At 43.2% G+C, this 106,412-nt stretch overlaps 1 protein-coding gene across 4 annotated transcripts; it reads right to left on the bottom strand.

The window, feature by feature from the left end:
* Positions 1-5,320: 5,320 nt before the first annotated feature.
* Positions 5,321-104,421, bottom strand: MITF (melanocyte inducing transcription factor). Of its 4 annotated transcripts, XM_030956593.1 has the most exons (10): positions 104,227-104,421; positions 49,202-49,448; positions 24,517-24,744; positions 23,313-23,396; positions 21,933-22,028; positions 16,352-16,469; positions 13,777-13,833; positions 12,733-12,808; positions 11,486-11,633; positions 5,321-9,424 (listed from the first exon to the last, which is right to left on the bottom strand). In XM_030956593.1, exons 1-10 carry the CDS (start codon positions 104,328-104,330, stop codon positions 9,023-9,025), a joined length of 1,560 nt encoding a protein of 519 aa, XP_030812453.1. In that variant the 5' UTR covers positions 104,331-104,421; the 3' UTR covers positions 5,321-9,022. The 4 variants fall into 4 exon arrangements, with proteins under 4 accessions (XP_030812453.1, XP_030812454.1, XP_030812455.1 ...); XM_030956594.1 differs by lacking the exon at positions 23,313-23,396; XM_030956595.1 differs by lacking the exons at positions 49,202-49,448; positions 104,227-104,421 and adding an exon at positions 25,864-25,982.
* Positions 104,422-106,412: the final 1,991 nt, after the last annotated feature.

Raw genomic sequence — 106,412 nt, 5'->3', positions numbered from 1 at the left:
TCTTGGGACTCTCAGATACTGAGGACATGCTGGCAAATCTCCTCTTGCTGCCCAAATATTTGTGGTGGTTTCACTTTGTAACCCCTGCAAGCCAGGGGGGTGACAAACAGGGCACAGTTTGCAGCACTGCCGCCTAAAAACAGAGTTGGGCTCCTGGCAATATTGCAGAACCCCCTGGTGTCCCCACATCTGCCACAGGGCTCGTCCTACCTGCCAGACCCTGGCTCCTTTCCCATCTCAGCCTTTTCTGGTTAGATAGGGCCAGCTGGGGAAAATCAAGAGAAATTAGAGGACTCCAAGCAAGTTCATCATCTTCAAGCAGCTTCACTGTCATGTCTCAGGATCCTGGCAGACTCTGAGCAGATTATGTAATGGATGCTGATGGTGAAAAATGTAAAAGTAATGTCATCCTTCTCCCTGGAGGTCCAATCAAAGGAATTGCAATCAACAAACAGCCTTTGAATTATTTACAAAATTATTTGTTTTTTCCTCTGGTGTTTTTGTCCCACACCAGTTTGTGCTGATGTGCTGGCTTCTGTTTTGCTGAAGTAATAAAAGCTACTAAAATTGAAAAATTTTTGAACTAATGATTGCACTGCTGCCCACAGGGTGTGCCTGAGTACTTTTGCACGTGCCTGAAAGACACAGACTGGAGAAGTGTGGCATAGACCGGACATATAAATCCCCTTTCCTCTTGAGCCTGGAGAAGAGGTGCTTAAAACTACACAGAAAGCCCTGCTCAGCCTTCTCCAGAGCAGTGCATCTCTCCAGTTTCAGGACAGAGTTTCACACAGACGGTACCATCTTACCAAGGAGCTTTAGAGCACATCCTCAGAGCCACAGCTTCTCAAAAATAAACCCATAATTCCCAGATTTAAATAAATTGGGGCTGAGGATATCAGTGAACTTGTCTCCTTTTTCCAGATCGTCAAACACTGGCTCATTCAGTGGGTTTCTGACAGCAGCCACTGTGTGGGGAGAGCATCCCTGCTTCTCTCAGGGATCCACCAGCTTTGTTAGGACAGGGACAGTGCAACAGGAGAGCAGGTGAGGGCTCATGAGTGTCTGAAGCAAGGAGGCAGAGGATGGAGCAGGCTCTGCTCAGTGATGCCCAGCAACAGGACAAGAGGACACAGGCAGAAACTGATGCAGAGAAAGTTCCACCAGAACTTGAGGAAGAACTTTGCCATGCAGTGACTGTGCACTGGAACAGACTGTCCAGAGAGGGTGTGGAGTCTCTCTCACTGGGGGTATTCCAGAACTGTCTGGGCACAATCCTGTGCTCTGGGATGACCCTGATCAAGCAAGGAGGTCAGACCAGATGACCCATTGGGGTCTCTTCCAACCTGAAATATTCCAAGACCCCAACTTTTTGGGAGCCTGGGAGAGCCTCAGGGACAGCAGTCTGAGGGGCAAGGGTGCTGAGAGCCATTTAATGTTGTGCTTACAATGATCACCTGGGCACACTCACAAATGGTCTCCTCCTCCTCCTCTCCAGCAGCTGTGTGGGCCATTTTTCACACCAGATAACGTAGAAATTAATAAAGCACAGGATTATCACCTGCCCAAGTCAGTGTCCTGCAGCACAATGTCCTGCTCCCATCTACCTCCGTGGAGGAGGTACAATACAAACATCAACTTCAGTTATTTTGAATGTCCAGGGAGAGACTCTCAGGAGCCCAGAAGCATTTGGAACTCCATTTCCAGGGAAAGCCAAGGTGCAGCTTAGCAGGGTCGAGGTGAACTGAACTAAAAAGAGTCACAAAAGCCCATTAAAAGCCCAGCATCCAGGACCAATGTGTTATTGGTGACAGTGACCTGGCTGTGGGTCACCTGCCAGCCATTCCCCCATGCTGGCTTTGCCTCTGCCTTCAGAAGCCAGTGGTTGTGTCTGTGACAACATATCCAAGGAGCTGAAGCACAATTAGGACTGAAAAGTGAACACATGATTATTATTATTTTTTACCCTCCCTTCTGCTGTGGGTGACAGAACACAATCAGCCCCTGACGTGCTTGGTTGCTTGGTAGCAGACAGGCACATTTTTAATTATATATTAAAATATGCTAAAGAACATAAAACGGCTGCGTGACTAATATGTGTGTATCAAGAAAGGCACATGACAGCAGCAAAATTGCTTCAGTGTCTGATAAAAAGTGCCTTTGCCAGGCTTGTCATCAAAAGATCAAGGGAAAGGGGTGGAAAGTATTATTAGTAAAACAATGACTTTTTAAAATACCCCTCATTGTTTGAGGTGCATTTTTTTTTAATGTCTAGCATGAATTTAATTCTTTTCCAGCATTGATTTAGTTCCTGCTTTTTCAAACAGAACTATTATATTAGACCTAAGATCTCTGCTTATTCTCTTATGATGCATTACACCAAAGAGAAAAGCAGAAAGTCCCAGCTGGGTCCTTGCAGTGCAAGTTCTTCATGGATATGTTTGAACAAAATTACTTTAGTGGTCAGAGAATAAGAAGTTATTTTATTATTTACAAGTGCTGAAGTAATTTCTTTTGCAACAACCTGCTCTATAAACTGCTTTTCAGCAGGGAAAAAAGAAGAGGAATATTAATGAAGTCCCAACCCAAACCAGTCTATGATTCTGTGGTTCTGGAATGCATAAAGGAGTATCTAAGCAGCAATCACTCATGCCCAGTGAACAGTAGCATTCAGTGTACTCAGTGTAAAATGAGGATCAGACAAAAGGTCTTGAAGAAATTAAAAGATTTTGACTAAATGTATTTGAAGTGGCTAAAGGAACAGTGCTGAACACAAGAGCAATGCCCCGTTCCTTATACAACACCTGCTCCCCCGCTGTGTGCCTGCCCGCCTGCAGCTGATTCCCCTGGTGTGAATTACACGCTGCGCTCACAGAAAACAATCTGCAAACGACACCAGTGAATCACAACTCGCCTCGGAGCAGGGGGGGTTTGCCGGGATGGAACCGCCGGGATGGAGCGCAGGAATCCGTGCCCGGTGGGTCTGTGCTGAGAAGGACACGGCCCCACAAGAGTGTGCTGTTTCCCACTCTTTTAATCCAAGTCTAACTCCTGCTGCAGCCACAGGCACATGGGAGGAAAGCCAGAGGGAGCAGGGAGCTCTGGAGAGGCGCTGCTGAACAGCAAAGGAGCAGGCAAAGTGTTAGAATAGGACCAGAGTCCCCAGAGCCGTGTGCCCCATCCACCAAACCCTGCTTTGAGGCGGCATCCTCAATATGGACATCAACCCCATGGTGACATTTTTATATATATATATATATATACACACATATATATATATATATATATGTTAAAGAACAATTGATATTTACATACTTTGCACATAAATATTGCATATAAATATTTTTATGTCCTGGCCCCTCCTGCTGGCCATAGCAGCCTTCTCCTTTCCTTGCACAGCTCTTGGACAGCACTAACACAAAGGGGTCTGTCACAGGAACCATCACTTCCCTCTATGATGCCAGAGCACAGCTCCTGTTAAGAGCATCACTCCCAGAAACTGAGCTGGAAAAGGTGCAGTTTCAAGGAAGGGTGAAGCTCAGGTCACAGGCAAAGACAATGGTGTTGCTCAGTGCACACACATTTGCCTTGTGAGCCAGCATCCTGTCAAGCCTCATTGGTTTTAATAACTCAGGAACACTTTTCCAAGCCATTCCCCTGCAATTTTAAACAAGTGTATTTCAAAGGAGCTGGAGCAACAGCGTAGGACAATTTTCAGAGCTGGGACCACCCCCAGATGTGAGAGCAGAAGGAGCAGCACTGCTGAACCCACCGAGGCAGAGCCATCACCACCTCCCTCCTGCCATCAGGAGCTGCTGGGCTCCCAGGTCTCCTGGTAAGAAAAGCACAATGAGGTGACACGGTGGCAGTGTCCTGCTGTGCCACCACACCACACAGCCAAGTCCTTCAGCATCCTCCAGCCTGGACATGGAGATTCCCAGTGAAACAGACCACACCAGGCACAGCTGGACTTACCCCTAAAATCCACTTTCTTACCCTGCACTGAATTGTTCAGGCTTGTCCAACACAACTGAAAAGGCTTCTAAGCAGAGCTGCCACCAACTCGTTACTGACATAGATCTAGTGCCGTTATCCCCATGAGGGGTGTTCTTTCCTGCTCCTCCTGGGTTCTCCAACCCAGCCAAAACCTTGAGGTGCTGCCACCCACAGCAAGAAAATGACCACAAAAAACCCAACTGACCACCAAAAGCAAAGTCTAAATACAAACAAGAACTCAAACTTAAAATAGCAATTACATCCTAGGCTGCTAATAAATAGATTCTCTAATGCAGTACTACTACATTCTAATACTATGAAATTACATTACAAAACCTGCTGGAAACACTCACAAGCTTTTCCTCGAGTCTCTTCTATGAAGGAGTGCGACTGTTCAGCTGTAATTCTACTAGAGTCAGGCATTTTTTGTTGGGTTGGTTTTTAAATTGAGCTAGTAATTTTTAATCCAACTGAAGTAGGTATTTTCTACTCTAATAGGTTAATAGGTATCAGACTTTCAAGACGCTGGTCAAATTCAATACTCCTGCTTACACTCAGGGCTCAAGCCCCCTGAGACAACACTCAATAACCTCTAATGCTGCTGCAGCAAGGTCCACAGAGAGCAGGAACTCAATGCTGTGAGCACAGGAAGCAAAAGAACAAGACCAGAAGGGATGAGAGCAACAGAGGCAGGAGAAATAATGAAGATGAGAAGACACAACAAGACTGCAGCTGGTTCCTCACCAGCAGAATCCAGGAGCAGCTGTTTGCATGTTGGCTGAGAGGAGATTTGAGAGGAGTGAGCAGAGAGGGGACGGGGATCCTACCATGCACAGCTGGAGAAGGGGTGAGGTGCTCCTGTGCAGGACTGCTGGGCACAGGTGACCTTGCAGGAGTGACAGCAAGGCAAAAGGGGGCAGGTACCCCAAGGCCTCACAGAGCCCATGACCTCACACCTGATGAGCTCCAAGGGGCAGCAAGGGAGGGAGGCAAATGACAAGAGCCCATGGGAGGGGGCTGTGTTAAATACAACCCACCTGTTTTATTCCTTACTCTGGACCACAAGCTCTGGTTCTTTCCACTTTGGCAGGTACTTGCAAAGCCCAGGTGCGGTCTGGTCTGCAGCTTCAATGCCCTGTGTGACTGCCACAAACACAACTGGACAGCTCTGGTGGAACCAAGGATGCCAACCAACACCAGGTCAGGGACATGGACACATCCATGGCCAAGTCACAGACACAGAAGCACTGCAGGGACTTCAGATGCACAAGAAAACAAGATCCACTCACATGGAAAACGAGGGACTTACACAGATGTATGTGAAAAACCAAATGCTTTAATCCATCTATCAAGAACAACAGTTCAAATTATTTCATTGGATACATTAATATTGATCCATAATTTACAGTGCTATGGACCATACACAAATTATTGCTGCAGTCAACAGCAGATGAATATCAACATTACAGTACCAAGCATCATAGCAAGAGGCAGTAATTAATGTCACTTTTTCAAGAAATATAGGTATTTATACTATTATCAACATCAGCTTCCCCCCCAGTGCATTTTATGTCAAACAACATAAATGTAAGTGCATTATTTTGTGCTTTGTGCTTTCCCTATGTACCTTCTTTTTGCTTTTAACGGTTGTAAGAGTTAAATATTGCTTTATAGGCCAAAAGCAGTAAGGAAGAACTTTTCATGGTACTCTGCACATCCCTGCCTGTTGCATGGCTTTGGCAAAGTGAGAATTGGTCGTTTCCCCACCCACCTGCTCAGGGAAGCCACCGCTGCCCAGCGTCACACACGTCACTGTCACCAGACTGGGCAACAACTTCTGTCCATCTCACTCCACCCAGCCCATGCCAAACCATTCCTGTGACTGCTGCCTCTGTCCCCTGCCACCAACCCCTCCAAAATGTCACACCCACACCCTCCACCATGCTCAAAGGGGCAAAGGCACCTCCTATTAGCACCCACTGGGGGTCTGTGTCTCCTAGAGGTGTCCCCACTGCAGTGTCACCATTCCAAGGGTGGGCAGGCCCTGAGGAGGGCTGTAACCTATGGGAACACAGGAGGAAGAGTGAGCAGGGCATGGCCAAGTTATGTGTTACCCCAGAAAACACAAGGTATAGGAGCACACAACACAGCTGCTGCAGCCACAGAGACTTCTGCCAGGGAATCCAGCTCTTGATGGAATGGTTGGCCTTGAATCCTAATTCACCTCCACACAGCCAAAAATCAGAAGTCACGGATGTCAGCGAGTACCAGTGGTTTCACATAAGCTTGAAAAATATTCATATACCACAGTCTAGACTTGCATTTCTGAATGCCCCGGGCAGGCACCAAACCAAAAGCCTCATTCAATACATTCAGTGGTTCTCAGTTACTACACTCCAGCATGCACACCCTGATTTGTTGTACCAACACTGCAGAGCTGCCCCATTCTTTGGGGAAGGGCAACATAGCCCTGTGTTACAGCTACATCCATTTTTTACAGATTTTCCTACCTGTCACCCCAGCCAAACAGCAGCACCAGAAGCCTGTACCCCCACACTTGACTCAGAGCTACGGCACAGCTGCCTTGCAGGGACTGGGGGCATTTCTTGTCCCAGGACCATGATGACCACAGCACAACCTGCAGCCTCCTGGGTCCTGCCTGGGCCAGAGCTTCTCTACCCTAGGAAAAACATATTCCCAAAAGCTGTGTGGGCTGAGGGGGGAGAGGCATCATTACAACCCATCTCCAGCTCCTCCTTCAAGAACTATAAAAGAAAAGAAAAAAAGCCACAACCCTGTGGTTGCATCAACGCTAACACATCGCTGGCGGCTCAAGCGGGAAGGGAGGGCTGGACACAGCCACGGGAAGAGTGACAGGAACACAGACCCGAGTTCCACAGCCCTGCAGAGCCTGAGCCCCTGTGCTGGGAGCACAGCTGCCAGGCAGGGGACACAGGAGCCCTTGCCACCCATGCCACAGCAGCAATGCCAGGCAGGGGACACCAGGAACCCTTGCCACTCACACCACAGCAGCAGTGCCAGGCAGGGGACACCAGGAACCCTTGCCTCCCATGCAACCACAGTGGTGGCAGGCAGGGAGCCCTCCTGAAGAAATGTCTGAGAGAGAGCTCAGCGCTGTGGAAACTCCCATCACTACCCCCAGCCACCCCAACCTACCCAGTTCACATTTGGTTTCTGAACACCACCTGCTGAGCCCACGGTTTTCTTGGAAAGCTGGCCAAACTGGCACTCAAGTTACTCGCCGTTGCACCCATCCTATGTAATTTCCAGTGTAGCACAAAGGAGAAAGGGAAGCTCTGGTTTTCTATCTGTAGGCACCATGCTACACCTCAAGGCCCTACACACCACCACCCCAAAGCTCTGTCTACGCCACACTTCAGTCAGTGCTAGTCGAGGAAGACTACAACTAGAGTTTAAGGCACTTCATTCTGAACGAGCTACGCCTGCCAGTCAGCTGTAGGCTGCCGTGGAGAACTCCATTCCCTCGGAACACCACCTGTCTGTCACCTCCGTGGAACACCTAGGCTGGATATAATACAAGGAAAACTACCGTTATTGCATAGGACTACACTTGAGTAGATAATGCACCAAACTACTTTTACAACATGGTTGCATGTTAAAAATTAATAACATTGTTATCAAGTAACAGTTATTTGCAGATACAGTAATTTACTCTTTTTTTTTGTTGTTTTTTTTTTCTCTTATGTCAGCCCCAGTGCTGAAATAGAACACGAATTGCTCTAACGGGTATATTAACTACATAGTTATGTTTCCAAGCATATTACTACTTTTTTTTCTGTATCACTAAAAATAAATATGTAAGTTCAGTTTCTCTACAGAGTTGTTTTATTACCTAATCTAAATTTTTACTCTACCTTAAATGCGTTTAAAAACATTTTCAAAGTGAGACTGTAATATACAAAATATTCTCAAAATCTCTCTTAAAACACAGAACTCTGCATAAAAGCTTCCTTTCAAGTGTTTACAAAGAACGCAGAAAACTTCCAATGAGTTTTAAAAATGTCAAAAAATCGCTGCAATATTAAGAGGCAAAAATCTTACAAATGAAATACAAATTAACTTAAAACAAAAAGTTGAGGATAACTAAGGAATCCATGCAAATCAAAAGAAACTGTACAATACAATTTAAAAAAAAATAAAGCCAATTAGATATGTACAACATAATGTGCCCAGCTATAATATGCATAATTTTTTTGTCCAAAGAGTGTATCCCAACTTACAGTGCTCCTGCTTGCTTTGCCATTGGCAAAGCCACCCATGTGTGTCACAAAACAAAATAAAAATTTAAGAGGAAAAACTTGAACCATGATCAAAAGGAAAACCCAAATCAGCTCAGAGTAAAATTAAACAACACTCTGAGACACTCACATCTCCCTGCAGTTTCAGCAACAGCATTTTATATCACAATCAACACAATCAGGATGTCTTAACACTTGGGTTTAGTTTCTTTTCTGAGTGAAGTCAGGTGGGTATTTTCGCTAAACACTTGTCATGTAAGACCAACATTTGAGGGACACTGTATCTTTAAGGCAGCACTATTCAATTAATACAATTACAAATTGGACTTTTGTTGTTGTTGTTGTTTCTTTACATTCTTAAACTTTACATTTTGTTTCCAAGTAAATAGGTTGCATTTACAATCCTACAATTGCCCCCTTCCCCCCAGTAGAAACAGACTCTTCATCTGTAATTCTATTGCTTTGAGTAGATTTGACCAGTTCAAAGTTCTTGGCGAATCCAGTTCACAGATTCTGTACATATGCTGTACAATATTTTGGAGGCATTGGTAGTTTTAAAATAGAATATACAAGTTTCTTCACAAAAATTCTAAAAAAAAATCTATATATATAATATATACACACACGCACACACACTGATGAAGCACGAGGGGGAAAAAAAATCAAAAAAATTCTACAAAAGGGTAAATTATTTCATCTACTGATCAAAGAACCAAAGTAGTTTATGAAAGGTGTGCCAACAGGTGCTAACAGGCATGGTCAGTGTCCTCCATGCTCACACTGCTCCGCCTGCTACTCGTCTTTGATGCCCCAGGAGACACGGAGGAGAGCAGTGGGTCAGTCACTCCCACGGGGGACAGGGTATCGTCCATCAGGATGTCTTCCAGTTTGGATCCCATTTTGGCAGGAACTCCGTAGGTGCCAGCTGGTTCAGTCACGTTCCCCAGGTTGTCACTGAAGGTGATGGTGCCGTCAGTGAGGTCCAGGGTGGTGGTGCAGGACAGGTCTGTGTGGTGTGGCATCATCTCCTGGGTGCAGTTGTCCAGCACAGGCTCCTGTTTGATGACCCTGTTGACCATGTCAGGGGAGCAAAGGCCTGTGGATGGGACAAGGGACAGTCCGTGTGCCCGGGCTTGCATCTCAAGCTCCTGTGAAGGAGAATAAGGGGCAAATTTAAAGAAAATCTGGAAATAAAATCTGTCTTATACTCGTCTCGCAGCTTCCAGTTTCCTTCTCCTGTACACATTTACTCCCTTCCCCATAGTGACAAGGACTTGTACCTTGCACACTCCAGCCCTGCAGATTTTCACCTGAATAGCAGAGTCTTGAAGAGGTGGGTGAACACCATCCCACACAGGCCCTTCACACTCCTCCCCAGCACCTACACCAGAGCCAGAACCCAGCGTCCTGCAGCACAGACATGTTGCCCTCAGGCTTCTTATCAAACCAGTGCCAGGATAGGCAGGTTTGGCACCAGGTAGGGTGAGGAAAACATTTAAAAATAGGGGAAAAAAATAGCAAAAGCGTGTGTTTTTAGTAATTTTTAAAAAGTCATATGTGAAGGCACAGCATGTCTATGTGATCCTTATCCATCCCTGTTGAGAATCTGGAGGGGACATTTCTCACTCTACAAGTCTGGCAGAGCTGGAAGAGGTCAATCAAAACTGAGCAACAACACTATTCCTGTGCAGAAAAAATCACAAGGAAGTCACAGGGAGGTTTCAGACTTTATAGAGAGCCAGGATTCTCCAAATTTCCGTGAAAAGTTTAAATCCCACCTTCACATTTAATCATACAGAAACGCTCTCTCACAAATACATCGGCAAAAGAAACGTTTTGCTTCTACTTCTGCATTAGACTAGGCAATCACAATCTCTGTTGTGATTGTGCTGTTTCTGGATATTCCTGTCACTGAGGCTGATTATTACCCTTTTCCATCATTTCCAGGCTAAAACAAGCTTATAATGGCACACTGCAAGATTAGAGGAGAAGGTGGAATGAGCAAGCACTTCTTCCATCAGCTAATGTGGCAGAACCAGGAGTTTCTTATTCCATGATTAATCAGAATCAACACAAAAAGGAAAATACACACTTGAGGTTATTTGCTGCAAGATGTATTGCCCGTTATTTAAGGGTCTGGGTTTTATGGTATTTTGATTGAAAGGAGCCAGACCAGATGGTTAATACAAAGTAAGATGAAAGATGTTTAAGAAGTGATCTCACTTAGCTTTGAAACACCACTGCTTGATGATGTTCTGCAGAAAGCTTGTGTGTTTTTATCATCTCATTCTAGCAGCAGATTGCTCAACCAAGTACAAAACTCAGGCTCAACTTGACCTGTTCTATTTTAAAGCTGTTTACTTCCACACTTGACTCTCAGGTATTTGCAGCTTCATTATCTCCCTGGTGGATTAGCTGGGGTGTTAAGGGGTCTCCTGGCAGGCTGCAGCTGCATGCAGAGCTCAGCTCTTCGTGCTGCAGGGGAGCAACAACACGAGGATATCTGGGATATCACTGTCTCCATATCAGGGGTCCTTACATCCAGCTCTGGTGCACTTCTTTAATCACCCTTCTATAGAGAGGGGTGGCTATCCAGAAAAAAACCTTCGCTGACATCAAGATTAAGGTTTCCTATCCAGCTTGAGGTGGAGACAAAGGAATTAGGCAGAGAAATGAGAGCTTTCACCCTTACATTTCTGTGTAGCTCAGAACACCGGGAACCTGTGTGAATCTAACAAGGCAACAACCCACAGAGAAAACATATTCATGCCACCTACTGCTTTTCAGTGCTGAGGAGAACTGTTGTACAGTCCTACACACTGCAAGCAGCAGGGAAGACTCCCAAAGAACTGAACTTAATTTCGTGGCTATCAACAACTACATGATACCTGAAGTCCCAATGCCTCAGGCCTGGCAAACAAGAATATATTACCATATAAATATTTTTGATGGTACGGTTTGGAACTAGTGTCAGCCATGGTAGAACAAAAACAGACCACTCATAAGTGCTTCTACTAGAGTGTTAGGATTCTTTTTTTTTTAAACTAATATATCTTTGGCTTTTTCTGGAAAAACCTCTGCAGATATCTCAGCATTGCCCACCGTTAATTTAAACGCTGGTTCCTTCTAACTCGCACCCCACAAGACACCACTATTTGCAATCACACGCTGCAACACCAAGAGCATTTGCAGCTCATTTCTCAGCAAACCTGTATTCTGAGCAGCAGGTGCCTGTTGGCATGCTCCAGCTTCTTCTGCCTGTTCTCCAGCTCCTTGGTGCGCTGCTGCTCCCTCTGCAGCTTGCGGATGTAATCCACCGACGCCTTCAGGATCGTTCCCTTGTTCCAGCGCATGTCGCTTTGGAAGGACACAAAAGCACAAGGTAAGGCTCTGTCTCACAGCTGTTCCCTTCACACCTGTACCTGTGACTGCTCCTTATCCACACATAACACCCAGCTGCTATTTTATTGCGGGTTTGTGGACGCTGAAGGCGTTTGCAGTGCACTAGAGGGGGCTGGAGCATAGCCCTTGGGAAGCACATTTGCTTGAGAGAGCGAGAGAGAGGCTGCTGCATCACCATCTCCTCACATCATCTCACTTTCTCTAAATAGGCAAAAAACATCTTACTGCAGCCTGTCAAGAGCAAAAATCCACCTCAAAGGACCAAAGCAGTGTGTCCTGGAGGTTGGTACTAAGACCTATTGTTGTGCTGGCCTCAGAGGAGGCTGCAGAGCCTCTCTGCAGAGTAACTGTGAAGTTGCTTCAAGAGCAAGTGCCTCAAAATACTGGAAAACCTCCCCAGAATCATCACGGGGCATTGATTGGGATTTAAGTGGACTTTCAAATTCCAGAGCAAGGAAGGTTCCTTGCTACTGAATTAGCATTGAGAAAGTGTAAATACAAGCTAAAAGCAGCAAAATCATTGTAAAATTATCACAAAGAACACCTGGGAAATTACAGCAAACACTGACAAATTATCAGTGAACAAGCACAGAGTTATGATCTTTATTTTCCTTCTTTTTTTCCTTTGGAAGGAAGGGCAATGGATGGCTTCCCAGATAAACTGCCCTCCCTTTTCACTGAAATTAAACCAGTGGACCAGTTCTGTCTTGTCAAGATGTAACATCTAATTAATTAAAAGAATCATTTAGCAAGACATGCAACCATCTAAGCAGCCAGACCAGCATAAGGTTTCCCATCCTCACAACTCTGGTAAGGCAGTCAGTCATTCCCAGCACCAAGCCCAGATTTGAGACAAAAATCATCTAATTAATACAAACACGAGCAGGTCCCAAAAGGGGAAAAATGAACCCCTCAAAAAAATCTTCAAAAAATATAATGGAACCTTTCGGGTATTTCTGCTGTCACAGAGTGCTAAGAGCAAGTGAAAATATAGGAATTTGGGGTTTTTTTTACCTCCTCCCTCCCACAGTCTCCCTGGGCATGTTGTACTTACGGGTCATTTGACTTGGGTATCAAGGTGCCCAGTTCTTTTATACGATCATTAATATTAAATCTTCTTCTTCTTTCAACTTTAGGAAAAACAGCACAAATGTTACAAGCAATATTCACACTTAATCACAACTTATAAAGTGTTTTATCAAAGATTTCTTTAAGCACCACTGAAATGTTTGCCTGAAGCTTAAAATCCAATGATAATTTATTTTGCTGTCCTACACATGGACACACTAAGACAGAAGTTCTGTCTATACTGTAAATTTTGGGACTGCAGAGTTTAACTGAGACTAAAAATCAGAATGACTGATTCTAGGGATAAGAATCACAGACAAATTCAGAGAAAAATATTTAGATACTCAAGGAAATCCCAAGACAGAAAAAAGGACAAAAGGCACAGTCTCGTTTTTCAAGTAGTCTTCCATGTGCAACACTCTGAGGATCCAAAAGTCAAATTTAAATACCAATTTTCTTGCTTTACCGTTTCATGCTATGGAAAAGGCTTCTGAGTGGCTCAACGCATTAAACAGTTCCTTTTTTATACTACTATAAAGTATAAAAAGAAAAGTTATGGATCCTTTATTAAGTCATAAGGTGCTCATTATTTTAAAACACTTTTTTCCCAATTTGGAAATATGAGCTCCTTTCAAAAACGAAATTTATAAAATTGCCATACCGAGGACCCATCTGTTGTTTGAAGTCACAAATTGACCGGATATCTAATATTTTTTTAAAAATTAAAATTAAAAAAGCAAAATTGTGCAAGATGGATTTCTTAAAAGCAATTGGGTCACGTGTTATCCATTGATAACAACCACTCATTTATTTGGTTAATTGAAAATAAAAATAGAGTTACAATTCAGTAGTAGATTTAAGGACACATTTCACAAGAATTCGAGATATTTGATCTATGGGCATAACACAATGATCTAGTGCTTTATACTATGTGCAGTACCTCATCCAGATTTAAAATATCAGTCGTTGAGCATTTAATACCCAAAATCATTCTGAGAATTGGCGCAAAATGCAAGGAACCAAAACTTACTCAAGTTGTGATTGTCTTTCTTTTGCCTCTCCTTAGCCAAGGCTCTCGCTTCTGACTCTGTAGGAAAAATACATGCAGTGCATGTGAATGAGGTAATTAGAGTTAAAACAATTCAATCACAGCCCTTCAGCCTGTGAAATGCCTGCACAGGAAGCCTGATCGGTATTTGTCACACCAATCATTACCCCCATTCCAAGCAGCAAGAAGGGCCTGTGGATACCAAAACACAAGGCTGGGACCAAGCTTCACCTCTGCACCTGTGGAGCATCTCTTCCCACACTTCCCAGAGTGACTCCCATGATGGGAATGTTTCCCACGGAGGCCCTGACTCAGCAAGGGATCTGAGGACAACAAAGTGCTGAAATCCAGCATACCTTCCACGTGTGCACACCTATCCCAGGGGAGCTGAGCCACAGGAACAGCATGCTCTGGGCATTGCTGCCTGCTCAGGATGTGACACAGGCAGGACTCACAGGCTCTGCTCGCCCAAATTAAGGCTACATCCTTCTGTGGCACGTGCACACACACCACCACAGCACTCAAGGGATCACTTAAGTGACCTGTTAAGAACAGTGTATTTTCCAGCTATGCTGTTTCTATTATATGAAAAAAAAAAAAGAAAAAAAAAAGGTGAAAAATTTAACACTTTTCCTAGCAATAAAGTTGGAAAACAATAGTTCTTGCTTTGGGAAAAGCAAAAAAGAAATGGCAGTCATGCTGCACAGAATTTTTCTCCTCAACTCAGAACTGCCCTTCACATTGCTCCACTCACTTATTATCTATTATTCTATTATTATTGCTATTATATTCTAGAATAATAATATAATTATTAACTTCAGCATGCAATAGTTCAGGCAACAGCACAACTAAATTTCTTCTTTTCAGTTCTCATTTGTCCTAAGTTTCTCAAGCAATTTCAAGTATTTTATCTTTGCTTTATCCCTTTTCATTTTTTTTAAAGGTGAGGTCATTATCCTTGCCCCATTGCATTCAAATCCCCAAACCAGCAAGCACTTTGCAGTTCCACAGTAAGTCAGTGAGGAGCAATGAGTGCATCACCTTTTATCACACATTGCATAGTGAAAATAATCTCTCACTGCAGCCAATAAGTTTCTTTCCTGTATTACTTTGTTTTGATCAGAAAAAGATTCACCTAAATTAATTCTGTGTACAGGTAAGTGTAGCATATAGACATTAAACTTATTTCAGTTTTGTTTTGATGTATTGAGGACTTCAATAAGACCACTCACAATTTTCCCTCTCTTTCTTCTTGGCCTAAAGCCTGACACCAGCACCTAAAGAAAATCCACCAGTCTGCACATCAAGGTTGGGCTGAGCTTGCAGCCTACAGCCCCTGGAACTTTCTAAACTCGGGGCAACAAAACTGCCTGCAATGCAGGACTTTGAGTAGCTCTCCTCCCTTCCCACCCTCCTCTTGCACAGTTCCATCTCTGTACAAGCTGCTTTTTTGTAACAGCCACAAATCATTGTGTGCTTTGTGTGTCTTTGATTGATGCTGAGTTCAAATTCTGTGCTGTCCTATAAATGCAAATATCTGCTGGCTCAGAGAGGTGGCATTTCCTCCTGGCATATTAACACTGCTCTGCTTAAACTAATTTCTGCCCAGAACCTGCTTTGCAACTGAGTCAGCCTGTGAGTTTTCACAACAGAAACCCAGAAAGATGACAGACAAAAAAGAAACCAGGCCCCTATCCGACTGCATGGTCAGTGACTCTCTGCTGGGCTTAAGAACAGGCATTTCTGGGCATTAATATGATTTTGCCATCAGTTCCAGAGTAGATCTCCATTTGTTCAGCCTAGAGACAGCCCCACCTTGTATATATACCCTATGTGTGGTTATATCCTTCCAAGCGAGCAGAAATAAAACATGTCTGCGAATATGAAACTTATTATTTGCTTCAAACTATCTTGCTCTTGTACACATGTGCTTGAGAAAAAGGTTTTTAGTGTCCCACTCTCCTGCCCCTACCTCCCACAGCTTGTTCAGAGCATTGCTGCAGGAACTGGCATAAAATTTGAAGGAACATTTCATTTTCATCTTAATTTGGTGATGCATATTTATGGAATCATAGAATGGCTTGGGTAGGAAGGGACCTTAAAGATCATCAAATTCCAATCCCCCAAGTGCCTAATTTTACAATTTAAAGGATCTACATGCACAGACTTCACATCATAACAGGCTATTTGTTCATTACTGCTCTCCCCTACTGAAGTAAAGCCCCAGTGTGTATCATTCCTCAAAATGAATCCCACAGAGACTCCAGATGTGAAGTTGTTAAAGTTTGGTGTTGATAGAGCAAACAGTAAGCCCAAACTAGAAAACAGCTCCCGAAAAGGTGCATGGAAGCTTCCTGGAACACAACACAGTGCAGGTGTGACTGTAACAAGGACTTTACATGAACTTGTGACAGTGAACACACACGCACCCACACATGAACACAGGCTGAAAGGAACTGTTCACCCATATATTCTTTCCCATAACAGAAATTATGTCCAGTATCACCTGAATTAAAATGATACTACTACTCCAAGGTGGCATTTTAGATGTATTTACCTGTGAGCTCCCTTTTTATATTAGGAAGATTAGCTGGACATGAGTTGCTGATGTTTAGTCCTGGAGGAGGCATGCTTTGGTTGCCATAAAGGTCAATCAAATTGCCAGACACAGGCAACTGGAAAAGATAAACAAGGAAAAGGATCATTTGGTTTGCCTTTAGGAATGCCTTTGTACAGAAGAACAGAGTCAGGATATGCTAAGTAATCTGTGCTCTTTTCCATGTGCAAACAGAGCCTGCAAGAAGGTCAGCAAAATCCAGAGATATTCATGGGCATGAGGGATAAAACATCTACACTGGGAAAATTCTGTTCTCTCTCCTCAAAAGTATGCAGCCTTAAAATATTAAGAGGTAATAGAAGAGGTAAAATGCTGATGATATTGCTGCACTGCTGCTCCTTATTTTTCATTAAAACTATTACATCTATATCCCTTAAACTTCTCTCACATCTCAAAGAGCCTACAGAACTCTCCCAGAGAAACCCCCCACTTTTTCCAGGGATATGTGAGTGGAAGCACTTTGCAAGTTGTCACATGCTGGAAGAAGAACACTGTATTAATTAATCACATTTTTCATGTGATTTGAAAGCTACCTACACAGAAAACATTTCAGTTTACTTTGTTTTTTGCCTTACATAACAAGAACGCACACCAGTAGGAGGAAGATTATTTTTACAGTAAGTTTCCTCAATTGCTTGTTCACTCTGCTGTGTTTATTTAGGTATTTAAACAAGTAGATTTATACAGAAATAGGACAGTATTTCAACAAGATCTATCAAAACTACCCCTTTATATTGAAAAATATTTAAAGAAGCTTGCAATTATCCTGAGTGGATTATTTTACCCATCTCTTATTTGGTTTTGAAAAGACAGGTATAAAACACTCAGGTATCTTATCTGAGTGGCAACACTAATCATCACTGCTGCAAAGAAAACCAATCCCTCCAAGACACTGATCCTGCAGAGATTAGAGTAGGTATTAACTTTACACCCATGTAAATAATGCTGGTGAATACAATGCAGTGAGTCACAGCCAGGACTATTAAACTCCTACTGATGGGCCTTGCCAGACTGGGACCTAAGAAAATTTCTCTGCCATATGGAAGTAAATTAAATAGGAGTGCATATGTAAAGTACCACCAGCTAGAAGCCATGCTGATGGTTGTTGAGAACAGATAATGGCCAACTACAAAACCAAAGTCCCCTGACTCAAACTTTAAGAGACAGAGGAATAAACGTAACTGAATTCTCACTATGAGTCAGCCTTATTGAAAAAGGAAAAAAAGGAAGATCTAACAGTGCTGCTCAGGTCACAGCTGTGCTGGTTGTGACCTGCCCACATTAGTGCCACTCAATCTCACTGCTCTGCAAGGCTGACCCTTGTGTCTTTGGGTCCCCCAAACACATCCCTGACACCAGCACAGCAAGAGCATCACACACCCTTCTGACTTGGATGTGCTTGAACTATTCATGCTCCTAAGCATAGGCAGAGCACAAAGACCTTGTTTATAGCCCAAGGACGTGAAGTTCATAACCAGACATGTGAAATCTAATTAGGAACTTCAGGCAATTTAGAAATAAAAAAGATTTTTTGTTAGAAATCTCAAAACTGGCATCACAAAGCCTGGGTGAAGCAGTCAGGTTGTAATGAAACATGGAGAACACCGAGCTGCTTTCCTTCCTGCAATATGGACCACGATTGCTACAACAGTTTGTGATTGATTTTTTTCCCCAAAGGAGCCAAACACTGAGCCAGATTTCCATGTCAATAAACAGGACCAGTGTGAGCAATGATCACAGAAGGGGACAGAGAAGACAGGCAGCAACTGCTGAACGTGCACATGTGCATGGCTGCTAAAGCTGTGCACAGGAGTGCTTATCAGAGAAATCCACATTAGGGGGAGGGAGATGCCAACAATCTCCACTTAAATCAGTGATCCATGAGCAAAGAGACTGAGCAGCTCCTTTCTTTGACCACTTTTCCCAGCATCCAAACTCCACAGGTCAAAGCTTCAGTTGTAACATTGTCCTACACATGGTCCATGCTCAGTATGAGTCCTGAGAGGCCTTTTCTCCAGGATGGCTGCAGGTCACATCTCTGGGACTAACTTACACTAATTCCTTTCCAAAAACATAAAGTGCATGCAACACTCTGGGCCATCTCACATAAAATACCTGCAGCTAAAGATAAGTTAAAACTGAGGCACATCCTCAGTTCACCATTCTATAACAGTTCCCAGAGGAATAAAATCAGTTGACTAAAGTAAACCAAATAATCATTAGTGCAGGGTTTATGGAACTTGGAAAGGGCAGAGGACCCCTGTGCTGAGGGCACTGGTTTGAGATGCACAAGACAGCAGTGTGGTGAGCACACAAAAGCAGCCACTAGACTTAAATGGGGCAAAAAAAGCCCAAAAGGAGTTTATTATGTGCCCATTGCAGGGCATTTATTTCAATTGTTTCTTATTTGAAGAAACTGGGAAAAAATACACATTGTTGGCAAACATTTTGGCTCTAAGGCAGTCGAACCTTTAACCACCCTCAAGTACAAAATGGGAAAATGTCAAAACTTCCACAGCCATTTCATAGGGAAGCTGGAATCTCAAATTTGAGAAAGACGTGGAATTTTCTGGAGCTAAGGAAGCTCCTTCCCTGTCTTCTTCAAATTTTAGCATGTTTCCAACCTAAATATGGTTTTCCTTACAGCTTTCTCAGCTATTTCTGGCTAAGAAGGAATTTAAATGCAGCACCAGCCAGATCATCCACCTTTACTCTTCCAAAAAGTAAATGAAGGAAGAGTGGCTTATGCCAGGTTTAGCATGTTATCTTCATTGAAACAGCATGGTTGAAAATGCTTTCACTTGGGAGAGATTTCACATTTCAAGGTCCTGCCATCACAAACTGCACAAACACCAAGTAAAATAAATTAAAATCTTCCTATCACTTTGCATCTGCTTCTTTTTTTTTCCCTAATAATGGCTTTTATATAACAGAAATTTGAAATATGGTAATTATGGCTGCAGATTCATCATAGTGTACATTCATGGGAGTCTGAGGCTTTCATTTCTCCTCCACTACTCCAACAAAACAAGCACCCACATTCTGTCTAAAATCACTGAGGCATCAGCTGTGTGATCAACAAGGCTGTTTCTAAGGTACCAGCACACACTGGATGGGCTCTGCACCCCAGCTCATGCAGCCCACAATGTATTGTGATGTTCCCTGACCTACAAGCACAAGCTCAGCAGCAGCCCCTGTAAGAAAACTCCTCTCCTGTGGAGTTTAAATTTCAGAAGAAAGCCACATTTAGAAGTGGAGCTGTACCGACTCACAGAGCTTTCCAAGCCAGGCTCTGGCTGGAGTTGATTAGCTGGATGAATTAATTGTTATCTCCACAAGAGCACTTTACAAAGTACTCAGTAATTCAATTAGTAAGTGACATCTAGGCAGAAAACCTTCTCTATAAACTAGTTACCATTTTGTGATACTTTCCACCAGAGATATCTCAAAAGCAGTTGACTGCAATGGGCCATTTTCAATTCAAGGTACTTGAAAACTCCCTTAGCTTGCCCTGCACAGAAATCTCTGATTTTGCTTATCAATTAAGTACTGTTACCAACTGTAACAAACTGGTCCTTTTGTTCTTTGTTGGTTATGGAACAACAACTGCCTTTGTCACAGACTCAGCACAGCTATTAATAGCCTGTGTCTCTTCAGAGACCATTTCCTCTCTTAACTTCTCCTACCTCGACTTAGCTCAGTCTGTAGGCATTAATTCCTTATTAATAAAATACTGCATGTTTTAAGAGCTGAGTCCTGTCCCAAAAGAAAAGTGTCTGGCTTGGTTTTTTTTCCCTAAACCAATTGTTGAGAAACATGGTTCAATTTTCATCTCTTCAGGATTGGTACCAGACTGATTCAGAGACTGAAATATGATTTTTTCCTCCAGTTATTTAAACTTATCAGTGAAGAAGTCTTAATTTCACTGTTTCATATCCTTATTTTTCAGACTTCACCCCACAGAGTGGGAAAATTCTGAAATTACACAGTAAATGTGGATCAGGCAATCTTTACAAGGCTTCTTGCCACGCAGCAAGCACAGCAAAGCACAGGAGGGATGCAGACTACCCAAAACATTGACTACAGGGGCTCCTTGCAATGAAAGAGTGCAGAGTATCCTTCTATCCCTGTCTGGGAGCAAAGAGCCACTCTGGGGTCCCCATGAAACGAGAAAAGAAGAACAGCATGAAGATATCCAAGCCCCTTCTGAATTAATGTGTCCCAATCCAATGGAACTTCAGAGAAAGGACTCCAGAAGAACCTCATCCCTCCATGAAAAAAAAAAAAAAGATAAATTGAAAAACGGATTAACTTTTTGAAAGCTATCTTTTGTCAGCTTCTTGAGGTTTTCTCTCAAATTCCAGGACAGCTGCACTTTGCAAGTCATCTTAGATTAAAGGCAAATTTATTCTCCCCAGCAGGACCGTGCAGCTCTTTCCCTGTGTGCTCAAAGGGCACCATTTAGAAGGGGAAGCTGGTGGGACGCTGCCTGCGTCATCCACCACGGCTCTGAGAGGGCTGTGGGAATCTGTGGGAGCACAGGACAAGGTTAACATGACATCAGACAGCTACTGTCAGCAAATGCAAACCTATGCCACAAAATCAATGCTCTGTGGTAAGCTGTAAATTTTGGCACCAGATGAAACAGAAACAGACGCCAGCACTGGCAGACATCTACTCAGCCAGATCTAACAGCACTTAAGCCTAAGGCAAAAAATTCACTGGAGCTACCCTCCACAGAAGATCAAAATCAGATTATGCCAGAAGTATGATTATATTAATTCTCAAAGCAATGTGAACCAAACCAAAAGAGCCACTTGGAGGGCACCTGTGCTTTCCCTCAGTGCTTTCTGCACCTCTGTGTTCTTGGCTTTTATCACAGGTTTCTCACATCCCCTGCCTTGTTCAGTTTTCAATCTTCCTTCTTCCTTCCTTTTTGTTTGTTTGGAAGATTGCTTTTTAAATTTTTTTTCCTCCTGCTAAATTCTGTAACATCTTTGCTGACGTCTAGCTGGGGACTTCTCCCCACCTGAAATCAGGCAGAGATAAAGCTGGGATGTTAGAGATAACAGGAAGTGTCTCTGGACAGGGATGCTAACACACAGCAGCCAATTTCTTACTTGAATATGACAACATTCAGGAACCTGGGATGCCAGAGGTTCCTTTTTTTCTGAACCAAAGTATAAAGTCCATGACAATCTTCAATATCAGTGGGAATGAGCTATGCCTGGTAACACAGTTTACTCCTCTATTGCAATCCTCTCACCACTAACTTGGAAATCAGAAAAGCAAAACTGTCCTTTGTATTCTTTCGTCCTCACTCCAGCTTGTATTTTTAAATTCACGTTTTTCATTGCAACTGTATCACCTTAAACTCTTCAAAGGAAATCTAATTACTCTGTGTAGCACAATGCAATAACTACTTAATTGCCAGGAAGAAAAGTCCTGCTGCAGTTTTGGTTCCTCTCAAGGAAAACCAGTTAGACCTAACAGGGAAACCAGAAGGAAAGGACCATTGTACCGTGTTTGCCATTTGCAGGGCTGGGTCCACCAAGCCGAGGATTTCTTCATTATAACTGGACTCCAAGCTAATGATGTCATCAATCACATCATCCATCTGTAGCAGAGAGGTGGACAAAGAGAAACAAGACAGTTATCAGAATCACAGGGACGCAGGAGCCTGACAAAGCACTTCAGAGGTGCCTGTGCAGCTGGGCAATCCCTCAGCTGTGACTCCTGCTGTCCAGGCAGGACACTCAGCTCATGGCAGGGCTGAGGATTCATGGTCCAACCCCCTCCTCCCACCAGCAGCTCCCCTGCACCTCCTGCCCACGGACACACTGCTCCTCCTGCAGCAGCGGAGGAGGAAACTGTGGAATAAATGACTCTAAGGACATGACTCCCTCTCCCCACTGCTGCTTGCCCTCCATAAAATGGGACAAAAACCTGGGCACAGGCAGAACACCAAGCCCTGGACACCTGCAGGGAAGGAGAGGGAGCAAAGATTTGCTGCTGACCCTCAAGAGCAGAATCCATTAGATTCACGTCCCTCACACACCCTCCCAGCTCAGAGCTGATTTTACGTGGCACAAAACACCTTCTTTCAGTGGCTGGGCTGGAAGGTGCCTCCATAAGCTCCTGCACAGGCAGGAGGAAACAGCCCTCCACAGCACCCACACACGTGCTCCAAACTGTCCTGCAGGATTGACTATTTCAGGACAGGACTATTTCCTTTTTGCTCACTATAAAAACAGAGCTTAAATGACAGAGATCTACAAAATCTATGCATAATGGTGATGGTAAAAGTAGCAGTACATGGGATTTTTTTATCAGCTCCAGAAAGTGTGATCACAACAAATTACACTGACTGGAAGTGAGGGCAAGAAAGGAACTAACAGCTACAGTCCATACCCAAAGTCTTGTTACTGATTCTGGTAAGAAATAAAAATCCCTTAGTTTTAAGAAAAAGAATGAAAATATAACAGGGTGATTACTGAGGATGAATTACCACAGATGGATTAAAGCCTTCTCATATCGTTTTTTAAAGCAGAAGTGTGATCTGCATAGAAATGTGGACTTAAGACATTATCAGGGCAAACCCACATCCATGCAGCCTTGGAAAACCCAGTTAGAAAATACTTCCTGATGCAAGACCTTAAATGGTTGATGTGTTCTTCTGCTATGGCATTACTGTGCTAGAACAGCATGAGCCTTTTCCAGGTATCTTCATGTGCTTTTGACACCAGTGCTAATAAACAACATTGCTGTATTGTACTTTAAATATATCTTATATTCAACTTCTTAAAGACACTGTGGGGTAAGTTTATTTTTTAACATAATATGAAAGAAACATGCTCATTAGAAAGGGGACCTGTGCTCCACCTCCTGTGTCATCCAGTACCTGCATGCATGATGCTCGTGAGTGTGTATTCAGAGCCGGGCACTCACTCTCAACCCTGCTTTGCTCTTCAAATTTATAAAATCCCTGCAGATAAAAAAAAAAAAAAAAAAAAAAAAAAAAAAAAAAGAAGAAGAAAAAGCAAAGCATGGATCTGAGTTCATGGCACAGTCTCAGTCCCAAAAAGAGCACGAATGAAATAGTGTCATGCACACACGTCCCTGATGACACAGCAAAGTGAAGCTGTAAATATCCTCAAGAAAAAAAGTGTCTGGGTACAGCTGGGACAATAGGATGGAAATATCTCATTTTCATTTCTTTCAAAACTATGGAGCACAAGTATTACCCTTGCACGTGCAAAATATGTTCTGTAATAACTGTTTCTCCGAGCTGTGTAACATTTTGCTCATGGAATGCATCTGTACTAAAAATCTGGCACAAAAGCTTGAAGCGGGAATGAGGGAACAAGAGGAACTCTACAATTGCCTCCTACTTTTCATGTTACAAAAATTCTGACATGATTCTTATATTTGTTAATATCTTCCCAACCATTTTCCTTTGGAGCCTGAGCACACATGTAACATCTAACTCAGTTTTTGCCACGGAAGATTAAGACAAGGTTGCAAAGGACTTCCAGACATAGGCTGTTGAAGCCTTATATCTGCAGCACTGGAACAGCAACCAGTAACATTTCAGGGCATATTAGCTGGGATAATCTGGCCTTCCAGCTATGCAGGAGACTTGCTCAAATTTTACCATAAAAATACCTAAAATATCTCAAAATAGCTTTGTGCTTTTTCAGTTATTTTTGCTATGCTCTTTGCACTTTCTAGACGAACAAGCCATAAATAACATTATTCCAGAAAGCTACAGCTTACAAAGCTGCTTTGTATTCTCCAAAGGTCAATTATTCACTGTGTGCATCAAGCAATGGGGTGGGGAACAAGAAAAGTAGTTTTAATAAGTATAAACTAGCTAAAATAGTTCAAATGAGAAGAAGCTGGAGGGACACGGGCTTTTTGCCAAAAATATCTATTAATCAGGCAGACACAGAGTTACATTTTCACGACGAACATTTACATTTTCACGACGAACAGAAAAAGATAAACAGAACACCTTAACAGTGAGCAAATATGGTTTTAAAACAACTTAATTAAAGCAGATGACAGCTCTGTTTTACTGAAAACACGAACAGGAGAGCTCTTACCTCTTTCTCACAGTTGGAGTTGAGAGTGAGCATCGCCATGGGGCTGTTGGGCGCGCTGCTCCCCGTCCCAGGTGGCATGACATGATCCCCAGGCTGGTTTGGACATGGCAAGCTCAGGGCTTGGTTGGCATGTTTATTTGCTAGAGTGGTAGAGAGGTACTGCTTTACCTGCTGCCGCTGGGCCTGCTGAATGTGGTACTTGGTTGGATTCTCAAGGTGAGTCTGCACCTGTACGACACAATTTGAAAAGGATAAAAGGGTTTTATTGTTTTACAACATCACTGCAGGTGCTATGGATCTCAGCTATAGATTTGTGACATAAGGACAAACCTCTACAGCTCCAAGGAAGCCCACAGTGCTTCACTAACTCGCATTTGGTGGCAAGAAACCACTTGATGATTTGGTCTTTCAACAGCTGACTTACTACCAGTACACCAAGAAGTTCCAGTTATTTTTCTACAACATGAGAATTCTCACTTAAGACCAACACTCAGGTTTTCAGTTGATACAGACACTCCAGAACAGTCAGTTCTGAGTTCAGACCTTCAGCTATGTGACATTTAGTTTTCACTAAAATATGGAGAAATGACTTGTACTGCAGGACTCATTTTACTTGTTAGTAGCTAACAATTAAAATCAAGAAGTATGGATTGCTATCCTTAATCCACTATCAAATAACAGAGATAGAAAAGGTCTGTTATTGGTTGTTTAGGTTTTGAATGTTTGGGTTTTTTTTAAATTGATACCTTGGTTAAAATAAAAGAAGAAACAAAGACACCTTTTTCTGCCTACAGATTATTTATACCTCAGATATACAGCCTAAATCATATACAAATAAGACAGCCTGTTTATAAACACATCATGCAAATAAGATGCAAGAAAAGAAGTGTTTCATTTCAGATCAATCACTGTCGTCAGCAACAGCTATTTTTGTATTTAAGATAAGCTTCTCAGTACTTAGGAATTTTTTACATACAAAATATGAAAATCCTCATACTGAACAACTGTTGCACACTCTAAATAAGCAAGAGAAGAAAGGCCATTTTTTTCCCATTAAAATTTTCCACCATATCCTGGAAACTCTTTGTCGCCTTTCATTGATCATTAACGTTATTATTGGAAGGTAGAAATCAACCCAAAATACAGCAACACGCTGAGAAGTTATTTTGCTTTAAAACAATTCCATTAAAGTGACTTTTGCTGTTACAAGTGACCATGCATGGCCCCTGCTTATTGGCATGAAAAAAATTAAATAAAACACCCAAGACACCAGATGAAAAGGGTTTCCTGTACTCTGTACACCCTCTTAGCAACAGGTTTTAAAATAAATCTCCAATAACAACTCACCTGATAATGGTTATACTCAAGCATCTCCAGCATGCTACCTAGAGGTTGCAAGAGAAGCGACTGCAATATCCTTTGCCTATGCTACTCCAGTTTGAGGGATCCACATATGGAAGCGCAAGAAACCCCAGAAGAGCAGAAGAAACTTGATGGCCACTGCTCAGACTTTTAGTAACCTACGCTAATTAGCCATGCAAGTGGACAAACAAACAGTTCACACAAGGCCTCCTCTTGGAAGTTACGCAAGTTTAAGTTAAGCTCTAAGTATTGGTAATTTTTTTCCCCCTGGCTTTGATGTCATGCTTTTTCATAAACATAAAAGGACCTTTTAAGTGATGGGCTATCAAAGTCAGATTGACAGTTCGCTCAAGGCTAATTCGCTATTCAGCTTTCGTTCCAGTTCTACTAATACACAATGGTAGTTTTCTTTAGCAGTAAGGTTAAAAGTTTTTAAGTACAGAGTAAGAAATAACTGAATAAATGCCCTATGAGCCTAACACATATTCCCTGGCAGTGGGTGCCCTGGATAAACCCACAGGGCTCTGCAGTCCTGTCCTCAGCTTCCCAGCACAACCCAGGACCTGCAGCAGAACATGAAGCACCTGAAAAAGCTCTACCCCATCCTCAGCTTCCCTGGTGCTTCAAAGTCATTAATTCTGCCTCAATCTAGAGTTGCAAGAAGTTTTCCCATTCAGGAATGGCTGACAAAGGGCTAATGCATGTTCCAGCTGCACCTATCTGCACTTGGGCACAGTCCCTACATCTCCCAGAACTTACTTTTTCTTTCTATCCAGCTCCTTGTAAAAGTCTGTACTCAAACACATAAAAACTGCCCAACTGGCATTATTTTCTGAAATCTGAGCTTACAGAGAAGCACATTAAGATAGCATTTCTACAAAGTTTAATCTGCTTTGTTGCACTGTATCAATAGACAACAATGTGTTGTGATAAGTGCAGCACTTACTTTGTCAGTCCCAAACTGCATTATCAATTTTCCTATCATCAGTGCTAAAAGCTACACTATCCAGGTAAATCTATTTTTCACTAAATTTTCCTCTTCCAAGTAGATGAAGTTGTCAGTAAACAAGTGTTTTTTGTAACACTTATCTTTGAATATGTTATTTTAAAACCAATCCCTAACTGCCTGACAGAATCTGCACATTCCTTTTCCCCCGCAGGCATCGGGTACCTCTGCTGATCTCCATTCCAGGATGGAGCAAAGTCTCTCCTCTCTGCACCCATCACCTGTCCATCCTTCACACTCCCAGGAGAGACACCAGCAAAATTCCAAAATTTACATCTCAATCCTGTATCATCAAATACTACATTATTTATAATATATACCAACACACTTAACTGAATCCACAACATGTCAAGTTTTGAGACACGCACTGCCCAATTGAAAGGATTTTTGTTGGTGAAACACAAACCTATTTCACAAGAAGATACTCTCCCTGTGTTTCTGTTGTGCTATTCTACAATAAAATATTTTATTATGCTACTCAATTATTAATTTTTTTAATGGCCTGCGCTGCCCTCAGCATGCCAGGGAAGGCAAATTCTGAGTTCACATGTCACAAGCTCACACAAGTCTAGTAATGAACCAAAGAACACAGACAACTGCCTTATCTGTCATTAAGTTGCTCCAAAATGACACGAAAAAGACTTTGATGCTCTGTTTTGTCACTGGCTGCTCTCTTGAGTTTCCTTAGGAGTTCCATCATGGAAATCTGGTGGGGACTACCCTAATGAACTCTATGCTGTTTGTTGAGAATTTGTCTTTGGCCTAGAGTATCCTAGTCTTCAGATTCTACATCAAAGACAACCTAAATGTGCCTGCTTGGGCAAACTCCCCAAGATGCCCCAGAGTCACTCTTTAGATGAGCCATAAAGCACTCTTCCTTTTGGCCAAAATATCCCATGAGCAAAGAGCTGCAAAAACCCTACATAAACCCTACAATGAAATTCCACAACCCTGAACTTGAAACCATGAATAAAAGCTTTGAATTAAGATCTAATTTTGGTCCTCAGCCCCTTCTAGCATTTTGGGTGAAGAATAGTTCCTATTGTTTGTCCAAATTCATGAGACACAAAGTGCAAGATGACAAATTATTGGTTTGGATATACTTCCTAAGAAATGTGACTGAATAAGGACATGAAAGGAAAAATAAACCCACTTGAAACCAAATCCTCTGGATCTCCATACCCTCTATCTCCAGCAATCTCAACCAAAGTGTTGCTGTACTGTTACTCAATTGAGCAGAACATTGGGGTTTGGGCATTTTGGTATTGACAAACAAGAAGTAATGTAAGAATTATTATTATCATCTGCAGAACTTCAGAAATTAGTTAAGACAAGATGGCAAAAAAGATAAATTTATCACAGCAACATAAGAATTTCTAGTAACACAAGAATTTGGCTACAAGAGTAAAACACTGCCTTAGAAGTAGAGCCCCAAAACTGGTTCAGTTCCAGAAGAGCCTTCAATGCCAGCTCAGCAGCATCTCCCCTTCTCCATGGGCTGGCCACAGCATCAGGCACTCCTGCACTGAGTCTCTCCGTCAGCCATTCAAGCTCCATCTGCTCTTGCCATGCTGGCACTGAGCAGGATCTCTTTTCTTCAGATGAAGCACAGAGAAAGGCAGTAGAAAGAAACCAACTTGACTGCACCCATGTGTAACCCAGCTCAGGCCTACAAGACTGAGCTGGGCTAGAAAAGTGTTGGATGGAGCCACCCTGACTACTCAGCACTCATCCCTCATACTTTGGAATACCATGGAGAACAACATTATCTGAAGCAGGGGAAAGACTTTCCCATACCTTCACTCACCTTGAAATCTGACTGCTAATTCCAGTGCATACATCCAGTTCAAGTATCTGAGTAGCTGCCTATTTTCTTCCACATCATGGGAAGAACAGTAATAATGCATATAAATAGAACAGATTTCCCAGCCCTTGGGTCTGGCATCAATCAAGTAAACATTTAATCAATGACTTTCACTAGCTTTAAGCACACAAACCGTATCAGTGGGAATTTTAGGTGTATGTCAGATGACATTCTTCAGAGTCCGCATTATATTACACATAAATGACAGAACCTCTGAGCAGACCCACACACTTCCTTCAGTTTCCAAAAGTAAAAATATTTCCTGCTAAGTGATCAAGGACTCAGGAATTTAAACACAAAGCATAGCTGTGTGCTTAAGCACAAAGCACATGGCTCAAGTAGTTCCTCTGCATGAAGCCAACACAAACAACTGAAACAATACTGCTGATACTTGCTCCTTCTGCCGAGTCTTGCTGGGAATCACTCAGACTTAAATTTACTAATGACTTGCTAATGATGGCAAGAACTTGGAACAGTGCTGCAGTAACCAAATTCCTTCTGAAGAGGCACCCAGGAGAGCTCACTCGTGGGCAGGCACAGGCCAGGGCAGCCTAATGGCTTGGCAAATGTGTTTTGCACAGTGTAATCCAGAAATTAAATGGCTAACAATAAAAACTAACGGGACTTACATCAGAATAAAAATATTTAATGAACTGTGGCATTACTACCACTTGTCCTCTAGGAAAGCTTCAAGGTCATAGAATCGCAGAAATATTTAGATTGGAAAAGACCTTTAAGACCATCAAGTTCAGCCATAGCTGAGAGTCAATTAATTGCTGCAGGCTTAAGCTTTGAGTCTCTGGTACATCTGGATGAAGGTAACCAGGCTCAGGGAGTTGGTCTGGGTTACTTACAATACTCCTGAATTTGTCCTTGCACAGGTTTGATTTCTCTGCAATGGGTAAATTCTGGAAGCAAGCACAAACCCAGCAGGTCTTGTGCTGAGAGTATTTCTTGAAGGTGGAACACCAAGAATTGCTTTTCCCATTGCAGTTACTACTTCAAATCACATCATCTTACTTGTCTCATCTCCAAGTACTGCTGCTTTCAAAGCAAAGCTGAAGATGCCCCAAAATCCTCTGTTGGTGGAACACAAGTGAGCAAAGGCCATTACAATGCCAGCAGCTCCAGGCTGCCCCACTGTTCTGGCCCCCACGAGCAGGGAAGGAGCATATCCCTGTCCCCAAAACCACACAGAAGATTTTTCTCACCAAAAACATCCCTGAAGCTTCCTGTGACAGTAGAGCTGAAGCACTCAATGCTTTATTTCAGCAGGGACATACCAGAGATGTTCAGAGGACAGCGAACCAAGCGGGAGGAAGACTCTTCTCCCCATCCCACTCCCCCTTTTTTTTTTTTCCTTTTTTTTAATTAAAAAGACCATTTGTTTCAAGCAAATTGCCTTAGGACTTACAGTTTACAATTACAAGTAAAATACTTTTGGGTCAGTTTTCTCAGTTCAATAGAACTTTTTGTTGCCTAGACAGCTAAATGTCATGGGATTTTTAAGAAAGGTTAAAATTCCGTGTCATTTAACAATTAACGGTACCCAAAGAAAAACGATACAAAACCACATCCACTGATGTGTTCTGCAAGGGCTCCAGGCTTCAGCTGTGTCCACTGCACAACCATGCCTGTTAACCATGCTAGTCCTGGGCTTCAAAGCTGCTTCATCATTTCCAAGTATAAAGACCCAACAACAGCAGGAACAAGCTGTTTGCTAGGACTTTGAATAAAAACAGGGAGCTGTATAAATTAGTGTCTGTTCTTTGTTGCTAGGGGGAAAAAAATGAGGAGAATGATATCTGAGAAAGATAATCAATTAGTGCCACTTAGAGTAAGAGTCATTTATTCTCCTAAGTTTTCCAGTACAGGTTCAAGATTCTGTTAATCTGTAAAATTATATTCACCATAGGTTGGTCACTAAGTCTGAGAATCTTAAAGACCATAAAACCCCCTCAATTAACTTCATTAATTATTGATCATGCGTTTCACTGCAATGCCAGGAAGTACCCTCCTCCCATGAAACTTGGAGCAATCCAAATGACCAGACAATGGTTTAACTCATCCTTAAAGACAACTCCTCACATGCTGCATTCAAACATTAAAAAACAACATCACATTTCCCTCCCTACAGACGTCAGTGGCCTGAAGTAGCTTCACACGAGAAGTTCAGTCCTCTTGCATTCTGAGACCTTCCCAGTCCTCCAAGATGGAACAGCCACCTCATTTACAATGTCATCAAAATTAAGTTGATTGGGTTGTGATTCCCCATAGGGCCAACTGTGAATTTAGTAATAGATAAACCTTTTCAGTGATTTCTCCAGCTGCCATTCCCCCCTTAATGCCAAATTTTCCAAAGTACATTTGCTCCCCTTTCTTTTAACCCATTACCCAGGAAAAATGGCCAGAACAACACTGACCTGAAAGTCCAAGAGCAAGAAAAAGATGAAAGGTAACTTGGACTGACTGGGGAATGACAACCATGGTGAGCTGATTCCATCATTTCAGCTTAGGACACAGCAAACACAAGGAAACTACATCAGTTAGCAAATGAAACTCTCTGGTTACCTAATCCACCCCAAATCCCTCTGAACTTGAAAACCAAAGCAGATAGGAGAAAGTTATTTAAGATCTGCCATCATGACTGCAGTCTAAGTAAGTGAATCCAACACTCATCTTCAAGCACAAAGTTATGAAAAAGAAAAGGCACATTGTACAGGATTATCATCATTTACACAACCAGGCACTGTTTAGTCCATCACCAAAAATTCCTCTGTGAAATGTGACTTTTCATCCAAGGGAAAGCCACAAAACAAACAAGAATAAAGTTTCTGTAGATTAGCATTTAAAAACTGTGCTTTAGCTATAGAAGCACATGACAATGGTATCCAAGGAAATTAAAGAGAGTTTAGCCAAATGTACTCATGGAGATAGGAACTGACGTAATTTGCATGTTAGTGGCCTGCTGGCTGCCATTCTACAAGTGTGGCTTTCAGTCAGAATTAGGTCCTTTGAAGTCTTGCTACTTTTCTGTTAGGAAACCAACATTTCAGCTGTTTACTTCCCGACACACATGCCATACATTTTTATTTTATACAGTTTCTGAGAAGATACCAAAAAACACCGCAACATTTTAGGACAGACAAGCAACTGACTCCATAAAATGTCAGGCACAAATATTCTGCAATGATTTTACCTACCCCAGGTGCTTCAGAGAGTAAATATTTTGACTTCACAGGCAACAACAGCAGCCACACAACTACACCTGACACACAAGTTTGAGTTATGGTACTATCACAGTGAAAAGCTTAATTCAAGCACCACATATTTAGGTCCACTTCTGCCACCCTTCTCTCTCAGAAGGAAGCTGAGCAGCACTTGCATCAGCACTAGAGGGTTTGACATTACTCACAGTAGGACACCGATGACTCCTCCTCACAGGAATTGTCAAAGATAGACATAAAGTTGCTTCCAAAATCTCCTGCAAGACTTGGCATAGAGATGTGAATTCAAGAGGGAGCATAGTCACAGGATTACAGACATTTCAGCTGCCTGAAAGCCCAAAACCAGTTCAGGCAGATGGTCTGGAGCCACCTAATCTGCCAGCTTCCCCTTGCAAAGCCTTCCACAGCCCGAGCACAACCCCCCACCCTTGCTACAGCCCAAGCAGCACCAACACAAGTTTTACCAGAGCCCTCTAACACAGATCCCTACTGGCTTAAAAGAGTCATATTAGAGGGGTAAAACAATTTGTCCAACCTTATCTTCCTTCAGGGGCTGCCAAGCACGGTGCTGGCCAGGCCAGCTCGGAGTAGCAGTCACGTCCTGGCAGCCTGGACAGGTCAGTGACATTTCCCAGGGGTGACTGACCCTGGCACTGCTCCAGCCCACAGTAACCCCTGCTAGACCTGAGGGACAGAGCATGGGAGCTCCCAGGTCTGCAGTGCCTGTAAGACAGCTGCAAAAATGGGTGTTTTAATGACTTCATTTCCCATGGCAGGGAAGAGGTGCAGAACGCCCATCCTCTGCCCAGAAAGCCAGGTCAGAGCGCTGCTTAAATCACATCAACCTTCACATGTGCACAGGATTTCGAGATTGTGGGTATATTTCTGGAGCCCAAACCTGACAAAGCATGCACTCTGATATGAAAAAGGAGGAACGTGAGTTTTCCCTCAGCTCCTGAGGAGCCCTGAGTATGCAGCTTCCACAAGGGAGAAGAGGCATCCTTCTCCACACCTGGTTTTGCTCAGGCTGCTCATCCATCACTCATTTGTCAAATGTGAAGAACACAAATGGGACTGGGTAAAAATAATGGCATCTTTCGTACAAAATGAATAATGGCAAAAATTGAAACCAGTTTTATAGAAGATGTTGGGTAAAAAGTAACCAGAGCTAAGCTTAAAACAGCAGGAGAGACAGCACATGCTGACTTTTAAATGAAACTCCTTGTTATCAACTTCTTAGAGCTGTAGAGCTATCCATGTGCAGAGTGGCACAGGTTATTTGCTTGTCCAGACTTCAAGAAATAAAATTCAAGTAGCTTCAAAATTTTAATGCAGTAAATCCATTTTGCCCCGTACGATCTTCTCTTAATGAGCCATGCAAGACTGATTTTCATAGATGAAAATTAACTTAAAACTGGCTATTTTGCCCAAACCATGAATAAAAAAGTGTAAGAGTGGGAAAAGCACCCAACCTGTTGCTTTCATAAATCTTAAAACCTGATACCCTTAAATCTGGTCTCATTTGTCACTGTAAGGTTTGTGAAGAGTTGCTCAAATATACAGCACATGGACACACACCTGTGCCAAGATAACTTCCAGGGTTGAGGAGAGTAATTGTTGGCATTTTGGGGCTAAGCAAGAAGTGAGTTTGATTTACAAGTCTTTCATATCCACAGCATTAGCCTGTGAGAATGAATTGGTGTACACAATATTGCCTGTGGGCTTCTGAAGTATTTATTTACAAAACTTCAACATTCAGCACTGAAACACAAGAGACGTAAAGATGGCACCAGATCAAAATCTATCAAACACCCAAATGCCACACACAGAAACAGTTGTATCCTTCTCTTTTTTAAATAAAAGCCATTTGTAAACTCAAATGCAACTCAGGTTATCACAGAAAAAAATCTTTTTGGAGGAACACTGTATATCAGCAGGACGTCACAGAATAGTTGGGTTTGAAGGGACCTTTAAAGGCCATCAAGCCCAACCTCCACATCTTGTTGCTTACTTGTCCAAAGACATCTACACTTCTGACCTACTTGTCTGGAAAAGATCAAGTGAAAGTCTGCTCCATTCATTGTTCACATAATTCCACAGGACACGTTGGGTTGCTCTCAAGGTCGCTCACACAGCACATACCAAGAGCATGCCACCAATCATGAGCCCAGTGTGAAAACACAAACACACCAAAACCCAAACAGTGCTTGCTGGAACAGCTTTCAACATCAACTGGAAAGTCTTCCTACCAAAACATTCAAAGACGCATCCCAAAATATGAGTGAAACAATTCTGAAAGGACCATTTATTTTAACAAAGCACTTGGCAACACACTGGCTACAAGCAAAAAGGTCACTGGTCCTGGAACATACCTGTTTGGAGGGGATCTGCTTTACAGCAAACACACAGAGCCACCAGAAGAAGAAAGAGAATGAAGATAATGTTAACCCAAACCAGTTTTACACTGGTAACATGCCCTGAGCTTCTACATGTTACAGCTAATAAAGAATTAGAAGGACTTTGCTGGGCTCTATACTACTTTGCCTACAGCTGATGATGTCTCATGTCAGCCCCAATATGGAAGGCTTGAATAAGCAGAAGAATAAAACACTCCAGATACATTCATTTTATTCACACCACTAATACGACCATTAGACACAGCCTAAAATAATAATAAATCGCTGACTTCACTTACATGAAGGAAATGCAAGCTGGCTTACCACTGAACTCCTTGATTTTTATCCTTCTGCTCAACGAGCTGTGCTGTTATTTATTACTGCATTAAAACCTACTGAGTTATAATAAAAGAGTTTCAGTCCCTCGGAGTGCTTGATCATCATGTTTGCTAAGGTAAGATAATCCAAGTCACCTTCATGCAAACTCAACTGGCTCTGATCTGAAGTATTCTGCTAAATACCAGAACAGGGATTTTTCTGAGGACTTTGGCAAGCCACAAAGGTGGGTCACTCCTTGTGTGGAGTAGCATGACACCGCTTTGGAGGAGAATTAACCCAGGGGGCCAAAATGATGCCACAACGAGCATTCAAACTGAAAACCACACTGTCGGGGTTACTTTTGAATGATGGCGGCTCTTCCTTGGGATTGGAGTGCTTAAGTCCTACACTTCCATTAAGCAACATCGCATCTTTCCTTTCCTGACATGTCGCTCACAAAGTAGATGCCAGAGCAGCCACCACAGCAGCCACAAGAGATTCAAAGTAACAAGAGTAGGAAATTAAGTAAACTTATTTCACTCTTCATTTTAAACCCAGAAACCACCATGGAATTTAGTGTTTTAGTTATCTCTTAGCTAAAGGCATGTCACCATAGTAATTCTGTAACAGAAAGACATATTTAGGACAAACAGGCATCAGGCTGCATGACCTTGCCTCTGCACCCCAAGATCTTATTCCCACAACAGTCAGACAGTAGCTATCGTCTGGCTCCCAGAAAAACAAGAGTAACATGGGCTCATTTATTAAACAAGGATGCCGACGATTCAGCCCTTTAAGATCTCAAGCTTTACATGCATGAAGCCATGACATCACAATCTATTTTATACCTACAAAAACAAGATACATCCCCTGGCTGATTTTTTAACCTTCCCCACACCTGCCCCTCCACGTCTTCCCTGAGATGAGCTGTTGAAAATCCTCCTCCTCATGGTATTTCACATATGGCAGGCAAATAATTATTTACCCTGTGAAATGAGAAGCTGCTGTCCACATAAATGACCCTCAATGAGGCCAAAGGATGGGGCACTGGCAGGACCATCAACTGAAGGAGTGAAATCTTGGACAAAACCCCAGTCAGCTGTCAGGAGTTCTGTTTATATTGCAGTTGTAATAAAGAACTGCACTCAGGTTCATTACTTCAACAGATGTTGCACAAGAATGTTCCTTATCGCAAAAATTTTAGGACTGAAAAACAGGTTATATAAAGAGATAGTCTGAAATTCTGCCATGGTGTTTTTCCAACATATGCACAAACCTGTCAGAGCAGCATTTGCAGCATGTGAGCAAATATAAAACCTCCAGCTTGCAAGGGACTACAAGCTCTTGATTGTCTCCTGTGTGAAATCCGGTCAAGGTAAGGGTTAGGGCTCTTTCTGCAGGACTGGAAACATATTTTATTACATGACACCAGAAAAATTCCATCTTCCCAAACATCTTACAGAAAACTCTTTTTAATGATTTCATCTGAACTTCAAAAAGCACACGCCATCGACTCACCAGGGGAGGCACATTCACAAAACACAAAGAGGAGTGTGTGTTATCATTCCAGTTCTCCAAAGGTTAGCTGCAAACATGAAGCACCAAGAAATTCAGAAGCAATAGTTTGTCAGAAGATCAAAATGTCTTTTGAGAAAGAAATTCAGGGCCTGCAGGGCTTGGTCTCAGAAGAATCCTATTTTAAACCGCACTTGACCCACACTAACATAACCCTTGAAGTGCTATTGCAAGAACAGCTTGATGTCCACAAGGGGAAACTGGCAAAGTATCTTTTACTAAAGTTGTATTTATGCAAAAAACTGTGCATCTCCTTTTAACACTGAAAAATACAAACATGACATGTACTTCACAACATATCGTCAGATCACTGATTGACAACACACACGAGGTTGTAGCTGCCCAAGGAACTGTATGGGAACATAACACAATTCAAGGCAACCAGATGCTAGGGATGTAATTAGAGAACTAGATGGGGATTAACTAGATCTTAACTCAGACTTCCCCACCTCCCTTGTCCTTTTTTAAACCTCAAGTATAAAATCCTTTTAGCATAACACAACAGTATGGAACAAATTGTTTTTAATTTGCTTTAAAAATACAAATAAGCTCACACTGTGGAGTTTATTTTAAATGAAGTTTAAGCAGATGAAAAGTGAAAGTTTAGGATATTTTAACATCTGCTGGAGCCAAGGAGATGCCAGTACATCCACCATAGCCAACAATGCGGTCTGAGATGTCGGACCCAGAGGTGAATGGTTCAGAACACTATGATGTGTTTCAAGTCACTGGTGTCAGATCAGCTCTAGCCTGCTCTCAGACTGAGCTCCCAGGAGTGGCTGCATAACACGAGGTCTCCTGATTTAATTTCCTCTGACAAGAATCTAATTAATACTCATCAACAGCACTGGGCAAAAATAAGCTAATATGTAATACTTGGGGACAACTGGGAATTGACTTCACAACGGTGTTTCTGCTCCACACTGAAGGCAGAGTCAGCCCCAGAAGGTGCCAGGGCTGATGTCCAACTGTTTGCTCTTGCCCTGCCACAGCAGCTCCCTGTGACACAGGTACAGATGTCTGCAGGACTACACCAACAACCCAGGCAATCAAAACCACTACAGTGATTTTTAAAAATCACCTTTCTATGGCAGCAGGGTTGGACTAGATGTTGTTTAAGGTTCCTTCCAACCCAAATCATTCCAGGATTCCATGACTGAGTACCAGCCAAAGCTGCTCCTGACTTATCCCACCAGTTGCCTATTGACAGCTGGCAGCAATAGCTATCTGGACATGTTTTCTGGAATTGCAGCTACCAAAGAAGAAAACACAAAGTTGAACTGCATTCCTCTAACAGTTATCTGTCATTGTTCCCTGGCTCCAGTAGCAATCAGCACATTCCTCACTCTGCATCCAAGGAGGAGCATCCAAACTGTGCTGAGATCATGCAGAGCCACTGAGACCCAACTCAGTCCTTGCAGCCTTTAACCAAGGCAGATAAATGGAATTAATTCATTTCCTTGGGGAAGGTGCAAGTTCAGAGAGAAGGATAATCCTGCAGAAGCCCTGGCTGGAAGCTTTCTCCTCAGGTCTTAGATCAAACAGTGCAGGGAAAAGCAGAAGGCAATTTGGAACAGTGACCCATGGAGGAAGTGGCACTTTGCACAGAGCCAACACTAATTGCATAAGCAGCACTACAGAGCAGAAGGAATCACTCCTTCCCTCAAAAAAGGATAAACTCTTTTGAAAAGCCAAAGTAGCATGATTAAATAGTATTTTTCCTTTTACACAGCAAACCATACAGGGCTGAAGCCTTAAGGAATATATGAACTTTCATGTGAATGGAGCCCATTAAGTGCCCTGCAATGAATGGTGCCTGTGGTCCAGAATTCATTTCCTTTTGGAAAGCAAAGAGCACGGAAGGCTTACGATTGCTACACATAAGTGCTGACTCATTCAAGGTCATTTTATTCCCTCCCTAAACAGTTTCTTTGAGACACAAATATTTCAGCAAAGTATGGTTTTGGTGGCAGTCAGGAAGCAGAATCGCGTAATAGACAAATTAATACTACAGAAAAAGTGCTTTCAGACAGCTCAATGGACAAGTTTTCAATCAGTAACTGTTGATAATATAGATGATTGCCACAATTTTTTAAACAGAAGTTTCACTTCTCAGAATTTTCTGTTTAACAAGACAAACATGAACTTTAAAGCACTACTATAATTAATTTTAAAGCAGCTTCTGAAATGTTAACATTGTTCAACAGAACAGCCCTACTTCACATGTAGCAGAACTAACAGCAGGTCTTCCCTCCCAGTAAAAACAAGCTGTGTCCCCAAATGTAGGTTTATCACTTAGGTGTTAGGATAGAGATGCTGGTTAAGGGCCATGTCACCCCGGATCACTGATATTGGTAAATCGGAATAAGTTTTTCCTGACAAGGTTGCCCAAATCCACCAAAAAAAAAAAAAAATCATCCACACACCTATATAAAAAACCACAAGCAGAAAAGTCCAGCCTGAGGAAGTCAGAAGTAGTCTTAAACACAAAGTCTAGTGTGTTGCCTGCAGGTCCTTGGCACAAGCTTTATGAAGACCTGAGAGAGGCAGACAGGCTGTTTGCTACACCTCAGCCTTCAAATGTCTTCAAGGAAGGGACTAATTTCCAAGAAGACAACTGATATTTTCCTTTGACAGAACAGAAAGATTTAATTCACATTACGTTCACAAACAAAACTTAGTTTTGGTTTCAACCAGGAACTTCTGGGTGACTTTTAGGAAGGCAGCCTGAAATACAAGCTTTGATTTGCCTTGCTTAGTTTCCAAGCTTCCTCTGAGATTAAAGGAGTGGTTTGGACTGTAGGTCAGGATAACTCCAGGGGCCTGGCTGCTGCCCCAAGCTCATTCTGGATCCATGGCACTGGCATGGCCTGTGATGCTCCCTGGTGAGCAGATCTGCCCCTCTCTGCACTCAGGAGGAGAGGATGGACACACAGACAGATACAAGGAGCACATTGTTCCCAGACAGAAGACCAGCTCTTTGAAACTTTGGTTTCTTTAGACACACAAGACACGCTCCTGCTGATGTCAGAGTGTCCATGGGGGACAGGACACGGATTCCAGCCAGGTCAGTGACAAAAACATCATCAGAAGCCAGGGATGCACAGAGGAGGGGTGCCCAAAAACAGCTGACGCCTTCTGTGCTCTGCAAGCCACATTTATTTAGGAACACACTAATATTTGTTACTGTTTCCACAATGGCATTTCTGCTCCAAATGATTTTTCTTTCACTAGGTGACATTTTCCACAAAATCCAGAATTTATGTCACAAAGCAGGAAGGGGGTAGAATATAACACAGAACAGATGTGTCTTATATAGCTTTGAGGATTGGGAATGTTCAATAGAAAACATTGTCTTTTAACCTTTTCTGATGTTCTAGTCTTAGCTGCTGAAAAAGTTCATTACTTCTGCTGGACACCAGCAGCGGTTTATTTAAAAACAGGCAGCCTGCCTTAGTTTTTGAATGCAATAACTATCACATACAGCTTTTTACCTGCTCAAAGGCACCTCTGGGAAAATAAAATACAACAGCACAAGCGAACAACACAATTAATATAATGTGTCAAAACAGGCTTAACAGCTGAGTATTAGCCCTCACTGGTGAAGGGAATAGTTTAGAATGATGAATTCCCTGGCAGCTGAGAGCTTTCCCAAGGAATACACAGTCCTGGAAACTGTAATGCCATCTGCTGAGAAATTATGGAAGTGCAGCACGATGAATTACTATTTAATTACTGTAATACTGATGTAGAAGTGCCTGTTGCTGGGGATCAACTCAAAAACAATCTGTTTGCACTATATAACTTACACAAGAATTTTCAAACTGACTTGAACTTCAACTACTGATATTCAGTAAGTCTAGGACTCCAAGCCACAAAGGTCTATAATAAATATTGTTCCAGTATGTTATAATAGTATGATGTGTAAAACCCAAACTATTAATTTGGCATGCACATTCTAACTTTACAAAAAATTGTATTAGAGTTTTGTTTGTTGGGGGTTATTTTGGTTAAAAAATACTTGACTTTCTGTTCCACATCGTTACAAGCTGGAAAAAACAAACCTAGTTTAAAATAAATTTAAACTATCAGAGTTTATTAACACGTCTCAAAATAATAAATAAGTAGGTAACTGGCATCCAGTGGCAGAACTTCCAGTGACAACCTGCAGGGTTGAGCTGTTACCCCAACACCCCAGAGGCCTCTGCAACTGTTTGCAGGAGGAAGCTATTTTTATCATTGGTGACAAAAGAATCACTGGCAGAGTTGTATTTCCACAGAGGCCATCACATTTAGTATCTTTTTTTATTTATTAATCTGCCAAGCATATAAAAGCAGACGTAGTTTTGCTGTGTCACAAAAGCACCTATGGAACACAAGATTCCAAGAATAAGCACTACCCCAGAGGATGAAAAATAGATGGATGGAAGATAAGCAGTAGGGTGTTCTTTCTTATTTGCACTGAAACACTACATCCAATTCTGCTCCAAATGACACTGAGAGGTTCCATGCTCACAAAGTCTTACAGAGGATTCCATCAGCAGAAGGCCAGCACTGCCAGCTTTTCCTCAAGCCCACAACAGCTTCAGAGGTGTTGCAACCTAAGTCTGACATTAATTATTAAAGGCAGATTTACAGTAAGTTCATTCTTTAATTCAGGCAGACTGACTCAACCAGATCCCCTGGCCAGCAAGCGTTGCTGTAACAAACTCCAAGTGGACACTGAGATACTCTCCCAGAACTGCAAAGGCAGCAGTGCTGATCCAGTGTTAGCCTGACCCTCTCATTTAACTTCCCAGTAATGCTATTCCCATCTATAAAGAAAAAGAGAGATGGGTGCATGGTTTCCCAAGTAAATAAAAACTAGATGAGTTCTGTCCTCAGCTCAGGGAAAATTTCCACTACAAGCACTAAAGAGATGGGTTCATAAAATGGATCATTTTGCTCAAAGAACAAGGCACTTAGCTGGCACTCACTTCTGAGAGATAAAGGGTTAAAACAGTTGCCCATTTCCTCAACTGGACAACTACTACTATTGTAAAGTCCTTATTCAGTTGAATTCCATCAGGCCATGTTTCCTTAACACAATCTGACACATACCTTTTCAAGATCTTGGATTTTTTCCCCTCTTCTCTGCCTCTCAGCAGTAGACACCAGGAATAAATACACCCAAAAAGCCAAATGGTAATCCAAACAAAGTAATATTTAATTATCAAGTTGGGGAGACTGATGACCAGAGAGAGCAATTTCTTTTTTATAAAAAACAAAACAATACACGCTTGCCAGGTCCTTTGCAGACAACACAATACTGGGTTTTGTTTCAAGTTCATAACTTGGCTCTTAAAGTAGTTGATAATGAACCAGCAGGCATTATTTTAAATCAACCAGTTTTATTAAATGAGCCAGAAAGGAAAGAGGCAGGGCTAATTACCAACATTCCTTGATGAATTACCTAGCGGTGTGTGGTAAATCTCCAGGCGTCTTTGTCTTTATCCCCAAATTTATCCCTTACTTATTTCTCAAGAGGTTAAAGGACATGGGGCTAATTAAGGAACCAATCCAATGACAGACAGAATCATTCAAGGTAAGGCTGGTTTTCACTCTTTCAAGCTTTTGCATCTCTGCCTGGTACTTCTTAATCTAATTTAAAAAAAAAATTACTGCTGGGGAGAGGGAGGAAAAGTACTAATCTTGTCACGGTCAGGCAGGTTGAAATTGCCATGCAGTGCTGGGCAAAATGCTACATATTTGTAATTTAGCCAATAAGAAATTCCTTAAGCCTCTCTTGAATGGCAGGAATGCCTCCAGCTTGTCACTTTGAATTCATTCACTACACAGGTTCAGCATCTCGGAGAATAATGCTGCCAAACCAGCTGAAGAACTGAAATATTTGTGAGTATACCTAATACCCAGCGATTACTTTAAGCAGATCTGAGTTTTCACATTTAAAATTTAACACCTATCAAAGGTGTCAGCAGAGGCCCCCCTGGATCTCCCCCCAGCCCCCACATTTGCCAGCACTGTGTGTGGCTCTGGGCATTATTTTCTGCTAAATTAAGCCATGGCTTCAGCAAACACAACTGCAGTGACCAGCACTCACCCTCTTCTTACAGCCTTGGCTCCAGGAGTAAGGTGGTTATTAAATTCACGTTGCCTGACAAAGGACTTGGTACAAATTGCTAAAACCTGTTAGCTGGGGGCTGTGGAGCCTCATCAATGCTCTTAATACGCACAACTATGGGCACCTACAAATCTTAATCTGCACAAGATTAACTCATCTTCTGCAGGTCCAAAACAGCCACTGACACGTGGTGAACCGTCATTTTCCCAAGGTCTGGTAACTCACCCAGCAGATAATATGTCTAGACCATAAAAAAAAGAGTGCTTTGAAGCTGTAACAGACCGAACTTAGCAAGCTCTTCTTAATTTTGTGGATGTTCCCCTGCCAGTGGGAAGACAGCAAATCCTCAAGACCACCAACTAGGATATAAACCAGGAGAATTTCCAAGGAGCAATCAGAACTTGGACCTCCAGCTACCTGCATCATTTTGTCTGAGTATATCCTGATTTCCTCTGTGGCAAATAAGTTATTTCAAACTTCCAGGCAACTACTGAACTTGCAAGGCAAGAGCTCTGTGATGAGGAGCAGTTTCTCAGCTATTTTCCCACTCTGCTCACATCATTTTCCCAAGAAATCCTCTCAACCCCAGCAACAGCAGTTTGTTCCACAACTCTGGGAGCTGCGTTTTTGTGCCACAGTGACCACAGCTGAAGAAACAGGATGGAAAGATCAGACTTCTTCATCAGCAACAACCATTTCACTCAAGAGCCAAGCGCATACGTGTTTGCATGCATAGGAAAAGGGCATTTGGGACGAAGGGCGAGAGCAGTGTTTTGCACTAGCAGTCAACCATCAGGTACATGTACACAGAAGTATGTTGCCCCCTCGAATTCCATGCATTTTTAATGTCTAATACCCTGGGTGTTAAGCAAGAGTTTACATTTTACCTCTATTACTGATGCAGACCTCAAGCACCAGTGCTTGTTTTAAAATAGCTTTCAACCCACTGAGCAAGCAAAAGATTTAAGGCCTGAGAGATACTTTTACTTACATGAAGGCTGAAGAGGCAAGGCAGACTTTAGTGGCTCTGTAGCTAAATGCAAGTTCTTCTCTGCTGATGACTTAAAGTACGTCACCAGGTGTAAGTAACCTTAGTTTAAATGTTTTATCTGCAGCTCACCAAGACTCAGTCTAGCAAATCACCTAAGTTCTTGATTGCAAATACACACCAGGCTTACCTAACACACCAGCACACACTACTATCTACCATTGTCAGGTGAGATTAAATTAACCTTCAATCAGATAAGCATGTCCACAAACACACATTTGCTGGGGCAGGCACTACCACACATTTATCTTGCCATCCCATTGTTCTGTTCTTCAGAACTGTGAGATAAGTCCTCCACACAATGAAGCCTTATGGTAATTATTACACCAAGAACACTACTGCCAGCTGCTGAGCCTTCCCTGCCAGGCAGAGCTTCCACAGGTCAATCTCTGGAATAAGCACCTTGAAAAAAGAACAGGAGGAGGTATTTTTTTCATATATGCCCAATAGTCATTAACATCAAATGGAAGAAATGCTTGGCATTTCAAAAATGAAGAACTACACGGTTCTGGTGCAGAGATTATCGTGGTGACACATTTAAAGTCTGAATGAGTAATGACATGAGGGTGAAGGAGAGAGGCAAGGCTGGCTGCCTGCACTCCTGTCCACTCAGAAAAAGTGGGAACAGGAAAAGATGAGCACAAACTGCAGCCATGGGATGGCACTGAGCAGAAGACAACCACACCCACTCCGGTATCAGCAGGGATCAGCCCACAGTACTGCCATGAGGTGGGCAAAGATGTTGGAATAATAAAGCAAGAGAGGGAATCCAGTACACAGGATCTGGCTCTAGGCTTTGAAAAGGTTTCACCTTGCTTAGGACAAGAAAGAAAGGCCATGATGAAATTCTGGCACCAAAAGATGAATTAACATCTACCATGAAGACACAAACCCAAGGCAGTTTAGCAGAGGCAATCCAAAGTGAGGGCTTTAGTGGCAGACAAATTTTTGAATATTTAGCATATTATAAGCATTGTTGTATGGAGACAGACTATTAAAATGCCTTAAGGACAAACATTTTTAAAAATGAGCTTCTGGCCTATGCTTCCATACATATCTTTTAGATACATATATATAAAATATACATGTGCATACCTTGGGGTGAACTGCCCTATTAGCAAGGGCTGGCAGTATATGCACAAGTAGAAATTTTTGTCCAGAAAGAAGAGACCTCAACATGTAGATCCCCAAAGCAGAACCCTGGAGCAAAGGAACTGTTTTCTTATTCTCAAAAATCAAGCTAAAAGGGGAAGAAATGGACCTGCTACATCATCTGTTGGTGAGGAGACCTGCTTTTACCTTATTACCTGCAAAGCATTTATGCAGCTCTCCAAAAGTATCTGTACTATTGCAGGTTCCCACTGCAGGCCTGGAGGCTGATCTTGGCAGTAGTACCAAGCATCTCCCATCTGTGCCAAAGAAAAGTTACATTCTACAAACCCCAAATGCAGACAAAGAAGGAGAGAGAGGTATGAGAAGTCCAGCAGATTTCTGTCTTGCTATGTACTTGGTGTGACAACACTCAGGAGGAAGGGGATGTGCAGCAACCTCATCCCTGGGAGCATTTGCATGCAGCAGCAGGGACAGAGACCCAGAGCACATCCAGTTTAGGGTCCCTGGGACAGGGACCCAGCACATCCAGCACACCATGACCTGGTGCATCACATCAGAAACATGACAGCAAGTGTCACATCCACGCACCGAGGAACGCCAACAAGTAACATGGAGGGCCAGAGGGAAGAAACGCTCACCCTTCACTTTCCACCTTCCATCTGCTTAGTGAGACATGCAGAGGGCTGGGTGTCAGCTGCCCACCAGAAATATTTTCAATCCTGCAAGAACTGGTAATATTTTCAGTGGAACTGATTTGCAATTCCGTGGGCCGGTGCTGGCCCTGAGCCGCCTGTGCTGCCTCCTGAGGATGCTCCTGTGCTGCTGCCCCCATGGAGCACACACACCAGCCTGTGCTGCCTCCTGAGGATGCTCCTGTGCTGCTGCCCCCATGGAGGACACACATCAGCCACAGTTCCTGCAGTGCCACACTGGCTTTTGGGCAGGTTCAAAGGATTTAGGGGATTGCGTCATACTTCTTCTATAAAGTAAGCTTGATCCAAAAATCAGGCAAAGCAATACAAGTCACACAGCACAACAACAATTCAGTTTCAAGATGAACTCTTTGCAGAGATGCTAATCCTTTTAAATATAAATAAATAAAAACATAAGGAATGGGTCCTTATGGGACCCATGGAATCCCATCCTTAATGGGATTTACTTGAAACTACTCCAATAAATAAATTTTTATGTTATATTCCTATTTCCAAGGCAGAGAAAGAAGGTGAATTACAGCAGAAGCAAAGAATTCCTGGTGACATCTCTCTGTAGTGTTGGAGATGGATGAGAAGGTGCTCAAAGACAAACCAGCCCATGAAGCCAATCCCAGCTCTGCAGAAGGAAAACCACGAGCTGTAACAAATCTTCCTTTTGCTATTAGAGTTGAAGGGATACTGTTCCAAAAGCATCAAACCTACTCCCAGTCCATCTCTTAATTAGGCAGCACAAAGCAATGCAAAATTTGAATTCCAGCAGGTCATCTCCTACCTTGCCAAGCTACATTACTTGGCAGAAGAGTGATGCAATGAGAAGTCATTACTCAAGAAAATGAAATCCAATTTATTCACATGGCCTTGAGCATAAAATATTATGCAATTTGGAGATGCTTATGCAACGTGACATAGATTAGTACATATTTCTCTTTCTGTATTGTTTCTAAATGGACATCTTGAAAACAAATATAAAATCCAAGCTCATTAACACCTCTGGCTTCTTTTTAAACCAGTCATTCTGAATTACCATCCTCAGATATGCAAGTATTATTCTCCTTCTCACACTGTGAGATATGGGTGAAAGGGCAAGTCACACAACATAATTAAAACCACTAAACACTGACAAATTCAACAGGCTTAGAGTGGGATTTTTTGATGCAAAAGTACCAAAACAAACAAACAAACAAACAAACAACAACAAAACCAGCTGCTAGACTTGGTGTTGTTTGTGAAGTAACATTGAAAAAGATCACTTTTAAACAAAGTTGCCTTGCAGGTTAACATTCCCGAAAGTGTAAAAAAATCCCTTTTTTGTCTATCTCATTGTTTAAGGTCACTAAATCCAGACCATATGGATAGTCAAGTTAGCAACTTAGCTCCCTATTTATCCATTAAAACTTCTGTACAGCTCATATGGAAAATTTGTCTACAGCTAAAAAACAACTGAAGTGTAAAAAGCAGCTGCAGGGAAATGATGTCACTGCAGCCAGAGCTGGCTGTCAGCACACTGGCACCAGGAAGATCCTGAGTTATTGTTAATCTCAGCTTTTGAGCCAAATATCCTATTTGGAAAAACAAAAAACCCCCAAAACAATCCCCCCAAAATCCACAAAGAAAACTATATGGATCTGTTGCCAAATCTTACTCTCAACTGAAGCCTCAGCGGTAATTTTCAGGAAGATCATGACTTCAAACCTGGCATTTTGTACTAATTCTTTTTTTTCTGTACAGAACTGGTCCACTATTATGAGTAAAGATACAAGGGTGAATCTTGCACTGCTTTCCTTCACCAAAAACACACGCAGCAAAACTATGCAAAGCTGCTTTGCTGTTTTCCTCAGTTTTGCAGTTTTCCTCTCCTCTCACAGACAGAGTCCAAGAGGACTTGATTTTGCTGATTTTGACTGTTACTTATGGAAATGTAGGTCATGAGAAGACAGACATCATTTTGGTCCAGCAGGTTGCTGATATTTCCACAACTATCACCTTCAAAATGGAATTCCATTGCCAAAAGGTACCTGCTGCCAGTAACTCTTTTTATTTTACAAGCTGCTTAAGGACACATTCTCCTAATTTTTTATTCAATGTGGTCATGCATTCTTATTTTGAGCTAAAGACAAGTGGAGGAGAGGTGTCCTACCTCTTTCCAGGAGATCCTTCTCCATCAGAGGGAAATGGGGAACAAATACCTTTTCTGGAATCCTAAGTGACAAGGGTGTCAGGTTCAAGTCCTGTGGGTGAAGTTTCCTAGCAATGCTTCAGCAGGTTACAGCTTTGCCCACAGATCCTGTGACAAGCCAGGTCCCAGGAACCCCATTTGCATCACCTTTTGGCTGCAGAGATTCCTGAAGTTTGTCCCTCAGAAATCAAGGGCTGCATTCCCTCCTCTCCCATAGAAAGAGGCATTTGTAAAATGAACAATGACAACTGCTAATGCTTCTTCAAGATGTCATACTCCTTCCTTATCAGTAAAGTATCATCAAAAAGTAAACACTTTCCTACAAGTTTTCACAGTACTTAAAAAATACCCTAAAATTCATATTGTAACAGATTAGGATGAAAGGATGTAAAAAATGTAATATATGCTTATTTAGCTAGGTGCATCACAAAAAAATCCCTATTTCATAGCACCTACACATCTGCTGGATCTGAATTATAACTACAGCCATAACCTGGAAACAAGCTGAAGAAATTGTTATATACAAACATCATGAGTAATACAGAAACATTAGACAAAACAATTCTTCCCAGACAATTTCAGACTCCTTACTACAGACATATGCTCACATGTTCAAAGAATATTATATTTAATTTTTAATGGAAATGCGTGTGTATGGAGAAAGAGAATTCAAAATTCAACTGCTGCCTTTTTGCTCCTAGATCACATACTGGATTGTGACTCTACTATCCCAAATCAAGTGATAGTTTTAGTGGTAGTGACACAACATCATAATGCAGATTCAATAAATAAAATTATCCTATATTTTCCCCATAAACCTGTCACACAGACCCCCTCAAAATCCTGAACCAGCAAGTCTGTTTGAAAACTGAATTTTTGACTGCATATCATTGGTATACAACAGCAAAAAGCACAACATGAGCGGTTTGTCACCAAGCTCAGCTAACTTATGTGGTAAGAATATGCTCACTGACTAAACAACAAACTGTAATAAAAAGATCCAGCAATAATGCAGAGCAAACTCTACAAAACTGCTGAAAATCATCTTTTCATGAAATATGTCAGCAAACTTCTCCAAAACATTTGACATTGTTTTACTCACACATTTCACGGTGCTTCAGCCTACTTGAATTGAAGCAGTGCGTGAAATTATCTCTTTTCTTATAGCTGTGCACGTTTTTCCCTGAGTAATTAGCAAGCTACATCCCCTTTGACAGAGGGACACTAACAAGCTCCTACAGTTTCCAGTGGGACAAGGAATCCAAAGCTACTAATAGCAAACAAGTCATTTAAACAAAAAAAGGATTACAAAGACTCATTGCAAGTAGCTGGAAACTCACCCATATTTCAGATTAAGGCTTTCTGAGGAACTCTTTTGTAAAGAGTTTTGACTCCATCTTACAAAACTATTTCATTGTTTTCCTTTATAAACCAAAACATTGATTTGTTATCTACTAATAATTTCTTCATATTTAAAGTAATTAAGTACTAGAAAGATGGAGAAGCGTTTTCCAAAGGGAAAATGACGGAAAACTTAGTTTTGTTACAAAACCTCCCTCCGGCGATCTCAAAGTTGAAAGAAAACAAAAGTTATACAAACTTTTTTAAAAAGTTTTTCCATTCTTCGCTACCAGGCCAACAAAACAAGCTGCAAACTGAGCCAGAGCACAGCTTATTTGCAAAAGTTGGTTGCCGAAAACGCCTAGAACCACGTCCCTGTTAAACAAAGCGGGTTTTGAGGAGCTCCTGAGCGGAAAGGTGCGTACCTTGAGGACCTCCATGGGCACCTGGGTGGCAGGGGGCAGGCTGGTGGGCACGCTGACGTTGATGGCAGGCGTCTGGCTCACGGGCACTCGCTGCTGCATGAACTGGGCTGCCTGCTGCTTCTGCTGCTGCTCCCGACGCTCCTGCTCCTGCATCTGCTCACGCATGAGCTGCTGTCGGAGCAGGATTCGTGAGGTCATGCTGGAGGAGCTTAAGGGAGGCTTGGAAGCGCCAGGATGCTCGGAATTGCTGTGGGAAGACCAGAGAAAGACAGCTCAGCTTCCACCAAGCGGGATGGCAGCTCTGGGGGCCAGAGCTGGTGGAGTTACAGGGGAACGTGGGGCGCGATGGGTGAGGATCCGCGGCTCCGCGGAAGGGGAATTTGGAGCTGACCTACTGCAGGTACTCAGCAGCCGCCTTAGGGTGCCTTAACCTGACTGCAGCCAAACCATTCCCCAAACACCAACATCCAGCTGTAAAGAGCCATTTGCTCTTTCAAATTTTACAGCAACCACACACGAGAAAAACAAATGCGTTTATAGACAACAGTAGGCACATTTATTCCTTTTTCCTTAAAAATAAAAAGCTGAAGGATGTCTAATGATTGCTATGGATAATACTTCAGCCCAATGAACTAACTCAAAGTAAAGTAAATCTACCTCTCCCATGAAAACACAACAAAACATAGTTCACTTATTCCCTGCATAATGCTACTTTAGGGTTGGACTTGTTGGCAGTGACTTTTCAGAGTTAGAAAAAAGATCTCTACCAAAAACTCAACTACCACTCCAGGCCTACCACCATCTTCTTCTGAGCACTTCCAGATACAAAAGACAGGCAAAATAAACAACAGTAACAGCTTTATTCCAGTCATACTTTACAAAGAGCAACAGGCTGGCCCAAGCCAGCACACAGCTCAGCTTTACCACCTAAGAGACATTTCTACACCATTGGCAAACAGACCACAGGACTTCACCATGGACACTTTCTAGAGCAACTCATCATTTTCTTAGCCTGCAGAACCAAAATCCATGGGCCATGCCTTGGCAAGCCAGCAGTAACCCTCCTGGCTCTAGGAGGAAGCTGCTCTTGAAATCCCCACCTCTGGCTCCAGCGCTGATACCTGTGGGATGCTGGCAGGACACAAGTCTGGGAGCCAGCATCCCTCCCAGGTCTTGCTGCTTGTGTTGCAACAGCCTAAGCCAGCACTGCTGGAAGTTTTCTGGCTTTGTTTAGGACTGATGTTGAACACAGTTCAGGGACAAAAAAAAAAAAAAAAAAAGGGAACCCACGCTTACTGCCCCAAAACATCAAACTCTGCTCTTCCAGAGCACACATTTGGGGGCAGGGAGGCAGGGGACCATCTTGCTATTTAAGACCTGTCATGTTGAAACATTCACAGAGACACTGATCCTTTTGATAAAACAAGAGAAAACCTTTGTGGTGAAACTAATGCAGCTGCGGAATAATCGTACTAATTAGCTGCTCAAGACAAGTCATTGACTGTGATACTTGTAAAAAACACTCCCTTTTCAATTAAGGGTGAAGCATTCTCACATCTAAATCCAGCAGCTTGTTTTCTGGCTGCACATCTGAACCACTTTCACATTTCTAAACCCAAGAGATGCTTTATTTCCATGACCAAGATAGTTATAGATGAGTGGTCTCACAATTGTGTTGATTATACATTCCTACCAGGAATGTCTGAACATGCATCCTCAAAATGTTTATTTATTTATTTATGAACTATATACACGTATTGCTGAAGTGCTCATATTTTCTTTCTGCCCGCTAACAACACTGTGCATCCCACCTCAGAGACCACTGTAATACATGAGAGAAAAAAAAAGCCACCCAAATGCTGCATTCAGGGAAGGATTCATTCTCCACATGTTGGAAAAAGGCCAGTTTTGTACCACACTTGTCAGCATTCTCATTTGTGTGCTACTGGCAATTTTTACAGATACCTAATGTTGCAAAATTGGTAACCCAGCAGTTCCTCCCACCTTCTTTCATTTTGAACTGTTTCTCCGCCTACCAAAGCCAAGTGTGCTGGAAACCATCTCAGAAGAACCTTTCCATATACAAAAATGTTGGGGAAAGAGAGGGAGCAGGAAGGAGAAATTATTTCCACAGCATTTCAAACAGCTCCTGCCAGGAACCTCATCTTGCTCACACAACTATTTTACCTCCTTGCACCAAGTGTCCTTCCATCTTCCTGAAGTTGATTCAGGGTTCTACTGTTGATCAAAAATTGTAAACAAAAGCTTCAAGTATTGTGTCTTTTAACGAGATAACAGTCCCAGAAAATGCTGTTCTGCCAAATTCTTCCCCAAAAGGCAAAGATGCTCCCAGGCTTTATTTCCTCTGCAATTCTGCTCAGTATTTTACATGGCAAAGAGACAGATGAGCCCTGAACTCAGAGAGTGTGGACAGCCACGTGCTGCCAGACTGCAGCTACTGCCACAGCATCATGGAATTGTTTAGGTTGGACCTGGTGATCCTGGAGATCTCTTCCAAACATTAACCCAGCACTGCCAAGCCCACCACTAAACCATGTCCCCAAGTGCCACATCTACGCGTCTTTTAAATACCTCCAGCAATGGTGACTCAGCCATCTCCCTGACAGGCTGTTCCAGTGCTTGGCAACTCTTTCGTGAAGAAATTCTTTGTAATGTTCAATCTATACTTCCTCTGGCACAACTTGGGGCTAACTCCTCTTATCCTACCCATTACTAACTGGGAAAGGGAGATGGGCACCCAACCATCACACCAGGTGAGTTCAAATAATGCTTGTTCTGGGATAAAAGCTGCTGCACAACACCTGCCTGCCTAACCAGATGCTTCTCTGTCACAAGCACTGGGAAGGAACATGGACAGATTTCCTGTTATTTATTCCCAGGTGTCTGCAAAGCTCCTCCTGTGTGCATGACAGTCTCCCACACCAGCATTCCTTCCACCAGTCAGGAGTGGCACTGATCAAACATGGAAAACACTTTGAAACTTTCGTATCTTATCCTCTAAGTCTATCCCATGCATCACACAGGTCACTCTCCCATCCAGCTTTCCTTCTGCACCATGTCTGCTCGTCTCAAGCACAGAATAGAAGGAACAGATGGTTTGGGTTCCACAACCATGTACCTCCACAGAGCAACCAGGAGGGGTGTCAGAAACTCACTTTTCCAACCAAAGAAGCGATTAAAAACTTGTTATTTTCTAAAGCTTCATCCAGAGAGTTTTGAAAATGGTCATTTTTAAAGCTTCTTGACCCTTCCACGCTGGTGCAGAGGCAGATGTCCCGTGACCATGCTTGGTGCCATGTACCACAGAACAATCCAGAGTGGACACGTGGATCCAAAACTCCCCTACACGAACTGATTCACCCCCAGATTACGTGGAGCCAGCAGCAGAGCCCACACACAGCTAATACACGATGCAATTCAGATACTTCCTGCAAACAGTTTATGGAAACCATCTAATTGCAATAAATGAAACCGACTCATCCTTTTAATTGACACATGATTAAACCAGTTATCCATTAGCACTCTAATAAGCACAGTGCAATAGAGACTGGGAGTTATTAGTTATGTGTCATGAGCCAATCCAATTAATCATGAAGTGATAAAGCTTTATTAAATAGTTTAAATTACATATCCTTTGCACAGATGCCTGGGAAATGTTAGCTACTGCATACATGAGTTCTTATGCAGGTAGCCATTACATAATAAAAGGCAACTGATCACATTAAAATCCAGTTTGATTTTGTTGCCATCGACCCACAGAGACCATAACCTTCCCAGATGTTTACTGATTATTTTATCTGTCTCCTTAGGCAAAAAGACAGACTCATCTTTTGTTGGACAGTTTTGTTTTCAGATTCTATAAATTGATCAAACAAATGCTCTGGTTCACGTGCATTAGTTATGAGTTATCTGATGTACAAGCATTATTTTGTGCTATCTATGCATTGATAAAGAAACTTCTCTGGAGACTTTGAACTGGAAAAAATATAATTAACTTTGCTTTTTAACTACTTTAGAAACTTTAACTATTTTTGAATTTTTTTTAAGAAAAAAAAATTCTTCAATTTAATCTTTCTTAAACAAATTAGACAAAGAGCCTTCAAAGCCACTTGTTCTGGGCAGGATGGACTACCCTGCTCTTAACTGAGAAATGGCACATAAGAGGGAGGCTGCTGCTCTCTTCCCTCCACTCATGCCCACTGTTTGTTAATGGGTTAGTCCACAGAGAAATCAGCCAAGAAAAGCAGATTTAGCACCTCAAGAAATCCACTGAGCTGCACCAGATATCAGAGGTAAGAAATAACGCCGGATTTAAACGCTTTTGTCTATGTCTCACCCTTATCCCATTCATAATTATTCATAGAGAAAATAAAGGCATCCACATTTGAGTTGTAATGTTGGAAACCTCTCATCTCCTTGCTTTAAAGGTTAAGATTGTTCTATGCTATAATGGTGGATACTAAAATACTTGACCTCCAGAAGACATTTTCAGAGGAGACCACCACTCAGCTCCCAACATCACTGTAGAAAATTACTAGAGTTTCTTCAAAATTAAAGTTGCTTCTTCAAATTCTGTTTTCAATCTCTCTACCAAGCAGTAAAACCTCAAGAATATTTTTGTTCCCTCTATTGTATATGTGACTGAAGCAATAATGTCTGTATTAGATTCTGCTGGCCAGCAATGCTGCTTGCCTCAGAAAGAAGTGACAGAAAAGCGAAGAATAGCAAAAGAAAAAAATAAATGCAAGGAGGAGTCAGATTGCACACACCACCACCACTCCAAAAAAATAGTCTAATACAAAACACAAAAAGTCCAAAACAACAAAAAAAACCCCTACACAATCCCTTTTCCCCTTCAGCCAAGGTAAGGGACTCCAACTACTACAGCATTTTCCCTGGAGCACTTTGTACTTCATTCCTAACATTTAATAATTGATTGTGGGTTACAGCGACGCTCCGCTCACCGCCAACTGCCTGGCGCTGCTTGAAGTATAAATGCAAAAAAAAAACAAGCCCAAGATTTGGCACCCTCCTACGTCCTGACTTGCCAAGGACAAAGCAGTTACAAAAACGGTGTGGAGACCTTTATCAGCCTTTATAATAAAGCCAGGACTGCATTTCAGGCTCCTACATGAAAGGTTTCCGCACTTGAAGGTTACACATTTAAAGAAATAGGCTGCCTGCCCCTGCTCCATCATCGAGGTAAATGTTTTCTGTGCCTCCTAAAATGCTTTTGTATCCTGACCTGCACTGCTTGCCTTGCACCATGGGCTGCACCCACAGAACAGAGCACAGCCCAAAAGGCACCCACCCACCTGGTCTGGATGCACTGAGTGCACCTGGCTGGGGAGGGAAGGCAGAACCCTGCAACATCCATCCACCACACACACCTACTATCTACTAAAACAAGGAGATAAGGGTTGAATTTCAAATCAAATTATTTCAGAGAACCAACCCAATTTGAAAAAACATTTTTTAAAACCCACACACACACAAAACCCCTCCAACAAAACCCAACTCCACAAACAAAAATATTCAATCCTCAGCTAAGAATTTTTTTTAAGTTGTTGTACACCATGTAGTAGTTTTCCATTTTTCTTCCTGTCTTTAAAACACACCTTCACAAGTGGCTGAACATAATGCTTTCTGAACTTAATGAAAACCTCTCTCATGACCCAGGAGCACTCAGTAAATAATTATTAAGCTCTGGAGGTGGCTTTTGCATGAGTGTTGACTTAATAAAATGCCGTAAGTTGATCTGCTTGAATGCCCATTTACTTGGGGACACAGCTTGCAGTATAGCCTGGAAAGCTTGATCTTGTCCAGGTTAAGGAACAAGGGAAAATTAAGAGGTTCGATCCAGAAGCTGCAAAGGTCACATTTTACAATCCTTTACTACTACTGCTGATAAAAGGGACATGAAAAATTGCAAACCTAAAGTACCTAAATTGCAAACCTAAAGTATCCTCAAAGGCTTCCATATTATAACAGTGATAATACACTGAGTCTTTTTACACAGAAACTGAACCTCTGTTAGCCCAAATCTGCGGTTTTGCCATCAAGTTTCGTAACAACAGACATATATATGTATATATATTTGAACACAGAGCCTTCCCCTCCTGAAAGTCACCATCAGCCCAGCTGCTGTGGCTCTGCAGAGGACAGTGGCCAGCCCCAAGCACAATAATCCTCAACTCCCAGAGCACAACCTCCACCACAAACCAACCCCACAATCATCCACTCACGGTGCCCTGGCATAGCATCACTCACAGACACAGGCTGTCAAAGGAGCAGGGCATGAACATCTGAACAGCTTCCATCTTTCCCCCCAAATTTGGCGTCCAAGGGCTTGTGCTGAGCACCCCCGGGTGAAAGCCAAGCAGCGTCCGGGCCGGCTGTGTCTCCAGGGGAGGCTCCAGATAAGGACCTGGCAACTCCAATCCCCAGGGAGCAGCAGCTCCCGGCACTGCAGACCTGTGCAATCCAGCACCTACCGAGGAGAAAACAACGGGCTTGAGGCAGCACGGCCAGAGGGTACCACGAAAGGGCTCCGGAACAGCCCAGGAGTTTGGAGCCAGCATCTTGCTGCATCCTGTCTCACCTGCATGGGAGCGCCGCGCAGCCTCCTGATGGGCACCTGGATCCGCAGGGTTTGGGGTGAATTCCCGGCACTGCCGTGGGCTGAGAGGATCCCAGGGGCTGCACCACCCTCACCGCCCCGCAAGGAATGGGAGAAACCGAAGACACGGGCTGGCATTGAAAGCGCTTCTCCCATTCATTAATTAAAAGGGGTGTGATCAGGCCATTAACACCATCAGTGGATAAGGGCTGTCTGTAACAGCACCGTTTTCTCACGATCTTTATCACCAAAAAGATGAAGGGAAAGGGTGGGTGCAAGACAAATTTGTTTTCTGGGATGCAACTTCGCATTCAAGGTTCACTTAGGTGAACCTGCACCTAGGAAACACTGGACATGCATCTCCCAAGAGCCTGAACTACATCTGTAATGGCACAGAGTCGATGTGACAGCGCACACACCATTTCTCCAGCTCCACCTCTGCTCAAACAGGCTGGAAAAGAACACACAGCTACACAAATACCTCAAGCTCCCAAAATTGTCCCATGAAGGGCTAAAGGAATTTAAAATGTAGCTGACTGCATTACCTGATATTGGTTTCACCTTTTTCCTCAAACTTTTGAAGTTTCCATCACAAACTCAGAAAAAATACTACCAAAAAATAAAAGAAGAAAAAAAGGCATGACGCAGATTTGCCTTTCACTTATAAGTCTGACCTTGTTAAAGGCTTTTTGAACCATTTTTCAGACACCACATCTATGGGCACTTCCCTCTCTGAAGGGCTCTACACAAATTTGCAAAACAAAAAGCCAGATTGCTAAAACAACCAAAAGGTGATAAAAGAAAAGGCGAGGAGATAAGGCTCCACTAGCAATCTCTGTAGTTTTTGATTTTGTAATGCAGAATTTACCTTTTTTAATCTGGGTAAACAGCGATGATAACACTGTCGATGACGTATGACCACCACACTTTTTGATACTTTACAACTACACAGTGCCCAGGTCTGGCTTCACAGCACCTTTCCATCTTATCTTGGTTTAGAAATTCTCACTTCCACAGCTGGATAGCAAGTTTATTCACAGCGGCAGTTTTCAGCAGACGATAAGGCTCAACCATGCAGTGCCCACAGCTTGTATCCATAACTCACATGCCCTGACTCCTTCCCAGCTAAAAAGCCATGCTGTCCCTCAAGGCTTTCCAGGACCAGCAATTGCCAGCCTAAACCCTTCCATTCATCCAAGGTTTTCTGCTTATTGACTCCACTGTTACAGCACTATTCAAGGCCTTCCAAAGAGGATGAGGCAGCTGGAAGTCTCATCTCCTGCAGATGACATCCTCGCTCTGGCATGCTGAGCAAACAGGATCTTGAGGAGCAAAAGGGAAAGTGTTTATGGAAGATTTGCTTTAAATGATTAAGAATCCCAAACAGTCATGATGAGAACCACACAGTGAATTCTGTGCTCGGTATGTTGGCATTATCAGCACGTAGGACTTGCTCACAACACTAAAAACAACATGCAAGGGGACAAACAACCCATCACTGCAATGATTTTAACATTAAACCAGTCTTGGAGAGATATTATGCAAACTCTCACTTCAGTCTGTAGCCACAGCACTAGCTGTTCATTACTGGACCTGATCAGATCAGCAAATGTCTTTAGCAACTCTTATTTCTAACAAAGCAACTCTCCAGGCTGCATAAACCAATTCCTCAGCATCCCCATGCTTGGAGAAAACTTCAATTTCAGAGTCCCTTAAGCATTGCTCATGTTTCTTCTACCTTTTTATCTATTTGTGGAAAAGTTATTGGGACAAAGAGGATTGTGCAAGCTGAACTACTTGGGGTGGGGGTAAAAAAGCCCTTATTCAGCAACAAGTTACTTTACCAACCACTTGGATATTTACACTGCAATTACGATTTGCAATTGCAGGACAGATGTGCCAGACTTGCTGCCTTGGGTTTTCACAGCACAGATAGGAAGGTGGGATAAGCTCCAGCTGTCCATGTAAGGAAGCATTAGTGATGTTTACAAACTTGCTAATGGAGGCGAGGCAAAATGGAGGAATTGCCCAACTGCAAACTAAAGACAGGCAGCCTTCAATTCCCTGCTTAGGCCACTCAATGCCCCCACAACATCCCTGACATGGGAGAATCCCAAACAAAGCTCCTGGAGGAAGCAAACCTCCTCAGTTCATCAGGCATCACTGCTATGCTGTCAGCAGCATGCTCAGTACAGGCACACCCAGTAAAGAGCCCTTCTGTCATCAGGTACCTCTCCCAAATCCCAAGTTTGGGGATTCCCAAAGTTGGGTACAGTTTCTGTGTGCTTACAACCTCAGAGTGTGCACTGTGGGGCAGAATGGCTGGGGCAGGACAGTGCAAATATTATACCTGCCATCCAACAGCTCTAAATTCTGTTTTAAATTTGTCACATTTGCAGGAACTGCAGTCTTTCACAGAAATATTTGGCCTTGATTTAAAGCCTTCAGCATGGGGGAATTGCATCTCCAAGGACTATTATGGTAATTCCTCCTCTTCCCTCATCAAAATAATTCTGCATCTTGTTTCAAGCCAGGAACTGCTCATGAACATCAGAGAGGGAATGAGGAAAATAATTACTTAAACATGGGGTGACATGTAAATATAAGAAATACCAAATGAAAACCATGGTACAGAATGAAGTCTCGTTCAAAATACAAACATGCAAGCAACATTTATACTTCTTGATTTCACAAAGTCAAAAATATATACAAAAAGATCCACCCTAACCTATTTATAGGTCTTTTAACACCTCAAATATGGCCCTGCTAATACACAGCCTTAATTTAATTTTGCAATCACCCTTCTGCTCTGCATGTCTTATGTTGCATCTAAAATGCACAAACACATCTCAAGCACATCAGGAAAAATCTTCAGAAATAACTTTATGCAACCAAATACAATCTCAAAGATTAACACAGCTGCTGAGTTTCTAGAAAATGGGATTTTCTCAAGTAAAACTGTTCAGCACAGCCCATGTTTTGCACAGTTCAGTGACAATCAAGTCATGCTGTCCATGCCACTTGTAGCAGGAACACCACTTCTTACTTTTCAAAATACATTACAGCCCTTGGTTTACTTTTGAAAAAAGAGCAGCCAACTCAAAACTATTTACAAGCCTTTCTGTCAGACCCTCCTAATCTGTTCTGCACTGCCAGAAGCACAGCACTTGAATGGCTATTTCTGTTCAAAGCTATATTTGTTGTGGAACTACTGCAAACTCCTGAATCATGTAAACAGAGGCAAGAGCCAAAAAAATGTTTCACTGGACTTGAAGTTCACATCTGCCTTAGTTACTAGGACAAAAAAATAAAGGCAGGGCTTAGCTTATAACCAATAAATCCTGCAAAGACCACAGTTAATCGTGCATTCCTGCAACAGGGTTTTGTTTAATCTGGTTTACTTAGCATTTGTGACCTTGGCAAAGCAGCTGCTGGAGCACCCACCATTGGTGTGGAGCAGCATTTCACACCTTCTGTTATTTTAGGCTTCAGCAGGCGACTGTACAGGGCTACACTAGTGAGCCAGGTTCATAAATATTCAAAGTCACCTGGAAATGATGTGCAGCTCCAGACTTGCTGGAGCCCAGCAGCCAACTGTACTGCTGTCCCTAAAAAGCAGTATTGCAGCAGCTCTCAGTCAGCATCTGCAGCTGCACCTTGGGGGCAAATGTGCTGCTGGAGCAAAGTGACCCTGCCACTTCTTCATCTTCTTGGCTCAGAAAAGTCAGTGCTACAAACCCTGCCTTCACCTCAGCCTACTGCTGTGGAAGAAAACTTCACCTTCTCTGCACTCACCACCTTCCATTCCTCATCATCCTCCTCCAGCAGCAACAACCCCCAGTATTCCCAACAAGCTGAAAACAAAAGGCAGGCCAATATTCCCAACAAGCTGGAAACCATGAAAACCCCCAAAGCAACAATGAAAACCCACAGAGGAGTTTGATCCCAAGTTCCTATTGATCCACCACTTTGGGCAACGACCAATTCTGCTCAGTGGTCTTTGGCACTGTGGTACTGCAGGCAGGAGCACAAGCAGCATGTGCTTGGATAAGAATGAGACATCACAGGTGGATCAAGGAAAATAAAGAAATGTTTCCTTCAGAAACCACATAAGAAATCTGGATTAAACTGTAGTAGCTATTTTTTTTCATAAACCATTATTGAATTTAGAAATTTAGTGGCTGCCTGATACTTAGTTGCCAATATATATCTAATACACTGAAAATATTTTTCCCTTCCACATTCAGGAACTGCAACTGGCTTTACAATATTCAGGAGAGGAAAAAATTATTTTTGTTCTAAACTCCAGAACAAACAAGATGATATGGTATTCTTTCTTGTTTTTAAAAGCAGATAATGCTAGTATATATGGATAACAGCTTTTATCATCTATCTTATCATAGTTTATTTTTGTATAAATCTTGAACTTCATCTTAAACTAAGATATTCTAGCTTAGAAGTGTTATACTTCTGTGCCACTTCAATTCACACAGCTACAACATGGCTACAGAATTCCTAATCTTAATCAAAGGATATATATTGAAATTTGCTTTGAATTGACACTGCAGACTCCTTAAAGTTGCATTAAAGCCAGTATTATCCTGCACACACTTTCAGAGTACCAAAAATGAACATCAGCTGTCAGTGCCAGAGTTACTCAATTAACACTTGCACAGCCGAAGCACTTTGCAGTCCTATACACAAGCTGCCAAAACAAACCCCAAAACAAAAACAGCCAAAAAAGCACCCTCCATGCCTGGACTAGGGGAAGGCAGCTTCTGTAGGATTTCTCATTTGGCCAGCTCCCAGACATCTCCCTTTCCACACTAGATGGAGCTTTGTCCCCTCTTCCCCAGCGTCTGGCAGAGCCCTGAGCTGGGATAAAAAGGGTAAAAGGCAAAGGGTGAAACAGCAGCGTCACCCCAAATAAACAGCCTGCAGCAGTGGCTTCAGGAGCAGCAAGATACCAGTGAGGACCTGGGCTCTCACCCTGCCCTCCTGGCTCTCTGATTTTAACACAGCCCTGTTTTGCCATTTTTGAAGAATGGAAGATTTCAACAATTCCAAGTCCCAATCCATGCTGAGCTCCTACCAGCCTTTACCATGGCTGCAAGGCATTGCCTGAGCTCTCACCACAGTCAAATTACACTTCTTCTCCTCCCCTTATAAAGGGACAGCATTTAAGCTTATTACCAGATTACACACCTGAATTGCTCACTGGGTTTTCTGTATCCCTCTTCATATTCCCAGTTATTTTCTTTCAAAACAAGCTCTTCAATCTCTTCTCTATTAACCTGAAACATCTGTTCCAAATGCCTCTGCTCAGGCTCCAGCCTTGGATCCACTGACACTTCGGGGAAGCAACTCATGGATAAAATTTCCCTTGATTTGTATCTGCTGGATTTGGTCTGTATTGTTTCAGATCACAGGTCAAGAGAAACAGCTCATCCTTCTGGTGAGCTGCCACAACTCCATTAGGATCTTTCAAAGCACAACAGGATATGGTACATCATCTGTATTTCCCTGATGAATTTAAACTCAATGGGACTGAGAGGAGCTCAGGGGAATGAGTCACTGCCGATGTCCCAAGTGGCCAAGCACTGCAAAGCACAAAAAGCAGCAGCCTCGGGCTGTATCAGACAAGGCAATGCCAGAGAGGATGGAGAAGCACTGTGTTCCAAGAGCAAAACCTGTGTGTGCCTTGTGGGCAAGGGCTCCTGCTTGGGCAATGTGCTCAAGAACATGGAGCTAAAATTGAGGGGACAAGGGAAACAAGCCCACGTTCTAGTGGGAAGCTAAAGAAAAGTTTGGAGGTTGACAGGAGTGAGTGTTGCTGTCTATAAATACAGCAGAGAAACAAACACCCAGGAGAGAACAACCCTGGCACGTCACCGAGCGATATAAACCAGCCATGAACAAGATTAAATTGGTATCAACAGTCTCATTCTGAGAAGTTCAGACCTGAAACCATTTCCAGCTGGAGGACTGGCGAAGGAACAACATGCTCCTTTGCAAATAAAGACTGGTTGCCTAATCAAAGTAGGTCACTGTGGAATAAAGCAGCCAGCAATGAATTGCAGGAAACAGAATCACAGAATCAATAAGGTTAGAGAAGACGTTTAAGATCATCAAGTCCAACCTTTGACCAACTACCACCTTGTGAACCAGAGCAGAGCACTGAGTGCCATTCCAGCCATTTCCTGAACACAGAAGATGTCCTGCAGCCAGAGGCTCCAAAAGGACAGATACAGAGCAAAGCAAACTCTTTGGAAGAGCAGATGGATCTGAAGTAGTGCTAGAATATTGCACACAACAGGGGCCTTCACATACACCATGTTGGATTAAAGCAGTAAATAATACCTCAAAATGCAACCCCTCCTTTCTAAATTAAAGATTAGAGGTTCCCCCAAAACAAACAAACTCAAGAAATAGCTACTACAAAAAGAGACATCCTTAAGTAGACAGAAGGCATGCAGAGCAGGAGGTTTCATCCAGCAGATTAAGAGAGATACCTTTTGAAGGCAAGACAGCAGCTGGAGGGTCCAACAACCACCATGACCCATAATGACTTCCAACACAAGGCTTTAGAGCAGAGCCCCTTGGGGACACACAGCCTGGGCAGTACAGACAGAAGAGGAAACCTCTAAATCCCAGAATGCTCCATCCTCTGTAGCCAACAGCCATGTCCTGTTAGCCACTCAGCAACACAGAACTGCAGCTGCCAGGCTCTTACAATACCTGCTCACAGGCTTAGCAGAGAAGAACCTTTCAGTTTGTCACAGCAGCATGAAAACCCAAACCTGTGACAGCCAGTAACTGTTCAACATCCTGAACACGCCATCCAAAATTTCCCCTGAAGTTCAAGAGTGGAACATAATGAAAACACCTTCACTGACCATGTTATTTCCAGCCTGGGAACAATGAACTCCAGCCTCCACTGTGCTTTTAATACAGGCTAATTTATTCTGAAAAAAGTAATAATTAAGTACACAAAACCAAAGTATGGAACCTGAAAAACACCTTCCTGTCTGGCAGAGCAAGTGCTTTCTAAGGACACTTACACTAGCTTCTGCTGCTAAAATCGTTTCTTAAAGTAACTCAGGAAAAGCAAAGATGATCTCAAAAATACACAGCAGTGCTAAGCTGAAAAAGTTACACTGAAAAGAACCCAAAGCAGATCAAATGCATTAATATATTCTTGTGATTAAATTAAGTCCATATCCAAGTTGTTTGAAACTGAAGTCTTTAATATTTGAGTGATTATGTATGTTTTTAAAAATCTTACAAGTGTTAAATACTACTAAAAAACCAGGACATTAAATCTTTACAGCCTGGGATTGAGAAATTCCCTGAAACAAGAGGAAAAAAGCCCTAGGCGAAAAACCATAATAATCAATTTTCTCCACCCATCCCACCACATGCCTCTGCAGAACCAGCATCAGGTAAATTGGGGATTGCAGAGTCAGCCAGAATAAAGCAGTTCCCAGGCCAAAGGGCTTTCAACCAGGTCCAAGACCTTGGTACTGTGGTGGCCCAGGACAAAAAAATGCAGATGAAGCATTAGCAAGAGCCAGAAGGGAGGTGCTGACACCAAAACCAGCCTGACAGTTACTTCTTCAGGTAAACTGTACCACTTAGTTAAGAAAACTTCAATATACTGCCATTAAAAATAAAAAGGCAATAAAAGGCTACTGTGATTCCAGGGAATGTTTGAGCCCTTTCCATGTTCACATGCAAGTAACAGCTGGAGATGGCAGGGATGGGCTGAATAGCCTTAGCCTGGTGAAAAAACAGGTTTTAAGCACAAAAATTCCTGGATTTATAGCTTTTTTATTGCATTATTCAACAGCAGCATCATTTTATCAACCCCTCAAATACCACCCTCCAAGAAGCAATACATGAGGGGTTTTCTATAAGGTTTTCTATAATCACTAGAGCACAAAAAAAATTATGATGGCAGAAAACTGATAGGTTTTCTACAGCAAAGTCTCTCCTTATAATTTTTCATTTAAACGTAATAAAGTTCCTTAGGACTAAAAAACAAATCACAAATCTAAGGTGGATCCCAACCTGCAGGCATTTTTTATCAGTTAACATTTCACATGCAAAAAAATGTAAACAGTGAAGCTCAAGCCAGAACGAAGTTCTTTCCTCATTTCAATTAAAAACATGAGTATAACTATTTATCTTAAAATAGTTTGAGCAACCTGGTCTAGTGGAAGGTGTCCCTTCCTATGGCAGGGGGGTTGGAACTGGATGATCTTTAAGGTCCCTTCCAACCCAAACCAATCTATTATTCCAAGATTCCCAGTGGTGTTGGGAAGCTATAGATGCATGGGAAGAAGACAAGGAAATGAAAAGCAAAACAAAGTGCCGACAGAAAACAGATTTAAAACTGTATTTCCGCATGGCAACAAAGAAACACGCTGCTTGGAAACACCCATTTCTGTTTAACATAATGGTGGTGGGAATTCCTGCCAAAGTAAACTTCAAAAATTTGTTTGCCACGGAGGAAAACCGAGCAAACTGGAGTTCTGTGTGCAGAATCCTGTTTCAAGAGGGTGAAGGTTTCTTTGTTCCCTCTAGTGCCAGGTCACTTCAAACTTTTGTGCCTACATATTTTATTATGCTTGCAAAACCTTCAAAACGATAAAAAGAAAGAAAACTAGAAGATGAAAAAAAACCCAAAAAAGCCTTCCAACATGCTATGTGTAAAAATATTACCAAGTTTGACATCTTTCCTATTCTATCCATCTAGTTCCAAAAGTTGGGCATTTTTGAAACCAAAATATTATTCATGCAGTGCAGAGAGAAGGTTTGTTTTTTTAAAAAATGTTTGCATGAAAGCAAGGGAAAAAAAATATGTATTTACAACGTTGGTGCAAATTACATAATCTGTCCACTTAGATGTCAGTTTCTGGCCATTAACAACCGTAGCCACAGATAAGACCTTTTATTCAATTATCATGCTAAATTTCACATTTCTGTAAGCAGCACGATAAAGCAGCTCAATGAATCCTCCCCTGCTTATCTGTTATCCCAGTATCATTTCTGACACTAGAAAAATAATTGCAACTTTCTAGGTTGTGGCTCAGCTGCCCCAACAGATCCCTGTGCACTTACAAAAGTTTTCCTTCTGCATTCTCTCCTTTCCAGTTAGGTCTTCTGCAATTCCAGAGTTTTAAGTTTGTACCTGCACCGCACAGACGTGGGCAAACAGCAATTCCCGAAATCTGTTACTTATTCAAGATATTTCTCGTGGTATTTGTCACACCAACCCCAGGATGTAAACTCAAATTGCAAATCAGACTTTTAATTGCTACAGGATTGGGGAGAAAAAGAGCCGGTTGAGATTATTACACAGCAACTCTCATGGAGCATTTAATTCCAGCATTCAATTCAGGCACGGATTCAGCACATCACAACCAATCTTAGGTGGAATGTAGTCCCAAATCCAAGGAAATCAATAGGAGAATTTCACTCTGATTTCCCATAGAATCTTTGGGCACAGCACAGCATCTTAAGCCAAAAACCTGCCTTCCTTTCAGCACCTGAGGAAACTGCCCTCACAGGCCGTGTGGATCCCCCCACGTACACAGTCAGCTCTGCAGTCCACAGCATCTGCCACGGAGCAAACCCTGACCCAGCTGGCTGCACATGAAAGCACATGCAAAAGGTCTTGTGCACGCTTGTTCAGCTGGTTTGGAAAAGGAAAAGAAATGAGCAAGAAAATATTGGAGTTTTTTGTGGTTCCAAGTCAGGTAATTTCTCTATTTTATTCCTACCTGGGCCAGGAGGAGAGAGGGAAAACTAAAACAAAATTATTATATATCACTGCTTCTTCTCCATCTCTGCCAGCCAGCTGCAGGAGCTGACTTGCAGGCACAACCCCAGGCTGGCACCAGGAGGGACAACTGCTCTGTGGAGCTCTGCTGCAGCTCAGAGAAGAAAAAGGACCAAGGACTTACCCAGGGGATTCATCCTTTCACCTTTCAATCCAAGGCAAGGCAAGAGCTCCCTGGGACCTGAGCTCCTGGCGGCCACAGAACCAAGACTAAACAGAAAGGTCTCAGCAAGCACTGGCTTCCAGAAACTGCACTTCCACTCCTACCATCCACCTCCTAACCCCGCTGCTGCATTTGTGGCTGCCTTTGTTAGAACACTTCTGCAAATGAAAACAGATGAGTAACTATTGCTGCTTTAGCAAACTCCCAAGCCCATGGTCACTAATAATAGCTTTGTTCCTTTTATTACTAAACAAAACCAAAAAAAAAAAAAAGTTTAAATGCTTGTATAAAATGCACATTGCTGAATGTTTTCTTTCATTGATCCAGGGCTGTTTCCCCATATGAGCTTAGGCCCAGGACTCTGGAACAATTTCTATGATCAACACGATGTGGAGTGATCTCAGGCTTCCCTCACAAAAAAAATTTAAAAATCACATTTTGTGCTCCTTCATTTGAGACATTGGAAGTTCAATTAAAAAAATCAATCTGAACAGAGACATTCCTGCACAAACTGGAAGGCAGAGGCAGGGGTGAGCTCCCTGGCAGCAGAGCTGATGGATTCAGGGAGGCAGAGGAGCTCCCGGCTCCCGCCCAGCCCCAACTGTGCCAGGAGCAAACAGGTGGCACACAGGGAAAGGGCAGCATGTGGGGAAGAGAAAGTGGAGAAGGGCAACAAGAGAGGGAGAAAACAGAGAGGGGATGAAGCCATTGCTGTGAAGTGACAGTGGGAGAATGACCGCAGGAAAGCCTTCCCTTGCGTGAGAAAAAGAAACAAGAAAAGCCACAAGAACTACTGTCGGTAAATAATTCTGCTTTTCCTCTCTGCAATCAAATCAATTACAGGAACTTCTGAAAGCAATAAAAATAACAGGGTCCCAAATCACCCCAAGTCTGCCATGCTTTATTGGATGAAGCCTCCCACCACACACCCCCTTTGGCCTGGGGTCTGCTGTAGCCTCCTGCTCCTCCCATGCTCATGCCCCTGGCCAAGCAAAGGCCATGTCTCCCCCCTTCCTTTTTTTGGGGTGCAGGTTTTACACCAACCATGGATTGAAATGTAGCACAATCAAGCCCAAGGCCTCTGTTATCCTACAAATGGTGCTGGAAAATGACTCGGCTTTGGCTGCCCATGCTGGAAGGTGAGTAGACATCAAGAAAAAAAAAAAAAGCTGAATATTCAAAAGTCAAGTCACAACATTTTTCCATCTAAAGCTTCTAGGGGTTTTTAGCTTATTAATTTCTGTTATTGGGCTGACTGCTGCTGAATGATACCAAGCATTGCATGGTGAATTTTTTTTTCACAGGAAGTAACCAAGCCAAAAGCAGCGAAAGCATCCTCTTGTTCTTGTGTGAGCCCTTTTCTATTATTTTTTTTTCCTTAGTTTATTTGAACAATAGCACCATGAAACAGCCTACAATAATGACTGTTACAAAATAGGAAGCTGAATTATTAGGCAAGCTCTGTCTGCGTAACTCAATCAGCCTAGGGAGGATATGACAGGCACGACCAAGACAAAGGCTCGGACTCTGTGACCCCAGGCATCCTTCACGATTCTCTTTCTGAGTTATTAAAAGCTGAAGTTTGCTTTTTGCTCCTTAATTAGAGGCACCCTTCCTACAAATGCAGCAGCAAAGCACTGGCATTTCCCAAGAAAGTCAATCACCAAGTGTGCACACAGAAAACAAACACTTTGGAGAGGCTGGGGCGAGAACTCTACCTGAAAATAAGGTTCAAAATGGAAATTCCAAGTTTAGTATCTAACCTTTGAGCACAGAAGGGATTCACACAGCAGGAGAGGTAAATCATGAGGTGGTCTTTAAGCAAACACCCGACAGCAGTTTTTGCAAACTAACAAAAAATAACTGGTAAAAGTGATCTTCAAGCAGTTTAAAGGTTCAACAGCACAGAAGTTCTTCAACCCTGCCAAGAGCACCATCAGGACCAGCTCTGGAGGGATATATTTTGGACCAGTAACCAAGGGCAGCCACCCACCACCCTGTCATTACAACAACCCTACTGAAACTATGAAAATCAGGTCTAGGTGCTCGGCTGAGCAACACTTTGGAGCCAACAGCAACACCAGTGACTGAGCAAGAGCAATACAGGAACCTGCAAGTGAATCATTAACGAGCAATGATTTCTCCATTACTCACTGTAGATACAGAGCTACTGTGGGTAAGATTTGTTTCTAAAAAAAGGGAACAGCCACCAACATGAGCACTAACACATTCATCAAAGCCCAGCACAACGTGGGAAGGAAAGAGGAAGGCACAGCTCTCGGGCAGGCTTTGTCCAGAAGAGCTGCTCATTGAGGAGGGCTCGGTGGAGCAGAGCAGACGTGCTGGGAGCAGCATCTCACACCATCCCCTTCCACAGGGTCACACTCAGGGGCTCGGGTCAATTGGGTGTTGATTTTGCATCACACCAAGAAATTATTAACTCATTCTACAAAAGCCATACAACTGTCAGGCTGCGGATAGAGATCAATAACCAACTACTGAAACGTCAACAGTTTGACCTCTAGGCAAGTGTTTCCATACCCCTTCACCCATGTACTACAGTAAACCCTTCCAGTACATTTTCCCCAAGCATTTGCAGTCTGTGCTGCTGAGAATAAGCAACAGGAGAACTGAGCCGACATTCTCAGCCAATCTTTAGGCAAGATTAGCAAGCAATTAAAGCTGTTGTATGAGGAATTTTAAGTGCTCTACAACTTCATGCCAAACAAGAGAAGTCAAGCACTGGAATTTATTTTTTGCAATTCTGTTCTACACAGAAACAGAGACAAATTTAAAGAAAATACTTTTCGAAGCAAGGATTCAACCAATTACTAAAACATCTATCATAGTTTAAATACTAATATATCTGAAAGAAAATCTGCATCAAAAGGGGATGTGCAAGGCTTTGTGATTACTTGCTACCAGAAAATTTCAATTTCAACTGAACTGGGGCATTTCAACCACGTTTTGTGTTTTTGTCAGTAAAACATAATTAATGGTAATGCTAATAGCACCCCAGCCACTTTGGGTGCAGCACATCCTGGGAACACTTTTGAAGGCCAGAACTGAATCTCAGCCCCAAAAGCAAACTTTGCCATCCCTTACCTACAACCAGATCCACCAGGACAGATAGAAGAGAATACAGCTTTTGTCCCAAGAGTTGATTATTTAGCTAAAAAAACAGCTAAAAAATCTTCATTAAGTTGCCAGGAAAACAAGAGGGAGTAACAGAGAAAGCCACACATTTCATCAGGGTAAGAGTTACAAGATGTTCAAGAGGAAAAGCTTGGTTTTAAGCACAACAGAAAATAAGGCAGATTTGGGGAACTGTCACCCCCAGCAACATTGCACAGCTTGCATGGATCTGACAATAAGGGTTGAAAATAATGATTTTCATAAACACACTCACTGGAGCAGAAAAAAATGTTACAATGAACAAAGCAAGTAAGCAAAGTTAAATAAGGTAAGTGAAGCCTGAGGTACAGTTTCAGACTGATCTGCTGTTCACATAAAGAATGCTCTGGTTGAAGATTAGGGGTGAGAAATAAGAAGTCATTAGCTCTTCTTCAGGGTTCATGATTCAAATCTGACAAAACACACACTTCAGTGTTTCCAAGCTTAAAGAAAATTCCAGCAGGGTCATAGAAGTCGCTATTTTTAGCTGGCTTAATCTCTGTGCACTCAAACACAGCTTTTGTACATGCACATATTTTGTTAGCACTTAAATAAAGAAAAAAAAAAAACTCTGCTACCAAAAAATTAATCATCCACAAGTTCTGAAAATGCAAATGAGCTTTCCTCTTAATATTAGCTGCTTCTGAGTGAACAGCACTGAGAAACAGCCTATAGCTTTTCCAGCCAAAACTGCTACTGGAAAAAAACCCAAGGTCCTGGAAAATATTCAGTGACAAAACCGAGAAAGAAGAATGTGGGAAGTTACCAGCAATTAATTTCTTCAATAGGAAACAAACTCTTCCCACCCACGATGTACCTATCAGTGCAGCTGAGAATGTTCTGAAACCTGGAACATCCAGGCTGTGAAGTGCATTGGGAAGTGCCCGGCACTGGAATTAGGAAGGAAAGGCAGCAGCCCACAGCCCTGGCATTGCTGAGCCCTCTGACAAAAAGGAAATACCTTAGAAATCAGTGGGTCTGTCTTGGTTCCCTGGCTGGCTGCTCGCTGCCAAGATGGTTTAGAGCTGGGGCTGTTAGAAAGGCAAAGGAGGCTGGTCCAGAAGACCTTTGGGGGTCCCTTCAAACGCAAATTATTTCTGGTCCAGAAACAGTGACATTCAATCCTTGCCTCTTAATTTACTTATCATACACTTAAAAATATTTTGTTCATCCATATTAGAAAGGTTTCAGCCACAGGATCAAGAAGGATGTGGCCCAGGCACTGCATCACCCACTGGAAAGATTAATAAGAACATTCATAGCTGCAACAAGCCTCTTGATACTCTTCAGTAACTCCTCTGTGCATGTATTGCTACACAGGCCTTACACAAGTCATTTACTCTCTGGGCCCCTGTTGTTAAATTCTTCATTAATCCTTTCAAGTTTGTCCATTGACCTGCTGTAATTTTAAGATATTTGGAGATTGAATGCTCATCCCAGCCAAACTCTTTGAGTAGAATTAACTAGAGATATCATGTAAGCTTTTAACAATGTTGACAACTACTAAAATTCAGTTAGCTGAGCCAACAAGAAACCACTGAAACCTCTTACACATGCTCTCCTCTCCTCATCAAGCACAGAACTTCATGTGGAGGCAGCAAATTTCCTGACTGCCTTCTTAAACACCAATGGATCAAATCTGACTGCTCTGAGTGGCTGAATTCCCCTTCTTCCCCTGAAATAACAGTCAAATTGTTCCTGCTCCAACCCAACATGTGCACACACACACAGGTTGTTCAGCATACTGCTACTCCACAGCAGTGCCATGCTCCAGAGCACCTTTTGTCACCTTTAAGTAAGTTCAGGAAAAGATTATGGCTTGGAGAAGCACCTTCTTTACTGAACATCAGCTTCAGTGACAAATCCACAATACTGAGTTAATAGTTATTCAGAACTGAAAACAAGAAGTACTTGACCAGTGTATATGCATTGGAAAAAATTAATCTGAATCAGTCAGAATCAATCCTTGTTAGTTTTCTGTAAGTGGCAGAAATCTTCTAGCAGTCATAATTCATAACCAGCCATCACTTCTCTTAAGGTACACACCAAGAAACTTGATGTACATCCAAACTTCTGCAAGCTTGCTCCTTTCTGTTGGATGCATCTTTCATTCTCCCTAAGAGTGCAAATCATGTTCTGGAAAGGCTACAGCATGCCAGGGATTCTTAAAATAGAAAGGCTGTAGCTGGTCATACTGCAAACATAAATACAGCTATTGCTATAGCAGTGGGAGTAACAGCAGTGACACGGACCCAAAGCAGCCCAGTGGCCAAACTGCTGGCAAGCAGCCCGTGGCTTCCCAAAACACAAGCAGGAGAAAGGGAACTGCCATTGAACTGTCTGAATGGGCATAATGCACACCAAATGAGTTGTGGCAAATTCACAGCGCAATCTAACCCTCGGGCTTCAACATTTCTAAATTTAGGTGTTTCAGTGCAGGAAGGGAGGTAAGAGAGCTACAAAAAACGCTTTAGTAAGGTAGCAGAGCGAGCTGATTGCAGGTCTGTGTAATTTTGACCTTGCTGTACCAAAAAAAAGCATTTGCAGCTGGCAGCTGGGGCATCGTGTCCAAGTACCACTTTGGTATGAGCAGGGAAAAGCACAACCCTGGCTTGCTGTAATTGCAGCCTTAAGAGAAGGATACAAACACCAAAACAAGAACATCAAAGGAAAAAACTGACTGAGAAAGGCTTATCCGCCAAACTAGCAAAGGCTGTGAACCTTAAAGTCTGCTTGAAAATATTAGATGTCAAAGTTATCAAAGCTCACCACCAGTCAGAACTGTGGCCAAGTCTAATATAATAATGTCATGTTTATTTTTGTCCCTGACTCCAGACTAGGTGCTCCAGCTATATTTGTGCTTCTTGTAGCACTTTTAAGGAAACACACACTCTTAACTGAGCAGAGCAGTAGAGGGTGTATTGGATGATCTATTCCAGACAGCAGCCTTGCTGCATCACCAAGTTAATAAGCAATTTCAGTCAACAGAAATACCAGAGCATATCTTGGGAAACACCTTCTCCAAACACTTTAAAACTGCCGTTTCTATTGGACTAAGAAAAAACAATATTCCATAGGCTTTGGAATAATTTAGCAAGCCTTGTTCAATAAACTAAAATAAAAATATTTCAAAAACATCATCTAATAGGTGACTAAGCCTTCAGACATGTGAAGATTTGGCCAGTGGTCAGAGCCACTCGAGCACAGAGTCCATCTGGCAGTGTCACTCACAACACCAGACACTGCAGCACAGACATCTTGACACAGCAAGTCTTCCCAGAACTCCTGAAGAAAACACTCATGATCTCTCCAGTTTCTGCACAGCACGGAGCACTGGTGGGGAGAGGGGAGACCCCAATAACCCAGAACTTGCCTCTGATTCCAGCCGCATTGTCACTGTATTCATTTCTATGTAGAAAACAGACAAACCAGCAAACCTTACAGAAGCCCCCACTTCTCACATCTCCTCCCTAAGTCAGGCTTTGAGCTTCAAGACAGAAAGTTGCCTGCCTGTCTCTATCATCTTTTCCTCCTTCCAGCTTGCTCTTTCTCACCCCTCACCCCACACTCAGGATGACAGGCTGCAGATACCATGAGCTGGACTTGGGCACCCACACAGCAAAGTCATTGTTTAAAGATCCTGGGCCAGAACTCCAAGACTCAAAGGAGATGGCCCAGACCACCCTTGGTCAATCTTGGCAGTATTCAGTACAGCTCCTCTGCCTTGCCTAAATATAAAGAAAACCAGGACAGATGCCTGCAGGATGCAGATCCACAAAGTACTTGTTGAGAGCAGCTGATGAACAAACACGTTCGGCCGAGACTTCAAAAGTTACATTCTTATAATAACAAAAAGGGATGTGCTGGCAGCTACAACAATCACAGGGCATGAACAATTCCAGAGTTTGCAAGGAGACTGCTTCTTTAGATCAACAGCAACACTTGGAGGGCAAAGCACAAGCCTTTAGCAGACAAATTCTTCATTAGGCTTCCTGGTGCTCACAGCACCACCAGTCTCCAAAACACACCTTTTTGGTTTTGATATTTCTCACACAAGACAGAAGGAGAGCACAGGACAAAGCCATTTCTCTCCTGTGAGCTCTGCATGATTATATTCCAGTTCCAGCATCTACAATGTCACATGATTAAGGAAAACCACCAAACTATCAGAAATCACTCTGCTTGATGGCTGACCAAATCTAAAATACCATGAAGTGCATTGCTGTTCCAGCAGCATGTCAACATGTGGATCATCTTTAGCAACACAGTTTTTTCACATGCTACTGGTTGCATAAACCAAGAAAAATGCTGCTATTGTGGAAGAACTGAGATGTTTCTATGGTAAAAGTTCTTAAGGCATTCATTGATTCATTTCCACTGCATTTTTCAGGAGCCCAGCTCTTAGATGCAAAGCTGACTGCTTAAATTCTATTAGTCTTGGGGAGGGAAGGGGTGGGTGGACAGGAAATAATAGTTTATGAACAGAATAGAAAAATGTAATCAAGCCTCAGCTTCCAATTCAGTTTTCCTTTGCTGTATGATGGGAACATGCAAATTCAAGGCTGAATTTCTCCTCTTCCATGACAGAAGCACAGCAAGGCTTTAATATCACTGGCATCATGCAGCACAGCCCTCATGCTGGATCCTGGTTACCCCACTTCTAGCCACAGAAGCAAACAGTTCTGAGCAAACAGGCAGAAATAAATCACAGTGAGACGACAGCTACAAAGTACACATTATGGTTAGTTTGGGTCATGGATATAGGGATTAATGGATAGCAAACAGAGGATAAAAGAAAAAAAGTGACAGAGAGGTCAGAATCACTTGTCACCCTACCCTGAACACAAAACAAACTCATGTCCTGCCACAAGTGCTTGCTCTCCTCCCTAGCCTGGTCTCAAAAGTGGACAGTTAGCAAAATCCTTACAATTTCCACTTTTAAACAAAAAGTTCTTAATGCAGAGAGCAGCCTCTCCTTGTCCTGCAAGCTGAATTTGTAACTACTACTACCATTCTTTGTTACTGTATTATTCTCCTATCCTTTGCTCCCCACATTAAGTAAGTTCACAAAACAAGATTTGTGGAGATTACCCTTGGGTTTGTGCTGAACAGTACACTAGACAGTAGAGAGGTATAGCTGGGATTCCTTTATACTGTGAAAATTCAAAGATCTGGCTATTAGGTACGAAGTACAGGAATTTCATTTCTTCAATAGTAAAAAGAGAGGGCAGAGAATAAAGTGAAGAAAATGTAACACAAAAGGAAGAATGCAGCACAAGAAGCCTTCTCCTTCGGGAGAAAAGGGCACAGGAAAATGCAAGAAAAAAGAAATGCAGAGAAGAAGCTGTCAGGACAGAGTCAGTGTGTGAGGAACAATCCCAAGGGATGTGGCACAGGTGGAGTCTGAAGCACCAACATCATGAGTAGGTAGGAGATAGGGCAGGTGAGGTAAGAGGCAAAAAGACAGGGCCAGAAAAGTGTGGAGAGCACAAGTGAGCATCACTGTGGCAAAGATGGAAGAATAGCTGTCAGGGTGTATGGAGAGATAGACAGATGGGACAGGAGATGAGTATTTACAGGCTCAGGAAGAACTTAACCATCAGATCTTAAAAAAAGGGGAAGTAATGTAGAAAAAAAAACAGCATTGAAGAATTGAGAAAATAAGGACAAGAAAGCCCAAGGCTTTTGGTTTTGTTCTGTTTAAGGAAAGGACAAGTGTTGTGTAACAAAATCTAAGGAGCAGCTTCACAAAGTGAGCTAGTCAGAGATCACTCTCCATGCATGGGACTACGAGAAGAGCAATTCCCAGCCCCAGCCATGAGCAGAAAGTACAGAAACTTCCCTTCCCAGGAACCTGAAGGATGAGAAGCAGCCTGCTCTTGCTGTTATTGTCTGCCAGGTCTCTCCAAGTCAAAGCCAGCACCGACTATTGAGCTATCCCTACCTGTCAAAGAATATCACTGCCAGTAGCTTAAGGCCATGATTACCAATAATTGCAACTAATGCAGCTCTGGCTGCATGGAGGGAAAGGTTGCTCATGTTCTGAAATACTTTGCAGTAAACTATTATTTTACAAGCTCACAGGAGAGTTTTACTTGATGGCACTAACATCAGATGAAATAACTACAGGACTTGGCGAGGACAAGGATCCTGCTCCTCACTGCTGCTCATCTCCATCACCTGAGGGTAAGCTGCTCCCTTCTCTCTTTATTTCTCCATTTGCAAAGCAGGGATGATGATAAAGGCCTCTTCTATAAGGCATTTTTTTGAATTAGAAAACACAGCCACTGTTGTCCAAGCACAAACAATGGTCCCTGTTCTAAAGGAAATGGAGAGGGGCCAAATGCTTGGATGTATAATCCAAGCAGAGCTGCACCAAGGGAGTGCAGTCTGGCAGAAGGTGCATGGCAGCCCAGAGATGCTCAGCAGCACTGGCATTAAGGGGAGGAAACACCCCCCTCTCCCTGACTGCTCTCCCCTTTCCTCCCTGCACCACCCAGAACAACACTCCACACACACAACACTGCACTGCTCAAGCAGCTCAGCACTGTGAGCATTTAAGCTCCAGACACATATATAAAAATGATTACAAAAAATGCTGGGATGCTGGAAAATTTGCTTTCATATTCACAGCATGTTCCTTTTGCCTCTGCAGTTTCCTTCTGATGCCTCTGCCCAGATGCGAACCGAAACTGGTTAAGTAACAGTGCAGTTCACCCTTGATGATGCAGAGTTTCTAATGAGGGACTTCCCAAGAAAATAATACCCAGACTTTGAGTAATAATTATTCATACATGTTATAAATAAACACAGCTCCTAATACTTTTAATTAGATGGTTTCCACCAACAAGTTATGTTCCTTTTAAATATTTATGTTGTGAAAAGAAACCATACAGCATTTATCCAGTGACGGAGGAGTTGAAGCATGGTCTTATATCAAAATGGACTCACTGGAGACCCTACTACAGCTTTCTCTTTCTGACTGGTAAAAAAGTGATGAGGACCAAAAGCATTAATACACTCTATTACAGACATTTGAACAAAATTACTTGTTTAAATGAGGAAAGGTTTGTCCATCTGCATTAAAAGTTACAGTAACATTTAAAAGTATTAAACAAAGCAGTTGCTGAATGACTCGTGTCTGCAATTCCTGACAGCTTCCTGTACTCAGAGGCTTCTACTTTGCCACATTCCCTTGAGCACACTGGGCATTTTACCCACTACCTGAAAACAGATTATTTATCAAAAAGCTCTGTATTTCCCCCTCCATATCAGGGGGGTTATGCACATCCACTCATACATACATCAAATCTCTATCTGCTACTTAATTACTTGTTTGCACTGCCACAGAGCACAGGAGCAGTCAACATCAATCAGAATCTTGTACAAACAGCACCACACAAACAGCAAACATGACCACTCATGTCCTGAAAAACTTTAATTATAGAAGACAGACAACATAAGAAACATGAGGGGAGACAGAAGAGTGCCAGGAGACAGCAGCAGTCCTTACAATAGATGCTAGCTAAAGGGTTTGTTTGTCTTTTTTAATAATGACAAAAAAGCCTGAACCACTTCATAATGTGGATCTCTTCTTCCCTTTGAAGAAAGGAAAAATATCTTTTCCATGTGAAATGGTCAACTCATTTTGATGCAACAAAGCCAACACAAAGTTTTACTTGAAACAGCATTGTAGCTGGGAGTCCTCCCTCTCCTTCCTCCCCAAGTGCTGCTCTCCTGACCCTTCTCCTTCACTTTCTTTGAATGAAGTCGCCATGGAAGTGTTGCAACAAAAAGTATCTCAACACCATCTTTACCCGCCAGTTTATCCCCTGCACTGCAAGTTGAAGATCTCGAGGGAAAGAACGGAAGACAAATGGCAAAAAATAAGCTAATAAATTTCTATTAAGAGCACCTTGTTACAAAACAACCCAAAGAAACTGGAGAGATGGGGCAAAAAAAGACCATGAGGAAAGAAAGGCAGGTAAGCAGATTCAGCCAGACACCTGCTGCAAAAGCTTTGTGAGATGACTCACCCTGTGCTCTGCTCCCCTCTCCAGCTTAGCTCAACACTGGATCAGAGGGATGTGCTGCACATCAGGAAAAAAAGGGTGGAGTTGACAGAACATTTCCTGGGCAATCACAGCAGCAATAAGCAGCCTGTTTGTCCACCCAGTGCAATTACAGGAACAGCAACACTGCTCAAACACACTCAGCATGCCAGAGAGCCCCGAGATCTGCTCCATCAGCCTCAGCTGCCCGAGTGCAAGAGGCTGGACAGAGTCTGTGCCTGGGACAGCAAGCTCTAGAGTACATGGCATCCACTGGGAACAGTGCAGAGGCTCCTATGTGCCACCAAGAGCTGTAAAAACATGACACCCACTCTGTGGCATCTCTCAACTTACAGCACAGTTCCCTAACAAAATCATTTTAAATGGCTCACAAAGATAATCATGGAACACGATCTGTTGGACACAGCAAAAGCTTTGGGAAGGGGAAGCAGATGAGGTGTAACACAAGACAGATTTGGAATAGTGACTTCCAAGATGGGAAGGAAGAAAGTGAAGAACATGTAGGAAATTATGGCAGCCAGTTCCCTTTTCTAACAGACAAAACCACCTCCGTGCTGAAAGAGCAAGTACGAGAAGAAAGGCATGGGGAGCATCTTGGGGACAGAAGATGGACATGGAAGGATAAGGAAAGTTCTCACAGCTAAAGATATATTTGACATACTTAATTTCAAGCCAGAAAGAATGGGCAAGAGACAGATTCTAAAGGCTTTGAGTTAGTTCCTCTTTGTGCTGCATAAAAGACCTAAGGATCTTGTAGGGATGCAGTCCCACTTATTCCATCAGAAGGGCCAAAGGCACACACACAACAAAGAGAGGGACTGAAGCCAGAGAGGAGATGAAGCAGAAACTCACCTTGACATCAGCTCCCAGCCAGGCTGCTGACACCTGCCCTAGAAACCCTCCTGAAAAAGCTCCCTCCAGGCCAGAATGCCTCACACTCCCCTGCTGTCTTGTTCCCTTCTCCTGCTGTCTTGTTCCCCGTGGAACAAGACTCCCACAACCCCATCACCTCCCCTCACACATCCAGCCAATACCTGCACATCCTGCGCTATTCATCTTTCTCATCTTCTCTTCATCCTCATAGCAGAGCTATTACCTACAACACTCCTAATCACAGTTAATTGGGTGTCTGCTATATGGAAGAGATCCATAATCTTCAAAGCATCTCCCAAACAAACTGGAGCAGGAGAGATTTCCCCCTCTGCTCATGGCATGTGGCAAGAGCACAGCAGCAGACATTACACCAAGTAGCCTTTTTGTTTCCACTCCCTGAGTCACAACCCTATGCATCAAAGATTGATTTCACACCTATCTGGGATGAATGAGCTTTCCTAAACGTTTATGACATACTTAAGAAAAAAAAAAAAAAGGTAGCAAGGGGAAGGTATGACTCACCAAGTATTTGCTAATCTATAGCTGATCTGCAGAAGTTGTTACATTTGTATCGCGCTTCAGAAATAAACGTGCAGATTTCAACACTAATCTCAGACCTACAGCACAGCACTTTAGAGTTATGGGTTACCACAGCTGCTGGATGGACAAACCACACACATGAGCCTTCTCCAGGAGACATGAAAATACCAAGGTACACAGCTCGGTCAGAAATAAAAAGGTTTCATTAATGTCACATACTCATAGATTCAAGGCTCTTTTCTTGAACTCTGCTGTAATCCCTGCTCTCTTCCATTAGGCGCAAATGGCAGCACAAACTCAGAAGATTCAAGTTTATTTTACTTCTTTTTAACCACCAAAATTCTTCTCAGGTTTCCAGAAGGACCATGTTGTCTCTTCCCATCCTTAAAGGTATTTGGCACAAGAAGTGGCAACGCCTGTACCAGAGCTGAACAGATAAACTGTCTCCCTTGGCTGGCTGAATCACAGTCTTAAATTAAGCACAAGGATATGGAAAATCCCAAGCTTTCCTTTGCCTCCCCATATTCCTACTCCCTGTTTCAAGGGGGAAGTCCTACACAACTTCAGGAATCAGTTTTGCCCCCAGGTGCAGACAAGTAAAGCACATGACAGCAGGCTCCAGATTCCTTGGCCCAGCTATGTTTTATTCTCCCAACAGCAGCCCCTGAAGTTACTTTTAGGAGATGAATCCACGCAGAATCCAACCACACAGGTGGTCTTTATGCAAGGAAAGGGCCAGTAACACTCAGAGGCAGACCTGGAGCAGTAGTTCCTTGTTTAGGGAATCCTGAAAACACCCCAGCACCGATTTTTTTGCACCGCAAATGTTGAAGCCTGAAAAAGCCGAGCAGAAAGAAACGGCACCTACAGAAGTAGTTTTAAATTGCTGAAAAATCCATTTTTCATTAAAACCACCGGGGTGGGGAAGGGACAACTAGGGAGGTTGGATCTACCACAGCCAGTGTGCCAACAAACTGAACTCTGAATTAGGAAGATGAGAATTGACACTGCAGACCACACCACCAATCCATGTGAAACAACCTTCACAACAGCTATTATCGAGTTCAATAAAAGAAAGTACAAACCACAGTTATTAGGGAGGTTTTTCCCCTGCTATTCCCAAAGCACAGAGCTGTGTCCACTCTAGCAGATGCTCACTTGCCTCAGAGTTATCCAAGCACATCCAACTCTGACAATCCCTCAGCAACAACCCAAGAGCAGTGATGTTCACAGGACACAGGCAAAGGGCTCCCTCTCCCAGGCAAAGCCACACATCATTCCACACACTTTCATAGAAACCCTTTTCTTTCCCTTAATCAGCCAGAGATTTAGGACTGTGCTGTCCCACATACAAGAAACAATGCAATCTTAACAACAAAACCTAAAACACGCACAAAAATAGAGATGTAAAACCTCAACACGAACGTTTCTCTAAAATTATATCCATTGATAAATTACTGGACATCAAAGCAGACAGAAGACAAGTAATTCTGCAGTGCTCACACCAGATGCAGAACCTCCACGTTCCACTGCCACCTGCCAGATGTGATGGGACACAAAAAGCACATCACAGCAAATCAAGTTATGTCCCTCAACCTCCACCAAAATCAAGGTGGGGTTTCTGTCTGGTTAGAGGCTTTCTTTTTTGTTTTGATTCATTAGTTTTAGGGGGTTTTGATACTTTCTCCTATTTTTTCCGCTTTTACTTCAGCAAACCCAAAGCCTTTTTGTTAGTTTTGATTCTTTCTTTTCCCCAGCCCTATTTTTACTGTGTGTGGGCACTTGAATTCTCTTTGATTACAAAAGAATTAAGCACTCAACAACCTTAAAAGCCGTGTTTCTTTTCAGTACGTTGTTCCTATTGTATTCCTTTTATGTTCCCCTTCAATGGCTACTAACATACCAAGCCCAGGACTTTGTTTTTTTTTAATGAAGCAGATCTCCTGACAGCACTGGCAACAGAGGCACTGCTTGAACAGAGCAACCAACAGTTACTCTTAACAGTGCATGGTAATGAATGAGACAATCCCCATTGGCCCTGGCTAATAACCACAGTTTCACACCCTACAAAAGTCCTGCTGCTTGGCAAAAGAGGAACAGGCAACCGTCAATTAACTCCTTCTTTCTTCTTTAAATATAGTTTCGGAGCTTACTGGTGAGCAAATCCCGTTTGCCTAACTCATGAGAGCATTTTATTTTGGTGAGAAAACTCTTAAGAATCCGGCTTTCATTCAAATAAAACCTGAAACTGACATCAAGCTCTGTTATGGGCTTCATGTCACGAGGGAGGAGTCTGATCTTTTGCCAAGTCATTAAATCTTCCTCTCCAGCAGGTAAATTCTCACTGGGTAACAGCTGGAAAAGAGCTGCATGACTGACACACACGAATCCGACAACTGAAAATAAGCAGATTGATCTGTTATTCCCATTCTTGCCAGCAAGTGTTGCTGTTTACCAAGGGAAAGCAAGATTGGGGGGGAAAAAAAACCACAAGAAAAAAAAGTATTATTGCTAAATTTTCTTATTGTGTTTGTACCCAAATCTTTCCATGCAGAATTCTGATTCATCAGTCGAAACTCAATGTGGCTTCAGAAGAACGTGCTTTCAATAGCTTCTGAAAGCAGAAAGCTTGCAGACTGTTTTCTGAAAAAAAAGAACATGCATATGATCTTCTGCAGTGTTGATAAGCACATAGCAAATGCCCAGGGAGAAATTTGTGTGGGGAGATAACTGCAGAAACTATACTTAGTAACAGAGTTCTGCATCTGTTAAACTAACTCTGTTGGCACTGCGCTGAAAATTTATATTCACGAACACGTGTTCCAAATGTTGTGAAAAAGATACTATTTTAAATCCTGGTTTATGTAACCTGAAACATCTCTGAGAGCTCATGGAGGTATTTTCACTGCGTACCAAGGAGGAACAGAGCCTGATGGTCCCCAGCACAGTGCGGACTCAAACAAGAGCCAGTGCTGTGAGGACAGCAGGTCTTCAAGTTAAAATCACAGCAAAAAGCACAGCAAAGCCCCAGCACCCACAGGAACAGGTTATACAACCATAGGCCTAAATGTGGATGAAAACTAAGGCTTTAAAACTGGGGTTTTGCTGTTTAAACCGCTGCCACTCAGCACGGGGAACTGATCTCCAGCAAAACATTTAAGCAAATCCTCAACGTTCAGTATACCATGGCATTCCATTTTCTGATTGTGCAGCAACACAGGATTCCCAGGAAAGCCATAAAGCCCCTAAGAGGCCTGCAGATGAAAATATAGTGCAAACCTCATGCGTGACAGTGAATAAGATAGGAACTTCATCTGAAGACAATGAAGCATTAGATCTCCCGTTTTACAGACAATTATATTGATCAAGCTTCCAATACTTGTTTTAGCCATCTGCAAACTACTTTTGATAGGGCAAAAGTTCATTACAGACTATTTATTCTCTTCTATCATCAGCCACTTTTTTAAGTCCTCCCATTTTATTTTTGGACACTCTCAGAAGCTGGGTAGAAGGTTCCTCTCTCCCCAACACACTGACAGTGCCTCCAAAGGTAGACCAAGCAGAAACCATGGCAAACTACCCCTTTTTGCTAACTCCTTTGTGGTTATGCCTCTAAGTGCCAAACAGAACTGGACCCCTGGATGCAGCTGCAAATAATTGCTGTCAAATGGAATAAGACCATTCACCTCTAAACCCACAGCAGAAATCTCATCAAACAGCTGAGTATGGTCTCTGTGCTTGACAGCACCTGAAGACCACTGTGACACCTTCCTGCAATTATAACTGGACACATGGGTGACTCAAAGTTCGAAAGATTTTGGAGAAAGAAAGAGAAGAAGAAAAAAAAAATAAAGCCAGAAGTTTCAGAGACTCCAGAAAAACTGTTTTTCACTTGGTTAAACTGCCAAAAGCAGTATTAGATGGTACCACCCACACCAGATTTGCTCAGAACCCCTTCCTCTTGGCTCTCAGGGGCCATATCTTGGTACCAATTTTGAAAAGCAGCCTCCCCCTTTAACCACCATCCATTAAAATACTTTTTCTTAAAGCTGATGGTACAGGCAGGCCCTACAGTAGTTGCAGAGAAGGTATTTTTTCTTGCTAAGCCATCCTCATGGCAACAGCCAGAAATACCCTTCAGTAACCCCTACGTGTCAACAAGCTCCATTCCAGCCCAGGCTGTTTGGTATAGCAGTTCTTTCACAAGTCTCTGGTGGGACTGTAAATTCTGGCAGTGTCAAATACATTTCCTTTTATTACAAAACCATTTTGAAGCCATCAGAAAGACTTCTCATTTGTAAACTAGCACTTCTATATTTAGGATGTTACTTGGATTACAGATTTATTTTTTCTTCCTGACACTGCAGAAATGGAGGAAAATAAAAGGCAGGAACACTAGCAGAGGCGAGCAGGCAACTTTTCAAATACTGGAAAAGGGTTTAAGCTTTTGGAGAAGGGGACTTTTCCTCTGGATTTGAAGGAAAGGCCCAATTCCCAACTTCCAGATGAAACACTGTCCCTGATTTCACCCCTCTCTAAAATGGAAACTCTTCCCCTGGCCAGGCTCACCTGCAATGTGACTTGTGGTTTGCTTCAGAAAGCAAAAGGTCAAAAGGTCCCTGTTACAGGGATGTGGGATGAAAACCCAAAGATTCATTGAGTACCCAGTCAGGAGAAGACCACAGACTTCCATAACTCCCTATTTCTTCTCTGCTGAAAGCACAAATACAACCTACTGACCCCACAGCAAAGCCACGGGAAGCAGGTCCCTCTCACAAGGCATCTGCTCCCCAGAACTTTTAGAAACACGGGACTAAATTGTTTTAGCATGTACACTGAAGTACATCATGATATGGACTTTGTGAGTCAAATAAAATATGACAAATAGCTGATGAAAGTACAGATTTCAGTTTTTGAACTAAACTAAGACACTGGGAGCACAAACAAGTCTCCTGTACATGCAAAGATGAACAGAGAACACAGCTTGGCGTGAGAGACTGCTACATAAATTCTAAATCAAACTACCAAACATAACTGACAGGATAATGACTAATACCCCATGTAATGCAAAACTCTTTCTTATGGACTTGGGAGATTTTGGTGTCTTGGACTGGATTCTCCCAACTCAGATGAGTTTGTTTTCACCAATACTAGAATAACTTACTCAATTACCTTCTCAGGGTAAACTATATCCAAGATTTTGATTCCTTGACTAGAACCTGCTCTGCTGCTAAAACTAACACCAAGGCCTACCCAAATGGCTTGGTACAAATAAACTGGGGGAGGGCTGCATACATTACTTCCCAGATCTCTGGATAGACTTTTTTTGGGGGAGGAGGGCACTGTTCCAATAGTTTCTTAAAATTACGGCAGCAGAACAGAGTGTGAAGCTGGGTGGCAAGGAGCTGCCAACACATCAAGCACTTGCAATGATTCATTAGTCCACACTTTGACGAGCTGTTCCTGGGTTGGAAACAACAAGAGAAAGAAGGAACGAGACATCCAACCTGCCAGAGCTTGGCTGAGTGCTACCCAGACCCCAGGTGCTGGCCAAGGGCATGGCAGAGGCAGAGTCACACTCTGTCCTGTTCAGCACCCTGTCCCCACTGGGAAAGGGCACAAGTCCAGCTACTCTCTGTGCTCTGCTCCCACCCAGCATCCACAGCCATTAACTGAGGGACAGAGCAACCCCAGTCCAGCTGCCCTCTGTCTGGTTTGTCCATGAAACTGCTCAATCTTTTTGAGACTTTCAGTACAATCTACCTCCACAGCCTCCCAAACAACCAAATCCATGTGTTAACTACCTGCTTAAGATTATTACTTTCCCTACATGCCTGTATTATTTAATTTAATAAGTTTACTTTTATTTTAATCCAGGTAGGTAACTCGTGAAATGATGGAAAAGTGGTTTGCATCTTTAAGTGGTGTATATTCGGTGGTAGAAGAAAGAATAAACCAAGAGAACAGCCACTGGCAAGGGACCACTTTGATGGTTCAACATTTGTATTCAATCATCATCTCATATCTCTGCCTGTGCATTTTCTTTGAATGAAAACATTACCATAATTTCCTATTTATTGAACCCTAATCTGTGTCTGTTTTTCCTATTGAAGTTTTTTCCAGGCTTCCACCCTTCCCCTGAGAAAGGGTCTTTGAAAAGTTTTTATCAAATGTAATGTGTAATTGAGCCTGCTCCAGCTATTTCCAGATGGCCTCCAGTGTGTTGAAGTTAAGCACTCACGATTTTACAATGGAGAAGAAATAAATGGAAGCAAGACAGAATTTCCAAAGCAAGAACCTTGCACATACCTCAGGAATTACAGTACTTCATTTCTTCTAATAAAATTACACAAAATTGGATCCGATTTAGAGATACCAAACTCCCAATGACCTCACCCTTGTCTCCAACCCAAACAGCTTTTTCATGGAAAGAGGGCCACAGCACATGCAGGTATTCAGACTGCTGGCACACCTTACTGGAATCTCTTGCCTGAAAATCCAGCCATTAACATATGGAAGAACTGGAGCAAGTGCTTCTATTTTTATCACACACCATCTTTTCTGAGTTATAATGTTCTCTGCATTAAAGGTATTTGACAAACGACAAAAAAGACAGAAAGTTGTGAATTAGGATCAAGAATTACAGCACAAAGCTTAGTCTGGCCATCAGCATGATGGTACTGTTTTCTGTATAGAATCCTCATTCAAGCCTTGTGCTGCACAGTACAAATATTCTCACAAGAGGAGCTCCTGAATAGTATTATCAGGCAGCTCTTACAGAAGGACAGCCTGGAAAATGAGGAGACAAATGTATCTCCATGTTCCTCCACGTCTAAAACCAGAAGCATCAGTAAAGCAAATATTCTGCTTTCATTACAACAGGTTTTGTCACTTCACCGCAGGCATTACTTCCTTGGCATGTCACATCTTACCTGAGACCCTACACCTGCCCAAGGCCCTGCTGCCATCAATCTCTGGGCTGTAATAAACCACCACAAATACCCCAGAGGACAGGGTTGGCATCCAGAGTCCCAGGTTCCTGATTCTCAAGAAGGAAAGCTGGAAGCTGGTCACCAACAACGCCACATTTCTCCAACAACACCTGCTCAGTGCTTTATCCCACTCACAAAAGAAGATCCTTAGAGGTACCTCCAAGTGTCCCTGCCCCAACCAAGTCCATCAAGAGCTCCCTCCAGGGCAGGACACAGAGCAGGGTTCTGCCAGCAGCAAGGTAGTGGGTGTGCTAGGACTCCATCCCATCACGCTGACAGCTCTGCCTCATTGTTTCCCCCTGCAGCCATCTGCTTCTTGTGTCTTATTCTGAGATGGCAGAGCTGCTGTGAAGCAGCCCACCACCTCCCCTCATGCTCACACAGCACCTACCAGCAGCACGGGATGCTGTGTCCCGAGCAGGGACCCACAGTGTTACAGTAGGATAAGTCATAACACATGGAACTAAAGCTGTTTACAGAACACGGTGTTGTTGGATATACTTCCCAGATATACTGCTGACAAAATAATATCACATTTCATCACAATTTCCCTGATGTGTGTCAGCAGCAGAGGAGCCCTGTTCAGCCAGTGCAGCTGAAAGCACCGTGCATCAAAGGTGTAGGTCTATATTCAAAGCTGCCGAGGAGAAACAAGGTTTATATTCTGATTAATTGTTAGGGATGAAAATATGGGCTCTGACATAATGTAATAGCTATTTTGGCACAACTTTTGAGGAGCATGAGTAAGCAGCCTCTCCTAATTGATGTGCAGATCCTGGAGTGGGTAGTAACTGCATAATAGCTTCATGTTGTCTTCTGAAAGTTAACACAGATGTGAACCCTGTCAAACTAGTCCACAGTTACCAGCAGCAGCTACTCACGGGAAGAATTTAACCCCATTTCATCCTTTATCTACACTTTCTGTCTTCCATGGAAAATGGATTAACACAGGACAACTTGGTCATCACAGCCTCAGTCAACACAAACGGTTCCAGGCCTCCATGGTGGCAGGAAGACTCCAGCAGTATATCAAAATCCCTTGGCTAAACAAGTTAGCATCCAGCAGCAGAGCAGACAGAGCAGCCAAGTGTGTGGTTAGACAACAGCCAGCGTGTTTTAAGACAGTTCAGCTTAGTCTGTAGTCAGAGGGGTTAGTGTTAACCTGCATTACGTGGTATTTGCTGTGAACCAGGACTTTGCACACAGATAACTCCTGCTGCAGAGCTGACAGCAGTAAATTATTACACAGAATTAACTCAACTATGCTTGAGCTGTAAGATGATTAGCTCAGTAAGCCTGTATTTTTGGGTCATGGTTCCCCTGGAGTAAGCATAAAGCTCAAGAAGAGAGCCCTGGCAGGTTAACAGACCACTGGCATGTGCTTCTTGTTTATTTCAGAAATTCAATATGTCAAGAATCAGACACAAAGTCCTCAAACTGGATTCACTGGTGAAGGTGCCACTGGCTGTAAGTGTGGTACTTGCCACACTTTCTACTGGAATGCTGGTTTTAAGACACCAAATTTCAACCTAATACAAAGAAACAACCACAGGCCAGCAACCATGCAACTCACACACGATTTCTAACATGTTTTTATAAGGTCAGCAACACAATTTTAAGTTCCATCCAACCCAGCATAACTGCAAGCTGCCACAGCAGGAGGAGTCTGGCCTGCAGTCTGGTTCACAATCCTCCCTTGGGTTGGGTCTTGTAACTGCGTGGCCAGAGCACAAGTCAGTTCTGTCAGCAGATAGAAAACCTTTTATTTTTGAACATGTGTAGTCCCTTCCCACTGAATCAGTGAGATAAACCAATTCTCCTTAGAGTCATTCAGCAGCCCGGGACTGAGCAGAGCCATACCTTGCAGAGACCAGGTGTAGCACAAAACCACACCCACGTAGTGCAGAGTCCTCCTGACACGCGTGAGGTGACCTTTTACCCCACATTACTGCCTTGAAATCAAGTAGCTAAAAGTAAGTGATAAGAAGCTGTTTTTTACCTTAAATCACTCAAATGACAGCAAAAACAAAGCCTCTGATTTCACATACCTAAGTTAGAGAGGAGATGGTTGGAAAACACTGAGCCTTCTGCATCTTCGCCGCCAACATTTTCTGAAGTAGACAATGACAAAGAACTGGTAAAAGTCCACTTTCACGTGAGAATGCACATTACAGGGCAAAAGCATGATGGACACCATTGCTCTGCAAATGTTCATGTTCTGAACTGTACCTGTTACACAGTCTCTGGTTCCCAGACCAGAAAGAGATGTGTGATTAGGATTTTGTGCATGCAATGTCCAGTATAAAAGGGGAAACCTGTGCTTTGTCCTTGCAGTCACCCAAAACTCTTGGGCAGCAGAAACTGGCGCAGTTTTCTAGGCTGTTTGAGGACCTGTACCTTATATCCAAAGGCAAGTCAGCCTGTATGAACTGGTGCGATGCCAGCAGTCCAGCCCTGACAAATGCAGGACTTACAGCTGGCACATACCCCATCCATCACACGTGCAATAAACTGACACTTTCTGAAGAAAATTAAACACATCTGTACTCAGTGCTGGGAATAGTTAAACAGTCCCCTTGTCAAAGGAGCTGGGGACTTCATAACACTAATGGCTGTGGTAGGATGTAAAATACAGACACAGAAGCATGAAGAGCTCTACCAACTACATCACAAAGACCAGGCCAATTTCTGTGGAGCAACTCTGCTGCCTGCAGGTGTAATTCTCCTTCATGTAGCACCTTCTGCGCCACTCTCCAACAATAAACTCTGCAGAATATGCTGGAGTTGGGATTCAGACTCCCATTAGAACAGAAAAGGGGATCTTCATCTTTATACACCTCTCCCAGCCCCTGCAAATGCCTCACACCTTTTGGTAGTTACACAGTCACAGCCATCCCATATCCAGAATTCAGAAAAAGCTGTACAATAAAACCTCAGTGCAACAAAAACTCAGTGTGCAATGTGACGAATACCAGCTCCACTACTAACTCCCAATTTAATTCAGAACATCCCTTAACATTGCAAGTGCAGAGGCAAGACTGTGCCTTTAACACACCTCTCCTTAAGAACTCAGCTCCCTGTAAACTGCATATAATCAAATTTCTGCACTACCCTGTTTCAGTTTCTCATTACTGCATATCTTTCATGTTTTAATTCACATGACATTCGATTTGCTGCACTAAATGAGCACCTTCTGAACTCCAGAATAAAATGGAGGTTAATTACTAAACCAGATTTTTAAGTGAGAGTAAAACTCTATTAATGCCTAAAGCAATGCTAAACTTGACAACTTAATTGAAGTTAAGTATTGCAGAGTTAAACTGCCCCAAGAGCTTTATTCAAGCTGCAGCTCACACATTAAGACCTCCCAGGATCCCACATTTTACACAGATGACAGGGGACAGGACTCCTGACCCTGAATCTTGCATTTGCAGAGAGCCACTCAAGTGGCATTTTGTGATGGCTTTGTAAGCAGATGTCCAGACCTCTGCCCCACCTGCTTCTCACCTGCCTCATCCACACCACTGAGCCTTGGGATAAACATGGGGGACAACAAAAAGCAATGGGTAAAAAGAGCTCTCACTTCATGAATTACAGGTAGAGGCAAAAACTGCTATCAAGATCTGCCAACATTCAGCATTCACATGGTGTTAACTGTCACCAAAGCACTGAACAGCTAACCATGCCCTAAGTATCCTGACTTATACAGGTATTGCTGCTCACTGTTAACCATCCACAGACACTCCAATCTACACAAGAAAAGCCCAAAAGGATTGCATAAATCATGAAGTAAGGAGGACCACTGAATCTACAGGGTCCCAGGTTCCTTTGGAGCTTCTAGATGGCATTAAGAAATCTTGTCTCTTCCCAAAAAATGCTGCTTTGGGAGATCATCTGTAACTTTCTGCTTATTTCTCAACAGTTATTGGAAATGCAAAATGAACGAAGTCTGGGACAGTAAACATGGCTTATTTTCTATATTTGATCTTTTGCTGTTGCCAGTCAACTGCAATTATCCAAACATGTCAGAGCTGGAGAATACACAGAAATGAAGGCAGCCTCAGAAAACAGACTGGAGACTGAACATGGTCACTTAGATGGCTGATACCAAGTAAACCAAGTGAAACTGCTGTGGCAGGACATAGCACTGTATTCTTGCTTGTTATTCACAGTGTCATTGAAGATTTTTATTTAATTGCTACACTTCATTTTATCCTGGAAGACATCTCTGAAATAAACTTTTCCAGTAATTCCAATAAAATTTTCTTTATGCTAAGGAACATATTCTTTAAAATCTCCAGTTTATTGGCCCTTGAAGCTGCCAAAAACCATCTGCATGAAACTGAAGCATGGTCCTATAGAGTGAAGACAAGATCAGTCCCAGCTAAAGATCAGATGCTCAATTCCATGTGATATGTATTTAATATAGCTTGGCCAAAGTGCATTGTATGCTGTCCTGATGAACAGAAACAGCTACAAGTTTCAGAAAGCCACTTTGTGCACGGCTCACTGAGGAACCGATTCTAGAATTATCCCAGAGCAAGAAATGGCCAAAGTTCATGTTTACTATTTTGGAAGTAATTTCAACTTCAGTGTATGAATTCATAGCAGACAAGTCAGTGCTGGTGCATCAAAGAACAGGAATATTTTAGTCAACAGCCTGGTGGAATTATTATACATGTTAAAGAGTCCAGATAACATCGCAAGCGATGAGCATCTGTCAAGTGCTCTGCACAAACAACACCAAGGCACAGCTCTGCAGCCCTGGACACAACCTCTGCTCTGAGGCTGAACTGCTCATTAAATGCAAGGTTATGTTGTAGGGTGCTTTGCATCCATCCACAAAGGGCAATGGCAGAGCTAAAAACTAAACTGTGTCAAACAGGGCTGAATCAAGACGAGGAAGAAAACTTGTCAGCCCTTGAGCCACAACTCAAGGATGCAGAAGTTTTGCTCATCAGGTTTTAAGCTTGACCTGTACAATCGATTGTTTTTAGGGCAAAATGCAATAGTTTAGATAAGAAATGCAGCCCCTTGTTTTACTTCAAAAAGCATAGCTGAGGGAGTGCAGCTTGGGGAGATGTGCAGCCTCCTGCATAGTCCATCTTGTGTTCACTGAGACAAAGAACTCAGGAAACAGTTTATGAAGAACTCAAAAATAACCCAAAACACCAAAAAAAAAAAAGCTCCACACTTTTTTCACTGTGAGGGTCCATCAGTACTGGAAGAAGTCATCCAGAGAAGCTGTGAAGTCTCTGTCTTTGGAGATACTCAACACCCAGCGTGACATGGCTCTGAGCAGTGGAGCTGGACAGGATGACCTGCAGAGGAGTCACCTCAGTGACTGAGAGTCTGTCCAGCCACTGGGAAAAGCTTCAGACTATTGAAAACAAGTGTATTCCAAACTTTAAGATCCTGTCCCTGTGACACCCAGCATCAGATTTAACATTGTGGCTGGCTTTGAGAACAACCCAGTTTTGGATCCAGAAAATTGTAGTCAGATCCAGCTCCTTTTCCAGAGAAGCCACACGAGCCCTCCCTGTCACAGCAGGCAAACACACATGTGGGGGCTGGAGGAACTGTTCTGTGATAAAAGCATGTGCAGATCTAAATACTCATCTCAAACATTATCAGCAGGACATCAAAAACTAAATGGGCAGTTAAGTCTTTGGGGAAAAAAAAACCAAAAGAAAATATAAACCAGCTGATACTTATCATCCTCTGCTAAACAGACTATATACCAAAATTCAGTTAATTCTGCATCTCATGTTGAAACGATTATGAATTTATCTTTTTCTAGCGGGATTTTTCACTTTTCTAAGTAGTATTTCAGTGAAAGTGGAACATATTAAAATCACAGTGTCAGGCTGGAAAGTACATCAGATTTAGGATCTTGCCATATGCTGAACACTCTTCTCCCAATCCAACAACATGGATTTGAGCTCAAACCATGAGCTGAAACTGAAGCACAAATAGTACTGAGCAGCACAGCTCACATGCTTCAGGCTTGGTGGATCCCTCCTGTGTTTGTTACAGGCCTGGGGCTGCAACAAGATGAAACCTACCAGTAGAAAACCAATTGAATTATTTAGGATTCTGAAATAAAGACTACACAGAAGTGTTGTGTTGAACAAAGGTCCGATTGAGGCAGATCTTTAAACATATGCTTAACTTCAGCTGGCATTTAAGTCTGATCTCTTCCAAAGAAGCCTCATCCTGAACACTGGATGCTTTCTTAGCTTGCAGCTCCCACTACAACAAGGCTTTAAAGTAAATTTAGGGGGGAGGACAGTCTATGCAGGCATTTGCTCAGGAAGAATGCTTTTGGGAGACACTATACATAATTTTAATATTTCAATTGCTTCTAAAACCTCAAACAAGCCCAAATTGTTTCTAAAATTGCAGCACGTCAGACACCTCCCTGAAGTTTAACTCGAATTCTCATCTTTTTCTAACAAGATGCCAGGAAACAGAAAAGAGCCTGTTCCCAAAAATTTCGATAAAATTCAGTTAAATTATCCAGATGGTTTTCATTCCACAGAAAATACTAAACCAGCAGTCTGCAAAGCATAGCGCTTTCTAAATACACAAAATAAAGAGAAAACAATGCACAAGTGGAAAGTGCAAATGCTGAGCCCATTATATTTTTGTTCCAGCAGAAATGCAGCACAATCAATACAATCTTGCAGTTCTAAAGGACCCTGCTTTCTGCTGCCAAGGGGTGCTCTGCAGCTGTAAGCAACACCAAATAAACTGCACGCAGTTCAACCACTTAATTTTTCCTGCACTCCATGCAGAAAGGAGGAACTGCATTCCCACCCACTTAACCTCCAAAACCCAGCATTCCCTACAGCACAAGAAGCCAAAGAGCACCTGCTGAACAACCTATGTACTTTGAATGACTCTGCAAGCAGCCAAATTTAGCAAATTTGCTATTTTCTCCAAAGCACAGCCTGATTCTGCAGCTCTTAAATACAGGGAAAACTGTCTTAGATTAAATAGTGATTACAGATTTAGAATTTCAAGAGCTGTGAAAGTCCTTGCCACAGAAAATAAACCCACTGAGAAGGGATGACGAGAGATACTGCAATTTTCTGTGCTGCGCTATTTAATAAATCTCAATGCAAAGGAATTAAATTACAGATAGGGAAACAAGCATCTATGTAATTACACAACACCTGAAATCATTCAAATCCACCACCGGCAGAATCAAAAAACTGATCAGCAAGAGATGAGCCATGAAAAAAATCTCTCTGCAGTCAGAGCTGGATATTCATCCCTTTTACATGGCATCTAACTAAAATGTTTCATAGCAACGGGGCAGGAGCTATCCCACAGCAGGGGATGGGACTGGCTATCACACAAACCAGCACCATCCTGCTGAGTACACCCCAAAACTGAGAGGAGAAAACAGGCTTAGTGAGCATACTCGGTACTTAAACTGAGTTTCTCACACAGGAAGAAACCCCTGAAGTATTTTTTCTTTAGATCATTAGCATGTTTTCTCATGCAGTGCTGCTGGCTGGGCTCACCCCCAGCCCTGCCGCACAGCGACAGCACAGCGATGCTCGCACTCCTTGGGGAGAGCAGGACCCTGCCAGCTGCCCCCTGTGCCTTCCTAAAACAGCTCTCCAGGCTGCCAGGAAAAGCTCTGAGGATGGAAATGGTGGGATCAGCAGCTGATAAAGCCACCAGCAGGTGCCCCTGGTTGAAGCTCAGTGCAAGAGCTGCCTTTTCTCAGCAGCTTCCTTTCGTGGAGCTGGTGCCCAGTGTGCCTCTCAGCATTCAGGAACACAAGATCACTGGACCTGTTTCTCTGCAGGTCTGTTTATAGTGGTGCTGCAAGGCAAAAAGCCAGATGGTCCCCAGTTCCAACGAGCAAGTGCCTGAAGATCCCACCTGAGAACCAAGAACACATGCCCCAGACTGGGGCAAGAGACCACTGCAGGCACAGAGAGGGAAACTTTGCCTTATGGACATCTTCGCACCCCAGCACAACTCTTACAAGCACCTTCATTAGAAAGGCTAAGTGAGGGATAATTATGACTCCTCCACAAAAGAGGACTGCTTTGGAAAGACAGCAATTACTGCCTGCTCGGAGGGATCTCTCCCAGAAAGCAGGAGGCTGCTGTAAAGGTAGGGCAGCCAATTCCTTGGGAAATACCAAAAAAGCTGCAAGGAAGACCTCCTCTCCAGCTCTGAAAATGTCCAGCAGCAGCCACAGGCCCCTTCCAGCCAGCCCTGGTTTTGTTGTAGGGGCAGCTCCAGCATCTTTAAGAGCCTCATAACAGGCAGACCCATTTCACACTTTTCTACATTACTGGACACACTTGAAAAACACAAAGTCTTTGCTGGCCCACAGCATCTTCACGGCTAACAGCCCCCACAGCTTTGTACAGTATCAAAAGTTGCATTAGCTGGGAACCAAATTATCACTTGCACAGTAGTTTTGCAATTAGATTGAAACTGTAAATTGTGCAACCGGCTATATTAAAAAACAAGTTTGTGATACAGACACAATCTTAATTCAGCTCCTGCCTTACTCACCTTACTCCTTTGTAACTTGTTTCTACACAGATTCAAGCTCCTTTTGCTGTACCACAAATGACTTCACATTCCTAAAAAATTAAGCACTCCTAAGAACTAACGTATGTTTGTCGTCACTCTTAATACCCACCTTTGCCTGAAGCTGCTTCACCAACACCCAGCACTCTGAGAGGCCTTTTGGGTATCAGAGCCCACACCACCCTTCAACTTCCTTACCTTCCTGCAACATTTCAGGACTCCCTCCCTTCATCCAACCCTCTCTGCCTAATATATCACCACTCTTACTTTGAGCAGGTCCCCATATGTCATGCTGTGACCTCAAGCACAGAAATCTGGACAACTACCTTTTAGATGGAGCTGAAAACCATTTCTGAGCCAATTTTGCTTACTGGTGGAGCTGTTCCACTTTGTACCAGTAATTATTTTCAGGAGCAAAGTCAGAACATCCAATGCAAATATTCTCCCCCTTGTGTTACACCAAGTCACTCCTGCCCCTACCAGGCTCAAACAACACTATACAATGCAAAATGGAGTAGCTTCTGCAAAAAAAAGACACCTCACAAAGTCCATGGTTTATGTTTGGGCACTCCCAAGGACAGTGGGCACTTAAAATCCTGTGTCTTGAGTCACAGTCAGGACGGGAACTCAAAACTTCTATGTGCTGAGTGGACAAAGCTGGGGGGATGTCATACTACCTGCTCTTCCTCATTTCTGTCAGAGCACACCTGCCCTGGGCATGTCACTCCAAGGAGGGTTTAGCAACAACTCCACTGGACCTGACACCCAACTCAGCTCAGCAGCCTCTCACAGCCTGCCCTGGCCAGCTCAGCATTCCCCAGATCCAGGCCAGTGCTCACCAGCTCACTTTGAAGCCACCCTGAGTTCTTTGAGGAACCCAGACACCCACCTTGTGGGTTTTTTTTAAATTCCACTAGGCAGCAGAAGGCACAGAAATGAGGTGACGCAAGGCTAACCCGGAGCTCCCCTCATGAACACAGCCCCGAGTGTCCCACAGGATGTGACAGGTGGAGGGGCAGGCCAGCCCAGCTGAGATGAGGTCACAAAATGAGCACTTTGCACAGCACACTACTCATCTTAAATTCCAAACTCATTATGCACAAGCCTAACAAACAAAGGAGCAGCTTAGCAGATTTACAATGTACCTTCTCCAAGGGTGGAATAATTATTTATCTGATAGCAACCTTCGTGATACAACAGCAGTAAATAAATAAAGGATCCCAACAGCTCTTGTGAACCGTGCTTGTGGCTTCACTAGACAGACTGACAGCTGGAATGTGCATTTAGCTGGCTGAGCTTGGGCAGAGTTGTAAATATTTGCTACAAATAAAATAAAGCTTGCTAGACTGAGCAGAAACCCAAACACAGTAGTTAATGGCATCCAAGGGACACACTGCAAGAGACCCACAGGCCCCTGAACTCCTTCCAGCTTCCAATGAACAGCCCCTAATTTTTTTCCCTTTGCTTTTCTCTAAGATCATTCCCTCCTGCATGTCAATTCCATTCTGATTTCACTCTCTCAGGTTGCAACTTTTATCCAGACCGAAGTTCACAAACATTACAGAAAGGGCTTGTATTCCTAATTTGGCTTTACAGATGCATATTACCATGCAGCAACACATCCAGAAAAAGCATTTCCAAAGTCATACTTTATACAAGCTTTCTCTTTTATTTAGATAAAAACCCAAAGAACTCTGAAAGGAAATAGTACATGTGCACAAAACATGCTCAGCTAGGCTCTCCCACTCAGATCCTTTTCCACTTCTATGGCATTATTCCGACCTCCCAGTTTGAAGCCCCAGAACCACATGTTCCCCTTGCCCATATTCCCAATTTCTCACCATCTGACAGCTTCCTAAGTCTGCTCCCATCTTCTCACGCTGAAACAGTACCTCCTGCCCAAGTTTCCTAGCTGGCTGCTTCTCTTCCAGAGAGGATCGAAGCAGTTCCTGTTTTATGTGTTTATATGTTACAACAGGACAGCTGGCAGTAAGATTAGTAACAATCATTGCTTGCTCCAGTCTCCATCCTACAAAGCATCCTTCACTTGGGACATTCTGGTTGTTCCCACTTCTTGCTACTTTTCTCCCACCTCCAGACCCCAACTCCCCTGCCCTACTTGTTTCCCCCATTCCTCCAGCAGTTTGTGCTGTCACATATTTGCAAAGAACCAAGACAGCATCTCAGCATTTGGGTTACAGGCAAAGCTTTAACAATATACTATGTTATCATCATGCTGCTTTAAACACATTAAAACTGGCAAGATTCCTAAGACACCTAAGCATCTCAGAGATTATCAACATCTTTCCAGGAACCCAAAATACCAATATTCACCCGGATTTTCTCAGAATTCACCCCAATAAATTCTTTAATGAAACAGTAGGCCAAGCCAGGCACGTAATCCTTGCACACAGGGATTGCTTTTGTAGGTTTAAACAGACACAGACATCCTTCCAACTCTCCAAGACTTCAGTGCTCTCCTCAGAAGCAGCCTCACAGGGTGGTCTGAGAAGACCAGACCCCCAACATGCTCTCCCTGGTTACACCAGCCCAAACAGCAGGTTCAGGTGGGTTTATGCCCATTTTCTGCCAGAAGAGCAGCACAAAGGAAGGTGCAACGTACCTGTGAATTTAGATCAGTATTTTTTGGGGAGCAGTTGAGGAGGATGAATCCAAGTCTTCCCAGAGGCAGCAGCTGCAGCATCGTCCCCAAAGCAACTGTTTCCCTGAGTTGTAATATCCCTATGAAATACCAACTGCAGGACTGGGCTCCAGCCACCTGACACTGCACCTGAGGTGCTCTAGAGTAAGAGAAAAAGGGTCTGAAAAAAAGGCACTTGTTTGTTCTTGATGTTCATTTCTGCACGGAACACAGAATCCATAAACCCCACATCTGCAAATGTATGTCTGCCTGCATTGTAAAGGAATAATCTTCATGGGAACTGATTTAAAAAAAAACTTGTTTACGGTTAGAGGCTGCTAATTACAACATTAAAATACTAGCCCGAACCCCACATTACACTTGCATTCTGTTTTACATAGCAGTACACGTAACAATCATCACAGCAAGCTGCTCTGTTGGCTCATGCTGGAAGAAGTAATTATATATCACAGCAACACAATTTTGCCCTTCAACCTGCCAGTCCAGTCCATGCAGCAGCTGCGAGCAGCAGGTCAGGGTGGGGGGAGTCTACAGAGAGTATTTCTACATAATCACTTACCACTGAAGAAAAAAGCTAAAAACCACCAGCCCCTGGCTTGCATGCTTGGCAGAAAGCTGCTAACACAAACATTACAGCAGGCCTTGCAGCAGGGATGTTACCAGAAAAAGTGAGCTCCATCCAAGGGCACTGTTAGTGTTGAAGTATTAGGTGAGAGTTGTAGTCCAAGCCCTCCTTAGTAATTGTCACCTTTTTTGTGCCTGTACCAGCGATACCCACACTATCCTGTTTCACTTGGACACTACTGTGGCCTCTCTGAAACACCTATTCTCATGTGAACCCACAGGCAGCAGGGACTAAAGCCTATGCAAGTCACAAGCTCAATTTCTGGGCAAAGACACTGAGACAGAGCCTTTCAAAAGGCACCCAAAACTGTTAGTGGCCACCCACAGCAGGCAGAGCCTTGGGGTGCCTAACACTGAAACCTGCACTTAACTTCTGCCTCAGATGGACTGCAAAACAGGACGACCTCTTCCAAGACTTTGGCTCCAATGAACCTGAATATTTCAATCTTGACACTCAAAACAGCATCAGGTTTTTCACAGCTGCTGCAGATAAAGCAGTGGCATAGTTATATTGTGAATATGCAATAAAATTCATTTTCCTGCGCTGTTTTTTTTTTTTCACCAGTACGAAATGAAGTGTAAAATTACACACAAGCCATCAGTGGTGCTGTTATGTTTAACTAGAGATTATAAAAAATAAATCATCACAGTTCCTGTATAATATGATAGTGATGCAACAGTTAACTGTCCAGCAAAATCTGCCATGCCAGGCTGCTTAATCATGTTGTCTTTGTTCCAGCAAAAAATTATATTAAAAGACAGTTAATTTTTCCAAGCAAAAATGTTACAGCCTGTGTATTTCAAAAACTTTTTGAATCCAAAATAGAACGAGACAGACAATAATGGCCAAGAGCCTGACCAGCTTAATGGAAGTTGGACTCTCATTTTGTTCCCAACACTGAAACAGCAGATTGTTCACAGAACACAATTAACAGCCAACACACAATTTCAATTTTTTTAGCAGAAAAGTAAACAGAAAATTACTCCTTTTGTTTCATTTTTCAAGTCTTAAAGCATGTTGCTTTTAAAAGCAAACACAGAAACAGGACAGCATCGTTAAGTGTCAGAACAGGTTTCTCCTGTACCCTCATTTTTAAGCAGTTGTACTGATTTTTTCCCAATCAACTTTTAATCAGAGAACATGTTTAAGAGGCTGAATTTGCTTGCAAAATAGTACATCTGCAAATCTCTTCTGCTCTCACTTCCAGTTTTCTTCTAGATCCTGACCGGGCTGTACAGCAGGAATTAGTCATGCTGCCTACCACCGCGCAGGGAAGGACTCTGATACATTGCCCTAAGTGCCAAATAAAAACATACACAGTGCACAAGAGGCTCTGCAATTACTTGTTAATGACAGTGGACAGATTCACAGCAGCCTCACAAATTCTATACCAGAAGCTTGTGAAATGACCTCCACTCTGTGTGGGGAAATGAGCAGTACCAGGGGCAGCCCAGCTCTCCATCAGCAGGGCTGCACAGGCTTATTCTCAGCCTTTTAAGAAACAATACATTGATTCAAATTATCACCTGGAATCTGCAAACCAACAGCAGCCAGCTAGGGAAGTTTCCAGCTCACCAGAAAAGTATGGATTTATTTCAAGCAGAATGCATATGTACTTGTACACAACTAATGCAGCCAGCAGTTTGATAAATAAAAAGCAAACACATGTGCTTGCTAAAATGCACAGTCAGTGCAGCCAGCTCAGCCTCAAAATATCTGTGCCCTCTCTGATCAGCTTGGCAGCCACACAAAATCCTCCCGAGGAAAGCAGGCCAGGGAAGCAAAAAGGTGACGCTCAATAGTTCGTATCAAAGCAAATGCTGAACTGAATTTCATGGGCTATTTCTGTTTCCTTGCTAAATAGCAAAGGCCTACTGCAAATAACAGAGTGAGAGTTTAGCAGGAGAGAAAAGGTCACTCAGGATCTCTCACCATGGCAAATGCTGTGCTGCAGACAGGGAGCAGCACCGGCTCCCTGTGTAAAGAAATATACGGAAATACCACTTATTGTCTCCACATGTTTATACCACAGACACTCCAACAGCAGCCTTTCCTTTTAAGACTGTTTTCAAAAATAAAAAAAGTACAAGAAGCTGTGGTGAGGGTTTCCTTCCCAGAGCAGCGAATTTGAGGTGCAGAATAAACATGGAATTATTGACTCAGTCACAAAAATGTTACCGGAGAGATTTCAGAGACATACTTCTGGCTTAGCTCTACTCCCACTGACGTCGGTTCAGACTTTTACCACTGATTTCAGGCAGTGCTGGCCTACGTAGCACTTCCAGCTCAGCTATTATTACCTTTTAGTTTAAAATATGTAATGTTCCTCTGTAACAGACGGAAAAATATTTCAGGAACTTTTTAAATCTGTTCCTCCAAGATACATTTTGATTTTTTTTTTTAATCACACTGAGACACGGTTCCTGGATGCAAGAACATGTGACCTGTTCTAAATAAAGGATATTTTCCACTTCTTGCACAACTGGAACAGATATAAGCAGTAGCTTGAACAAACTGCATTGCAGAACCCAACCAGAATATAAAACACTTGAACAAGATCCATAAATAGCAGTAATATGAAAAGACTACCTCCAATAAGGCACAAACTCAATGTTAAGCCTAATGTAATCAAGTTCAAATTCAATCACGCTGCAAAGTTCATTTACAAAATTAAATTTGATCATCTGCAGGCTAAGGCACTAGGGCACTTCAGAAGAGTCCTCTCTGGCTCCAGAGTAAGCACACATTTTAAAAACATGTGTCTATATGGTGAAATTAATATTTTCTCAATGATCACTGTGTACTAAAAGGGAAGCTTTAACTAAATGAAAACTGCAACATTGAGCAGATAAGAGAAAAAAGCAAAAAAGGAATGCTTTACAGAAGATCCTAACTGGAGAGAGATGAGGCACCAGCTGATATGAGTAAAATATTGAAGGTTTGCACAAAGGAAAAGGTTTTTGGACAGCAGGAATGAAGAGAATTTTATAAAGACATCACTGCTTTAATAATGACAAACTCTACATCCCTATGTTATTGCTCATAAAACAAAAATAAGCCTCCTAAGAAACTATCATGCAAATTAAATGCATTTCCTAATATTTTCTTCCACTAAAAATACTTCAGTAACTGCATCATTCAGGTGCTTTTTAACCAGTCTGAAAACATAGCCAACAGAAAAGGGCACAAAGAGCAGTAATTTATCTGCAGGTTCTATTAAGAGCATGGCAGTAAATCACAACAGCTGACAATAATTTGCTGGTGCTTGCCATGTCACACAGACCGTCCAAATGGAAACACTGCAGACAACAAAAAAAATACAGAGAAAATCAACTTAATATAGAAAATTTTTCTGCATTTGCCACACCTGGGTCGGTTTAGAGTGCCCTGTGCAATGGCAGGCTGTACTGCCTTTACCTCCAGATACCAGTTTGACATCCAAAACATTGCAAAATGATTTCAAGTGTCCACATTCAAGATGTAACTCAATCCTCCAGTGCCCTGCTGACTGCATGCAGACACGTCAGGACCTGTGTTCACTTTTAGTAATAAAACTCCATCAGTTTCACTGTACACTGCTTGTACCAGGAAACAAATCTTATTTGCTTGTTCATTACATAAACACATACATATTTAAGTGTATGTACTTGTAGATTAAAACTATTATACTTCGTGAATATGGCAGGAGAGGAATAAAATATGAATATAAGGGGGAAAAAAATAGATCTCATTGTCTTACTGGGTAGCCTGAAAGCCCATTTTCCTCCCACAGAGAGAAGTGACTCTGGAGAAACCAAAGCAACTGAAACATCATCTCAGTTTTCAAAGACATTTGACCATGGCAAATTCCAGAGATCCCATGAATGTAGGTATTACTTTGCCCAAGGATCCAACTTCTCATGAGTCGGGAGGGTTTGGGAAGTATGGGTTTGACTGATCCATCTCAGCCCCATGTATCCTCTCCACCCCCTGTGATTAAAGCTTTTGCTGGGCTTACATTTTAACTTGGCCTCTAGCACTCAATTGTGGCTTGGCCTAAGTTAGTACAGTATTTACTGCAAAAAGCTTTTATTATTGGACCCCTTGCAGCTTTGGATTGCAGACTTGAATTATGAAACAGGGATGGAGTAACTGTGAAGGCACACTGGAAAGGAGAAATCTTTAACTGGATGTCACATATTGGAAAACAAGCAATCTGGGAGGAAGCAAATAGGAGAGTTTCACTGAGAGAAGGATGGCAGTATCAGCAGGGCTGAGCTAAAATGGTCAACAAAACTGTTTCTTCTTGGTTCAGAGCACTGACATTCTTACCTATTTCTGAGCAGGATGAAATTTTCTCTGTACTCACAATTTCAGCTGCTATGAGTAAGCCAAGGATGCTTCTCAACTCTTATGGTTAAAAAGATCAGAGAAAGCCCTGAATGTTGCTAGGAAATCAGCAGTTCTCACCAGGGAAAAGAGCAGATTGCTGTTTAGACTCAGCTCCTCACATCAGCTCTGGTTTGCCTGCTCCCCAGGCACCCTTCCAGAGCCAGGCTGCGGAGAGGGTAAGAAAGCAATTCCCATGGCCACAGTCCCACAACTACACCACGCTGACCGGCTGCTACTCCACTCACTGCTATGCAATTACTCCTGATTTACATCCACAGGAGAAAGCAGCAGGGTGATGCTGATACCCTCGATAATCATCAGTCAGACTGGTTCCAGGCCCGAGCAAAGCTGAAGGACTACAGAAGTCCTCTGAGATATGATCATGAAACAAACAGGTTTGGGAGCAACTTCTGCCTCCTGTTATCATCAAGTTTTATCAGCCTGGCTCCAGGGACAGGTTTATACAGACCTGGCAGAGCCCCTGACTCCTTTGCATCTTCATCTCCCACAATACCAGGAAGACAGCTGAGACTCTCCCTCGAGGTACAAGCGGTACGTGAGCTGGGCAGGCTCCACACTGAGGTTAACATGACAGCTCACTATCTGTCAGAAAAACCGTGGATTGTTATTCCACCCTCGGGGCTGCCTCTTCTCTCACACATGGCTACATGTGGAGGGACACGAGGCAGGCTGGGACGAGCTGGTCACTGCTCCAAAAGCTGTCCTGGAGGACAGCATCAGGGCAGATGTTGGGCCGAGGCACCACCAGGATGTCAGGATGACAGACCCCTTTAAGCCCAAAGGGTGGGCAGTGCTGTCTCTGCAGGAATATCAGGTAAGGATGAACTGGGGAAATTCACTCCAGGGAAGTTTGAAGTGACAACATTTAGAAGACGGTAAAATACTCCAGTGTTTCATTAGAGAGTTTATTCACTCCTCCCTGAGAGAGGTGAACAACGCAAGGCTGCATTTGGGTCCCAAAGCACCAAGTCACAGGAATCAAAAGCGGTTGCAGCATCTGTGCAATGTCAAATGCAGACCTGCTATCCACGCTCACACCAGGAAAGCACGGACAAACTGCTGACTACAGAGAGGACAGCCACAAAGGGACAACTCCTGCACACAGCTGGTACAAACAGGGCTACTGGGCCACAGCACAGCACTCATGACTGCTGCACTCCACTGGCAACACAAGCACTAAACCTGAAAGCCCTGTGTGTCTCCCAGCTGCCTCCATCACAGCTGGAACCCATCAGTGCTGGTGAACCCCATCTGCTCTGCACATTAGCCTGGCTCTCAGATAATTACCTGGCTAATGGCAATTTCCCTGCATAACCTTAGGGAGCAAAGGAGTTCTGGAGACTTCAGTTTGGTTGGATGGCCTGTCAGGCTGCACATCACCAGCACTACCTGCACCATTTCTGAGCCAGACCAGGGGTACAGTGTGAGGCAGGGCTGCTGTGAAGACAGGCCACGGGAGGTGGCCCCACATCTGTCAGCCCTTGTCACAGCAACAGAATTTTTAACACCTTTTACTGCAAATTTTCAGTGTTTCTGAAACATTCAGAAAATGATCAAAAAGTCATTTATTTACTTTGAAGTTTGTCTGACAGGCTGTATAATCCAAGCTCATTCTAGCACTTCTTTTTTTTAACACTTACATTCTTATTTATTTTTCCACTACACACAGATACAGAGCAGTGTTCAAACCTAAAATGTGAACATAGAGACAGGCTAGCAAGAGACCTGATTACAAACACAATACACTTGCAGCAATGACCTTATATTCAGCAGAGTGCTGCTAAGGAGAGTGTTGAGGTGAAATGGAGGGTTCCTTGAATGAAAAACCAGAGGGAGAAACGTGCCATAACTGACAAGGAGGATGCTCAAGGCGCAGGAGAGCACTGACTTTCTTCTTCCAGCAGTAGGACGGACAACGGGTCGCTAACAGCCCTCAAGGGAGGGAAACACACACGGACCGCCTTATTTCCCTTTACAGAGCGTATCTACGCGATGCAGCCGCTCCAGATAAGCAAACAGAGTCTATTTCAGGGAAGAACCACTCTAGGAAGAAAGTGACCTACCTAGCAAAAGTTTTCAGTCCCCAAGCAAGTAACAAACCCGCTGAGGCTCGAAAAAGAAAAAGAAACACACACGAAAATAAACCAAACAAACAACCAAAAGCCAAACAATCCAGAACAACCTTAGGCGCTACAAGACCTTGCAGCTACCAGACCCTCGGCAGCTCCGCGCTCGGACGGGCTCTCGGCCGCGGCGCTCAGCGGGGCAGGCGCGGCCCCGGCCTCGCCCCCGCTCCCTGCGGGGCTGCCCCGGCTGACAGCCGGGCCCGCACGGCCAACAATGCCCTTTACATAACGCGGGCCCAGCCCGCCCTCCGCCAACAACGCCGCTATTATGGCACGGAGCGCTCGGCGGCCGCCCCGCTGCGCAGCGCCGGCCGGGGGATGCTCCGCGCCCGCGCCCGCCCGGGACCCGCGCCCCACCTGCTCTTGAGGGGCTGGCTCTTCAGCTCGTAGTACGTCTTGGGCTCCTCGTGGAACTCCTCGCCCACCTCGAAGTCCGGCACGATCCCCGACTCCGCCTGCATCGTCGCCGCGGCCGCTGCGAGAGGGAGAGACGGGAGGTTACGGCTGCGGCGCCGAGCGAGCCCCGCCGCGCCGCCCGCCCCGCTCCGCGCCGCTGGCTCGGCTCACACACAGCGCCGCCCGCCCCGCCTGGGACTTGTAGTCCGCCCGGGGCCGGCCCGGCCGCCTCCGCCCGCCGCGCACTACAAGTCCCGCCGCGCCGCGCCGGGAGGGCAGGGCCGGGCCGGGCCGCCGCTGTCAGCCGGAGCGCGGGGCCGCCCGCCCGCCCCGTCCATCCCGCCCCATTGCCAGCCCGCTGCCATTCCCAGCCCTGCCCGGCCGTGCGCGCCACCTGCCGCCCCCTCCCTGCGCCGCCCCGCCCGCGCCGTGACGTCACGCGGCTCTGACGGCACAGGTGCCGCGCGTGACGTCACGCTGCCCGCAGCGGCCGGGCCCTGGCCCTCCGCAAAGCGCTGCGGGTGTCCCTAAAACCGCGGAATGGTTTGGGCTGGAGGGGACCTTAAAGCACATCTCGTTCACCCCTGCCACGGGCAGGGACACCTTCCACTGTCCCAGGCTGCTCCAAGTCCAAGCTGGCCTTGGGCACTGCCAGGGATGCTGCAGCCACAGCTGCTCTGTGCCAGCACCTCCCCCCATGAGGGAACACTGTCCTCCTCATGTACCATCTAACCTGCTTGCTCTCAGTTTGGATCCATTCTCCCTCATCCTGTCACTACAAGCTCATAAAAAGTCCCTCTCTGTCTTTTTGTGGGCTCCCTTCAGGTACTGGAAGGGACCAGCACAAAGGGCTCTCCATCTCCCCTTGGGAACATCTGTGTCCAGCTGCAAACAGCATTCCTGCCCTGCTGCAGACCTGGAATCAGCCCTGCCAGGGGTTCAGTTAGAACCCAGGAGTCCAAACCCAGTGATGGGTTTGAATGCCCATAGCAGAGATCAAGCGGTGACAGAGCGTGGGACATTTACTGTAACTTACTTTGACGGGTACAAAAGCAATGAGAATTTGCATGCCAGGACTTTGCACTTCTCCAATTAAGTTCCCAGCACAAGAATTGACAGCTCTAAGTGGCTTCCTTTGAACTTTATCTGCTTTCATAAAGAGTCCAAAGCTCATCAACATGGCAAAGAAAGGTTCAGCAAAATAGAACCTTTGAAGCCAGCTGGGCTTCTAAGGAAATCAGCAGTTATGCTGGCAAATCAGTTATTTCCAGCAAGAAATGTTTTAATGCCATTTCATCGTACAGTTTGGCTCCTGGCACATTTGGGACACTAAGAGCAGATAAACATAGAGGTGGGAAGAGCCTCTGCCCCCAGCCATTGTACCCACACAGGTGCCAGTCCCAGGGAGAGCCAGGGAGGTCTCAGCACAGGAGGTTTTGGTGGTGTCAGGGATCAGAGATGTCCTGTGCCTGCTCAGCCCCTCTGAGTGGAGGTGTTGGTCCTTCCTGGGGTTCAAAGACCCTGGAGGTGGAGGGTCCCATTCAGAACTTATTAAATGATCCTGTTTGGCCTTTGTTGTTTTCTTCAGTTTGGGGGTTTGTGCTGCAGGCACATGGATTTCGGGAATGGGGCTCTGTCCCTGTGCTCACAAGGGCCCTTCTACCAGCACTGACTGGCTCAGGACATCTCTAATCTCTCCTACAAAACAGAGGGCAAGAAACCTTCCCCAGCTCTGTCCTGTCCCCTTACCTGCTGTGACATTAGGATGGCAGGGACCACCCTCAGTACAGAAATTCCACAGATAATTTCATCCATGGCATTTTCCCAGAGCTTTGGCCTCTCTTAATGAAGTCACAGCACAACTCAGAGGCCTGGGACATTTGAGGATGCTGTTGGTAACTGATACCTAATAATTGTGGTGCCATCATATCACAGCTAAAATCACACCACTGGAACTCCAGCGACTCTAACACACCAGAAAAAACAGAAAAAGTGTCTTTTCCACACATCCTTTTCCTCCCTCACAACTGCCAAAGCTGCTCAGTGCTGCACCAGGGACTGCTCACACCTGGGCAGCCAGGACTCCTGCTCATTTCAGGCAATGTGAGGATTTGATAAAATAAACCCAAGAATTTTAGCTTGCTTCA

Source organism: Camarhynchus parvulus, chromosome 12 (assembly GCF_901933205.1).
Source record: "Camarhynchus parvulus chromosome 12, STF_HiC, whole genome shotgun sequence".
Lineage (NCBI taxonomy): Eukaryota > Metazoa > Chordata > Aves > Passeriformes > Thraupidae > Camarhynchus > Camarhynchus parvulus.
The sequence above is the reverse complement of the archived record's forward strand: the minus strand, read 5'-3'. Positions and strand labels throughout refer to the sequence as shown.

Excerpts from the sequence above, each read along its gene's own strand:
- MITF (XM_030956593.1), bottom strand. The coding sequence starts at position 104,330 with ATGCAGGCGGAGTCGGGGATCGTGCCGGACTTCGAGGTGGGCGAGGAG. Across the intron at positions 22,029-23,312 it reads CACGAGCATCATGCATGCAG|ATGGATGATGTGATTGATGA; the intron begins GTACTGGATGAC and ends TCTCTGCTACAG. Across the intron at positions 11,634-12,732 it reads ATACCCAAGTCAAATGACCC|CGACATGCGCTGGAACAAGG; the intron begins GTAAGTACAACA and ends GTCCTTCCAAAG.